This window comes from Chenopodium album, chromosome 17 (genome assembly GCF_948465745.1).
Source record: "Chenopodium album chromosome 17, dcCheAlbu1.1, whole genome shotgun sequence".
Lineage (NCBI taxonomy): Eukaryota > Viridiplantae > Streptophyta > Magnoliopsida > Caryophyllales > Amaranthaceae > Chenopodium > Chenopodium album.
Genome location: NC_137850.1, coordinates 39,985,769 through 40,107,664, shown reverse-complemented (window position 1 = coordinate 40,107,664; position 121,896 = coordinate 39,985,769). Strand labels below are relative to the sequence as shown.

General features: G+C 33.4%; 10 protein-coding genes and 1 pseudogene across 12 annotated transcripts; 6 read left to right on the top strand and 5 right to left on the bottom strand.

Annotated features, from left to right (window-relative positions):
- Positions 1 to 1,719: 1,719 nt before the first annotated feature.
- Positions 1,720 to 12,528, top strand: LOC145587956 (uncharacterized). The gene is made up of 13 exons (XM_081644603.1): positions 1,720 to 1,796; positions 1,968 to 2,031; positions 2,952 to 3,096; positions 4,250 to 4,422; positions 5,603 to 5,640; positions 5,770 to 5,849; positions 7,634 to 7,701; positions 9,452 to 9,749; positions 10,347 to 10,459; positions 10,536 to 10,601; positions 10,846 to 10,936; positions 11,142 to 11,209; positions 12,106 to 12,528. Exons 1-13 carry the CDS (start codon positions 1,762 to 1,764, stop codon positions 12,391 to 12,393), a joined length of 1,527 nt encoding a protein of 508 aa, XP_081500729.1. The 5' UTR covers positions 1,720 to 1,761; the 3' UTR covers positions 12,394 to 12,528.
- Positions 12,529 to 16,961: 4,433 nt separating this feature from the next.
- Positions 16,962 to 18,922, top strand: LOC145589681 (aquaporin TIP2-1-like). Its single transcript, XM_081646360.1, has 3 exons — positions 16,962 to 17,165; positions 17,657 to 17,907; positions 18,322 to 18,922. Exons 1-3 carry the CDS (start codon positions 17,042 to 17,044, stop codon positions 18,688 to 18,690), a joined length of 744 nt encoding a protein of 247 aa, XP_081502486.1. The 5' UTR covers positions 16,962 to 17,041; the 3' UTR covers positions 18,691 to 18,922.
- Positions 18,923 to 20,054: 1,132 nt separating this feature from the next.
- Positions 20,055 to 21,768, bottom strand: LOC145587955 (photosynthetic NDH subunit of subcomplex B 3, chloroplastic-like). The gene is made up of 6 exons (XM_081644602.1): positions 21,429 to 21,768; positions 20,925 to 21,035; positions 20,744 to 20,800; positions 20,525 to 20,587; positions 20,361 to 20,423; positions 20,055 to 20,225 (listed from the first exon to the last, which is right to left on the bottom strand). The coding sequence occupies exons 1-6, from the start codon at positions 21,693 to 21,695 to the stop codon at positions 20,151 to 20,153; spliced, it is 636 nt and encodes a 211-aa protein (XP_081500728.1). The 5' UTR covers positions 21,696 to 21,768; the 3' UTR covers positions 20,055 to 20,150.
- Positions 21,769 to 35,184: 13,416 nt separating this feature from the next.
- LOC145589679 (tRNase Z TRZ3, mitochondrial-like) lies at positions 35,185 to 43,320 on the top strand. The gene is made up of 12 exons (XM_081646358.1): positions 35,185 to 35,613; positions 36,029 to 36,118; positions 38,150 to 38,194; positions 38,428 to 38,482; positions 38,625 to 38,668; positions 38,757 to 39,164; positions 39,242 to 39,510; positions 39,670 to 39,814; positions 39,911 to 39,949; positions 41,326 to 41,726; positions 41,837 to 42,473; positions 42,952 to 43,320. Exons 1-12 carry the CDS (start codon positions 35,245 to 35,247, stop codon positions 43,270 to 43,272), a joined length of 2,823 nt encoding a protein of 940 aa, XP_081502484.1. The 5' UTR covers positions 35,185 to 35,244; the 3' UTR covers positions 43,273 to 43,320.
- Positions 43,321 to 44,836: 1,516 nt separating this feature from the next.
- Positions 44,837 to 50,913, bottom strand: LOC145587954 (uncharacterized). Of its 3 annotated transcripts, none has more exons than XM_081644599.1 (7): positions 50,691 to 50,913; positions 50,197 to 50,282; positions 49,983 to 50,107; positions 49,775 to 49,871; positions 48,667 to 48,776; positions 46,799 to 46,873; positions 44,837 to 45,297 (listed from the first exon to the last, which is right to left on the bottom strand). In XM_081644599.1, exons 2-7 carry the CDS (start codon positions 50,264 to 50,266, stop codon positions 45,247 to 45,249), a joined length of 528 nt encoding a protein of 175 aa, XP_081500725.1. In that variant the 5' UTR covers positions 50,267 to 50,282; positions 50,691 to 50,913; the 3' UTR covers positions 44,837 to 45,246. The 3 variants fall into 3 exon arrangements, with proteins under 3 accessions (XP_081500725.1, XP_081500727.1, XP_081500726.1); XM_081644601.1 differs by lacking the exon at positions 50,691 to 50,913 and adding an exon at positions 50,503 to 50,529; XM_081644600.1 differs by lacking the exon at positions 50,691 to 50,913 and adding an exon at positions 50,435 to 50,449 and having other exon boundaries at positions 50,197 to 50,283.
- A 4,547-nt stretch (positions 50,914 to 55,460) lies between these two features.
- Positions 55,461 to 64,532, top strand: LOC145589680 (protein MODIFIED TRANSPORT TO THE VACUOLE 1-like). Its single transcript, XM_081646359.1, has 5 exons — positions 55,461 to 56,118; positions 56,430 to 57,188; positions 57,751 to 57,906; positions 61,589 to 62,527; positions 64,154 to 64,532. Exons 1-5 carry the CDS (start codon positions 55,912 to 55,914, stop codon positions 64,193 to 64,195), a joined length of 2,103 nt encoding a protein of 700 aa, XP_081502485.1. The 5' UTR covers positions 55,461 to 55,911; the 3' UTR covers positions 64,196 to 64,532.
- Positions 64,533 to 66,009: 1,477 nt separating this feature from the next.
- Positions 66,010 to 70,385, bottom strand: LOC145589678 (cytochrome c oxidase assembly protein COX19-like). Its single transcript, XM_081646357.1, has 5 exons — positions 70,244 to 70,385; positions 68,642 to 68,701; positions 66,760 to 66,848; positions 66,537 to 66,634; positions 66,010 to 66,407 (listed from the first exon to the last, which is right to left on the bottom strand). The coding sequence occupies exons 2-5, from the start codon at positions 68,649 to 68,651 to the stop codon at positions 66,317 to 66,319; spliced, it is 288 nt and encodes a 95-aa protein (XP_081502483.1). The 5' UTR covers positions 68,652 to 68,701; positions 70,244 to 70,385; the 3' UTR covers positions 66,010 to 66,316.
- Positions 70,386 to 70,996: 611 nt separating this feature from the next.
- Positions 70,997 to 74,905, bottom strand: LOC145587953 (uncharacterized). The gene is made up of 9 exons (XM_081644598.1): positions 74,747 to 74,905; positions 74,123 to 74,199; positions 73,056 to 73,284; positions 72,791 to 72,945; positions 72,562 to 72,607; positions 72,391 to 72,482; positions 72,192 to 72,288; positions 71,729 to 71,785; positions 70,997 to 71,497 (listed from the first exon to the last, which is right to left on the bottom strand). The coding sequence occupies exons 1-9, from the start codon at positions 74,885 to 74,887 to the stop codon at positions 71,426 to 71,428; spliced, it is 966 nt and encodes a 321-aa protein (XP_081500724.1). The 5' UTR covers positions 74,888 to 74,905; the 3' UTR covers positions 70,997 to 71,425.
- A 21,952-nt stretch (positions 74,906 to 96,857) lies between these two features.
- Positions 96,858 to 98,001, top strand: LOC145587952 (ethylene-responsive transcription factor TINY pseudogene; annotated as a pseudogene).
- A 4,639-nt stretch (positions 98,002 to 102,640) lies between these two features.
- Positions 102,641 to 104,221, top strand: LOC145588967 (uncharacterized). Its single transcript, XM_081645550.1, has one exon. It carries the CDS (start codon positions 102,641 to 102,643, stop codon positions 104,219 to 104,221), a length of 1,581 nt encoding a protein of 526 aa, XP_081501676.1.
- Positions 104,222 to 114,531: 10,310 nt separating this feature from the next.
- LOC145589677 (ruBisCO large subunit-binding protein subunit beta, chloroplastic-like) lies at positions 114,532 to 118,782 on the bottom strand. Its single transcript, XM_081646355.1, has 15 exons — positions 118,627 to 118,782; positions 117,818 to 118,070; positions 117,596 to 117,721; positions 117,239 to 117,376; positions 117,047 to 117,142; positions 116,717 to 116,959; positions 116,403 to 116,637; positions 116,154 to 116,323; positions 115,988 to 116,065; positions 115,826 to 115,897; positions 115,642 to 115,746; positions 115,450 to 115,542; positions 115,252 to 115,344; positions 114,969 to 115,092; positions 114,532 to 114,874 (listed from the first exon to the last, which is right to left on the bottom strand). The coding sequence occupies exons 2-15, from the start codon at positions 118,055 to 118,057 to the stop codon at positions 114,861 to 114,863; spliced, it is 1,827 nt and encodes a 608-aa protein (XP_081502481.1). The 5' UTR covers positions 118,058 to 118,070; positions 118,627 to 118,782; the 3' UTR covers positions 114,532 to 114,860.
- Between the last annotated feature and the right edge of the window lie 3,114 nt (positions 118,783 to 121,896).

Genomic DNA, 121,896 nt, shown 5'->3' with positions numbered 1-121,896 from the left:
GAGTTATTTTACCAAACATAATCCATTCGTTGCAATTTATCATAAGGTCATTACAAAATAAGTTAAAGAGAAGTAATTAGGTACCATGAGCTAAGTATAATAATTAAAGTAATTAAATAAATTAGAGAAGATTAAAAAAAGGATGAAAATTGGTTTAAAATAATAAAAATACACTTTTTCGACAAAATCTCTATCATCCCGATGTCATTTATGATATTCTGTGCACCAAACCTATAGTTGGTACTATTAAGGTCAAATTTGCCTAAATTATTTGGAAATTATACAATAATCCCAAATAACAAACTAGCTTTAAAGTTTCTATGCGGTGTCAGATTTTTTTTTTTTAAAAAAAATGTTACTCAAAGTAATAATGGATGAGTGTGTTTAATGTAAGTCAACCACCCAATATATTTAATTTCAAATATGTCCAATAACTTAGGTCTTGTTTGGCAAAAGTAGTGGTAGCGGGTAGCTTTTAGCGATCGAGTAGCGGGTAGCTGTTAAGGTAGCAAGTAGCGGTCAAATAGTAGTGGGTAGAGGTTAACTGTCAAGGTAACGGTTGATAGTATGAGTGTTTGGAAAAAGTAGCGGTTGCAATACCAAAACATATCAAAATTGACATAATTATTGTTTTAAAAGTAATAAAAAATTGTCAAACGCTACCCGCTACTTCTAAACGCTACTCTTTTTAACGTTTGAGAAAAGCTATCTAAACGCTACCTCTATCGCTAACTGCTACTAGAATCGCTACCTTACCAAACACTCTCAAATTTTTTCTGGTAGTGTTTTGACTGGTCAAGACGCTAACCGCTACCTCAAACGCTACTACCAAACAGGGCCTTAATCTAAATTGTAAAAGCCAAGATGTTCAACCGCTAATATGATAGGTTCAATATTTTTTTATATATATAAAATAATATAAAAATATATAATTTTGTTATATAATATATACGGATGTGGTGTTTAGTTCACCTTATTTTCACTTATTTCAGGAAAGATAAGTTCAAATAAGGATTAATAAGTTCAGATAAATTCAGATAAGATAAGTTCAGAAAAAATAAGTTCAGAAAAAATAAGTTCAGATAAGTTGTGATAAGGGTTAATCAGGGCTATTCAAGTTCATTTTCTAACTAAAATAAGTTCAGATAAGTTTAAATAAGTTCATATAAAATCAGACAAGTTCAGATAAGTAAAAATCAGGTAAATAAAATACACCCGTAGTGAGGCAGGTGGGCGGGGTGATGAATGGGGCGGATACAACCTAAAAACCATACCCACCTCATCACCCATGACGGGTATGGTTTTTATCCCATCCTCGCCCCTATCGTTTTCTTCAACAAATACAAGCGCTCTTTCTTTGATACAAACCATGCAATCCATAGAAGAAAAAAAAAGTCGAAAATGAGCTTAATAATTTCAGAATAAAATTAGGATGGGATATTGGAAATTATAAAAAGGGTAGTATTATCTTAATGACATTTAAGTAAATTATGCATTTAGGTTATTTTGTACGGCATTAGTAGCCAATCGAGTAGTTGGGACTTAGGGTCTGTTCTACTAAAGTGAACTGAGCTGAAATGATTTGAATTATTTATTAGAGAACGAAATTAGAAACTGAAATTAAATTGAAGAGAACAGGTCCTTTCCTGAAAAAAAAAAAAATAAATAAAAAATAAAAAAATCTAGTAGGGAAAGACCGAAAGATGGCAGTAATCTAATCTCAAAGTTATTTCTAATTTCTCAAGTTACTCAAATCATCAAATGGTAGTTTCCAGTGCCAGAGCTTTCTTTTTCAGGTAAGTTGAAAAATCACTGTATTTGATTTATATTCTCCACCTCTTTTATACTGTACTGTATTGATTAAATTAACGATATTAACGGTTTAATGGTAATTTTTCAGTAAAAAGCTTCCATTTTGCTGGCCCAAAAACCCCAATTCATGGTTTGTTCTGTCTCTTATTTTGTAGAATTCCTCGACCTTCGCAATTTAAAAATCCGTATTCGTTTCTTTCTATACCTCAGCGATTACAGGTATATTTGCTTTATTTTATCATTATATTGATTGATTGATTTTTTTATTTTTTGGTTGATCATTTCTGTGATTTAATGAAGAAATAATTATTTTTACATTTTAGGGGTTGTGGTTGAATTTGATACCTGTTTATAGAATTGTGTTGTTTGTGTTGCTTTTTTTTTTTTTTTTTTTGATAAATGGGTTTTGTTCCCCTCCTTGGGAAATAATAGTTAATGTGGAGTTTGAGGAAAGCACCTTGTGTTGTGCAGTCACTTAGTGTAGTTTCATCGAATTACGGCGTGTTCTTGTTGAGTTTGAGGGCTTATTTTGTAGCGTACTTTTGCCATAATCTTCTTATAGCGCGTTACTTGTTGTTACATGGGTGTCTATCCTACAACAGGTGTAATTTTACACTCTTTCGCATTTGCCTCCCAATGTGATTAGCTCATGAGTACACGGGGAAGGGAATTTGAAAGGGTGTAAAAGTGTAAAACTATAACTTGGTGTAGGATGAAAATTGTAGTTGTTACATGGGTGATAGTTGTGATGACGGAATGGGTTTTCCAACTCAAAAGTAATAAATCACAAGAAAAAAGATCTATTGATTTACTTGGTCTATGATATAAACTTAAGGTAGTACCTTGTCAATACTCAATAGTGTTTTAGTAAGATTAGTATGTTATGATTGCATATTGTGAGGATTTCTGCTATATAATAATAGGTATAATCCATGGTGGATCTTTGTTGATCATTCACTGAACGAAATGCACTCAATCCATGGAGCATTGGGTTTGCTTGGCCTAGTTCATAGAGCCAAGTGTGTATTTTCGATGGCTACTGAGTATTGCATTTGTCATTTATCTATTGCTTCAGTATTTGCTTGTTTATTATCTAGAACTCTTCTTATTTTTGTTGACTTAACTTTTATTGTTTTCAGGGATACCATTGTTATCATGGCTTAAGCAATTTCAGCAAAGAAAGTGCGTCAAAGGGAATTCATCATTTCAAGGGTTGGAACAATAAGATGAAAGCAGTATATCCTGTTTGGAGGCCGATCAGTACTCAATCTACTTCGAATGATGGTAGGTTTTCCACTTCTCCAGCATCAGATATATTCTTGAGATCTTTCTCTATTTGATAAATGCTTGTATATTTGTAGTTGGTTTCTAGTTTATCATGATTTCTTTTTTCAGATTCAAAATCGTAATTAGCCATGGCTTGATGGCCATTAAGGCCCATAATTCCAGCCTTGTAAGGACTTAGCTTTCTAAATTTCAACTTTTAGCCCTGCTTGGTCCTCTCATAGTTTTTTTCTTGTAAAGTCAGCACCCCTCCATTAGTTTTTGACGATTGTTAGCAAGATCTGGAGCACATAAGTACATCAGTATAGTTATTCCAAATCTTAGGATAATTAAGTAAACTATAGGTGATCCATTGTGGGCTGTGGCTCTTCTGGATATGCCCAGTTTGAATGTTATTTTTATTTTCCATTTCTTAACTTATAAAGCGCTGTGTGTGAGAGACAACAGAGATGTAGTTTGTTTGGAATTTGGGTAACTAAATATCAACCTCAGCAGTATGCTATACTTTCCCATACTAGGACTTTACAGCTAGAGTACAATAAGGTTGTTTATTGGTGTCTTCCTTTAAACAAAAACCTTTTTCCTCCATATTCTAAGAATTAGTGACTTTGGATTGTCTGATTAAAGACCTTTATTTTGGCTTCCTTACCATTTAAGACCTACCTAAGCTGCCATACATACATTACGGAATTTACATCTTGCAGATTCTAGCTTTGATTTTCTAAGTTCTGTTATCAAATTATAAGCTGCATGATGCGCTAGCAGTTGTTGATACAATAGATTGAATGATAATAATTTGCTTCACTGTGATTTCACTTGAGAGGAATAAGAGACAACTAATTGTAATTCAAACTTCAACTTTTTAAGGCTATTGTGAAATATAATAGGACAAAAATACCAGAAGCAGCAACAATAATATAGTATTTGTCTTGCTGTTAGTCGGAAGATCTATAGATATGTTCTTTGCCTTAATCCTATCAAGCTGAATCTACTAGAGGTGTAAAGATGAATACTCTAAGAAGTCTTATAGCTTTTGTAACAAACAAAGATATTCACAAACTTTCAGACTGCTCATTGGATAATATCATGACCAAGCCTGAAAATATTGCCAACATTGAACAAAATGAACATGAGAAGTGTGCTGTATCTGTAGGGGTAGCAGCAGATGATTCAACAGTCTCTTCATCTCTGCAAGCTAATAACGAGGTTGGTGTAGCTGAAGGTGTCCAGGCTAGCCATGGTACAGTCATGCAGAATATCTTTGAAGTCACTGATGCAGAAAAAGTATCAACTGTAAGCAAGGAAAAAATTGCTGTTTCTGTTGAGGTATGATTTATGCTTCTGTGCTACATTGGGAAGTTTCATTGGACCTATTCTCGGGGGATGGGCCTCTGTGCATAGATACACAAACAATGATTCCATGATGGCATACTGCTGAAACTGAAAGCAATCTTGTGAGGCCATGCTTAGTAATGGCCACATTTTCATCTGACCTAGCTAAGAGATCCTCTGTTTTAGCTTTCTCGGACATTGCCATGTATTCTTTGTTAATTTTTTTGGTAATGTCTGGGAGGTTGTGCTCTGCACGAAATGTGTTTCTAGCTGGCTGCAAATGTTCTTATTTATTTATTTTAATTTGTTTGTGTATGGATTGCTAATAAAAACGATTATATGTCTATTATAATGCTACATAAGATGTTTATAATTGTTGCGTCCTTATCTAAGAGCTAGCTAAAAAAGTCTAAGTTCTGGAAAATTGCTAAATACTCTTGGCTAATTTTCTGGGTATGGCTGAGAGGTTGCAGAATTTTTAGCACGCTGTATATGTTCTTTTTTAATTTTATGATCTGCAGAATATAAGTGGTACTGACTATATCTAATACAGTACAATATTACGACATAAGCTGTTTTTTAAAACTTCACGCCTCTAGTGAAAGGTTGACGTTTCTCTGTCTCTTTTTGCAGTGAGTAGCTTTTTATTTTACTCCGTATTTTATATTTTTCTTCGCAAAAACTGCAAAATTGATTAACCCTTTTCATGTCAAATAGGTATAAAGCTTTTTTTGGATTGCTATTACTTTATATGAGTAAGCGTTAATACTTAAAATAATCTATTTTCTTTTTTACTGGAAATTCTGGACTACTGATCCAGCTACTTATTATTGTACATTGTTTTTGAAAGAATTGATTATTTTTCGCTTTCTACTTCAAGACTGGTTCTTGAGATTGTAGGAAGCAGACCTGTCCAATCTATAATACATCTGGCTCTAGAGTTCTAAATTGTGGATAATTGTGAAAAAGAGGGCATGAAATATACCAAAGGTTGATTTTTTTCCCAGATCTTTTGTCTGGTGGTGCATATAAGGTATTGAGAAAAGTAACATGTTGAAGTTTGCTTATGTGAGACTGTATGATTTAAAGACAGACTTGCTCTTCCTTAATTATGTACTTGGATTTTTGCTGCATTCTGTCTTGATTCTTGATAAATTGTCTTACCTTGTTACAGGTAGGTGCTTCTGTCATGCGTTTCATCGGATATAAAGAGTAATGACATTATCAGCTTATTTCATTGCTGTTTTATAGGAGTTTATTAAGTGAACCCTGGGAAGCTACAAACTAGATGCTCTATCCACTCTTTTCTTATTTTGCCTCCTTTTTGGATTCACATTGCAGTAAATCTTTGCGGGAAAGCATTGAGAAGGAAATGGGGGTCAAGTTAATATTTCCATCATCAAAAGAGGAGGATTCTATTGGTACATTTCTCGCTCATTGTTTATTTCCATTGCATACTGCCTGATACTTCTTACTTATTCTTCGTCGTTTTCATATTTGAGGAATCCTGGCTAAATCTTCTTGCCTCGTTTTATCAATGGCTAAGGCTGCTTACTTTGGAAACATATATTGAAGTTAAGATTGATAATTTTTCCCTTTAGAAAATTCTTAACTTTCAGTTGCCTCTTTATCCTGTACCTTCATGGTGGAATGTTTACATTCTGGTGATTTTTGTAGCTAATTGATTGAGCTACCTTGTTCTTGATAATTTGCTTTAAATTTAAATTATTGTTATAAGGTTTATAATTGTATTGAATACAGCCTCCCTACAGCTTTACACTGGTTCAGTATAAGGTTGCATACTTTGACCTCACACCTCCCTATTGACCCTATACCTTGCCCTTAGTATAAGTCATACAACTATACAAGGTAGTTGCTGTATTGCCTGTATTTAAAATTTTAGAATCTAGTTAAGCTGTTTCAATGTGAAATGATATTGTTTAGTAATGGATAATTCTTCTCTCATCCCCCCTTTATAAGTTTATATGATGCCATTGCCAATTTTCATAATGTAATAGTTTGGTAATGGATGATTCTTCTGTCAATGATTGACAATTATCATAGTGAGGGACCCCTGCCATTTAAGAATGGCATTATTATCAATCGAAAGAATGATTTTCCTGTATATGTCACTATGCTTTTTCACGAGTCAATAGTTTAGTCGTGTTGGCATTGATTACGCAGAATATTAGTGAATATTTAGGACAGTTGAAAGTGCTTCCTGAGTATTAATTAGCTCAATGGCCTCAATCATTTTGGTGAACAGTAACCATATTTTTATGCACCGAGCCTTGGTCTTGTTGAAAAGGTGAGACTCTTAGGAAGACCTGGAAGAGTGTACCATCATTCTAATGCCATCTAAAAATTAGAGTATGCGCATAGGATATTCATAAGTACTGGGGAATTTGACGATAGAAGAAAGCTACTGCAGCACTTCTAAACCTATCAGATTCAATCACTTCGAAAGCAAGCTGCTTTCATCATCAACACGGTTACATATGCAAAATTTAAGTTCGCGCAGCAATCTTGTTGAATCAGTTATGCTATTAAGGATTTTGACCTGATGTTCAAACTAAACTGCTCCATGTGGAGCTGAATTTATTAATTATAATTCATCAATTCTAACAGCTTCATACTTTCTTGAAACTGCTGATAAGTTCTCAAATATTGAACAATCTGAAATTAGGCAAAAATTACTCAGATTCTCACTGGCTCTTATACGGAAGAACTCTTTTACGGAAGCAACTGATTCATCATTTTCATTTTATCTCTGCCAAGATGGCAAGTCAGCACTTAAGCATTCAAACTCATAGTTGACACCTCTTTAGATTAATAGTAATTCTTGGAGTTTTAGATTTTTGCTAAATGTGCCCTTGCTTTTCATTACATTTTCTTCAGCCTACCGTGAATCTGGATCAATTCTGAATAAGGACTCAATTACGTGAAAAATGGAGTATTGTTTTTTCCTTTTGTCCTTTTTCCTTTGTGTTTTTATTTTTTATTTTTAATGAAAGAGAAATAGTGTATTGTTAAAGCATTTCCAGGCTTCTGGCATTTTACATCTTCTCTTATAAAAATACCTCTTCTATTCTTCCTGGAAAGCATGCTTAGTTACCAAAGCTTCCTTTTAAAGCATGCTTACTTACCATAGCTTCCTTTTATTTTATTTTCCTTTTTTATGAGCTGACAATGACTCTTGTTTCAGTAATTGAAGGTGATTCCATGGATGCAATTACCAAAGCTTCAGAAAAAATCCAGGCTATAATTGACAAGGTTGGTTGATCATCATCAAATGTTCTGTCTAGAAATTGCATTTTTTTTGGTTGCAAGGAAATAGCTAATTTGCAGCAATGAGAAATACGTCTTTGCTGATCATTTGCAGAAATATTGTTGGCTTGTTGCTAGATTTTACTTTCTTGATATCTAGAGCAAGACAACTAATATGATCCCTTCACCCTCCAATCATTTCTAGGCTTCTAGCTTAGCTGATGGTATGTACTGTGTCAGAAAGTCAATAAAAATATCCTGGGGAAATTCTCGCACAAGTTCATATTAACTTTTTCAATTGGTTCAAGGAAATGTTTGCTATGTCTAGTACATATTCTTGTGCGTTGTGTTTCAGTTCGTATGTCTGCAAGCCAAATGTGGCTAAATTTTAGTGTTATGATAGTGATCATCAAAGTTGCAATAATGAAACATTAAAGTTTTATGTGTATGTTTGCAGTTAAGAAAAGATAGACTTTGTATTTTATTTTACTGTATTGCATTTTAATTCTATTATTTATTTATTTATTTATTTGAAAAAGAACCTTTACCATCTATGTACGTCAATTTTGGATAGACAAGAGTGGTGGTATTATGACTACTATAATTCTCTTTGATTCACTGAGGCTTTAAACATCTGTTTCTCTTTCTAGGTTACTTTTCCTGTGATTTGTCTCCAGTCTTTACAATATAGATAGATTTACCATTTTTAAATAATTTCAAATGCTCTTGATCATGTTTTGTAACAGATGCTTCCCTCCATCTTTTGCGTTATCGTTTTGGTGCTAGGCATATTTAATGTTGAATGCATCTTCACTATTGTTTGAATTAAGTACATTAACTTACTGTTAAGTTGCATGGAATTTTTCCTCAAAGTTGCATGGAATTTACTCCACAGTTCTAATTTACTAGGATGGATTCTAAATTCTAATAGTACAAGTCCATCAAATGCTTCTGTTCTTCAACTTGTGATTTTTAAAATGCTCAATATAGTTAATAGGAACTTGACAACTACTGTGGCCTGTGGGGGAATCATAAAAGAGTTTGACTAGTTTTTATGAGGATGGAGGGAGTACATTTTAAAATACCAATGGTGCTCTTTTGCTGTGTACTTATTCTGGAAGAATCATCTCCACCTATGTTTTTATTGACGAATGAAATCAGATGCAACCAATTTTGTTAAAAAAGGGTTGTACAAGCAACGTGGATAAGCTGTCTTATAAACCAGTAAAAGTAAATTACAGATAATCCCAGTTTCATTGAATCTTCCCTAGCAAGTACCCTTGAGATCAGGTGCAACCTATTATTCTCTTGTATGCCTGCACTCCCTGCAGCAGCATCTAATTCTTGAGCATTGTTTGTGTTTGCTAATCAATTTATTTGTCCAGTCTCATGCAGTGGTTCATGTGAATATTGGAAGCATTTTCCACCTATAATCAAGCTGTTTCCTGCTTATGGAATAATTCTTAACAGGCTTTGATAATTTGATTTTACTCCCTCTGTCTTTCTAAGGATTCCACCTTGCCATTTCTTACTGTTATACTGTGCTTGACAAAATCTATGATATCTAAAGGAAAGCCCAACATGACTGCTATGAGCTCCAATTGGCTGTTAAAAATTCTGTTTACTTGTTCCTTTTGATACTTGTCTTCTTTTCCTGCTCAATCAGATTTCTCAAAGATTACATTTACATTGTGAACATGGAAGTTGTATCATTTGTTTTTTTTGTTTTTTTTCCCCTTTTGTTTCTGGATGACAGGCTGTTAATTCTTCAGCTTTGACCTTCTCTCACTTGATCTCGCTTCCATTAGCCATACACAATGAACTGGTTGATAAACTCAACAGATTTCAGTCCACTGTACTGGCATATAGTGATTCTAAAGATGCAGATGGGACTATGGATGTTGATTCAAGTGATGAGGCTTCTGAAGATGAAGAAAAAAGTGTAAAACCTGTGAACACAGATGTTGCTGCCAATCTTAAAGTTGACGACACACATAATGTTAAAAGGGATACAAAGGACATACCTCTTGTAAGCTATGCACCTAAAACATCTGGTACAAGATTCTTCTCTACCTCCTCTGTTGCATCCTGTTGCTTTTCCTGTATAAATTCTGTTGTAGGCAATCTTGAAACCGCATCTAAAATTGTCTCTCTCACCACACCCCACAATATGTACTGAGCCTTCTCATGGAAAGAATCTGTTCATTATTCTAGCCGTCTTTATTACTCTTCAAGGAGACAAAGGCCCTATGGAAGATCAATGCAACCATATAAACATGTAGTTTCAAATTTGTTGATCAAGAGGCAATACCTCACTATTCCTCACCCAAAAAAACACTTACTACTATTTCACTGTTGGATGTTAATGGAATAAAAAAAAAAAAAAATTGGCCAATCATAGTATTTGCATTTTCTTATTTATTGTTGTGTGTTGAATTAAGATATTGGAAATAGTCTATCTGTTCTCTTAGAGATAGGGTTACATACGTTAGAATTCCTACCCTGCCAAGGATGGTAACCTGTTTAGAGAACAATTGGGATAATTTTGATGGTGAAAAACTTATCTATTGATGACTTGACGCAATAGACATGCATCAACTTATACCAAGTTATCTCTTGTATTTGATTTCTCTATTTCTTTTCCTTGGCAGGATTGGGGATTGATAAATCTATATTTATCAAACCAAAAAGATTTCACTTAACTGTAGTAATGCTGAAGTTATGGAATAAGGGACGTGTCAATGCAGCTAAAGAGGTTTTGCAGGTATATCTGTTAACTTATTGTAATTGCTTTCTTGTAAACTGTCTTCTGTAACACAATGTTTTGTGATTTTATCCAGAGCATCTCCTCTGAACTAATTGAGGTTTTGGACAATCGACCTTTATTTATTAGACTTAAAGGGCTGGTAAGACTCATTCTGACTAGCTATGTAGCTTTGGATCTGATGAATTTGGTATTATGTTATGAATCTAAACTAGGCTGCACTAGCTATTGGCCTTGAAAGAGAAAGACTTACTCTATCTGATGATGCTTTCTTCACTCAAGGCTCATTAGTGATTGGTTTTCTCTTTGCTTGTCTTTCCTTTACAGTAGTTTACTATGTTTATTTTAGCTGTTTTACCATTTAAGAAACCCTTATTTGATTCCAGGATTGCTTGAGAGGATCTCGAACCAAAGCTCAAGTTCTTTATGCTCCCGTTGAAGAAATTGGTAATGAGGGGCGACTTCATCGTGCCTGTCGTATCCATTTACTACTTGGTTTCTTTTTCTCTTTAAAAACAATATTTATATATGATAATAATATTGATGTCTCCACATAGTAATTTCTTATTTCTCTCAAGTAAAGATTTATACTTCGATATATATGATAATAGTGTTGATGTCTCCACATATTAACTTTTTATTTATCCCTGAAAACACTATAGTATTTCCTCAGCTATTATAGAACTCATCATTGATGCCTATGTCAAAGCTGGACTAGTACTTGAGAAAGATGCTAAGCAAAAGTTAAAGGTATATTATCTGATGCTCTGGTTTTCTGCTTGATTTCTGTTTATAACCTGCTTTTGACATCAATAATCCAGTGCTCTTTACAATCCAATTTTCTTGTGTGGTTTTGGAAAACTATTATGTGACCATCTTTCAAACTGCAACCAAAAGTAGAATGCTAAGGCATCTCAAATGGAACTTATTGATCACTGGAGGAGCATGAGAAAAAAAAAAAAAAAAAAAAAAAAAAAAAAAAAAAAAAAAACACACACACACACACACACACACACACACAATTGAAATGAAAGAGGGCTTTTAAGTTTGATGATTACTTTGTGACTTTTGTCTTTGTGCTTAATTCTTAATTATATAGCCAGACATTCAGATGTTCTATCTTTTGTAAGCTTTCTCTCCTGCTATATATCACCGGAAAAAGACTGATATTGACAGTTGAATATTAAAATTAAAACAACCTGAAAGTATTTTTGAGCTGTGTCAATATCAATATTTCTTTCATCATTTTATAAACACCAAGAATAGTCTTTAATGCCATCCGATGGTGTCACTTTTGATTTAGCCTTCCATCTTTGTAACATATATGAGGATTAAGGAGCATGGCGGGAATTTTCGTTTCTTGCATCTCTATTGACTGCATGTCTGCATGTACACCATGTTTGCCTCAGTTTGGTTTATCTGTAGTATGAGTGCTTTGTAGTGTTTGTCTGTCAATGTAATTGGGATGTCTAATTGCATCTACTTGCTTCAGAATCTGTTTGTTACATGTCCATATATGAAATTGGTGATTGAAACGGATTTTAAGTGTTGGCAGTGGTCTGGTCTGGCAGTCTCCATTCTATGTTTCTTCCCTCCATTGGTTCATTTAAAGCTGATAGTAGTATCATTGCTCCCTTAAACTGCAGCTGCATGCTACTGTGATGAATACAACACAAAGGAAAGGAGTAAACAGGAGGAAACATAGAAGAGGGAAAGACACTTTTGATGCCACACCCATTTTCGAGCAATTTGGGTCTGAAGCATGGGGTGATTATCTCATCCGTGAAGCTCATCTTTCACAAAGATTTTTGTATGATGATAATGGTTACTACCACTGCTGCGCTTCCATACCCTTTCCTGAGATTGCTGAAGTTCCTGCTACCAGTGCCACTCCGGCTGAGTCTGTAGAAGAGTCCATAGGCGAGAGCGTGTAATCTTCTTGTATGGAGTACTATACCCTTGTTTTTCTGTTAGTTCCAGTTTGTACTGATAGCCTTTCGCATGCCTAGAGGACAAGGAACAACCAATGTCAATTTTCGAGCTCAATGTTTGACAATGCATGGTTTTCATTGTTTTATTAATTTTTTTTATAGAATAGTTTTTAGTGATATAAGAAATTAAAAATAAAGTTTGTTTGTAGAGTGCTTCTTAAAAAACAGAAAAAAGAAAAAAGAAAAAAAAAATTTGTTTGTAGGGTTGGTTGGCAAATGACTTGGCCTTATATGAAGCCTTTTAGTCAAATTTTGGCTGGCTTTTAGTTTGGTACTCCGTAATGTTGTTTTAATGATTTAAAGAATTTGGTCGGCAAAAACTTTGGAGCAGATTTCTAGCTTTCTGCTGTTAACTGAAAAAAAAAAAAAAAAAAAAAAAAAAAAAGGAAAATACAGTATAATTTTTTGCCACAGAAATAAAATCTGGTCTTCTTTTACATTATTTTATTTTATTTTTGACACACTCGTCATTATTTCATCAAAAAAAAAAAAATTGCACTAAACCATTGCTAAAACACACTATTACAATTTACTTGTATCAAACTTTTACACCAATACAATCTAGCAAAGCTTGGTCTAGTGATAATTGATAAGATTTGCATTTATTGGATGGGGATTCCTTTACCCTTTCGCTCCCCAATCTCAAAGGACTTAGCCTGCAAACTTGAGTCTGGTGGACTTGTGAAATGTTCTTATCAAATAGCGTCCTCCTTCCAAAAAAAAAAAAAAAAAAAAAAAAAAAAACCATCCAACTTTTCGTATAATAAAAGGAAGACTTATTATCATTGATTTTTTTTTTTTTTTTTTTTTTGGGTTGGGGGGTGGGGGGAGGGGAAGAGGGTAACATAATTCGAAATTTTAGTTCAATCAAGTCTAACCGATGTAAAATGAGTCGGGTTCAATCAAATCTAATTGAGTTTGGATTAGTTCAAGTTTAGGTCATGACACTTCATGTGTCCATGTAAGTTGAATAATACTGAATCAAGTCATTTTCAATTTAGATCGAATCTAATCAGAACTGGTTAGTTTCAAATACCCTTATTTATGTTTGTGTTCTTAAAATTTGTACTAGTATTCTACTCTCATTGTTGTTTTAATTATTCTCCCTAACAAGACTACAAGAGTAACAACCTCAAATAGGATGATAATTTGATGGCGGACGAAATAGCATATAGCATATTCATTATTCAATGTCCTACCTAACATTTTAAACTTTTCATACTTCGTATGTTATAGAATTGTACACTAGATCATATAACATCAAACGCATCAATTTAATTAGCATATTTTAATATAAACGAAACTCTACTTAGCTAAAAAGGGTAAAAACTTGCTTGTTTGACATTGTACTAGTACAGCTCTACCACAACGTACATCTCCAAAATAAAACAAAAATTACATATTTTATTTTATGGAGGATAAGTTTGATATTAATTAAAATTAGATGCTGATAAGTTGGTGCTAATAAATTAAGTTATCTTTAACGAATTTGTTTATTTAAACTAATTACACAATTAAACTAATGACATAACAAGTCTACCATCACTTGATCCCAGAAGACAACTACTGTACAATTGTCCCCACCTTTTATGGAAAGAACATGCATTTATGTTTAATAATTAGCAATTCAATCTAATCCAAAACATAATCAAACGAACAATCCTAGAGCTACTATTAATCGTCACATGTTCATCCCACAGTAGTTCTTGTATCAGACGGTCTAATTCAATTTTATGTTAAATGGATTAATTTGACATGGCTTTTTTCAACTTTTAATTTTTTGGTTTTAATATAACTAATTGACACTTTGATGGTGTAACGATCAGATGTCTTTTTTAAGAATTACATGTACACACATCATTCTATTTTCTTAAATAATTTAAGTATCATATAAATGTGACTAAATTTTGGGTGAGGCCGGGCCTTAACACAATATCTTGTGTCCAAACCCATAAAAAGTAACAGAATTGTCGGGCCAAACGGGTTTTTCGGGCTGGGTTCGGGCTTTTTAGCTAAAAATGTGTTTTTAAGCTTGTCCAAACCCGCCCTATTTTCAGGTCAGATCGAAACGGGTTAATAGACCGGGCCAATATTGATCACCTCTAGTATCATATGTTATTGTTTGTCACATTAGATGGGTAGTTCGCCAATGGATACAATAAGCATATTCCTAATCAAAAATTCAAAACATCCATCTTATAACTCTGAATGATTACAACACCAAACAAACAAATGAAAGTGGACCTACCAAAAAAAAGGAGGTCATCGAGATTCCACACTCATCTAGCTAATCCCCTACCTTACACCCCCCACGTTATCATTGTCTAATTAATTAAACCTTAACAACAATAATAATCCCAATTACATACATAATTAATTTTAATGGTGGCTTATTTGTAGCCTCCAAATCAATAACATCCACATATAAATTTCCCTTAATTTGAAGGGTGTAGACAATATAGTATCCTCATCAACTTTATGTTTATGATTATGGACGGTGCATTATGTGGCCTTAAATGGGTTACCATAACATCATGCGCTCCATATTTATGACTTTACTATAATGTCTTTCACACAAAATTAAAAAGGGATAGATCATGTAGGGCACCCCCACAATCTTAATTTGCCTTCGTAGCGATTTCACCTAATTACGTTTTTTAAGTCATGAGTTTAATCCTGTCAACTACGGTATTTGGACGTGTAACCCTACTTAATCCTACTTCTTATTCTCAATAACTTAACCTGTATGAATAGATTGACTTGTGAGAGATTCCGATTCAGTAGAGGCTGTCATAACGACCCAAAAAAAATCTACTCTTACCACTTAGGGTCACTGTATGTCTGGATGTTCCTGAGAGAACGGTTTGTCACATGCTAGAAAAAAAATCATTCATGAGATATAAGATGAATAAGATAAGCTACTTCGAGACATTTCCTCCACTAAAGCAATTGGGTGAGAGGTTGGAATTGCCAGGGAAAAGTTGTGATTGGTTGTTTCAAACAAGATGTTGTGTATCTTTGATTCAAATATTCTTGATCTTTAGTCTTTATCTATACACCGCATATATACATATACACGACCATATATTTATGGCTTATTTACATTAAATGGATTCATATTTGCATGGACCATACATGTGATGTGAGAGTCATACTCATACAAACCATATACGGGTTACCTATCCATCTATATGGGGTGGGGTGGCGGATTCAGAAAAATATATATTGACGGCATATTACAAATGAAAAGTTTTGTTAAGGAAAATTTGGAAATATTTGATAATCACTAGGGGGAAAATGACCCCATTCTATGCTAGATCCATGCATCATGTGATTATGAAAAATGGTTGCTACTATTTACCAAAGTTTGCTGGATCAGTTATCGTTTTTACATTGAATTTGAATTAATAATAGAGTTCAAACGTTAGCTAAAGAAGGCCATTTTACAATAATATATACGAAACCCTTTAATTAGAAGTTTATCTCTTGCATTATGAAATGTAGCAAAGATAATCATAAAGTACTAAAAAGTAATCAAAAGTTGTCATCATCATATGCAATAATTTGGTGTATTTTGCAATATAATTTTGTCTTGTTTATCCAATTAAAAAATGCTTGCTACTACACATTACTATCAATAAATTTCTTTTATTTGTTTCACAATGTTCTTCCCACTTTTTGTAAATCTATATATCAATTAATACGGAGTATAAATTAAATAAAGTAATATACTGTGAAAAGGTCATTATAGAACAAAAGGTATATCCGTATATGTGATCATCATAGTAATAATGTCAAGTGTATAACAAGTTAATTTACATACAATTATCTTATGCACATCTAAATAAATTTGATAGTCATTTTATAATAATTATTCTATCAAGCCATGATAGTATATGTATCATCTTAATGGTTTATAATCTGATTGTAGTTCTTAAAATCACTAAGTATGACACTACATTTTTTAAGTGAGGAATATATTACAAACAAAATCGATACAAGTATCTTAAATGGTTGCATTGTCTTTTATTATATCATATTCTTGACCATGAGAGTCAATCAGAATGACAATTAATTTTGTATCAAAGGATTTTTATTTTTTTTTAAATGAAGCTATGTTATAATTCCTAACTTTGTCAATTGTTTCTTCAAGTTTGTCTTTTTTTGCTAAAATTGTGCAACAAAAGCTAAAATTTGGAGAATTTTTAGTTAACTCCTAGTAGTAGTAATAATGAAGTGATATATTTGTTCAAGACTTCTTGGTACTTCTTCTAGGACTTTCTATATTTCCTAGTAGGAATCTTTTTTCTACATATTGGCATAAATGACCTTACATACAAGTATACCAAAAAGAGGGAAATTATATTTTCATAAAAAAAAAAAAAAAAAAAAAAAAAAAAAAAAAAAAAAAATCACTTTCATGATAATGGAACTATACAATAAAAAGAATAATAATTATGAGTATAATATATTACACCATACTTTCTATATAAAGGAGTGATGTGGAAAGGCAATTCCATTATCTTGAAACCCAATTTCTCATCTTCTCTCTTTATTTCTTTCTTTAGTCTAATTAAGTTAATTAAGAGCAATGGCAATTGCTTTTGGAAGATTTGATGATTCTTTCAGTTGGGCCTCTATTAAGGCTTACATTGCTGAGTTTATCTCTACCTTGCTCTTTGTTTTTGCTGGAGTTGGATCTTGCATTGCTTTCAGTTAGTACTCTTTCCATTATTTACTACTTCAATTTTATTACATTTTGCTTATCATAATCATATACTTTTATCATAATATATAACCCGATAATTTATGTATATACTCCCTCTATTGATAACCCGATAATCATAATCATAATTGATTGTCGTGTTGATAGTTTAATTTTAATCTCTAGCTAGCTTTGGCCAAATGTACTTTATTTTCCTAGTACTTCCAATCTCCAAAATTTTTAAAAATTATGTCATGATAAATGTCTAGAATAAATGTAGCTAGTGTGCAAAATAGTAACATGCCTTATTACCTCCCAATCATCATTGTGTTCTATTTTCTTAATGCAGACAATATGACCAAAGTCTTATGTGTCGTATGTTGAATACATCATTATTCTTCATGACTCTCTATAGATTGAAAACAAAAAATCATCAATTTTTATATTTGAGATTTGAGTAACTATTTTTATTAATCTTGAGTTTGTAATATGTTATTTCAGGCAAGTTGACAGATGATGCAGCCCTAAGCCCAGCAGGGTTAGTAGCAGTAGCAGTGTGCCATGCATTTTCCCTATTTGTTGCAGTTGCAGTTGGTGCTAACATCTCTGGTGGACATGTCAACCCCGCCGTCACCTTCGGATTGGCCCTCGGTGGTCAGATCACTATCCTTACTGGTATCTTCTACTGGATTGCCCAGTGTGCTGGTTCTGTTGCTGCTTGTTTCCTCCTTAAGGCCTCCACTGGTGGCTTGGTTAGTACTTTTACCCTTTGCCAATCATAATTTCTCATCCTCAGTGTTATTAGATTCGCCTCAATATATACGGAGTAATTTCTGACAAATAATTGATTAAAGATATAATGATTAAAATTTTACATTAACAAACGTGAAAAAATAAAAAGTAAAATGTTACTCTCATTATGAAACAAAGGTTATATTATTTTGAAAACTGTGCCGACCATTGTGACAATATGGTCTTGTTATCATTTTTATTTGATCAGATATCAATTTTTACCTACTATCCACTGTTTCATATTATTTGTAACGATTGAAGATAAAGTGTGAGTAAGAAATAAAATGTCTAATCGTTGCAAATAATATAAAACAGATGTAGCATTATAAATGGAAAAGTTAATTAACTAATAATTTGTTATTTTGTTCTTGCAGGCAACTCCAATCCACAGTGTAGCAGCAGGAGTAGGATCAATTGAAGCAGTAGTAATGGAAATTATTGTTACATTTGCATTGGTATACACTGTCTATGCAACAGCAGTTGACCCTAAGAAGGGTTCCATTGGTACCATTGCACCTATTGCTATTGGATTCATTGTTGGTGCCAATATCCTCGCCGCCGGTCCATTCTCTGGTGGATCAATGAACCCGGCTCGCTCTTTCGGTCCCGCTGTCGCCAGTGTTGACTTCCAGGACCACTGGGTCTACTGGGTTGGACCCCTTGTTGGTGGTGGTTTGGCTGGTCTTATTTATGGCAATGTGTTCATGGGTGAGGAACATGCCCCTCTTACCAATGAATACTAAGTTTGAGTTTTTCTTTTAAATAATTTATTTGTGTGTTTTTTTGGAATTAATCCAATTTGTTATTGGGATATTAAGGGTGGAATTTGCAAGAATTTGTTTGCTGTAATTGCCTTGTTTATTCCCATTTTTAAAAATCTTGATTTGGGTAGTTTGTTTGGTTTGTTCTTGTAAATCCAATGTTCTAATCAATTCAAGTTTTGCATTTTGCGGAATATAAATCTTTGTTTATTTATTTTTCTTTATCTTTGTTTTTATGTTGCAATCCTAATAATGCAAATCAATATCAAAATCCATTATGCAAGAACTCAAATTCATACATACAAAGTATAATTTCAAAGATTACATACACAGATCCTAAGTTTTAATCACTAAGTCAAGACCTCATTGATGTACAACATTACCACTCTTAAATATGTAAATCATCAAGTGTTAAATACTACCTCCGTTTCCATATGTAGTAGGTAACCGTTCAAGATCATCAAGGAGTATTATATGTAGTAATTTTAACTAAAAAAAGTTAAGTTTTGTATTAATTAAATTTTGAGAAGCACAACTACACAAATATCAGTTCTACTTTAGATGGAATACACTACTTTATAGTGTATCACACAACCAATAATCACCTAAACCTATCGCGGTAATGCAGTATGCATAATTGGTATGTGGAATGGCTATAGAAATGTGTACGATTGGCTACATGGATTTGGTTAAATCGTTAAGCTAATCCAGGGGTGTATCACCAGTTTGCACATGCCAATGTGGTAACAGTGTAAGCCGTGTAACACTAATGCACTATACTCTACTAGTCATAAGCTCACGACTCATGAACACATATACTCTACAAAGTCTACTAGACGCATATCAGGTCGTGCAAGCCCATGCATGTGTTGTGTAGTGGAGCTCATGTTCAAGTAGGCTGTCCTTGGAATGAGCCAAGAAAACATGTGTTGTATCGAGCTTGTACTGATATTTATTAAAGGGAATTCGTGTATGACCTGGCCAACGTGTCGTGCAAGCTAGGCCCAAGCTAGTTTGTTGTTCTCGTGTCTAGCTTGTGCATATTTTAAAAATGATGTTCATGCATGACCCATGACCTATTAATGTGTCTTTTGTGCTTGTTAGTTGGGCCATTTTGATGCCATGTCTGTCAATGAACTCTCGTTTTAGCCTGACCCATGCTAAATTCTTGGCTGCTCGTGTCAAATTGAACACTCCATGAACATTTCAAGACCAATTGTAAAACTTAGTTTGCGTATTAATCTTTAAATTGCTTCGATAGTCCAAAATGTGTCACTACAATTTGATAAATCTTGTCACACAACTCCCAAGCTACTCATGCTAAAAGTGAAAACTCCATCCAATCCATGAAGAGTAAAGGACTAAAACTTTATTTGAATTTCATTCATATATTAAATTAATATCGATAATATACAAAATATTTGAAAGTATGTAACAAACTATCAAGAAACACTAGGAAAATCTTTTTCATAATTCCATTCATGTGCTTTCCATTCTGGTAGTTGCTGGATGACAACCTACATATCCAAATCACATGAAAACATTAAGATAAACGAAGTATTAGATTAGTTTATATTGTTATTATATCAAAATTAACGTTTTAATTAAATAATTAATCGAGCTTAGTTCATTAATAAGAAGGTTCTACTGACCATTCCTCTTGAATCTGGTGTACCAACTGTAGTTTGACAAGCAAGTCTCCAATTCTTTGGTTTCTGCTCAAATTTAATTAATTTCCCATTAAACATAATTATAATAAGTTCACATAAATGTAATTAAGTGAGTAACAGGGGAGTCTAATATTATTATATATTACCTTCTTAAGATGTTCTTTCTCTTTTTCAGTTCTTGGGTTTAGAAGTTCCTTGCCTTCAATCACCTAATCAAAAAACCAAGACCATGATCAAATTTCTATCGCGCATTCGTTCTACATAAACTATTATTTGATTAGAGTAGAAGTTATTGTATTAATGGTTAGGCATTTTATTTCCAAGTGAAATTTAATATTCATATTCATATATGTGAGATCGATCACCTCCACCATGCAGGATCCACATGTTCCACTCCCCGCGCAGTTTAAGAGTGGTCTTGCCTGAAAAAAAAAAAAAAAAACAAAAAAAAAAAGAATTTCAAATTTGACAAAATATAAAAGCAATGTTAATTTCATTTCATTAGTTTCATATAAGCAATGATGAAGTGCTTAATTTAGAGCTTACATATGGTCCATAAAGGTCAATGTCATTATCCAACATTATATCCCTAAGCTTTTGTCCACCCGTTGCTGATCGCAAATGCAAATCAGGCGTTCCATCCGGGAGTAACACTGACTGATTAATCAAAAACCCGAAAATCGGATTAAGAAAATAGAGAACAAAGAAATTAAGAAAATAATTTATGTTGTGCAACTTATATATCATACAATTATATTACTCTTAATGCATGTCTTAATAAGGTTCCCTTCTACAAAGGTGCACAACTTTACTACACTAGTAACAACAATAATAGAGTGACAAATGGGACGAGTTTTTTGGATACCTCCCCCTAGGTACGGGTTGGTGTTAACATGGAGATAAAAAATCGTACTTACATAGGGTAGTGAGGTGGGTATGAATTTTAAATTTTACATGTCTCGTGCAATTTTTTTTTCTCTTGCAAATTGCATAAAACATGCTAACAAAATATATATATATATAAAGAAATTATGTTTGAGATGTACTTACACTGACAAATGCAAATCCAACATAAGGCGGTTCGAGTTCTTCCTCTGATTGATCACTTGTTTCATTAGCTTGATCACTCTCAGGAACAGTTCCAATGGCTCTAATTTGCCTTCTATTATTGTTATTATTAAAGCTACTTAGATTTTTGGTACTAATTGTTCTAATAGTGTATTTTGTGGTAATGTAGTGTTTAAAGTTGTTAGAAGATAAGAAACTTGAAGATAAACTGTAAGGAGTGTTCAAGTAAAGAGCAGTACTGCCCATCATTTTTTTGATATGTCATAAATTAAAGTGGAATAGTTTTTCTTGCTTTTAAGTTTTGTTTTTGTGGGTCAAAAAAATAGTGAGCATATCTGTTTAAACGGTTATAGTGTTGTTTATGGTATAGTTGATGTGTGGTTCATATTTATCTTATCTTTGGTGTTGTGATAATAGGTAAAGATCTCATGATATGGTTGCTTGATGGCAAATTGGCAATCATAGCTTTGCCTCCGAAGTTTTAGGACTTAAAAGCCAGTATAAAGTTGGGAATAGAGCAATAGTTCATGTGTTACAGAGCAATTAGATAATACTTCCATTCATTTTACCTTATATTTGTTGAATTTAAAATATTTTTACTCCATTAAAATAATTTTAACGCTTTGTTTGGATAGTAATTAATTAACGAAAGAAAGGAAAAGAGAGAGAGAAGAAGACGGGAAGGAAAAGATAGAGAGAGAGAGAGAGAGAGAGGTGAGCTCAATTCTCCCTTCAAATCTCTCCAATTTTAGAGCGATTGTGCTTGTAGTAAAGAGAGAGGGAAAATAAATCTCTCCCTCTTCTTTCCTTTCCTTCCCCAATTCCTTTACCCGAACAAGAGAGTTTGTTCCCCTCTTTTTCTCTTCCCTTCTTTTTCCTTCCATTTCCTTTTATCCAAATAGAGTGTAACTGATTCTCTATAATATTTTTTCCTTAAAGTTACTGATTTTTACTAAACTAAAATTAATTAATTTTACTGAACTTAAGTTATTTTTACCGAATATTTTTTGTATGGTTTAGAGAACAAGGCCCTTACTTTGTTTCCTAATCATGCTCTTGGCTCGATTTTACACATTTGTCAATAGTCTCCATACATATATTTCATCATTAACTAATGAGAGAATCCAAGTTTATATCTAAGATAAACCTGTAAACATATTTTCCCTCACAATATAATCTTTATCTTTTATTTTTTTGGCACGGAACCAAATGTATAAATGTGAGAGGAGATAAATTGGGATGTTAATATCATAGAAAAACTTGGGTTTCCTCCTAACTAATAACTAAAGGTTGAAATAATAACTTTTTCTCTTCTCCATTATTTTTTGCTGAACTTAAATTATTTTTATTAAATTGAAATTAATTTAACGCTTTGTTCGAATAGTAATTAATTAAGGATAGAAAGGAAAAGAGGGAAAGAAGAGGACGTGAAGTGAATGGAAAAGAAAAGGAGGGGGAGGTGAGCTCAATTATCCCTTCAAATCTCTCCAATCTTGGAGTGATTGTGCTTATATTATAGAGAGAGGGGAAATGGATATCTCCCTCTCCTTTCCCTTCCTTCCCTAATCCTTTATCCTAACAAGGCCTTATTCTTTTAGCTTCTGGGCAGAGCAGAGTAGGAGTCAGCAGAACAGAACAGAGCAAAGCAGATTTCAGCAAAGTAGAGCATATTTTATTATTATTATTAGTATTATTAAATATAGTTATTGTTATTATTATTAAATATTTATTATTATTATTATTATAAAATAATAATTATTATTATTGTCATTATTTAATTATTTATTATTATTATTAAATATTAATTATTATTATTATTAAGTATTAATTATTATTTTTAAGTAGAGCATAGAAGGGCAGAGCAACTTAAAAGAACAAGGCCCAAGAGAGTTTGTTCCCCTATTTTTATCTCCCTTTCTTTTCCTTCCATTTCCTTTTATTCATATACAGTGTAACTATGGTTCTCTATTATATTTCTCATTTAAAGTTATTGATTTTTACTAAAGTGAAATTGATTAATTTTTAATGAACTTAAGATATTTTTACCGAATATTTTTTATGGTTCAGAGAACAGGGCCTTACTTCGTTTCCTGATTATGCTCTTGGCTTGATTTTACACTTTTTTCAATAGTCTCTGTATGACTATACATATATTTCATCATTAATTAATGAGAAAATCCAAGTTTATATCTGAGATAAACCTGTAAACATATTTGCCCTCACAATATAATCTTTATCTTTTATGTTTTAAATTATAAATTTTTCTAATAAAGTGGCACAGAACCAAATGTATAAAATTGTGAGAGGAGATAAATTAAGATGTTAATATCATAAATTAACTTGGGTTTCCTCTAAACTATTAACGAACTAAAGGTTGAAATAATAACCTTTTCTCCCTTTTTATCTCTTCTCTCTCCTCCTTTAGGATTTTAGTTTTCTTGACGGTCATTAAGGTCGAAGAAATTGAATTATTTCCTAATTTCCAACCCTTTTACTTTTAAATTCAATTCATTTTTCATTTTTTCTTCTTTTTTTTTAACTTTTTTTTTTAATTGCTTTGTTCTCTCCATCTATAAGCTAAGAGTCTTTTTTTTTGTTTTTTTTTTTTTTTGCAATTTTCTAAGTTTTTCCCAATATTCTAGGTTGTTGATCATCATCTATGGATGAGAATTTTATTTTCAAAGTTTTAATAATTTGGAAGGTGATTAAAATTCTTATGGGTTTAAGTCTCATCATTAACTGATAAGTCCTAATTTGTACACATTTTAGGTGCTTATCTACACGCAATTGCTTTACATTATTTGCTTAATTATTAGGTTATGCTCTACTACTCTCCATTTATGTTTTTTTTTATGAATTTCAGGTGATTTGGATTCAAATGGATTATGGTTTGATAATCTTGAGTATATATAATATCATGGAGTATGAAGCTATCTCGCTCAAGGATCTCAACTCACCTCTTTGAAGCGAAAATGAACTAGAATGAAGCAAAGCGCCGATGAGAGACTTGGTGAATATGAGTCACGTCCACTATTTTGCTCATAACTATTGATGTAAAAATGATAATGGAGTGATTCAAATTGTATTGGAAAGTAGACTTTAAGAGCTTTTCAATGATATATTCACGCTTCAAACAAAGCTCCAGATCTCATTTTATGACCATTTTAAGACGAGCTATGCACGCATGCAGTATATCCATGCTTTGGCGAGTGGATTAAGGCACGTCCATGCCTATAAGATTTTTGGACGATTTAGCCCAGATTAGTTTCCTAATTCTATCTAAACTAGGGTCGAGTAAAATTATCCAAAAAATCAAAAACCCGAAAATCCGAACCATAAAAAATACGAAAATTAGGGTACCCAATCCCATAAACATAACGGTTCAGGTACCTAATCCAATAATTTCTTATCGAGTACGGTTATTGGATACCATTTTAAAATTAATGGTTACCCAATCCGATCCAATCCGATAAGCAAGTTTTTCTTTCCTTTTCCTACTTAAATCTATTTATCCAAAATCTAAACTCTTTACTTCATAATCACTCCATAATTTGAATGATTAGTAATATCATTAGTAATTTGGTCAAGATCATGTGGTATTGTTGTTAATTAGTGTTGAATGATATCATAATAAATTGGATATCATATTGGGTACCCGATAATCGATCCAAAAATCTAGATACCCGAACTTAACGGTTCGGTTCATGGTTATCATTTTTAGTGTTATTGGTTATCGGTTGTCCAAACCGATTGTGTTAACGGTACGGGTGCCCGACTCATGCTCGCCCCTAATTTTAACTCCTACCTTTATTATAAATACTCCTTAGCTTTATTATTTCAAAACCCCATTACCTATTACTTTAGAACCCTAGTTTTCTCTCTAGTTTTATTTTATACAATTCAAGTATTATATTTTCTTCTTCTCTTTCTTTTATGTTTATTTCGATCTTTTATTATGCTAGAGTAGATTCTTATTCTAGAATTATTAGGTTGAACTAACCCTAGCCATGATTGATACTTGATTTATTCTTTCAAATTCTCAATTGATGTTTATGTGTTCATGCTTAATTGATTGTGCTTATGCCAACACTAGATTAGGGATAACTGGTATTTTTATTATTTCATTGTCTTGATCGCAACGGGAGTTGGGTTTTGACGAATTTGATTATTTCAATTCAGGATATGAAATTCTCCACAAAAGTAGGTAGAATGGATTGTTAAGAAGTTAGGGTGTCAGACTTAATGTCTTTAATTTGCATGATTTCACAAAAGTAGGTTTGATTGTTACTTAGGGAAGTCATTGATAGCTCGAGACAGATTTTTGGTATTTTATAGGGCGTGCCTTTCCTTGTGAACATATAATTAATTGGTTAAAGTAGGAATTTGTCTTGTATTGATTATGCTAGTAGTGATACATAATTCTAGATGTTTTTTTTTATTATTATATGATTCGTATTTGATATTTGAGTATTCGTAGTTATTTAATTCATCATTATATCTCTTATTTAGTTTTGTCATTGGTAAAACTTGATTGTTAAACAACCTTCTCTATGTGCAATGAGATCTACCCTGACTTACCCTACTACATAATTTAAGAGGATTAGTTAAGTATTTTTTTTGTTAGGTGTGCGACATGCCTATCATCAACTCTACAATCAGAACTAGACCTATATTTGAAAAGATTTGAATATATTGAAAATCATTGCTCGCGTCAAGCTAACATGTAAAAAAAATTTTGATTTTGATTGTAAAAATTATGTATAGTTTTCTCGTCATATATATATATATATATATAGTTCCCAAAATATGTGTGGTTTAAATTACAGATATATACTCCCTCCGTTTCATAATATTTGGGCGTTTTAAAAAGATTTATGCATATTGATTATATACTCCCTCCATTTCATAATAATTGTCACCATTAATCCTAACTTTGCTCCATCCGCCAATATTAATCCCAACTTCAGTTTATTCCCTATCACTCCCAACTTTACACCCTATTAATTTTTATCACCCCCAACCGATCATCCAACCTGATGTAGAAGGTTACCAAACAAGTGTCAACACGTGATAGGTCCAAAAAAAATTAAATAAAATAAAAATTCAAAAAAAAAAAAAAAACTTACCCAGCAGCAAGCAGGTGGCAGCTCTGCTACCTTTGGCAGATGGCGCCCGAGGCAGCCCCTGTCGTTTCCAACAAGGAGGCAGCCTTCTCCGGCGAATTTCGACCTACCCGCTGCCTTCTTCCCCAGATCCCCATCCCCTCCCCTCCCCTCCCCTCCCTCGGTGCCATCGACCCACCACAAACACAAATAGCCAAACCCCACCACCACCACAAACACGAACAGCCAAACCCCACCACCACCACAAACACGAACAACCAAATCCACACCTAACCCTAACCCTAAGCCTAGACTCACCACCACCAAGAACAGCCACCACCACCAAGAATAACCACCACAAACACGAAAACATACCTTAAATTAGAAATTGGCTTTGAATTTCACCTCAAATTTGGTTAATTAGGCCAAATTCGACCATGAAAACTCTAGATCTATAGTTTTCATGGTCGAAAAGAGTTTTCATGGTCGAAATTGACCTTAAAAAGCATACAAAATCAAAAGCAAATACAGGGCGGGGTGGCATTAGGTGTTAAAGGGCGGCGAGGGGTTTGGTGTGGCGGCAGCGGCGTCCGATTAGGTTGGGAAATGAGTAGAGGAAGAGGACGGAGAGACAGAAGAGGGAGAAGACAAGATGAGGACGAAGAAGGAGAAGAAGACCGAGAAAGAGAAGAGGGAGGACAAGAGAAGGAGGACGGAGAAGGAGAAGAAGGAGGACGAAAAAGTAGAAGAAAACTGCGGCGACGGGTGCTCCGGGGGGTGGGGTTGGGCTGCCATGGCAGCGGGCTGGCCATGGCTAAGGGAAGGGGAGGCTGAGGGGATGGTGATTTTTTTATATATATATATTTTTTGTTTTATTTTTTTTTCTTTTTTAACCTATCATGTTGCGACACGTATGCAAATAATCACAAGTCGGCAAAGTTTACCTCTTCAACTGGTTTCAAGTCACTTGGGGTGATAAAAATTAATAGGTTGCAAAGTTGGGAGTGATAGGGAATAAACCGAAGTTGGGATTAGTATTGGCGGATGGAGCAAAGTTGGGATTAATGGTGACAATTTTTTCTATTTTTTTAGGAATTAATTGGTTGTGGATTGATGACATGACTCTAAGTAAGGAAATCTCTACTTTGAATTATGCATTATAACTTATGTTTCCCAAAAAAAAAAAAAAAAAAAAAAAAAAAAAAAAAAAGATAAACTAATTATGAATTATTTTTTACTTTAATGTTAATTCCAAACATTCTTCTTTTCTTATTTTATGTAATTGATTCCATATGATACTAACATTATGAATCGGAGAGAGTAATATTATTGCAGATGTCGTGTGACTAATTAATAATGAAATTGTTCTTCCTCGTCATAAAAAAAAAGATAAGGTTGAAATAAATGTCTAAAGAGTTAAGAAATAATCATTTTCAAGTGTCCTAAAATGCTTGATTTATGTCCATAAGTGTTCGATATTTTTTTAATTATATAAAAGGTGAATTAAAGAATCATATGAATACAATAACCTACGCAATCACATTGAAAAAAAAAAATATTTATGAATCGGTAGAAATTAGAAAGATTTTTTTTTTTTTTTTTTTTTGATAATATACATTAATTTAAGTTACTATAAGTAACATTTTAGTAATAATATCCAATTTTTGTTTATTTGTAAAAAGTAAAGTAAAATTTTTTACTTTAATATGAATAGTCTAAAATTTAATTTTGGTTAGAATTTTAAATCATCAAATATAGTACTCCATTCGTTTCGAAAAATTCTTCCCATTTTGACAAATCTGGCGGCGGTTTCTTTAACAATTAGGTTAGAGTTTAGGGTTTTAGGGAGGCGAGGATAAGATAGAAGGCTAGGGTTTCAAAAGGCTCCAACACTATAAATAATACTAAGATATATTTGTGTGTCTACCACTTCAACATAAGTCACCAGCAACCTCCTCCTTCCCTTCCTAACAATCTTTATTTTTTTAAATTCCCTCCCTTCATAGCAAATTATTTTATTTATTTTTTGCTATCAACAAAAATGCTTTTCATCAAGTCATGCATCTAGCTCTTGTAGCATCTATCTCACAGATAAATCTCATCATATCCAATTCACTTCTTAGGTACAAATGCTATAATGTGCATTTGTATGCCCCTTGATTCAAGAAAAGATCAATCTCATGGAAGAAAATCAAAATTAAGGCTAAAGCTTCATAGCCTAATGACATCAAATCAGTAAATTACCTGAATGTAAGTTTAATCTTGATTTTCTCTTAAAATGTAAACATTGATTATCGAATTTTTTACTTTATGCTCATATATCAAAATGATCTGATCATTCTCATAATTTTCCCAAAAATAAAGTTGATTTTTTTTTATAAAATAACTAAATTTGAAGTTTATAGATTTTTAAAAATAACTTAGTTTTAGATTTTTTTGATAAAATTGTTTTGTTGTTTCTTTTCCAAAAAGGAGCAAATTCGTCCAAGAATAAAGGGAGGGAATTGAACTTAGAAATAGACAAACCTAGATCTAGCCGGAAGTGTGTGATCTAATAATGGTAATAATCTTAGGATATTTAAAATTTCATATGGAAAAAAATGTGATGCTTGTTTAATTTGACATTTTTTTTGTATAGCCAGTTTTTCAAAGCTTATCATCAAGTTTTCAAATTGGATAACCGGAATTTCAGATAAGATCATATTATTTTAGAAAAAAATACGAACAACGAATCGAATATCAGAAATTTCTAATTTAAATGTTCATTTGCAAACGTAAAATCGAATTGAATACCTAATATTTTAATTAGGACGAATCACCCGAATTTTCAAATTGAATCAAACGAGTCGGATACTTTGGCACAACATTACTTCTGATGATTATATTTTGCGAGGTTAAGAACGATGATTATTTTATATGAATAAAAGTTGGCCTATACATGTCCTTCCTCCGTATTCGATTGTTAATTTTGTTGGTTTATAAATATTGATAATTTTGTGAAAAATTTGACCATATACTCCTTATATTAAGATCTTTATCTAACACTACTCTTTCTTATGCAATTGTCAGGTTTCTAGAACATGGTTGAGTTAATAGTGTTCTTTACCAACAAGGTCAAATGCCCTAGTTTGTTCTAGAGTATTCATGGTTTGCCCTTCTAATTGTTACTGGTTTCAAAAGATTGATAACCTTGATAATGTAACAAAACATACTAGTGGAAAAAACGCTATTATCAACTGGCAAAAAGTGACTTTTTGCTATTAACATGTGGAGATGCTATTATGATAAGCATGATGGGGATTTTAAGGATTCTACTTTTGTTTTGATTTTTACAATTAAGAGTTCATGACTAAAATGTTGTTTCAATCGGAAAAAAACAATCCCTAGGAGTTATGAGAAGACTCAAAAAGACATTGTTTTTAAGGCAAAATTATTAAGAGATGATGAGACGCGCGACTAGCAACAAGAGGGCCCCTATCATTATTAGCCATGATGATATACGAAAAATCTTGTGCATATCAACGGTGTTACAAACAAACGAAGATATCTTGGGGCAATGGGTGATCTTTGAAAGTTTTGGCACCAACTGACAATCTTTAACATTGTTGGGATCTCTGGCATGAAGTAGTTGTGCATACTTATATTTCTCTACCATTGATGGAAGTTTTGTATGTTATAGTGAATTATAGTTAGCAAAAATGGTATATCGTGGAATTGGATTAACATCTTAATTAATTATTATTATTATTTTTTAATAAATCGACTTTGGGATTGTGTATACAAAATCACAAAGTACTACATCCTTTATTGTAGTTGATACATTTTAACTTTATCACTATTAACACACGTCTCTTTAATCATGTTTTGTGATTTGTACATAATGAAAAATAGTCATGTGGGTCTTGTTAGATATGTCACCATATAGATCTTTAAAATAGAAAAAATGGAAATTAATAATCTCACCTTTACTATGTTTACTCAAAACAATCCCACCTTTTTGAATCTAGAAATACTCCCACATTTAACCCCCATATTCTCAAAATAGGTATTTTACCAGTTTGTGAAATTAGTAACTTGTTTTAAAAGGTGACTTGCCACATGTCACCTTCTAATTGGTCTAATTTTTTTTTACTCCCTCTGTTACGAGTTACTCGCAACAAAGAGGGAGTTTGCGGACTCCTAAGCAAAATTTCTTAAGTGTAATTATTGGAAAATAAGGGATGTGCTTAGTATTAATCCAATCAATAATTTTTTTTTTTTTAAAAAAAAAAAAAAAAAAAAACACCAAGCACCACAACCACGAAACCACCACCACCTAGCAAAACCACAACCACGAAAACACCACCACCCAGCGCACCACCAACGAGCCCAGCACCACCACCATCTGCGAACCCTTCGGGAAGCCGCAGAACCCACTACAACCCACCACCACCACCCCGAAACCCACAACCCACGAACCCAGACCTACAACCCCGAAACCCGGCACCACGAACCCAAACCCACAACCGCCGAACCCACTACAACCCACCACCACCCACCCCGAAACGCACAACTCATGAACCCAGATCCTCCACCACCACCACAGAGCACCACGAGACCACCCACGAATATAATTCAAACCCAGAAATTCGAACCCACGAAACCACCCACGAAATTCAAACCCAGCACCACCAAATCCTGAAATTCGAACCCATAAATTCAACCCACCAAGCACCACAAATTCGACCCACCAAGCACCACAATCAAGCCACCAAACCACACAACGAACCCAGAAAAAGTCAGATCTAGAAAAAGGAAGAGAGAGAAAACGAAGGTGTCGACAAGGAAGAAGACAACGGCAGTGATTTCTGGCGATAGTAGCAATCGGTGGTGGTGGTGGTTGTTGCCAATGAAGGTGATGGTGGTGGTGGTGGTTGTCAATGAAGGTGATGATGAATTTAGATAGATGGTGATTAAATCATTGTTAGGGTTTAAGTTAATAAGATAAAATTAGTAGTTTAGTTAGGGTGTTTAAAAAAAAGTAAGGGTAATTTAGAATATCACACAAAAAAACTTACCATAAAAGGAAAGAAATAAGTTTGTTGCAAGTAATGGGCCACTTTTAGTAATTGTTGCGAATAATTCGTAACGGAGGGAGTATTTTAAATTAAACAAAACTAATCAAAAATTTCTTTTTAAAAAAAAAAAAAAATTAGCCTCCTTTCTCAATCCCGACCACCCAACAGCGCAACATCACCCATCGCCGCCGGCGAACTGTAGCCCCCCTCTCCGGCGAACAACAGACCCTCCCCCACGAACAGAAGCCCCCCTCCCCCACCCCCATTCACCGTAATCAAAATAAAAAGAAGCACCTAATTTAAGTATGTCAACATTGAGGAGTTCAAGAATAGCTTCATCCAAGAACTCTGACGATCCAATTTCTTAGCCAACAATTAACGTAGTAATTTCTTAAACAATATGAATCCCCCATTCCAATTTAAGATCACAATTTCCACTTTTTAAAAAATGTATGCTAATTGATTTAACAAGGTTTTAGGGGTATCGTGGGTGGTCGGGTTTAAGGGTTTTCTGGGTGGCTACGGTGGTTGGATTTCGGGTAAGGGTGGTCAGTTTAGGGGTTTTCGGGTAAGGGGTGGTCGGATTTAGGGGTTTTCGGGTAAGGGGTGGTCGGATTTAGGGGTTCTCGAGTATGAGGTGGTCGAGGGATGCTGGTGTGGTGATGGCTATGGAAGAAGATGGTATTGTGGTGGCCATGGAAGGAGTTTGAAAGGGGGAGAATTAAGCTTGAAGATGATAGTTAAAATATAAAAAAATAAAAAAAAACAAAAACATTTACCTGCTTAATAGGTTATAGGTCAAAAGGCTTGTTTTGAGAGTATAGAGGTTAAAAGTGGAATTATTTCCATATTTTAAAAAAGTGGGATTATTTTGAGCAGAAATGGCAAAGGTGGATTATTAGAGCATCTCCAATGGTTCAATTATAAGGACTTGCTTGCAATTTAAATAAAGTTCCTAGCTACATGCTTACCATTGGAGAATAAAAAATTGAGCAACATGCTAGCAATTGTAGCACAACCAAGCTACATGCTTGATTGAAAAAGAGACAAATAATCTCCATTCATATTGGAACATGTGTATAATTATCTATTTTTTTTTTTAAACTTTATTTTTTTGCAAACTACAATATATTGTGGCTTACCATTGAAACAAGTTGTTGCTTAAAAAGTGTTGTAGCCTAGAAATTTATGTGGAAAAGCAAGCTACAAAGCATTGTAGCTTGCCATTGGAGATGCTCTTAGTTTCCATTTTTCCTTCAAAATATCAATTTTCTTTATAAGTTTTGCTTATCGGTAATTAAAAATATTAAGGGTTGAATTTGTTTATTGGCAAACGTGACTAAAGACACATGTCAACTAAAAAAAATGCTTGTTTGTTTTCACTCTAAAAAGCAAAAGTGAAAAAGTAATATTGTATGAAATTAAGTCCCATCAATTTTGCACAAAATTTTTACTAGTATATTCTTTTTTTTTTTTTAATACCAGAAAGTAAATGTTAGGTATATTATGTAATGTAAAATGTTGTTAGATTAGTGTCATTGTATTTAATCAAAATATTGAGGGAGCGTTTGGTTGGGATATTCCTTAAAAGGTAAGAGGACTAATTGCCTTTAGTTCTTTTGATATTGTTTGTTAGCTCCCTTTCAATACTCAATCCCTTAACTGTTATACCTTCTCCATTCCCCCAAATTCTTCCAAATTGATTCCCCAACATACTAGGTATGTCAATTTTCTATCCTTAGCCACCACCCTACCCCCACCTTCCTACCTTACTACACTACCCCAATCACTAGAACACCTAGCCACCCCACCGCCTCCCCTTGTCGCGCTTCCCCCACACCTGCTGCCCCTCCCCTTATCCCGAACCACCGGAAAAGCTACCCTTCCCACCCCCAACCCTATAATCCTCCTCCCCTTTCCTGCGAAAATGCTGCCCGCCCTTCCCCGTGAAAATGTTGCTCGCCCCTCACCACATCCTCGAAACCATAGCCATTAATTTGAGTTATCGAGTAAGTCCAAGGCTTTTAATAATGACAAGTATAGTTTTCATTTTAAAAATGGTTAACCTAACGAACTAATGGACTAATATTTACTAAGGAATTTGTTATATACATCCGAGTGCACTGTACGCCCAACTAATCCAATGTGAGTTTTTGCTCTTCATTTGATGATTAAATGAAAAACAACCATCAAAATGAGAACAAAATACTCATGAATATACGGTGCACCCGGGTGTATATAATAATCTCTCTATTTACTACTTTCTCTATTTCTTTTCTATGTTTATATTTTGACTTTAGAGGTCAACATTCAAAAACATGACTTTAGTATTATAAAGATTAAAAGCATATGAGCAAGTGGGATGTTGATTGTTGGAATCATCTTATAATAAATTAAATTATCAAGTATCAATTTTTTTTTTTAATATAGAATTTTACTCAAATGAGAATATATTTGTGGTCAAAGATGTGCATTGGAGACCTTAAAAATCAAAGTGGACCATTGAAAGAGTACAAGTTATATACCTTTAAGTTCCATGTGACATAAACTTTTACTTATATATAGGTCAAGTAATGGTGTAGTAAAGTTCATTTCATTAATACAAATGGTATTTTTTTTCCTACTCCATCCAGTTCGTATTAATCGTAATACTAGGCCTTACACAAAGTTTTAGGAAATTTATAGGGTAGGGATCATACGGTCAATTTTATAATATAAAGTATAGTTAGTTGGAATATATTTTATTGTTAGTAGGAGAGAAATAACAATAAATAAATAAAAAATAAAAAGGTAGTATAAGTGGGATTTGTAAGAGAAATAATTAAATATTTATGAGTGGGATAAGTTGGAGAGAGAAATAATAAAATAATAGTAGGTCCTTACTAAAATAAGGAATGTTACAGCTATTATAAAATGGATGTAAAAAGAAAGTATTCCGATTATTACGAAATGGAAGGATTGTGTGACTATGTTCGTTCTCATTTTTGTAATACCCTGTGACAAAACACATAATATGTTTATTTACCTTTACTTTTGTAATTCTAAGACTCAAACTTAATAATGAGAGTCAAGTTAATGACTTTTGGAACTCATTAGAGCATTATAGGTTTAATTTTGCCGTGTATGACTACACTCATTCCCATCTTTGTGTTACGTTGATAAATTAATAAAATATCACCTTACTTTGTTACAAGTCATAACTAACTATACTCAAGTCATTCATTCTATAATTCTATTCCTTAATTTAATACAAGTAACTTATAATATCCATACCCACTTACTGCTAGAATTTATTATATACACCCGGGTGTACCTTATACTTAACTAACCCAATGTTAGTTTTTGCTCCTCATTTGATAATTATATAAAAAACAATTATCAAAATAAGAACAAAATATTCATGGGTGTACACCTGTACGATACACCGAGTGTATATAACAACCTCTCGGCTCTGGCTCGCTGCCCATCAAGATCATACCCATATCTGCTCAAAGTGAGAGTACGGTGCGAAATCATATATGGGTCCCCTCAACCAAGGAGACCATGAAATTGGGGTTTAAGCAATAGAATAGAACATTTCTTGTAATCCTTAAACCCTTGTTTTTGGGTAGAAGAACTACCCAATAAAATACACATACAATGTCCCAAATCACAACTCTCCGCCTCCTAATTAACCATTCTCCTCCAATCTTCTCACCTCTTTTCTTCAAACCCAGAAATCTTCATCTTCCAATCAGGCGTTTCTCTCTCTTCACTGCCTTTTCATCATTACCCAAGAAACAAACGAATTTGCAATCTTCTCCTGCAAAACCCCTTAAATACAAGAATAGAAATAAGAGTTCTTTGCCTGAGAAAAAGGAGGGAGAAGAAGGTGCAAAAATGGCGGAAACTGAGTCTTCTGGGTTTAATAAGAGGAGGGCAATGGGCAAAGATAAAGATGATAAGCCCAAGAATCTTCAACTCAAAGTTAGAAAACTTAATCCTGTTAATACTATCTGCTATGTTCAGGTATGAATTATATTGGGATTTTTTGTATTATTAATTGTTGTTGATTTTGGGCATTTTGAATAATGGAAATTGAAATTTTCAATTGTTCATCATTTGGGTATTTGAGGGTTTTTGCGTTTTTGATAAGGGTTGTTGATTGTAATGGTTGAAACTTGATATAGGGTTTATGGGATACTTGTATGATACTATGACAATGTTCAGGATTTTATGGTTTTGGGTTGATAAATTCGGTATGATTGATTAAATTATGTTGGAAAGATTGGTTGATTTTGAATGAATTAATTGGATTGTCAAAGGTTTATCAAATTGATTTTAGGTGATGCTGAAAGATACTGCATTGCAAAATGAAATGTTATTTAATTTAAGGTTGGTTTGATACTGCAAATTGTGTAATGCTGGGTTTTGTGAAATACAGATTCTGGGAACTGGAATGGATACTCAAGATACATCTCCTTCAGTCTTGCTTTTTTTTGACAAGCAAAGGTTTATTTTTAATGCCGGAGAGGTAATAATAGGATTATTCTAGATTTGCACTCTCATGTTTATCAGTTGGAAAGGATTCTATTGAACTGCACTCACTGCAAAGCCATGGATTTCAATTACCTTTTATTGTCTTATGCAGCTAATCAGCCACGCTTCACCTATTTTGTCATGTAATACAATTATTTGCATTCTGTTGCAATGATAGTGTTAACTGATAACAAATAGTTTGAAGATACATACCAAAACAAAACATGTTTTAGTTTACCATATCCTTTGGGTGCATGGTTCTTGCCTTCTTGGTCTATATTAGTCACCCATCTCCTGGTATAATTCAAGATTAATAATTCAGTGCTTACTTTCACATCATGGTCACATATATGAAAATAGATACAATTATTTTAATTTCAAAATTTCAATGTAGTATGTAGATTGTTGGTTGTGATTCTTGTGAAGATGCCAGCCCCCTTTGTATTTCAATAAGAAATGTATATTCTTGTTGCATCTTTTCATTCAAGATAGTGCTCTCAATGTGAACAATTTGTTGTGACCAAATAACATGGATTTGGATCATTTACAGAAACTCCCATAATTACACACTATGGTGCTAATTGGCTTTCCTAAGTCCAAAAGATTCTTTTTTTATAATTACAATGTAAATGCCATTCAACACATATGCAGGATTGCCGAAAACCTTTGCTGTAGGAAATCTTATCTGTGAAAGAGATGGCTGAAAATTGAATCTTTGGTTGGTGTGCATTAAGTTATTCCTGTATTATTTGTCAGTTGATCATAAAATGGAACCCAGAAACTTTTTCTGTTCCAAATATCCAATATCTGATTCTAGTTTTTAAATTCCCTGAGTATCGCTTCTTTAATCTTCTGTTTAGGAAGTAACTGTACTCAGTAGAATGTACAAACCATATGTCTTACTAACAAACCACACTCCTAAGTAAACCTCAGGGGATTCACCCCCCGATAAAAAATTATAAAGTGGCTACTCTGTTTAGTCTACCTTCCCTGATGCTAGGAGTGTATCCGTTTGACCAGAAAAAGAAAAGAACTTGAAAGAGGAAGCTTTGAGCATTCGCCCTGGGGTGCAGAAGGGTGTATACCCAAATTTGAAGTCAAGGCTCTGTCAAAGGAAAATTTTCCAAATGCACGGTCTGTTTCCCATATTATGAGATGGCAGAGGCAGCTCGACGATTTGATGTGAGACACTAGCTCAGGCATTGGGTAAATACTTGCTTTCCCATCTGAGCTTATTCTTGAGGATAGGACTTGGGTTGGTTCTAAAATAATGTTAGAGAAAAGGAAATTAAAGGTTGGCTTCAAAAATCTGTTCTTTTCTTATTATGGATCAGCAGCAGTCTGGTTTGGTACTGACTAAGACTGATTTAAGGTTATATTTCTAAAGAATTGTAGTAAACAAGTTTGACTGTTTATATCACAACAATAATATGAAGGACAATTTAGCCAGTTGAGTCGTATTCTCCCTGAAGAGCATGTGTCTCTATTTTTTCCCCTTGAAGAATTCACTGACCGAGCCCCCAGTTGTTGGATGTTCTCAATATAGGCTCATAGTTTTTATCTGGGTTTTGTGTTGATGAACTTAAGTTACCTATTGAACTGCGGATAAGTATATGAAGTTTTGGCATGCCTTTTTATTGCTAGTCATGTATTTATGTACTCCTGCTGTACGAATTTTGTTGGCTTTGGTAGAGAATATTGAGAAGGTTATTTTAGTCTTAAAATGGAAAGTGCCTCTATAGCATCTTGCCTTCTCTAGAGTCCAATGTTAAGACTTAAGACCTTAACCAACTAGCCCTTTGTTTTGCATTTTGTTATAATTTGTTTTCCCAGGTGAGGGAAACACTGATGTAGCTGTTGTATGCATGGAAACATAACGTATTCCGTTCTTAAATCTTAAGTGAATTCTTGTCTTTCCCCCTTACGCTTTTGGCTACTATATTTTGTGCATTTTTCTTATATGCATGCTATCAACTTCTAAAGCAGGATTGAGATATTAATTTTAGTAATTCATTGCTTTGGTCAGGGTTTGCAGCGTTATTGTACAGAGCACAGGATTAAGCTTTCAAAGGTCAATCCCCTTCTATCATTGACTCACTATGAACACAGAAGCTCATGGTCAGAGTTTTAAAACTGACTTTGCAAATAGGCTATAACCTAACACGTTGTAGTGGGAAAATTTAATGTCACTGAATGTTTGATGCTTGAAAGTCACTATTGTATACTAGTATGACAACTGTACATTGCAATCTTTTATGCTAGATATTGTGAAAATTGTTGCTCTAATGGTGCATTTTTTCTCAGATAGATCACATATTTCTGTCTCGAGTCTGCTCAGAAACTGCTGGAGGACTTCCAGGTGTCCATTTTTGCTCCTATTAGTACTCAATGCATGAAGCACAAGCTATATGCTGTTTCTTAGATGAAATAATTGAATCTAAGATAATGTTTGTGACGTAGAGGATGATTAGAGGCTCATAAGATGAATGTTGTTTATGCAGGTCTTTTGTTGACTTTGGCTGGAATAGGGGAAGAAGGAATATGTGTATGTATCATCTTCTGTTGGTAGATTTGTTCCATTGAAATGAAGCTTGTGAGTCTTATAGAATGTTACTTCTGTTATTGACATGAAGGTCAACATGTGGGGCCCTTCAAATCTCAGGCAATTGGTTGCGGCAATGAAGGCTTTCATTCCAAATGCTGCCATGGTCCACACTCGTAGCTTTGGTCCCTTGCAGGACCCTGATAAAGCAGTGTCTGATTTGTCAAAATTTTCAGGACCCATTTTACTTATCAATGATGAGGTGGTTAAATTATCAGCTATTCTCTTGCAACCAAACGAGGATAAGGAAAGTATAAACAATGAATCAGAAACAACTATAAAACCTAGAGATCTTTCTGTAGTCTATATTTGTGAGCTACCCGAAATTCAGGGGAAGTTTGATCCTGAAAAGGCTAAGGCACTTGGACTGAGAGCTGGACCAAAGTATCGGGAACTGCAGCAAGGAAAACCAGTGAAATCAGATCATCGTGATATTATGGTAAAGCTGATAAATTCAATATTTACCTTTGCCTCACATTTTTTGTGTAAAGTCCCTTACATATTCATTCTTCACAGGTTCATCCTTCTGACGTGATGGAACCTCCTATTCCTGGACCTATTGTATTTCTTGTTGATTGTCCAACAGCTTCTCATTTACAGAATTTATTGTCAGTGGATTCTCTCAATAAGTTCTACACAGAGTTCTCTGGTAATTTGTCTGAAAATACCAGGGCAGTGGCTTGTGTAATTCATTTAAGTCCATCTTCTGTTGCTAGTAGTCCTGCTTATCAAAATTGGATGAAGAGATTTGGTGATGCCCAGCACATCATGGCTGGACATGAACGGTGTGTTAGTTTTATCTTTTCTTTTTAAGAATTATTCTTACATCTTGGGCTTCTGTTTCTGTCCCTCTACATTTTCTATGGCCTTTTTCCTCCAGGGTTGGTTAACTGTGATGGTGACAGGAAGCTTGTAGTTATGAAATTTATGCTCGTCTTTTGCAGGAAAAATGCTGAAATACCTGTCCTAAAATCAAGTGCTAAGATTGCAGCAAGACTTAATTACTTGTGTCCTCGGTTCTTCCCTGCTCCTGGGTTTTGGTCTCTTGACACAGACGATATTTCATTGAACTCTACTTTTTCAACTAAGGTTTTTTTTTTATTTTTTTTATTTTTTAAAACCTTTTCCATTATCTCAACATGATGGACATTTAATGCAAGAGTAACTGGCTTCTCTTTCTTACAGGACCCTCAAACCACCATTGCTGCTGAGAATCTTCTTAAGGTATGCCTACTGGTTAGGATATTGACAAGGTCAATGGGTATTCAAGCGGTGGGGTGGACCTTGATTGTCTGTTTTCCCTTGTTCCTTTTCATATTATCATCACTGGTATTATCACTTAATATTCAGCGACAAAGACAGGCAACTTCTATGCTGAGGAGCTGTGGCTTACTCCTATTTATTAGAGGAAAAATTGATGCTAATAAGCCTACCTTTTAGTTTACCAATTTTTTCATTTTGGTCCGAACTTTCAATTAACTCAATTTAATCTCACGTTTGTATCCATCTTCTTAAAAAGGAACCGCCGTCATGAAAAAAGACCGGTTAATCAGTTATAACAGGTTAAATTCCCAAGTGGCAGTTTTTTTAATTAAAATAAAAAATCCATGTGGCAGGTTAAGTCTACCAATACCCTTCTCTTCCTATTTTCTTCTTCCCTTTCATCCTCTTTATCTCTTCTCCTCTATCTCTCTCCTGTAACCAAAAAAGAGACGGAGCACAGAGCCCTACATCAACTTTGATTTTGTGTAAACCCATAGCTACCATAAATTCACATCCATGAAAAATTGGATCCAAGGTCCAACTTCAAAGTTCAAAGATTGAATAATGAAAGGGTACTAAACCAATTTTGCTCAAAACAAAAAAAAAAAACAATTTTGTTGGATGTCACTGTGAATGTGGCTGACTATTTTCTTGCCTTTGTCAATTAGGCATCAAACTTAATAACAAAACCAATGTAGGAGCCAGTATATGCCTCTGTTTTCTCATGCCACAGCTAGAGCAGCTCCTCTGCTTCTGCCCACATTTGCCACCAACACCCAGACCTCCTGACAACTGACCCAACCACCAGCACACTGCCCCTTTCTTGCGACTCCTGGTTTCCCTCTGCCCCCCCTCTCTTCAAATCTCTTGCCCCCCCCCCCCCCCCCCCACAAACCCTGCTAGCAGAAGCCACACCCTGGCCGATGACTTTCAATCACCATAGTGGAAATAAAATGTGGGGATTGGAGAGACGTATAAAGGTTTTATTACAGAAGAGAGAAATCGAAGAGGTTATGTGTTTTTCTTTTACCGATGAGAGAGAGAAGGGGTTGGAGTTCCACATAGGCCACGTTGGATTTTCTTGGTTTGTCAACTGGCCAAATAGAATTATAACTTGCTGTATTTGGTCATTTTTCATAAGGGTCCATATTAAGTATATGTAATACAAAAGGTGGGATTATATTGAGTTAATTATAAGTTTGGACCAATATATAAGTTCAGACCAATATGAAATCACTGAAATGTGGGATTAATAGCGTCAATATTATATGCGTAATGCTGTCCTTATTATATAATTCTGTAATTATGATGAGTATTATTGTTAATTTGTGATACAGTTCAATTTGCGTCCATATGCAAACCTCGGTTTGGACAGATCATCAGTCCCTCCTTATACTGGACCCGCTCAAGTTTTAGATGACTTACGCGCCGAAATTTCTGAGATTGACAATACAGTGCAGCAAGTTAGGCAATTGTGGGATAGTCCTGTGGAAGTTAACCGAGAAATTTCATTAGAAAATAACAATTCTGTTGTGGAAGAGCCATGGTTTGATGAGCTTGGTCTGCCCAGTTGTTTGCAAGATATAACCCGAGAGGATATGGAGATTGTCCTTCTGGGCACTGGATCATCCCAGCCTTCCAAGTACCGTAACGTGAGCTCTATCTTCATCAATCTTTTCACAAAAGGGAGTTTGCTTTTTGATTGTGGTGAAGGCACATTGGGTCAGTTGAAGAGAAGGTGTGATTACTTGTCTTCTTTTTCCCTGGCATTTAGAGAATACTTTTTTTTTTAAAAAAAATCTGACATTACTTTACTTGTCTGACATTCTTTTGCTCCCTCTTGAGCAGATTTGGTATAGAAGGTGCAGATAATGCTGTGAGAAATTTGAGGTGCATATGGATTTCTCATATTCATGCTGACCATCATACAGGACTAGCAAGAATTCTTGCTCTACGTCGTGATTTATTGAAAGGAGTTCCTCATGAACCTTTGTTGGTTGTGGGCCCAGGACAGCTGATGAGATTTCTAAATGCATATCAAAAACTTGAAGAGCTAGATATGCAATTTCTTGATTGCAGGCATACAACTCAAGCCTCTTGGGATGCCTTTGCCAGTTCTCTCAACTCAGATCTAGGGTCATCATCTCCTACTAATTCTGGAAGTAATGTTGATTCTACACTCTTTATTAAGGGAAGCCCAATGCAGAGCTATTGGAAGAGACCTAGTAGCCCAGTTGGAAATGCTGATTCCATGGAGAGACTTTCACACTTGAGGAAAGTGCTGCAAGATGCGGGGCTAGAGACTTTGATAAGTTTCCCTGTTGTGCACTGCCCACAAGCTTTTGGCATTGTCCTGAAGGCAGGTGACAGAATCAACAATGTTGGTGAAGTGATACCAGGATGGAAAGTGGTGTACTCTGGGGACACAAGGCCTTGTAAGGAGCTGATAGAAGCATCTCATGGTGCGACTGTCCTAATACATGAGGTAGATCTATAATAAAATTGCAGTTCATTCTGTCATTTTACTTGGAATGTGTTTGCTTATTTAATCAGTTGGGATTTAGTCCAGTATAGTCTAAAGCCTAGCATCATGAATGGTATAGCCCCATTGGAAAGGACAGATCTTATTGCGCTTGGTGTTAACCAGTTTGATATTCTTAGCTTCATTTTGAGGCTGTTTGCTAAAAGTAGCTGAAAGATGGTAAATTGAAAAGCTTCTAGCTCAGATGAAAAGTTATTTGAATTTGTCGGACATGGTAGCCAGATTTGGATTTCAGTAAAGTTGGATCAAAACATTTCAGCTTATTAATACTTAAGTTAGTTGAGGCTTCTTATCATCCCCACTCATTTTCTGATTATTTAAGGATTTTTTACCCCTAGGAAAAACGAATGATCATTTTTCATTCTGATAGGAGTACAAAGATTTAAGAAATTGACAAACTGACAAAGTGTGCTTTATGCAGGCAACCTTTGAGGACGCCTTGATGGATGAGGCTGTGGCTAGAAACCATAGCACTACAAAAGAAGCCATTGAAGTGGGTGAAGCAGCTGGCGTATATCGCATAATTCTTACACACTTCAGCCAACGGTACCCAAAGATTCCTGTGTTTGAAGATGCCCACATGCATAATACGTGTATAGGCTTTGACATGATGAGCATCAACATGGCCGACTTGCCTGTTCTTCCTAGGATTCTTCCTCACCTCAGACTTCTCTTCAGAACTGAAATGGGTGTTGATGAAGCAGATGATCTTCTTCCTGAGGCAGTCAGTGCAGCTTCTTAGTCGCATTTTTTTGTTCTTCCGACAATGTCTTGCTGACGTAAAAGAAGAGAGGGGGAGGGGGGGGGGTGTTGGGGGAACCTTATTAGTTTGCTAATTTTACATTGCCCATAACTTGTAAATTTTTCCACAAATTGTACAGCTTATTTTTGCTGTGGGATATTAGTATGTGCTACCATTTGTGCTAGAGTTATAAACTAGGAAAGGCTATTTGTCTTGGTAGAATTCCGCAAGACCAGGAATGGATTGGAATCTTCACACAAAGCTTGTAATAGACCAATACTCTGGTGCCTTTTCTCCTGCTGCGATAATAACCGAATAACACAATGATCATTAGTCAGTGCATTCATCTTTCAACATGTAGGACATAGGTATACAACTCCAGTGTCGTATGTTAGTATTGTGCACAGAGGGGTATGAAGACTATGAAGCGTAATGTCATGTTCATGTAGATTGAAGTATTATCCTCTATATAACTCATGACTTGTTCGGTCATTTTATAGGCAGTTATAATGTCTATAATAATAATTACAAGTTTATAAAGTAGGGTTTATATAAGAAGTATAATATTGTAGGATATAATCCATGATGTTTGTCTACCCTTTCCTTCATAAATTTTCATTAATATTGGTAATGCTAATTGCCAATATATATTCGCATAGAAAAGTACTTTATTACGAAAATTTGTATGAAACCTTCCACGGATTTTTATACCCTATCAAATTATGAACACTTGCATCCTAAGGTAACTTACCTTGTGAAGACTGAGGGGATGCTTGGCTTCTGAACCATATAAATGTGTGCATAGAGTCTGGAACAGCTGCAGAATCTCACTGATAGCCTTTCTCCTCTCATCCATGCTAACAAGCAACATCTTATTCATGTTTTCGGCTTCTTGTTCAAGTACGTCCAGTCTGTTATTCAGGATTTCCACAGGTGCTACAATATTTCTATTGCTGCCACTGCTACTACAACCTTCAGTACTCGTAAGAAAATTCGAGGAAGATTTTTCATCCATTATTGAGGACCCTGTTGTTGATTCATGCTACCACCTCTCTTTAATTCTTGTTTAGGAGAAACAACCGAGAGTCGGAGAAAGCGTGATACAAGAATCCAGGAAGTAAAAAAGCGGTGGTCTAAGGTAGATGTTACTAGAACTGCACCGCATATGATCAGAGGAATATTGTCTATATGCTAATTTGAAAGCTGCAAGCATTTGCGACTCTGTTTGCTGGCTGGCACCTTCACCTACTTGAGAAGGTGCAAAATTTGGCTGTATTTCAGCAGAAGTTTTGGCTGTATTTGATATGTGAAATAACAAAAGCTTTGAAATTTTACCCTTCTAAAGTTTTAACCAGTACTTAACCAAATTTTTCCTCAATAATTGAAAAAGTAAATCTTCAAGATAAGATTAAGTATCCATACAACTATACAAACCCTATATCAGCTATCTGATCAATTGTCCTCGAAAAAAATATGAAAAAAGAGAAGATTGGCTAAATTGGCCAAGCACATGTACTTGAACCCATAATGCAGCCATATGAGGTAAAACTTCTTTGAAGGCAAAGAAAAGGTAATATTGCAACCCTTGGAATAAATAGACGTGTCTATGTATAATCGATACATCAGATAAGATAACCTAAAGACGGAATTTGTTGAATGTGCATGTACCCCAGTGTATGCTATGGAGATACTGCCCTGAAGGCTGTTAGCTAAAAACTAATGATGCGTTTCACACTAGAAAAAAGAAATTGACAGCTTCACAATAACTTTTGTTTCTAAAAAAAAGAAGAAAAAAAAAAATCTAAAACCCAATTCAACGAAGCAACTAATCAGAAACACAGACTGGTTGCTTATCCGTTTGCTGTTGCATGATGAAGTGTTTCCATATCAATATACAGTTCACAGTTGTTCCACAACACATTCCAGCAATATCTGTTTCAGATGATTAATAAGTGCTTTCTTTCCAGTGCATGTTTAATCAACAGGAATCTCTACATCCATCTTCATGTCCGAATTTGCAAAAATCTGAGTATGACCAGAAAATTGTCAAGTTTGGATAAAGAACCGTGCAAAGAGGTTTAAGAGGCACAATCACACAGAATTCAGTAGCAAATAGATGCTGTCCACAGAATTCACTGAAGACAGTCCACGTGGTGCAAAGACACATGAGCTCCTATAATCTATACAAGGGTTTTTACAAATATACTGAACAAAATCAGCATAGAGTAACTCAAAAATATATTCTAAAGTTGCAGCAAAAGCTGCTCAAGTGTGACATCAAATACAAAAACTTCTATGTCATCAGCACAAACATTTAATATTGATATTAACAGTAACACTTAAATTTCAAATTTCCAACTATTCTATATTTCCTTCCAAGCAATCACTTTGCAGCTCCCACCTGTTTTCATTTTACATGAGCAAACATGGGGAGATACCATTACAGGGAGATACATCAACTTTGCATTGCTTGGTGTTTGGAATGTTCAGCACTATTCAAGACAAACACTAGGTGTCGGAGAGGAAGTTGAACTTCCTGACTCAAGATAACAGAGGATGCATATTTAGAATGCATTTTGTCAAGTTTCAGAGTTCATATTCAACAGTAATCAGTAGAACTTATCATGGACAGGAAAGGATCAAACATAATTACTTGAAAAAAACTTCATTTGTCAGCTCTTGGAAGGATTATCCAATAAAAAATATCTGTGAAAAGAAGCTTCCTACTTTTAGAGGTTAAAGCTGCCCTAACACTTTGTTTGGATTGAGAGAATTGGAAGGAAAGGAAGAGAAGAGAATAGAAGGGAATCATCCTCCTTTCTTTGGATATCTTTTGATAGGAGAGAAGGTAAGGGAAATGGAAGGATTCATTTTCCCTCCCTTTTTAATAAACCCAATCCTTCCAATGTTGGAAAGATATGGAGGGAAAATGTAACCTTACCTTCTCCCTCCCCTTCCATTCCTCCCCCTTCTTTCTTCTTCCCTCCCTTCCCTTTCTCTTTCACTTTGCTATCCAAACAAACCGTAAAAGAATAGATGCCTACAATGTCAAGGATGATAGAGAGGCAACATAGCTTAAACTGAAAACAGCATGGGGCTAACCAGCTAAATCATGGTAAGAAAGAACATAACAAAGGTAGGCCTATACATTATGAGAAGACTAATTTTTATAGCTTAATCAGCACAAAACTCTGTAAATAGCAAGCCATCATGGAGTTTTTATGGTTTCTCTTATTTTTGGCAATCTATTTTTGACATTAAAAAATAGAAGATCATGGAGGCTGTCATGAATAACCCTAGATGTTGCCGTATACCAATTAAAAAAATGATTATCTGATCAGCAACTCAAAAAAATTATTATCACCTTGAAGCACACTAGAGATGACATATCAATTCACGAGTTATTATGATATGATGTGGAATTGGGGATACATGAAATATAATATAGAGGCAACTTTGAGATGAGAAACAGCAATAAAGCTGAACTAACAAATCGTTGTCTCAGATTTATATGTTTGAATGATACCTTCACAAAATCATCCAGCATCAAATAAGACTCCCTTGTGTAGCCAGCTTCCTGCAATAATTGCGTCAACACTGCCTATGGCACAGAACACAAACAATTAGAGACAGAATGATGCTGCACTTACACATTCCACTTACACACGCATAGCATAGCCCACATACACGAAGCTTATACAAAGGGATAAAATCATAATATAGAGTCCAAGAGATTATCTTTTTGACAAAGAGTCCAAGAGATTATCAGCCATATGCTATATAAGAAAAATTTATATTATAAGAGTGACCATGAATGATGCAGCAAATAGTTTTTTTTTCATTCCACAATATTATCACAACTGGTGAAACAAGAATAACACACTTTTCATTTTTGAGTCTTGTTAAAAATAAATAAATAAATATTCTGGCTTAATAAATATTTAAATCTATGGAAATTTGACCATGTAGTATAAATGCATCAGATGGACATCTATTCTGGCACAAAATGCCATACACACACAGCTCATTTAACATTGACAATGTCAAAGATGGCACCAAGTAATGCCTAAGTAAAAAAATGAGGCTAATAATAGGCACATATTGGGCAGAAGTAAAGCCCATATCAATTAAATGAAGCAGAAACTGCTCTTATTTCTCTTATACTCATATTAGGCAAGAGACGAGGTTAACGCCCATGCTAAAATTAAAGGACCCACCCAATTGCCTCTTTCCTAATTTCAGTGTTGTGATGGATCATGAAGCAGAGCTGTAAATGGTATTCAGCACCTTGAAATTTGAGAGTTGAAGGGAAAACTTTAGGTGCAAAGAAATAGCAAAAATTAATGCTGAAAGGATTATTGCACCTAAATTCTGTGAGCACAAACTGGACAAAACCAAGCAAAGCAGGTTTTGTGCAGAATGACTTCTGAAGTCATTAAATTCTCATGGATGATCCAAAAAGATGGAAAAGCAACAACAATGCTAATATAATTTGTTGTCTGGATTGATGACGTCTTTCTTGTCCTTGTTTAATTGAATCAAAAGCGTTACTATTGAGCAATCTATCAACTAAATCAAATGGCGTAATATAAGCATCTTCTACTTTGATTTGTTGCAAAGCAACAACCAACCTATTCTTTACCCATATTTGTTAAAGTCCTTCCGCCATTACAGACATAATGCAACATTATGAAATCTTTATTTACAAGATAATATTTTTCCTATATTCTGGTGTACTTAGTGCTTGCTCGACATCTTATCACTATCTTGTGAGAGAAAGAGAGAGGGGGGGGGGGGGGGGGGGGGGTTACCCTACTCAACTAATGTCATTCATCAGCGGCTTTTTAAATACTAGGGCGGCTAACGCGCTTGTTACCCATGATCGGGATGTTCTTTCGATTTGGCGTTATGTTATAATTGTAGTTGTTAGTAGCGTTTAACAAACAATTTTTAGGGGTATAAATGTCCACACACTATTTTTAAGAGTAAAAAATATAAATAATTAACAATAATGAAGGAAAATATGTAATTAAACATTTTAGGGGCATAATCGTCTCAACACTACTCATAAAAGTGTGGTCATACTTTTAAAAGGGGTAAATACGTAAATAAACATTTTTAGGGGCCGTCTCAACACTATCCATAAGAGTTTATTCATACTTTTTAAAAGGTAGGGATTTCTACTTAACTACAATGGTCATCATGCAATGGAAAAGTAACTGGTTCAATAAAACAGGAAAAAAGTTCTGTTAAATAATATGTCGTTACTGTAGTCAACTATCTTTAGTAATTTTCACCATTGGAAATTTTACACAGGTCATGACATCTGTACCTAAGCCACATGAGCTCTCTATAAAAAGCAAAGAATGAATGTAGTTGTGAAACTGTCCATACCTCTCTTTGCTCAGCAGTCATAAATGAACCAGTCATATCACTGAGCACTTCTACAATGTCATTGAAAGTCACCTTCCCATTGCCATCCGAATCATAAACCCTGAAAATAACTGCAAAAGAGAAAAGAGAACTTGTTTACTATAGCTACTCACTGAAATTTGGAGCTTACACAAGTGTCATGTAACAAATTGTTATGTTGAAAGGGGCATTAATACAATTACCAGAGGAGAGTTAGATTCATTCCTTTAAAGGAGAAGAGGGAGAGAGAGAATCTACAAAATAATCACACATTAAGATAAGGTGATAGTCACTGATTAACTCAATGACTAATGACCTCAAATACTATAAAGCTGAAATAAATCTAACCATATTCTCAAATACTTAACTACACATCTGTAAACAAAAAGGATTCATCATTCTTTTTACTACTTTTCTTTTACTTCCTCAGTACATTTTAATTGCACCATTTGGGGTCTACAACATCTTATTTCAAAATTTGAGGTCTACTAAGCCACAAATTCTTGGCCTCACAGATGCAAAGTAAACAGAAGCTGGTTCCAGGAAGCAATAATGTTAACTGAGTCTTTGGCTCTTAGCTCTTTCTAAGTTTCTAGATTTATTGTCTAAAATTTATACAAAGGGCGCAAGATTGTTTACCTTAGCCATCCTTTATATGGGTGGAAGCTGTGGTATTCCCTTGGTGTCATTTGGTGTCATTCTAATTATGTATAATATCTTGACGATGAAAATCATTAGTCAACTTAGAAAACCCCTATGATATGTTGCCCCCCCCCCCCCCCAAAAAAAAAAAAAAACCTTCTTCTCAGAAAACAATATTTCAATCCATATGCAATCTTAAAGTAAACAAAACAGTCATACAGCCCATCACTTGCTTAAAATTAACACAATAAAACAGGATAGGCTGTTCAGCTAGCCATCGTATCCGGACTTTATTCCATTTACAAAGATTGAGATAAACTTAAGCAGCGAAACAATCAAAATTATGAAGTAGCACTCTTGCCTACAAAATGAAGATGACAACTAATCGAGATAACCATTAGCAACCCCCGACAGACATAAATTTATCAGATGAAAACTGAATACTTACGGGCAGCTTTCTGCTCAATGCTTGCTTTGGCACTAAATGCAGATAAGAATGCAACAAAATCCTTAAAATTTAAACCATCAACCATCTTCAGCAACCTCTGCATAAAAACACACCACAAATCCATAACATCAATTCGGCTAAAAATCCTAATTTAGTTATTTCATAACAGGCAATAAGAGTTTGATCTCAAAATCTACACACTCAATACCTGAGCTAAAGGGTTCATCGCGAACTCCGGCACAGACATAAACTCATCAGATGAAATAAAACCTTTCGCAGTCCGATCAAGTTGACAAAATCTTTGATACAAAGAAACTATCTCTTGCTGATTGACTATATTAAAACAAAAGCATATATCATATTTCATTGAATCATGACAAAATTTAGCAATCCACAAAATATAATCAAAATAAACCTCATACATAATTTATTGCAGTGTTCTTGAACTTCTTCAATATCATATTGGGTAAGCGTCGATGGAGCATTACCCATTTGCTTCCTTCTCAATCTGTGATGATTAATTAAGCAAATAATTAAAAATAAAAATAAAACCCACTAATTATCATCGAAAAATTCACAAGAAATTCTTAAAGTTGAATAATCAGAAATTAATAGAAACCCTTCAATTAAAACCCATGAAATGAAAATCGAGATTTACTAAAAACAGCAATTCCTCAGGATTGTATCAATAAAAAATGTCGTTGAAATTGAGGTAAAATGAACTTAACCAATATTTTACAGAATTGGGACTTTGTAGAGAAGAATTGTAATCAAAAGCTTCTATTTTGGAGAAATCGAGAGGTACTCTGATATTTGTTGATTGGAAATTTTTGTGGGATGATACCAAAATTGCTGGGAAATTCGTTGATGAAAGTTGTAGGTGAAATTTGTATGATGAAGTTTGAGGGTGATTTACCTGTATCTCAATGCAGTTGACTGAGTGTGCAACCGTGAAAAAGATTACAGAAACGCCTGGTACTAGTTTCCCACCACCAGTCTACCCTTCTACACACCAACGCCTCCTAAAGATTACGGTCGATTGCACTCATCGTCGATTTACTTGTACCAAGGAAGGGTATGATTTTAACTTTTAAGGGCCACCGTAATTTTGTTTACGAGTATGAACTAATCTAAACTTTTTTTTTTCTTTTTTCTTTTTTTTTACAATGAGTATTAATAAAGAAAAACTGAAAACAAAGACAACCAACAAACTAGATTAAGCAAAAACACTTGCGAGCAAACTTTATCCGAGTCAAGTCGGAGTACTTGAAGTCCACACTAGGCCCGCGATCACGCTTTGCACCTACACGAACTACCGACAACCTGCAGATGATTTAAGTCGAACCGTCAAAGAATTTATTTTCCTAAACCGTGGATGAGAAATAGACTGTTGTCGACGAACTGGTTGACTCGAAGACTTGGCACCTGAATGCAAAGAGGAAAACTTAAAACTGAAATCACTAACTTCTCCCACCAACTCCTGTAAATCCATCTCTTCCATATGACTTTCAACGTCAGAAAAAACAGTCATGCACTCTGAACTAATCTGAACTTATTTTATCTTATATGATTTGATTTGAATTTATAGTCCTTTTTAGCTAGTTAATATTATATATGAAAGTTGTTTTTTCAACATTAAGCGATAAATCATGATCACAAAATCTTATATGTAGCTGGTCATACGGTGTGATAAATGTTATGGGGGTTACTCGTTCAGCTTTACAGGGGTTACTCGTTCAGTGCTATAGTGGTTACTTAGGGGTTACTCGGTCACTATTACGGGGGTTATTTATTCAGTGTTATAGGAGTTACTTTATTCTTTTATAAGTGCTCACATGATGGGGTCAGCCGCACACAAGACGCACTGAAACATGATTTGCAATAATACTAAATATTTTCTTTCTAAAAATAAAAAACCCAAATATTTAGCATAAAAACACGAGAAAATACAAGTTTATCACCTTGAAGAGGCAAAATATTTAGCTACACCCAATTGTTGATAAATTATTACTAAAATGTCATGTTGACTAGTCTTTACGATTTTATTACTTATAAATGAAATTTATTTAAGTGGGGCTCTTTCTTTAAAAGACATGTACACCAATTGATATACAACAATCTATAGATTAAGTGGGTTCAAGAAAGTCAAAGTCAAAGTCAAATAATTAAGGTTATAAATCTATGCTCAGATAAGTATTAAGCTACTAATTATCACAATACTTAATCAAATTTCTAAAATTCTACAACTATTATAAGGTTTTCCTTTTTTTTTTTTTTTACAAAACTTACCTTTGATATATAGATTGTTGACTCGTATAGTTGTATACTCGTTGAAATCTACAATTAGAATTAGAATGCAATTAAAATAAATCAATACAAGGTATTTAATTTCAAAAAAATACTTGCAGGTTGCCGCACTCATAGCTCAGGGTACAACACAAGAAGGGGAAATTGAAATTGTTAGATAAAATTGCAAAAGGGAAAAATTGTGTCAAGTTGTGTATCTATTGATTTGATGTAAAGAGTTAAAATTTATGGGTAATTGGAAAAAATACTAAATACTACGTATTTCATAAGTTTACTTAGGTTTTTGGGAAATTTTCATTGGTACACTCGTGGTTTTGACTTTTCCCATTGATACACTCCAAAATTTTTGCCTTTTCATCGGTACACCCATGGTTTAGTCTTTTTCCCAACTGTGACTAACACCGTTAAAAAGTATTTCATTAAGTTAAAATAATTAAGGAAAAGACTATAATACCCCTTTTAAATATCTAATGTCTCAATTTGCGTGTCGAAAATTGTTCGGTTAAAGTTTTGGAAGTCATGTTAGTCTTTAAGGATCCAAACCTCGAAATTAGCAAAAAAAAAATAACGCAAATGTCTCATGTGCATGTCAAAAAAGTCTTGGTTTACGTGCTATTATTTTTTTGTGATAGTCATTGTTCGATTAATGTTTTAGGGGTCATTTTGACCCTTTAAGGGTCTAAATCGAACTCGAAATTGTCAAAAAATTAACGAAAATGTCTCGTTTTGCGTGTCATGACAAAACAAAAAAGAAATATCATTACGTGCGAAATGAGATATTTTTGTTAGTTTTTGACAATTTCGAGTTTGATTTAGACCCATAAAGGGTCAAAATGACTCCTAAAACCTTAACCGAACAATTATTATCACAAAAAAGTAATGGCACGCAAATCGAGACATTTTTTGACACGCATATGAGACGTTTGCGTTTTTTTTTTGCTAATTTCGAGGTTAATTTGGATCCTTAACAATTAGGACTCCCAAAACTTTAATTGAACAATTTTCGACACGCAAATCGAGATATTAGATGTTTAAAAGGGGTATTATAGTCTTTTCCTTAATAATTTTAACTTAATGAAATACTTTTTAACGGTGTTAGTCACGGTTGGGAAAAAGACCAAACCATAGGTGTACCGATGGGAAGACAAAAATTTTGGAGTGTATCAATGGGAAAAGTCAAAACCACGGGTGTACCAATGGGAATTTCCCTAGGTTTTTTTATACTTTCCCTTTTTTTTTTTTTTTTTTTTTAGTGGGTTCAATGTACTATGGACTTATTCTCTTCGGCTTAAGTTTAGTTAAATTCAGTTCCTAATTTCCTTCTCTCATAAACAATTTAGTTCAGTTCAATAAATCAGAAGAAGTCTAAGTTTTACGGTATATTTTTTTCTTTGCCTAATAATAAATTGACACCTGTACAGAGTTTTAGAAATCCAAGCGGGGTCATTTGACCCCCCACTCTCTACTACATAAATCCGCCAATCAGCTTGCATCTTCTTATAATACTCGTACTCACTAGTCACTTCAAAAGAATGCAAGACTATTCACTAAACCATCATGTAGCTATTTCACATACAAGCATACAACCCCAAATGAGACTATTCAATTTGTAGCCATTTCAATCCAATCAAGCTCAGCTTGACGCAAGGGTAATGACTAAAACTTCTAACTTTGATATTAGAGGTTCAATATCTAGTGCCAAATTGCCAATGTACCATGGAATACATGTACATTGGAAACAAAGTTGAGATTAACAATCATTAATTAACAAAAATAATCACAGCTTAGCTAAATAGAAGGCTCGTTTATAGCAATCATAAGCCGGCCACTTCGGGTCAGATCAACTTCTGGTAGTTTATATTACGGGGTATAGGATGGATGTGTGTCTGTCAACGGTGTAAGGGTATGTTGGTAAATTCCTTTACTAATTGTTGGTACATTGATAAATTATACTCCCTCCGTCCCTAAATTACATTCTTGTTTGGAAATTTACACGGGAATTAAGGAGGAAAGAATAAGACAAATAATAATAATTAGATAATGTAATGGGAAGTACAAAACATTAAATAATATTTTCGAATAAAACAAAGATAGATTAGTGATTACTCATGACATGTCATCAATCCTTTGAAAAAAAAAGATCAAACACATGCTCCTAATTGAAAATTTTTAACCAATCATATTCATTGTAATTTGACACAAGGATTCTGAAAAATTAAAGGCTGAAAAAGTACATTAGCCAACCAAACATTAAAAGTGGAATGTAAATACATTAATTATACATTAAAAGTACAACTGAAAAAGAGAGTGTATTTGGGATATTTTTTTTAAAAAAAAAAAACTTACTAAAAAATAGAAAGGTGGAATGTAATTTTGGAATACCCAAAATAGAAAGGAGGAATGTAATTTAGGGACGGAGGAAGTACCAAATTGCAATTCATCTAGGCCCTGTTCTTTTGAGCTTCTGGGCAGAGCAGATTTCAGCAGAGCAGAGCAGAGCAGAGCAAAGTAGAGCCGAGCAGAGCAGAGCAGATTTCATTAATATTATTATTATTATTACTAATATTATTATAATTACTAATATTATTATTACTATTACTATTATTATTATTATTATTATTATTATTATTATTATTATTATTATTACTACAATTATTATTATTACTACTGCTGCTGCTGCTGCTGCTACTACTACTACTACTACTACTACTATAATCATTAAATTTTATTATTAAATATTAATTATAATTAATAATATTTATATTATTAAATATTAATTATATTATTATTATTAATATTATTATTATCAAATATTAATTATGTTATTATTAATATTATTATTAAATATTAATTATATTATTATTAATATTATTATAATTAAATATTAATGTTTAATAATATTATTATTATTAAATATTATATATTATTATTATTAAATATTAATTATTTATTATTATTATTAAATATTAATTATTATTAAATATTATTTATATATTATTATTATTAAATATTTATTATTATTATTAAATATTAAATATTATTTATATATTATTATTATTAAATATTAATTATATATTATTATTATTAAATATTTATTATTATTATTAAATATTATTTATTTATTATTATTAAATATTAATTATTATTATCATTAAGTATTAATTATTTATTATTATTATTATTAAATATACATTATTATTATAATAATTCAATATTAAGTATTAATTTTAAGCAGAGCAGAGCAGATTGAAGCAGAGCAAAGCAGATTTCAGCAGAGCAGAGCAAAGCAGAGCAGATTTCAACAGAGCAAAGCAGCTCTAAAGAACGGGGCCCTACTTTGTTTTGGTTTGTTTACTTTTATCGAGGGAGTATGTATGGTTGAATTGCATCGATTTCGCAGGAACGCAGCTGAGTGGAAAACCTCCAAAAACATCAACCACCGTACCCCTTACCCCAACTCCTCCGCTTTCTTTCCCTGCAAATTTTCTCTCTCCTCGCTTTTCTATCGTCCAAAATTTCAAGCAATTTTATCACAACTCAAGATCATCTTAATCAAGTCACTTTTCATTCAATTCTCCCTATTTCTACACTTGGGTCAATCTCCAATTTTTCTGGGTATCATCAATTTCTCTCTCTTCCCCCCTAATCTGATCACTCTTTTCTTCCCAAAAAAAGAAATTTAACCAATTTCAATCTTTTTTCTTTGTGGGTCCGTTGATTTTGAGAAATTTAAGTCAAAATTCGAACTGGGTGTTTGCAAATTTTGGATTTTTCTTGTTAATTTGGTGTTTTTAGGGTTGATTGAAGAATTAAAAGAGGGGAAGAAGAAGATGGATACGAGCAGAAGAGCAGTGGAATCATACTGGAGGTCTCGGATGATCGATGCAGCTACTTCTGATGAAGATAAGGTCACACCTGTTTACAAATTGGAAGAGATTTGTGAGCTCCTAAGATCTTCTCCCTCTGGTATAGTGAAGGAAGTCTCTGAATTTTTGTTAAAAAGGCTTGATCACAAGAACCCTATTGTTAAACAGAAGGTATAATTTATGCATCAATTTTTGTTTGATTGACATTTTGGTAGATCTAGTTGTGTGAAATTGTTTGTTTTAAGTTCATGATGTGTGTTGAACCTTTGTTTTGTTTTGTTTTGATTCTGCTGCTTTTGTCGACGGTACTAGTTTGGTGATTAGTTTTGAACAAAGGGATCATGAAGTAATCTCCAATTTAGAGTTAGAATTAATGATATTAATAATTTAATATTGATGTCATGAATGAGATATTGTATGGTAGATTTTGTTGTATTGCTATTTGGTGATGGTAATTTTATCTGTAATTGATGTATTTATAGGCTTTAAGGCTGATAAAGTATTCAGTTGGGAAGTCAGGTGCAGAATTCAGGAGAGAAATGCAAAGGCATTCAGTGGCTGTGAAACAGCTACTTCATTATAAGGGGAAACCTGATCCTCTGAAAGGAGATGCTTTGAACAAAGCTGTGAGGGAAACAGCTCAAGATGCTCTTTCGGCCATATTTTCGACAGATGACAACAAACCGGCTGCTGCGAGTGAGGTAACCCATAAGAGAATGGAAGGTTTTGGGAATACGAATTATGTGATGCCACCAGAAGAGAAGAAGTCATTTATTAGTGAGGTGGTTGGTATTGGAAGTGCTTCCTTAAAGCAAGGACTGAGTACCTTGGCTCAGGCGCATTCTCAGTCGTTCAAAAAGAATGATACTGGCAGTTATAGGGGTCCGACACTGAATAGGTCATTGACCGTTGAATCGGACCACCCAGACAGGTATGATAAAATGAGTTATCATGGTGGTGGTCAGAGTAGTTCGTCTATTTCAAGGAATGCGACTTCTGGACCTTGGGGACAAGATTCAAGGACTGTTGCCTCAGAAGCGACCAATACGGATTCTAATTCAAGTTATGGTGAGAGTAAGACACGGGAAGAGAGGTTTCTAGAGACAATTGTGACATCTGGTGGTGTGCGGCTGCAACCTACACGTGATGCTTTGCAAGCTTTCTTGGTAGAGGCCTCTAAGATGGATGCATTGGCTTTAAGTCGAGCACTTGAATCGAAACTTCAGTCTCCTAATTGGCAGGTATTTTCTTTATTTTCATGTTTTCGGTCTGGATATTTTTTTTTAAAAAAATTTAATTTTTAATAAAGTATGTATCTTGATTTAGTTAAACATGACACACTTTGTATTTTTTTATGATCTGTTGATCAGGGTTAACCAAACCATCAATATGGTGAAATGGCTCTACGCATCCTCCTTTCTATATATTATTTTTTGTTGGGTGTGGGGGGAGTGGTAAAGGTAGGAATATGAAGCTTTTTTTAGAAATTGCTGGGACAGTTTCCTTTTATCCTTAATTATAAGATGCATTAAGTGGCCTGCTTGAATTTGATGATTATGTTCTGTTATGTGATGTTTTATGCCGTCTGTGGATCATAGTACTACCTGTAATTAATTATGCTCTTGCCAAACACTGTAAACCAGACTCTTGATTCATCTAGCTGTCAATTGTTTCCTCTATTAGTCAAAGACGGATGCATTTTTGTAAAACTAAAAGACAATGAACTGATTTTGAATGGTGAAGGGTAGATTTATGGTTTGATCTCTGAGACGTTATTTTTATGGGTTTTACTATCTTTTTCAGGTTCGAATGAAAGCAGTTTGTGTCCTTGAAGCAATTTTGAGAAAAAAAGATGATGAGAATTTTGCTGTTGTTGCCTATTACTTTACTGAACACGTAGATTTGGTAACCAAATGTTCCGAGTCCCCTCAATCTTCATTGAGAGAGAAGGCAAATAGAGTAAGTCTTTAAATTTCCAAATTATTAGCCATATTTTTTGCTTGACTCGAGATTTTTGCTTTTCCTGTTATTGTTGTTTGTCTTATCATTAATGGCAATTTAGAAAAACCCCAAATGCAAAGATCATTGTCCTTGTTCATTAGATATGTTATGCAATCTCTTTACAACAGTTCACCCTATCGAGCGTCTCCACAAGTGGATGGACTTAACAATCTTTGTTCCTTCTTTAGTCCATTACTCATTAGATAATTCTTTGACTTCATTTTTTATGAGTTCATGTGATTTTTGAAGCACAAAACATCTTTGACTTTGCTGAAAAGGTATAGTGTAAATGTTTTGATGTGCTTATCACTGAACAAAATGCATCTAAAGTGCTTCCTGGAAGTTGAAATGTTTCGGCTTTTCATAATTTCCAACATGCTCTTGGCTCAAAGGAATATAAATCTTTGATTCGAGCTAACCTAGTATCTCACTAGAAATTTCTCCCTCTCTGACTCTATGGCCCTTGCCTAGCACATCTGCCATTATTGCTCTCTCAGTGGTTAGAGTCTGTAGACAGTCTGGGCTTTATATGAATACTGAACCATTGGGATTCTATTTAAGAAGTCAACAATGGGCCAGGGGCAATAGGTATAATCGTAGTGTTTATTTATGGGCTATGGGCAACAACTTTTATATTTTATTCTATTCAATGATTCCCTGTTTCCTAGCTTTGCTGTTTCCCCATTCTCGTTCCTGTTATCATTCTTGTTCTTGCTCTCTAATCTGTGCTACATATTTTAGGTATCATTCCTGTCCCTGAATACACTTTGCACTTTTCTTTTTCTTCGGTTCTAGAATACTCTTTATAGTCCTAACACACTCCATTTTAGAAATGATCCCACTAAAAAAAAAAAAAAAAAAAAAATCCACACCCTCATTCATTCAATAATCAAATATACTTTTTCAGATCAAATAACAATCGATAGCCACACAACAACTTATTGTCTAAAGCTTTGTCATGATTAGTGTCAAAAGTATTATGGGAAAGAGGGAGTGTATAATTTTAGTGAAATAAATAGATTACAAACTTTAATCATGTGTATGAGAGTTAACCATAAAGTACTTTATCGAGCTTGCAGGCTTGCCAGGAGCATTAATTTTTTTATTTTTTTATTTTTTTACTGGCAATAAGTGTTCTTTTTTTTTTTTTTTTTTTCTTCTTTTTTTTTTTCCCACTTGGTTGGTTATGTGGATGCTACTGGATCTTGAATTGTATCAAGGGACAATGTTATCATCTTTACATTCCAGATGGCTATATTGAGCATTCTTAAGCACGCAAGACAATTATTGCATATTACCATTGATTAATGGAACTCCTAGGATTCATTGTAAGTTTGTAGTAACTCTATACTTTAGTGTAAGCAATTCTAAAATGGGGAAACATCCAGCATTTGATAAATATTAAGAAACTCAGAGGGGGAACATTAAGCAATTTATCAAGAGAACATGTACTGAGTTGGATTTTGACATGCTATTTATTTTTATTTTTAATTTTTTTTTTAGGTAGTAAGAAATATATTTATAAGGCAAAAAGCTGTACAAAGACAATGGGGCATACCCCTGAGGCTTAGATCCAACAAGGCCTAAGAGCACCAAGCAACAACTACAAACCAGCACCTACATTACATTCCTATTTTGAGCCTATGAAACCATTTACAATCCTTTACAAGCCATTTTCTATCAATTAATCTCTTTACCCTCCAAACTATATCTGTTTTAATCTTCTTTGCTACACCTTCAGGTCGACACACTGCCTTTTGCCAGAAAGCTACATTCCTGGCATGCCATATATGATAGACTAATGCAGCCAGAATTGCATAGCCTACCTGCCTCTGTTTTCCAGCTTTAAAGCTCTTGCCCCAAATTTTCCAAGCTCTCTGAATTCCTGCAGCAGGGAAGCTGGTCATTCCCAGCCATTGCAGTATGTATTGTAAGCAAAGCCTGGTGTAAGAACGGCTGAAAAACAAATGTGTTTCTGTCTCTCTTTCATTTCCACACAGCAAGCAGATCTCCTCATCACAGATTCCAAATTTATGCAGCTTGGCTCTTGCTCTCAGTCTTTCATGGATAGCAATCCATGCGATAAAAGAGTGTTTTGGAACATTCAACTTGTTCCAAACCCACTTTGTCCAGTGGCATCTAGTTTGCTCACCTTCTCTCAGCCATTTGTAGCAATTTGCAATCAAGTATTTGCCACTTTCCCAGTTGTTCTGCTCAAAATCAGCTTTCAATCTATCCTTAACCCTGCATAACATCTTCCATCCCCAACTAGCATTGGTGGGAGCATTGTTGACTTGCTATTGCCGCTTGAGCAATAGAGAACAAATTATTTGAGGAAAATGAGAAAGAAGCAGGGTTGAAGGTGATGGTTAAATGACAAGATTAATGTTTGAAAAATAGCCCATCAATGGTGGATTCTGAGAAATCTAATAGATTAGAGAAATAGAAAGAGGGGAAAAAATGAGAGGATTTAATGAATTAAGGAGCAGTTAGAGTGGGAAGAAAGCCTCATCATTGATGACCATCTTCCCATCAATGGTGTAAAGAAATGGTAGAGATTGAAGTTGTGGGGTTAGACTTAGAGTTGTATATTGAGAGAGAATTGGGACTGGGAAATGACAGCTGTTTGAAGATAATTTGAAATTCTTGGTGATGGCCCTTCAGCCATTCTAATGACTGCATAGTATTCATCCAATTCCGGAACATATTTTGATATGGATTTCCAAACAGGTTATTTGTGTCTCTGTCTCTGTTCCTTGAGAAAATATAGGGATTAGGGTCTTCTTGTACTACTTGGATATCATACTTGACCTCTGCTAGACTCATTTCCTCCTTTTGTTCACCTCTATGATCCTGTCTCCACAGCTTGTACATACATACAAAAGTCATATTTTTTTTCTCCAACTTGAGCTCTCAACTTCTCATTCACTTGGATTTTATTGCAACTATCATCAAAGACCCAGCCTTATTTCATCCTTGTTAAATACCTGATCTACCATATCATTGACACGTGATTAAAAGAAGAGAAATTAGGGAAAAAAGCTCACATACTTTTCACTCAAGTAATGCTCAACATCCAGATTCCAGATCAGCTGAACTAAGTTCCCTTAATGGGTTTTTTTTTTCCCTTTCCTGATTCAGGGATATTGCTGTCGCTTTTACCTTGGAATTTAACTGGAGCAAGGGAGGAGAGGGCATGAATGAAATGTGGTTCTTGTGCATATTGATATTCGATTGTCGTTGTGTTAAATGGTTCTTATTGGTTTAAAACTAGAATTTCCATAGTATATTGAAATTCACAATTGGGGGTTCCTTTGCATTGGACTGTCCAATATAAACCTATTATGTCACCTGGAAATTTGAAACAGAACATATCAACCAAACACCTAAAATGTGAAGAATCAAGAACCAGTTCTGATATCCCAACTGCCTTGCCCCCCCCCCCCCCCCCCCCCCCCCCTCTTTCCTTTCCTTTTCCTGAAATACACGAAAACAAAAGCTTAAATAAGCTTATGTACATCAGTACTTGTTTATGTTTTTGGTATACTCCTTTTTTTCAGTATGTTCCAAATTTATGTTCAGAAATTTATACGTTCAATATTCATGCATTTGATGTCTGATTAAATTCATGAAATTATAGGTCTTAAGTCTCATTGGTGGAGAGAAGACTGGAAACTCTTCAGAAAAGCCTACAAAAATTGAGAGAACAGTGGTTGAGATGCCTGACCTGATAGATACGGGGTATGGTGATTTGCTTGGAGAAGAGCCCAAGGAAAGCCAAGATGAGCAATTTGTTGCAAGCAAGCCATTGTCATCCTCTCTCTTTATTGATGATTTATTTGGGGATAGTAGAGGTAACGATTTGAGTAAGAGTGACCTAAGAACTGACGATGATCCATTTGCTGATGTCTCTTTTCATACGGGTGAGGACAAAGACCAGGGAAGCGACCTCTTTGCTGGCATGACTGTTGGAGAAACTTCTAGTACTGTTGAAGCACCAAGGAATGGTGGTCCTGATCTTTTTGATATATTTGGGTCCTCGGAACCTCTGCAGAGTCAAGGGAGTCACACAGACAACGTTAACAACCTAATGGCAGGCTTATCCATTAGTGGAAATGGCTCAGTGACAAATGAGAAAACAATGTACCCCACAGCATTTGCTGAATCAACATTTCCCGGTTCAAATTTGAATCCTGCTTCCCAAGGGCTAAATGATTCTCTTAGCAGTGGGTTTGATCCCCTGAAAGCTACCGCTAATGCAAATACCCTTCCTATGGGATCTATCCCATACAATATGCCTCCTGGAATGTTATATAATCAGTTTTATCCTGCAGCTCAAGTTAATTATGGTGCAATGGGTGGGTTTCTTGCTCAGCAGCAGTTTATGGCAGCTATGGCCAACTTACAGTCTATAGGTAACATGAATCCCAATAATCTTGCTGGTGGTAATTTGGCTGGAACATTGGGAGGAGATGCTTCTGCTCTTCCTGATATATTCAACGCAAACATGCCTGCTCAAGCACCTACTGTCATAATGAATGCTCCGAAAGAAGAGACAAAAGCGTTTGATTTCATCACGGTAAGAATAGTTTTATTTTGTTTTTATATGCAATAATTATTTTTTTCTTGTTGTGCTTTGGTTTCTACCTTTTACCCCTGTTTCTGTGTATACCTCTTTTTGAAGATTCTGTGTGTTTATTCTACATTTTTCATCCTCTGAAGATCAGCAGAATTCATCCTTTTGGATGATGAGAGGTGAGAAAGAGTTGGGTAGTTATGCCCAACATCTATTGTATATTCTGCCATTTGGTTTACCTCCCAAAAAACAGAGATGGATGAAAAAAGAGTCAAACCCTGCAAATTCACCTCTTTATCACAACTAATATTGTTACACACCCTTTTAATAGGAACTTGTGGAAATAGTGCACAAGCTCACTCATTCCACTACCATTTCCTTTTATACCAAGAAAACTAGCCTTTTAGGCCTCCCTCTATGACCTAGGGCCTTAGCCTGGAAAAATTCTAATACTGGAACAGAGGGCTTAAAAACCAGCCAAACTAAGGTTACCCTTTTAGCCCTCCCTGTCTAATTTCTTTGAGCAACTTTTTTCAGAACAGGTTTTTAACAAGTGTTGCATGATTTGCGTAGCCATATATAGCTGTTAAATTGAATGCCAGAAATCTGGGAACAAATATGAGAAGTTAATATTTTGACTAGTGAAACATTTACAAGATATTGTTGTAGCCTTTACGTAGACCTTTTCATTTCCCAGTTTACCAACACAATGTCCTCTCAAGTGTTCTCTAGTCTGCTGGTGTTTTAAAACTGGCTGGCATAGGGATAGATCATAGAATACTAAGTTTCATTACTTGGACATCTGTCAATACAATCCAATACTACGGGGTATTTTTAATAAGGTTTTCTGATTTGAGTTCAAATACTTCGTATGAAAATTTTGATCTTTGAGTTATCAACAAGACGACAATCTTGTATCTTTTTGAGTCCTTAATGTGTGGCTTTTGAAAGATAATATGGATGACAGAATTGCCAATAAATTATTTTAGGGCTGCTCCAATTTTACTTATTGCACTTCCTCCATTCTCCTTTAGTTGCAACGTTAGGCAAATTGCGCTATTCATGTTCTCCCATTTGACCACCTTTGTTGATTTATATGTTGGGCAAAATATTATAGTGAGATCTTGTTACTTCGTCTCAATTTATATTCACAACATCAAATTTACATATTTTTTACTTAGGTATAATTAGAGAAAGGGTTGATAAAAGCATTGGCAAGCGTGGAAGTAAAAATGTTACAACTAAAAGAGAACATAGGAAATAGTTATTTTGTTAATTATTATTACGAATTTGGTTAACACTTCTATGCTCAACATGTTGCCTTATTTTGTTTTAGACTCCCTTACTATCTCCTGTCAGTTACATTTTCAAGACCATTCATTATAGGTTTTTTATGTTTGTTGGTAAGATACTACATACCCTTTCTCTATTATACTCCGTGTATTAGTTTTTCTGTGGGTAATTTAAATCCTGTATGGAGATTGAAGATGTTTACTGTTACAAGAATGGTTGTCATTATGGTTCACATTTGAAATTAAGTAAATGTTTTGTGGATTTATTTTCCTTACTTAGATTTGGTCATCTTTGTGTATCAAATTGATCAATGTGTGTTGCTCTATAATATGACAGGATCATTTGACACAAGCGCGTGATCCTAAGAGGGTATTGTAGTTCACTGATTCAAAGGGAAGACTACTGGATTCATTCTGACAAAACAATGTTGTTATTCGACGCCGCAAATTACTCAAATCGCCCGCAAATTATGAATGAATTTACGTTATTACCCCCAATCTCTAACTTAACCTCTTTCTCTCTCCTCACTTAAAATCACCACCACCACCACCCAACACCACCACCGCCACTGCCACCAACGTAAAACAACATCCACCACTTTAAATCACCACCACCACCGCTTTATTTTTTTTCGCCGGAAAAGTAGACGAACCGTCCTGTCTAGGCGGTTCAACCATGGTCAAACAGCCTAGGGAAAACGGTTTGACCGTGGTCAAACCGCCCAGGCTAGGCGGTTCGACCGTGGTCAAACCGCCCAGGCTAGGCGGTTCAACCATGGTCAAACCGTATTGCCTAGGCGGTTTGATCGTGGTCAAACCGCCAAAAAAAAAACGGTTTGACCACGGTCAAACCGCCTAGGCAATACGGTTTGACCATGGTTGAACCGCCTAGCCTGGGCGGTTTGACCACGGTCAAACCGTATTGCCTGAGCGGTTTGACCATGGTCAAATCGCTTTTTTAGGGCGGTTGGAGCATTTTCCGGCAAAAAAAAATTATTTAGTCATCCGCAGTGGAGATGCGACATTTGGGGGGTGGTTATTGGGCGGCGGTGGACTGTGGTGGGGGTTGTTGTTGGGTGGTGGTGGACAGTGGTGAGGGTGGTTATTAGGCGGAGGTGGGCAGTAGTGGCGGTTGTTTGGCGGTTTGGCACTAGGGGTAACATTGTAATTTCATTCATTAAATGCGGGCGATGTGATAAATTTGTGGGCGTCGTTTAGCGATTCACTAAAAAAATTCGTGATAAAGTTGCAATGAGATAAACTTGATATTGTCAAGAATTTACTGTGACGTGTTGTAGAAGTCATAAGAGCAAGACAATTTTAAAAGCGCGGGATAGAAGGATCCCTTGTCTTTGTGCAGAATTTGTAAGTTTAGAAAGGATGAGGGTGTGTTGTGCAGTTAGCTATATTTCAGTGTTCGAACTTTTTTGAAGCTAGCTTCAGTTTATAATACTTGTGCATTTCTCATAGAACGAATTCATGTAGATCTTCCAATAATTATATTGCCTTTTTAAAAAAAATTTGAGATACCATTACAGATATTTCTTGCTTAATTTTGCACCAATTGACAATTGTAAGTCCTTGGTAAAATATTTTGTATTTGTTGATATGTTATTTTAGGCACTTTCATCAATAAATGATTTCAAAAATCAATATCAATCAATATCAATCAATATCTTCAATTATCACCACAAATCAATGCCTTCAATTTTTAATAGACAAAAGGTTGATATTCAGAAAATATGCCTTGAAAGTGTGAGACGAATCTAATTTACATGACTATTTCTCGAGTATAAATTATAAACAATAAACAAGTCAACTAATAAGAAACAAAAAAATGTTTGTATTCATTAGTTACGCTTGTTAATAATCAAGTGCATAATTATGCTCCTAGAATCCAAGGTTTCTGGTTTCCTTGTTAATGTCAGAAAGCTCCAGCAATACCAAAGGTGTATGAAGGGATTTGACAAATATAACTGTACTCGTACTCACATCACATGTAGTGTAAGCCAACCTTTTTTTACTGTACTTTCCGAAATTTGGGTGGGAAGGTTAGAATAACTTCAGCTGTGAAATTAAATGAACAGAGAATTGAACAAGGGAAAAATATAGTTAGCTATGTGACTGGATGCACCCAAAACCTGTAATTCAAAAGGGGTCAAGAACTTTAAAGAAAGACTGGGATCTCAAGGGTTTAACTGAGTAAATTGCTATGTTGGATGTATCCCAACAATAGAAATATAATCCATTATTCTGGCAAATTGGCAATAGAGGTTACATTACATGGTCTTGTTTTAGCCTTCTGAATCAAATTCTACGAGCATTGATCTAACAAAACTATCTCAGAGGGGTTCAACAATGGCCCAGCTTATGTAATAGTGCAAAAATACACCAGTGATTGGTCATAGTAAATTTCCGAACTTCCAAGAATGAGTTTCCACATCACTTGACTGCCAACATGCATCCTCAAAATTGGCAATAATGAGTCTCTATTACTGATCTATTTGTCGTTCTCCTTTCCTTCAGAATTTTCTGTTTCCTGTTCCTTGCGAAACCCAAGCTCAGACAATTCTTGCTTTGCCATTAAGTTCCTGCATAGCCCCAGTTACATTCCTCAGCAAATTTCAACAAAAACAATCACCACAGATAACGGACTAGGAAGTTTGGGGGGGGGGGGGGGGGGGAGAGAAAAGAAAAAGGCAGGCAGACAAGAAACTCACTTCTCCATTCGGCATTGCAAATATTTCTTTGAAAACTCTCTACATTTTCCTGAATTATGGCCAGCAACTTTTAGACAATTAAGATACTCTTTTTTCTCCTGCAATTAAATCCCAAACATGAATTAATTAAGCCAACACAAGATAGCTCTATATTATACAAAAGATTGAAAAGCAAGGCCCTCTAAGGAGAAGAGGCTTGAAACAGACAATCAAAGGGAAGTACCACATCGCATTCATGATCATGATCCAAAGGAAATACTCCTTTTTCCGGAGGAACTGGTCTTGCACCTCTTGACCCACCAAATGAACCACCTGTGTAGAACAACTAGCACTGTTTCATAAATAGAAAATTTCTTCCTCATTCCCCACCCAATAAGGAAGGTTGTAAAAGGATTAAAATATCTCCTATAACATAAAGTGATATTATTGCATAGGTCCGTAAAACATCCAAATACCCATGCATTCTTAAAATAACAGAACAATAGTTCCAAATTGACCTTTGATCTGGTACACATTCTCCACTGAATCTCAAATCACCATGAAAAGGAACCAGGGGCTATTCAAAGAGTCATTTAAGTTTTTTGACATTCAAAAGCTAATTGGCACTCCTATCACTCCTAATAGAACCAAAGATTCATTAGACTAATTACTCTATTCATTGTGAAAGTAACAGACAACAGTTGTCAATAGTCACACAGGCATAACCTCTCTTATCGCAAGGGTAGGACTGCATAGCCAATCCCTTCTAATCTGTTAGAGTGGTAACTTCACTTAGAACATTGGGCGTATTGATGTTCTGTATCATACTATCATCCTAAAGTTAAAGAACAGTGAATCTTTCACTGCTCAGTTAAATCATATCCCATCCATCTTTTATCATTACATGCAGTAAATTATTTCTAATTAGGAATGTCTTATTGGATGATTTTCTGGTCAATTTAAAAAAATGGCCATCATCAGAATATGTAACAGTGCACAACAGAATATCGGATCAAGAAAACAGAAAACTAGAAATTCTGATAAGCAAGCTGATTATGCAAAATTCTGAAGATACTGTTTTCTCCTGAGGAGCTCTGTGGACATATGCCAGTTCAATTTTAATCATCAATGATCATTCCTTAAATTTTGGCAAGTGGATCACAGCTGAGTAGGCCGAAGAAGAGTTAATCTCATATTTGTTGTCCAGCTTCACAAACTTGGATTCCTATATTTTCTCTTTGACAATAGGAAAAAAAAAATGAAAAACAAGGTCAGAAAACCTCCTTAAAGAAAAAGATTAATTAATTTCATTTCAATTTTAAGCCATCTTATCCTTTAAATACTATAGAGTCCTTAATCATATGCACAATGCATATACAGCTTCACAGGTACTCAACTCTTGGGAGTCCAATGTCTCTATCCCCTTATTCCCCATTTATAGGCTTGTCAGAGCATTCTATATCATCCGAACCTATCAAAACCTCTTCATACTGACCCTAGCGAAACAGACCATGGCTCTGAATCTTGAATTACATATTAAAGTGAATCTTTACAATTTCACTATCTCTAATTAATTTCAAATGTTCGTCATCAATAACTGAATTTATCCACAAAAGAAAAGAGAAAGGCATCTCCGCCCGCCAGGAAAAAAAAAGACTTACTAATTCTTCAAGATAAAGAATACAATGCAGAAATTATTTCTAGTTTTCCGATTTCCATTCAATTTCTTTCAGTTCCTTCTGAAATATAAATGGAGCAAGCCTTTCTAGACCAACACCTCAAAGGAAAAACAAAAAACCATCACATACTACCAAAAAAAATTTATCGATACCTGCATGCATTTCAAGACCAACACCTAAAAGGAAAAAACTATAAACCAGAACATAGCACCACATTTTTTTTTTATCAATACCTGCATCCCAATATCATTCATATAACCTAGTTTAGGCAAACAAATAACATGCTAATGAATAGACTACAGTAGAAATTAGAAGAAAGTGAAGTATATATCAGGTTTCATTTCATCTCTCTGAATTTTCAAGATCAAAAGAAGTTATTAAGCCATTGCAAAATAAAGAGCTTGTATCAACAAGTAACATGGAAAGCAAAAGCAAGGTGATTCGTACCAGCACTCATCTTGTTCTGTTGTTGTTCTGCAACCGGCCAAATCGCGTCCTTCTTCTAGTCTGAAACTCCTCGCAATGAACAGTGATAAAATTACAAATGAGGGATTGATAACAATAAAAATTAAAATCAGGGAAGATTAAATGAACAGAGGATTGAGCCACAACACAACATAATGTTAACTCAGAATGTCTTTATCCTTCAATTTCCCCATGATGAAAAGATTTTCATAGTTCAAGTTAGGTTAATTTTACTTTTCTTAAACAGTTGTATTAATCACATCATGACATAAGCCATCACATTCCACATGACACAATAATATGCTGTTAATCAAATCTCAAAATACACACTAAAAAATCCAAATCTATCAACTAGGGTCACAGTTGACAGAAGTGTACAGAATTTAGAATTTTATAGTCAAAAAATTTAATTATGAAGGGTTCACAAACTTTTGTTTTCTTATTATTTCTACACAAATTAAAGACTAAATGAATACAAAATGAAAGCTAATAAACTAACAATACAATCAAGATTAATTATCATACTTTCAAAACCAATTACCATTAGCACACTTGCTAATTCAAAATGACAATTGCAACCAAATGGCTCAAAACTTTTTTAATCAACTAAAAGTTTTGGGAAAAAGAGAATCCTTAATCCAATAAGGCAACAATAATTCAAGAAGCGTTGCTTTTAATAAATTAATAGCACCTTTAACTCAAACTATGAATCAATCCACATACAAGAACAAGACACTACTAAGTTTTAAGCACCAATTAATCTACAAGTACATATCTAAGACACTAAGTTATAATAAAAGTGTTAAACCCACATTTCGGACCTAAACCTTAGGCAAAGTTTGGCTTAATTTCTCTATCTTCTCCAACTTATTCCCTATATTCTCACTATCCAACAGACCAACACCATCACGGTACGGGCATTGGCAACAACACTACCACCATCTCCCTATTTATTCCAAACTCACAATCCCACATAAACCAACCTAATCTGATCATCCACCAAAGCAGAAATTAATCTCCCCATTGACCCGAGAGCCACCGAGAATAACTCAATTTGATCCTACACCAATTCTAATTGTATTATTCAAATAAACCTCAAACTCCAAAATCTAATTTTTCTTTCTCCGCTTCCATCAATTACATCGGTAACATCAACAATTACCAGTTGTAATACAAGAATCAAGCCATTATTTACAAATTACCACAAAAGACAGAAACTTTGAACACATTTAACCAAAGCAAATGAATTTGAAAATTACCCATTTGAATGATCGACTTAATTAAAGGAAATTAATAGTTGACAATGCAAAAAAAAAAAATCAGAATTCTAATCTCTAAAATTAAAAATCTCCACATAACAAACTTCACCCATAAAAACCCCAGAAAAAGAATTTTAACAAAAAATCCAAACATCTCAAATATTATGAAAAATATCAAATGAATTAACAAAATTACAGCAAACCATAACACGGTTGTACGAAGCTAGTAATTAACTAGTAAAATTTTAATCGATGATTAAAGAACATAAAGTGTAGAAAAAGAAATTAAGGGAAAAAAAAAAGAAGAAAAAGTATTAATAATTACCAAGTGGGTGAGCTTGAAATATTCCGGCGATCGTCGAGAAAGAATAGATGAAGAGTTTTGATAGTTTGGGTTACTACTAGTTAGGTGATTTGCTTAATTAGCAATTACTTCTGGCCTCTTCGCTACTTGTTTCCCAAGCCACGGTTGTTTTTTTTTTTTTTTTTTTTTTTACTTTGAACTTGCTTTGGAGGGGGAATGCTAGGTTTTCTCTTTAAGCTTGGCGAAACTGATACGGTCCAAATTGACTTGAATCGGAAAACCCAACTCACATATGTATAGTCCGGAGTAATAGAACTAGATGAATGGAAATTGAAGTTGGTCTGGTTCATACCCGAAACTAGATGACTTGACTTAAAAATCAAATACAAAGTACTACTAGATTCGTAAAACTTAATAAATAATCGATCTAAATTGAACCATTTTATTTCCTAATTAACATTTTTTTTTTTTTTTTAATTCCAGGTTTTGGTTTCCAAAGACTAAAGAGTTATAATGGTCAATCATGTCTATCACCTCCCAAAACTTTACTAGCTATGTCAAACACTTAAGAGAGATTTCATAATTAAACATGTGTATATTTTTAGAGTGTAGACCAAGAGTTTGTTCTTTTTAGTCTAAATTTGTAAGAATAATCTTTATAATAAGTATATAAAAGCCCAATTATAGGAAAAGTTATGGGAAAGCACTTCAAAAAAAAAAAAAGAAAAAAAACATTAAAGTGAAACCTTGGGTTCCAACTTCCAACCTTCAGGGTTTATAAATACATTATGTCTATGAACAATTTATCCAGGCCAGAACTTTAGATACATGGACAAAATTGGCTACATGATCATATGTTATATACCTCCTTAAAATCAACATTTCTTCTGATTTTCAGAAGAATCAGAACTGACTATGCTGGTGCTCCTATTAATTTACCTACACTTACACTCTACTACATCTATAGCTCTATACAAATCTTAATAAAAGTATAATAAAGAAGTATGATTCGTGTTTGGTTTATATGTTGCTCTTCACTGCAATTACGCAATTGTTCTGCAACAAGTTTAGCAGCTTCATGATGTTGAATCTGAACGGTAAGCTTGTCTCAGAAAAACTAAAAGCATTTGTCTTTGCTTGTGCAATAATGTTAGTTAAACATTTGTCTTTGCTTGTGCAATAATGCTGGTTAAAAGTTTGACTCTAACTCTTGGGTTGTTGAACTATAATCATAGTAGATTTCTTGGTGCTTCTTCCGTTGGGGAGAGAAGTTGCCTAATCCAAAAGAATGACAGAAACGGTAAGATATGGAAAATAAAACTCACTAGCAGAAAAGCAAAAAAAAAAAAAAAAAAAAAAAAAAAAAAAAAAAAATTGAATTTGTTGTATGAAGGTGTATGAAGGTGAACGAATCAGAGCAAGTTGTTAAATGTTAGCAAACAGTAAATATACTACTCATCATAGTAATTAGTATAATGCACGTCATAGTAATTAGTGAGTACTTACCACTCCAATGTGCCATTTTTGATCGCAAAAATCATTGTAGGTAGATGCATCCATCACCTGCAAAAAACAAAAGATTTAGAGACTTGTTACAATAAAAACCAAAGTGCTACTCCGTATTTTGCATGTTATGTGTGGACTTAATTTCAATAAGACCGAAGTGGTTCCACTGTGGAGTATATAGGGGAAGTAGACGATTTTGAGAAAGTAGCGTGCCCCCCAAAAACTTGGGATTATTCTCAGATGATCATAAGGTGGGACTTCTTTGAAGAGATGGCTGAAACTTAGGATTATCAAATGTCAATTTTTCTAAGAATAACTAATGGAATTTGATTGAATATTTGATTTTCACTTTGCTTATATCAATGATCAATCCATAGTAGCGAAACCAATCAAATTTTGTAAAGACCACAATTTTGCAAAGATACCATCAATTTAGAAATTAGTTTGGTAGCAGAGAGCTTACAACAGTATAAATTGGAGGAACTGTAAGTCCTCCTTGAGACTTCTCTGTCGGTATAACAGAAAAGCGTGGAGCCAAATCTTGTGAGCGGAATGTCCACCTGCAGAAGGCATTGGTGAGATTTTCCTCTACAAACATTAAGTTATCCGTGAAAACCAAAAATGCACCTTTTGCAGGATAAGAAAGCTAAATAGATTCATACCCTATGTATAAGAAAATGCAATATTGTGCCCATTCTCGAACCAACAGCCTGATCCAGTAAGTCTCTGGAGAATCATCCACATTTATGTATATCTGAAATGACAAAATAGTTAATTTTCTCGTACGATACAGACTTCAAAGTTCTAAAAATCACAGGGTCAAAAAGGCATACCGCTGCTTCTGCTAAAGCTACCAGCTGCATTGCCACCCGAAATTTCCTGTAATGCAGAACACAGCAGCAACCAGTTAAAGAAAGGAAGCAAACTACTGGCAGACTTGCTTTATGATAGAAAATAATGATACACTCTTCACTAAGAAATGCAAAGAAAGAAACATAGGTATGGTAATGATGTGGCCTATTATTTAGAAACAAAGGAAGTTACAGAGTTGCAGCCACATACTTGAACATGACATATTTTGAACGCACTGCATCATGCATAGCACGAACATCATCATCTTCTATAACACTAAGCTGCTCTCTCAGAGACAGCAAGTTCTGAGATATGTGGTGGAAGATCACCGAAAATGAAATGAAGTAGTTGAGCAGCAAAAGAGCCTGAACCAAATCAAGTCAACAATCCATCATCAAAATGTAGTTTAAAAAAACCTATGTAGAATCGTTTAAAAAAACAATGCAAATCAAGATGCTGTAAATAATGTACTTACAGTAAAATATGGTACAGAAGCTCTATAACCAACGAGTGTCAGGTAAAAAATACACCCAAGTGCAGCTGTAGTCCGTCTCTCATATAATGACAGATGCTCACACAGGATGCAGTAACCATGAGCAATGAGCAGGAATGACACAAAAGAAGCTGTCTGAAAGAGGACTCCGGTTACATACACCCCAAAGGACATCCATAGAGAACATACTTCGGAATAAAAGCAAGAATACCTGCATATACATTAATAATTCGAATGAAATGTGTGATCATCAATAATAGTACAGTACTGCAGACCAGCAGTTATGCAAAAATGATTCAGAAAACTTTTTAGCATCCATTTTGCGTGTAAAGTTCCTTGAATCTAATCAAACTTCCCACATTATGCAGGAGCCTCATGCCTAAGTGGTGGTTTCTAGCTCATTATATACCATAGTAAATTCTACTTCTGCATACAAATTCAGCACAAGTAGGCCAGAATGATGCAAACTTCTTATAACTTTCATCATTTTATTCCTTTGGGAATCATTTTAGTAGCAACAATTTCACAACTAGAGAGTTTACAGATTCATTAACTCTTATAGCAAATCACCATGGTATATGCATTAGTCCATTATATATTTATATCATCAATACCGATAACATATTAACATTTGCTTGCTTATTATACCTAGTGAAAAGGCTTAGGTGCTCATACTTTTACCTTAGAAAGTTAGAATCTATATATATGTATTCAATCAATTATCTTTATAATATGTATGTAGAAATTTATTCACCCAGAAATATAATCAGAAATTTTATCAAAGTAATATGTTGAGGAAAATTCCAATCAATCAATCAATCAATCAAAGCCTTAATCCCAAAAGTGGGGTCGGCTAACATGAACCAAATTTGATTATTCCGTGTAGTCATCAACATAAATCTTTCTCCTCCATCCCTTACGATCCAAAACTTCATCCTCACGTAAATCCATGCACTTCATATCCTTCCTCACTCCTTCCAAAATTATTATCAGAAAATAATACGAGTATTAAAATAGATTAAAATACTAAGAAAGGGATTGAAACATACCAAAAGAGGAATGATAGCATAAGCTGCAGTGTTTTAATTAATGGAACTGATGCCAACGTCCATTGCAGATTATTATTCTGTTATTATCATAATTCAAACAAAAAAAAAAAAAAAAAATTCAGAGAAATAAAGAGAAACTAAATAACATGCAAAAAAATTTAAAAATAAAAATCCTCCCACATGATTAATTAAGCTTCAACTACTCAATCCCAAAACTCAAAACAATCCATATTGCATGACTTTTTCCGTTTAGAACAAATTCACCAATAACTCCAAAAAAAAAAAATGCAACCAGCAAAAAAATCAGAGCTTTAATTAGCTTCCTAAAAACATTTTTAAAACTTTATAGTTTTTAGTGAATCAAAAAAATTGAAGTGGGTTTCCTCAAAAAAAAAAAAAAAAAAAAAAAATTGAAGTGGGTCAGTCCAAAACAAACCCACCAACTAGAGCTATTAAAAACTAAACCGACCTGACCTGACTTGACATTAGGACATAACTAACAACTTAACTGACCCGACATGACTCGATTAAACATGACCCAACCCGAAAACACCCGAATTGACAGCTCTACCACGAACACGTAAAATCAAATGCAACAAAAACAAAAAAAGCCAAGAAAAGAACCTGAAGATGGCGGTTTCGCCAGGTGAGAAAAGCCCAGGAAAGACAAGAAACAAACCAAACGGAAGACAAGGTAAAGTAAAGAGAAGGAAGAGGACGATATGATTCATTAACACCCCAAGACATGTTGCTAACTTGATGCATTTGAATTTGCAAAATTACAAAGTTTGAAAAGGAATTTGGGATTAATATAAATACAAGTGTATAATTTATTAAGTAGACTTGTATTTGAAATGGATTAGGGAAAGGAAAAGGATTGTGTAAGGCACTATTAAAAAAAAAAAAAAAAAAAAAAAAAAGGAGGGAGTCACGTCTTGTTAATTAAAGGTTGGTATGACTTGTAGACATGTTGTAGTAGTGTATGTGGTATGTCCCTTAAATAGGTGCATCAACTCCACCTTCAACTAACCATATTGTACAAGGATTTGGAACATTGTTTTATTACTTTTGAGGTATTTCGTCATGATTTCGATATTAAATTTGTGTATCTTGTTTATCTCGAGTGAAATTTCTGAAAATTACTTACTTCGTATATTAGTTAATAAAAAAAATATAACGGGTTAAAATGTTAAATGTTACTGTCTCGTGTTCTAACTAAACTTATAATTTATTTTGTACCTGATAAATATTAGTATTTTATCGGAAATAAAACTTTAAACCAACAATTTTATCCTACTAATCTATTCAAATTTTATTGGAAATAAAACTCTAAACTAATTTTTTTATCCTACAAAATCTTTCCAATTTTTTATTCTAATAAATAAAAAATATATTTACAAAAATCTTATGTGTCATACCAATATTTAATTGTTGCCTGCGCGGCGCGATACTTGGCGAATAGTTAAAACGTCAAGTATCGCTGTGTCGTGATCTCGCTAAAAGTTTAGATTTATATATCAGTTATATGATATGATATGATATGATAGGATAGTATATCCTTCACACTAAATATTTTCGTTTTATGCTCGTCCAAAAATAATGATTTGTACTAGTTCTAGCCGTTGATGCTCAATTATTTTATTGCAACATATAAAGATATTCTGATAATCTAATCAAATAGAATCACATACACGTTGACCCATCCAATTTAATTAGATATTATCCAATAATTAACTTGATATGCTTAGAACAGGTAAACTCTATTTATTTAAAAAAAAAAAATTAATAAAACTACCAAACTTTTGTTATTTTATTAGGTTAATTTAATTATGTTGTTATTATAGAAATCAAACATACAAAGATGGTGAACCATGTTTGTAGGATAGATGCACTTGAATGAAGTCGTCACGTATAACAAAATCGCTTTCTCTTTTATTTTTTCTAACTAATTGTGCATCATTTACTTGAAAAATATGAGACAAATCCACGCAAATATGAAATTCATGAAACATATGGTCGGAAATAAGCAACATTTACAAGATCATCAAAAGGGTTCCTCACTTTTAATATAAAGAAATGAATGTTAATTCAAAGCAATAAGTGTTGGAAAAACTCCTTACACTATATGTATTAGTTGTACTTATTGTATAGGTACATGAAATATACTCCCTTGTTCAAAATTAGATTTCCACTTATTTCAATTTTCAGATTAAAGTTATACATCCGAAATGAGTGAAAATAAGGTGAGAAATCAAAGCATAATTGACACAAAGTCCTAACTAGCTAACCCCGTTACATCAAGTATAAATGTGAATGATATTCAACGCTCCTCCCTGTGAAATTGATTTAAACATGAGCCAAAATTAATTTCCTTATGAGGGCATTGGGGGGGGGGGGGGGGGATTGAGGAGGGGCGAGGGAACGTTTCGCATTGTTGAGTCATCATTAGAAATGGTGATATTCAAAATTTTAATCATAAACCATTACTTTATAATGGAAATAATACATTAATCTTTTCATAACATTAAAAAAATAATTACTGGTAGTATTTTGATCCATATATTTGGTTATTTTTGAAAGAAACATTTTTTTTTTTGTTTAATTTCTAAAAGTTTGACTCACTTAATTACTTGCTGCACTATACATTTTCAATGTGTATATTATCTTAACATATATATACCTTCAATTTTAGGTGAAAATTATTATTATTTTTTTTTAGGTGAAAATTATTATTATTTTTTTTAGGTGAAAATTATTATTTTTTTTTTAGGTGAAAATTATTATTATTATTTTTAAAAAAAAGGTAAAACTTTTAAGAGATTCAAGCACACATCTGACACATGCTAAAATTTTCTTTTGTACTTCCTCCGTTTTTATTTACTTGCAACACACCCCTTTAACACGCATTTTAAGGAAGATATTAGATTAGGTAAAAGAAAAGGTTAATTTACAATTTTACCACCGATAAGAAAAAAGGAATAAGTTGCTACGGTTTAAATTTCATAGCTTAATTCATTATTTTACCTAGTCTAATCATCTCCTTAAAAAGTATGATAAAAGGTGTGTTATAATAATAAATAAAAAAAATTAAAAAAAATAATTAAAAAAATAAATAAATTATGAAATACAACCACAGTTATTCTACTTTGATTACATGAATATTAACTGAATTAATATTTAAAAACCATATGTAACGTAATTAGTAAAATTAAAATATTATATAAAAGTTGATGAACTATATAACCTCAAATAATAATATTGTTTAAATAAAGATTGATGGCGTAGAATATCCCAAGAACTACAAAGATTGCTAACCTCTCCCCTTCTTTAAAAGTAATAAAAATTACATACGTACTATGTTAGATTTTTTTTTTTTTTTTTTGAATGGAATAGGGAGGGGTGATTTCATTAAATAATAATAGCCATTCGGCACTTACAATCATCTCTTAAGAGATCTAAATTCTCAATACAAGAATTAAATACTCCTAAACTAATGGCATCACTTCTGAACTGCTCCTGGATAATTTTAGATGTCTTTGCATCGTTCTTGACGGAGCTCCATTGATGTATAGTCGCAAAAGAGATATAACTTGATTGATCATCAAGATCTGCAAATTTGTCAGACGAATCTTCTAAATCTGCACCCCTATACCAACAGACGCGCAATTCCACAAATTTACAAGACGAATCTTCAAAATTTGTATCCTTGCACGCACTAAAATCAAACAACCAAACAATACTAAACCCTACATGGAGGGACTGACAAAACCCTACATGGAGGGACTGACTATAATCACCATACTGATGGTGATCTTTATTGACCAAAAACATTAAATTAAAGAAGAATTTGGGGCTTACCATCGATAAAAGTCGATGGCAGCCCCTAAGTTTTAATATGGTAGGGTGGCTAGGTTTGAAGAGAGAGAACAGAGAAAATTTTAGGGTTTTTAAGAGAGAGAACAGAGAATATTTTAGGGTTTTTAAGAGAGAGAACAGATAAAATTTTAGGGTTTTTAAGAGAGAGAAAAAGTCCTACGTACTATGTTAGATTCATACAATTGTAATTTGGACATAAAAGTTTCTTATTTATTTATATATTTATATATTTTAATTAACAAAAACAATAAAATTGAAATTTTCACCAATACGCAATGTCAACGACTCTTGTACTACTTGTCAAAAAAAAAAAAAAAAAAAAAAAAAAACGACTCTTGTACTAAAATGGGGGTTGACCCAACTTTAATTAGTTGCTTAAAATACAAAATTAGTACATGTATTGAGAAAACAGTTATGAAAATGGACCACCAAACCAAACTAAGTTTGTGGCAAAAATAACTAAATTTGTGTTATTTGACTTATTACATTATTATTATTATTATTATTACGAGGCCTTAACAAAAGAAGTATTCTTGTTCACTAACTTTTGATGCAGTTGAACATAAAATTAAATATGAAGAAATATAAAGTCATTAGGTAAACAAACTCACTACTCATTATATACCTTAAGTTTTCATTTGGAAATTCAGCCACTCCATGTTAAACCCTCATGAAGAAACAGTTTAGGTATTTCAATTTCAAATTTAAATTGGACCAATCAAATAGATAACCAAAAATTTTAAGTGGATTTGTATAGATAACCAATTAACTAAACATACTAATTAAAGAGTTTTAGGTGATTATAAACACTGTGACGAGATTTTTTTTTTTTTTTTTCAGCTAATTAATATTATATATATGTGAGTGTGTTAATGTGTTTTTAACCCAAATTTATTTATAGGCACTGATACACACGTAGATACTTGGTACATTACATGTTATTTACAAACACTAGGGTGTATAACTGTATATTATAAGTTACATGCGCTCTAATGCGTAATAGAGGTTCTACAAATACAAAGGGTGTTATTTTGATCGGAAATTTATTCAAATATATAATTGTTTTAATATATTTAAATATGATCTTTGATTTGTTAGAAATATGCACTACTATAAAAAAAAAAACCCCTATAAGTCGGACTTTTAGAGTCACCTGTACATAAGATGCGACTTATAAATATATCGAGTCGCCTCATACTTATTAGACGACTTGTTAAGTTGGGGTTAAAATTAACAAAGCACCTAATGAGTCGCCTAATATATATGAGGCGACTTGATAGGCTAACAAGTCGCCCCATATATGCATGCAACTCTATAACCTGACTTATTTGATGGTTTAAATTAGATTTTCAAAGTCACCTGTACGTAAAGGTGGGCACGGGCCGTGCCGATACGCGGGCGACACGGGCCTGGCACGACGGCCCACCAGTGGGCCGTGGGCCGTGCCGTGAACACCAAATTCGGAAATGGCACGGGCACGGCGGGCGGCACGGTGCCCGGCACGTGGGCCGGCCCGCGGGCACGGCACGGCCCGTGCCTAGCCGTTGGAAGTAGCCATTTTCCAACAGCTATAAAACGGCCATTTTTCCCACCCAAAATCTCTATAAATACCTCATTTCTTCCTCCAAAATTTTCACAATTCATCAACTCATCAACTCATCTCTTCTCTCTTATTCTCTAAGTTTCTTATTCTCTAATTCCTACAATCTTACTCTCTTTCTCTTTTGTGCAAAGAAAAAAAAAATTCCTACTCTCTTATAAATTTTACATTTTTACTTTTATTAGTCTACTACCAAAATTTTAAAAAACAAAAAAAAACAAAAAAATTCTTATATTTACACTCGGGAAATTATAAATTCGGGAAATTGTAAGTTCGGGAAATTATAAATTTGGGAAAGCAATTGAAGCGTCATTGTAAGATCTAACTCAACTTTATTTTAATTTGTTATTGTTATTATTATTGTTATTATTATTATTATTATTATTATTATTATTTATTATTATTATGGTTGTTGTTGTTGTTGTTGTTGTTGTTGTTGTTGTTATTGTTGTTATTGTTTTCTTGGAAGTTGGAACAACTTAATTATATAAAAACTACTTTCTATTTTTATTGTGGATAATTTAGATTGTTAGTGAAATCTGTCTAAGGCGGGACTTGGGCTCTGGACAACGTCGTTCCTAACCTCTCCTACCTGGGATCTCATTGACCTAAGTAATCTACTATTATTATAATTATTTTTGAAAACTTAATTTATATAAAAACTACTTACTAATTCTTATTGCTATCGTTATTATTATCGTTGTCAATTGTTATTATTATTGTTATTGTTAATTTGTTATTTGTATTATTATTGTTGTTGTTATTATTATTAAATATCATGGCATCAAACCCGAACACTTCCTCCTCCTCTAGAAAAGCCAAGTCAAAACGTAGGAAATCACCAAACCCAAACACTTCAATGCCCCCCCCCCCCAACACCTTTCCCTCCCCTAACATGCCCTTTCACTCCCCTAACATGCCCTTTCCAAACACTTCCACTCCTTTTTTTCATCCCCAAACCACGGGAGGGCACGAACAAATGGATGATATGGCTCCTTGGACTATGCCTAGTTCGGGATTTCAACAAACCCAATTCTCACCTCATTTATACGGATCACAACATGAATTTTCTATTCCTAGTAACCAAGGTAGCCAAACACAAGCCTCCGGGTCGAGTGAACAATCCACCCAAATGTCTAACACCTAAAATCCTAACATATTAGAGTGGTGTACCGAAAAGGAATTTGCTCAAACCAACCGAAAGAGTGAAGTTTGGGCACATTATCAATTGAGTAAAAATGGAACCAAAGCCCGGTGTCGGACTTGTAGTAAAATTTTCTCAGCTGATACCAAGGAAGGGACGGGACACCTTAGTAGACATTCAAAAAGATGTGGTGGACCATCTAATGATCCAACCCAATCCAAAATTTCTCATTTCCATCCACAAGGCTTCATTTATAGTTATGAGAGAGATAGGGATGAACTTGGGAGAATGATTGTACATGCCGAACAACATTTCCTTTTCGCCGAAAATGATGCCTTTAACAACTACATTAACTGAGCACTACAACCCAAACACAAAAAAAATCTCCCGAAAAACTGTTCGATCTGCTGCCATGAAGAATTATCAAGAGTATAAATTGAAATTAATAAATGAATTGGCTAATCTTCCTAGTAGAGTTTCTTTAACTGCCGATGCTTGGGATAGTGGATACGGACTTCACTATTTATGTGTTACTTGTCATTGGTTGGATAATGATTGGTTGTTACAAAAACGCATCATTCATTTTAAAATGTTTGAATACCCTCATATCGGTCTTAACATTTCTCATCATTTAATGGAAGCCATTGATGCATATAGTCTTAGGGATAAAATCATGTCTATGACTTTCGATAATGCAACTTCTATGACATATAGTGCGAATTTGGTTAAACCCCAATTGACCGATTTAGTATTAGATGGAGAAGCACTTCATATTAGATGCATTTGTCATGTTCTTAACTTGTGTGTGAAGGATGGAACACAAGCAATTGGTCCATTTTATCACAAAATAAGGAATGCTATTATGTCTATTAATAGCTCTAACTTGAGATATCAAGAATGGAAAGGTTTTTGCAGGCAACAAAGGAGAAAGATTATAAAAATAGCACCGGATTGTCCAACTAGGTGGAACTCCACCTATGAAATATTGAGTCGGGCAATCGAGTACAAGGTTGATTTAACACTTTTTTATAATATGAAATTTCCACAATGTGCTTTACTAGAAGATGATTGGGCTAATTGTGAAAAATATATGCAGTTTTTACAATTACTATATAGTATGACACATGTTTTTCTTCTGTATATAATCCTTGTTCCCATTCTTTTCTTAGCAATGCATGTTTACTTGCACAACTTTTTGCCGAACATCGATCACAATATGAATATCATGGATATCTTCCATCTATGGAGGAAAAATGGCGTAAATATTACACTGATATTCCTATGATTTATATTTTTGCTTCTATTTTAGATTCTAGGCAAAAATATGATGGCACTTTTTTATTAATTGATATTTGTTATAATAACATGAATTTGGAAGATGATGTTGAAACTTTTAAAAATAAGGTGACTAATGAGTTTTTCTCTTTATATAGAGTTTATGAAACTAAATATGGAACCGTGTCTCGATTTGCCCCTTCTCAAACATCCAAAAACGTAAGTAAACGGGCCAAAGGTTTATTTGCACAAGCTGCTAACATGATGTCCAAGTTTTCAGGTACGGAATCATCATCAACTAGGAGAACACAAAGCGATGTCTCGGAGTTGCAAATGTACCTAAGTTATGACTTCATGAAAGGCATGGACGATGAAGAGAAGTTTGGCCTCGACATCCTTGATTGGTGGAAATCACAAACCATGAAACATCCAATTTTGTCGGCAATGACTCGTGATATTTTTGCTATCCAAGTCTCCTCCGTTGCCTCCGAAAGAGCTTTTAGTGCGTTGGGACGGGTTTTAGACGATAGAAGAACAAGACTAAAACCCGAAACACTTGAAATGTGTGTTTGCTTCAAGGATTGGTTGGATGCCGAAACTCGTTCTCAAGATCGTACTTATGCACAAAACGACGACGATGAAGGAACGTCGACTTCTTTTAGTTCTCATACTTCTCAATCAACTCAATTGGCCGATGACCTTGAACCACAAGAAGACGAAGACGAAGACGAACAATAATAATTACATTATTACATATTTACATTATACACTATTGTACAATTTTTGTATTATCGAACTTCGTATTCCGTATAATAAATGAAGTTATTCACCAAATATTGTACGATTTTTAATTATCATTAATTATTTGTATTATCGATTTATCGTACCGGCTACCGGCATATAATAAATTAAGTTATTCTTCAAGTTTTTGTGTTTTCGAATTATCGCACTCGTAATTTTTTTTTATTATTATATGCATTGTTGTTTTTTGCTAAATTAATAAAAAAAAAATTTAGTTGTTTATATAAACTTAAACATAATTAGATAAATAATTTATATAACCTTAATTAAAATAAAGTTGTTCAAAACAAAATATATTAACATTAACATAAACATAAATTAATCACATTATTTATATAAAATTAAGTTGTACTAAAATATATATATATATATATATATATATATATATATATATATATATATATATATATATATATATATATATATATATATATATATATATATATATATATATATATATATATCGTTTTTTATTTACATTTATTATTAAAAAAAAATGGCACGGTTTGGCCCGTGGGCCGTGCCGTGGGCTGGGGTGTGCCAAAATTAGGCACGGCACGGCCCGCCGCGGAGCCGGCACGGCCCGCCGCGGAGCCGGCATGGCACGCCCCTCACCGCGGCACGGCCCGTTGCCCATGTTTACCTGTACGTAAGGTGCGACTCGAAAACCTGACGAGTCGCCTTATACATATTAGGCGACTTAATAGGTGAGTTTTGATAGCTATAACTCTCACCTAATGAGTCACCTAATATGTATAAGGCGACTTAATAGGTTAATGAGTCGCACCTTATATACTGGTGATGTTGAAAATCTAATTTAAGCCACCGAATAAGTCAGGTTATAGAATCACATGCATATATGATGCGACTTGTAAACCTATCAACTCACCTCATGTATATTAAGTGACTCGTTAGGTGCTTTGTTGATTTTAACTCCAACTTAACAAGTCGCCTAATTAGTATGAGGCGACTCGATATGTTTACAAGTCGCACCTTATATACAGGCGACTCTAAAAGTCCGACTTGTTAGGTGCTTTATTATATGACCACTACCTAATATGTCGCCTAATACGTAAGACACGACTCGATAGGTTGATTCTTACAATATATTAAAAATAGTTACAATATCATATATACATATAAAGTAACTTTGGCACAACGGCAAGAACTTCAACCTTCCAGGCAAAGAACCAGAGATCAAGCATGCTAAGTAGCATAAACATTGACATTATATGAGCAAATAAAAGTAGTTGAAAACAAATGTTGATTTTTTACGTGTCGTCTCTTTCAACACAAGTGACACCATAGATTAACCTATGGGGTCGCCTCTTTCAACACAGGTGACACAATAGCTTAACTTATAGAGTCGCCTAACAACTAATAGGCGACTTATATAAAAGCTATCGAGTCGCCTCTAAGACGACTCCTAAAGTTGGAAGCTATCGTGTCGGTGGCTGTAGAGTCGCCTTTGAGGCAACTCGTTAGGTCATTTACAGGCGACTCGATAGGGGTTTTTTGTAGTAGTGATGACTGTATTTCCACGATATACTTCTTCTATTTCTTTTTAGTTACAACAGTTTTCATTTCACATTTGCCAATACATTATTTCAATCACTCACAAGTCATATCTTTAAATATCAATATTTCAATAGGTTAGTAAGGAGTATTAAATTATGAATAATATACTCCCTCCGTTCCACAATGTTCCTACTTTGACCAAATTTGTCTCAAAAAAAGATTATAAACATGAACGATAAACATAATTGTGGAACGGAGGAAGCAAAAGATAAGACAAATTTAACAAAACTACACGTGCTTAATCTTAGTTAAAATAGAGTCAAAGTGTAGCAAATAAAAGGAAACGAATTACAGAAGGAGAAGCATAATCAAGGTTAATAGCAATTTTCAAGCAATGTAAACAAAAATAATTTCAAGCAGACACTAGCATTGGCCCATTGATTGTCCCAGATCCAAAGAAGATGGGCTGTCAAACTTATCAAGCCCATTTAGTCCGGCCCAAACAATCATATTCTTGGTTTGCCTAAAGCTCACTGAGCCCAGCCTGAGATCGAAGCAATGGCTATTGAATTCGCCAAGAAACGAAGCTGCACATTTTTTATTGACTACTGCCGATGTTTAGATTAGATGTTGTGATTCTTGTGTGATTAATTCACTCCGTGCCCTAAAGTTTTACTTATTGTTACTCCTTGCGTTTTTGTAAAATATTACGGAGTACTATTAGTGTATAAATTTATGGGTAATGTTATATGTAGTCTTTAGGGCCGTAAATAAGCAATTATTAACTTTTCTTATTTGGTACTCCGTATTAATTTAGAAATCCTCGACAAAACCACACGTAAATTCAGTGTAATTAATGTTATTTTTTTTATTTATTTATCTATTTTTATTTTTATTAGCTTCTTATATGTAACCCTTAGGACTATATATAGCATTAATAACAAGTTATACATGAATGTTTTTTTTTTCTTTTGTAACTAAAAAAGATCAAATTGAAGAATGTATGTAGTGTCAACATTAAAATGATAAATAAAAAGGAAAAATGTATGTTAAACTTGCTCATTTAAATAATAATATAATAATAAAATAACGTATGTATATGTTGATAAAATTATCTAAATTAGTGTATCCATTTTAAAAGTTGTTCAAAAAAAATATATCGATTTTTTTAAAATAAAAAAAACATGGACAGTACGGTGACCGACACGGCACGACACTCCAAGCATGTTACCCATGCCGTGCCGTGGATGGGGGTGTGCGAAATGGTGGCTCAACACGGCATGAGGCACCACTAAACACGGCAAGGCACGGCTTACGATGGTCCGACACGATACGATGCCCACCTCTATGAGCAAGCTTCAAATCAATCAAATTGAAATGACTTTTGATGATGGATGAACGGTTGAGAAATTAAATTCGAGAACAATGTTGAGAGTGATGGCTTTAATTTGGTAGATGATGGATAAAGTGAAATGAGCTTCAAAAATGACACTTTGTTTATTTTATTTTGCAAGGTATCAAAATATATGGTTTGATTATTGATATCTTTAATTATTATGCATTATAAAAGTAATGTATAATTGTAGTTAATTAAGGAGAAGGTTTGGAACCTCTCATAAGTCTATCCGATCCGAGTTAACGGCCTAAGCCTTGTTTAGTTTAACTTACTTTTACTTAAGAAAATAAGTTCAGATTAGATCACTTCAGATTAAATAAGTTTAGGTTAAATCATCGTTTTCTAGTGTAATTTTTTATCGTTAAATATCTTTGAATTCGTAATGGAAAAAATTATGAAAATTACATACTACACACTATTACGAATCCAACAAGACTCCACCTAACAATACAGTACTCGTAGCACTTAACATTGTATTAATATTTCTATTAAAAATAATCTATAATACTTTCTGTAAACATTAATTTAGTATTATTATATTGATATATCTAATTTTATTTTGTTTTTGTCTTATTTTCTACCCTTTTGGGCATTTGGCCCATGTTATACCAAGTATGGAGTAGCATTAACTCCGGAATGGACAATGGAGTATTATGTTCATTACTTGTTTTGCCAATCGTAGGAAACAGCCTAAATACATACTACAAAGTAGGTAGAAAATACAAATACCTTGCTTGGTGGTTGGAAGTTTGGAATTTGGCCGTGTGATGCTTAAGGTCACAACTTCACAATGTCAATATCAAGTCCTATGCATTAGGGGTACTTTTGGGATGGGATTCTCCCTACCTTCCCCTCTAAAGAGTGTTACTTAGGACATAACAACAAGCGGTACTTGTGTTCAACTTTTTAATTTCTAAAAATAAAGTTGGTAAATGAATTGTGGTATGTGAAGTTAATTGGTTGTGAAATTTAGCCATATGACAAAATTGTTTGATCCTAAGCTTATTATAACTCACATACATCCATACCAGTTTGATTATTAGTACAATAGTACCCTATTCTAGTACTTATTTGTCATTTTGCATGTTCAAGTGATGAACCAACAACAAGCTCTTAGTGAATTTCAAACCAAAAAGTAACCCTCAAGTACAAACCATTAATACAATTGTGTGATTGTGTCAAATGGTTTGGCCTCTCATAGTATTTCTTAGCAATTTAGCATCTAATGCAACCAGCTAGTTAAATAATTATGAGGCAATAATTATTTAGCATCGACTCTGATCAGCCTTATTCTTTATTGGGTCAATTCTCTTTAAATTGAACATAAAGGTTAAGTCATTGATTGGCTACGGAAACAACAATGACATATATATTGATAGTAAAATAATGTCTCCAAAAGGACCAAAACCATTAAAAAAAAAAAAAGTATTCATGCAAATTAGGAAAAAAATGGTTTTAACAATCCGAACTTTTATTTTTGTTATAAATAATAGTCTCAAAAGGAATCAGCAAAAGCAACAAAAATAACATTTTGAATTATTTTAAGAAGATACTTATATAAGTTGGGATTTTTAAAAAATAATTAAAATTTGGGATTATTTAAAGAAAATCAGTCAAAGTTGAGTTTATTAAAATTAATTTTTCCGGCCAATTAATTTGGAACTAAATATTTTTCATATCAATACGTCAATTGACACACTCATAAAGCTACGAAAACGACAATATATAAATTTATTTCTAAATTTATTTTCCAAAACCATTAAAACAAGCATTTATACTAACTAATTAGGAATAGAATATTTCTCATATCATACATCACTTGGCTAGCTAGCTAACTACTTCAAAAATTCTGAAGAGAGAAGATAAAAAAATAAAAAATAAAAAATAAAATTGTGTACCAAACTACCAATACAATTATACAAGGAGTCAAGAACTACTAGTATGATTTAATTTGTAAAATTAATTAGTTGGGTCACAAAGAAAAGATATAAAATTGATAGATTGCATGCACCCTAGAAAAACATATGCCAGTACACCATCTCACACCAAAAGATTTGTGGTTGTGCAGTTTTTGCATAAATCCCAAGGGACCCCTTTAAATAGAATTGGTCCAAGATTTTATAAGTAGGTATTCGTACATAAGTAGTATGTATAGACTGTAAAAGTCTTTGATGTTGATGTTTGCTACAATACTGCTATCGTTATACGTACAGAACAGGTCTATCAAGAGTACAGCTAAATCTTGCTGCAAAACTTTAGAATTTTTATTGTATTTTTACAAATTGTTGTGACCAAGTATTTGTTTTGAGTGTAATAAATTCGATTGAATATGAGATATCTAACTCATCTTAATTTATATGAACTGGTTACACTTGTTAATTGAACATTGTACCACGTAATATTAGTATGGACAATAGAAGGATGACCAGAGATTAAAGGTTGTTATTAGGAAAAACACATAAACCAAATGCGCAACACAAGAAGCAACATAAGAGTAGGAGTACCTAAATGGACAACAAAAAGGCAGGTAGAAGTGTGCAATGCAAACTAATGAGTCACCGAAATAACTGGTATGAAAGGTCGTTGTACATGTGTGTCTAGGCCGTGTGCACCACCACCAAAGGGCTACCCACCTTAATTATTTGATGTTGCGTAGTGGCCTCTATTATAGTTGCTTCAATTAGGGTTGCCTAGTAGTTATACTTCATATAAAAGATGGTTATCAGGGGCTTTTATGTACATAGTTAGAGGAGATTATAATTAATGGCATCTCTAGATCTAAAGAGTTTATTTGTTGTTGTTATTGTATACACATGTAACAATTTTATGTTACATTTATATTTAATTGTTTCAAGTTATGAGTACCTTTTGAAAAAATTTCTCACGGTGTTTTATGAGAAGGTGAAAAAGTTTTGTTTCACATTAAACTACAAAAAATGACTGTATACGTAATCAATCTACTAAAAATTTGAATTAATCTCATCACAAATTAGATATATTGTACGTAGATGAACATACGACCGACAAGCACACGTCGCCAATTGATTGGCTTGACTCATGCTCGTTATGACTTTTTTTATTGGTTCATTAAAAAAAAAAAAAAAAATAGCACAACTCCAATTTTATGTAATTCTTCAATCATATTACTCCAATCCACATTTGACTTGGTTTATAATATTCACAATAATATGATCTCCACTTAATAGAATTCTTTCCTTCATATTCTCCACTTCTTCAATTTTGTCAAAATGCTTAAAAATTCATTAGTAATTCAATTATGGATTGAACAGTATAATGTTTTAATCTTCTTTTGACTTCTTTTCCTTTTTCTTCCTTCCCCTAATCCTCATTATTTCTGAATTCCTATCCCATCTAATTGATCTTCATACTTTACACAATTTCAAAGGAATCGTCTGTAATCGAGGAGGGAGGGAGGGGGCGGAATTTCCAATTATACCATAAGTACGTGCAATGAATTCGCTTTTATAAACATCGTGCAAACATGTATCAACATCACAAATTATTGACCTATCTATAATCTATATTATACACGTTTTTCCCTTTTATAGTGATTATTATGGTAGTTCTTATTAGTTCCTACATACACCACTTTCTTTCCTTTTTCCCTTCACTACCATTCTCCTCACTTGATCATTAGCTCCCTCCTAGTGATAATTGCATATAAACGGTGCTTTAATTTGTAGCTCTCACGAAGGTGCAATGGTGCATGCATGTGTTACATTTAATCATGCATAAATCATTAATTTTCATGGTACGTTACTATACTTTAAAGGCGGCAGACAATGACATCTAATTGTTTATATAGTGCATGCACAAAATCTTCTTTCACTAAAATTTGGAAGAACAAAATCTTTCATCTTTTATCTTTAATTAGGGCTTTTTTTTTAAAAAAAAGAAATGTATTTTTATATTTATAGAACCTTGATTTAGTCTTTGTTTCGAATATACAACTGCCGACAAATCCTTTATTTTGTTTACATGAATCATGCTACTTCTATAAATGTATAGGGCCCTAAAATATTTAAATGAGTTGCACATTTCTTATTACAAAAATTAAAGTAGTTAAAGCGACATTTACACATGAAATTAAAATTTCCATGTGTTTTTACTCAACTTCTTTACATTTTTTTTTTTTATTAGAGGCCATATAGTCCATACTTTGATAGGGTATGTTCACTACTTCACTCTGTTGTAAATTTGTCTTATGCCTTTGGGCTCTAAGTAGCCCTTGGACCAAATGTAACCCAAAAGTGAAAGAAAAATAACGGAGCAAATATAGAAGGCAAAAATTAAAACAAAAGAAATATTCCAAAATCCTATTAGAAAGGGTAAATGAATCTCCCCACAACATTGGTACACCTATTGACCTATATGGCAATAACTATTTCTAGCCCATATAATATAGGTGTAGAGGATATTTTTTATAATTATATCTATGTACGATTTTTAAATTTACAGATCAAGTTTGTGTTTACTTTCATACCGACATAGTTTGCTTGTCAATTGCATGAAAATTATGCGAAATAGGATGATCAATTTAGGTTAATTTGTGTCTGTATATATATTGTGTCAAATTGAGGTTTTCTTCGGTAGCATTAGGTCAAATTTGTGTCGTGATATCATATTGTATCAATAAGTTTTCGTTAACATTGCATCACCTAAGAAGGGGTATGTTTTGTCAATTTATTTAAAATTTTGCTCATACGTATAGACAATTTTAAGTATTAAAAAAATTCAAGTAATAATTAATAGAACCAAGCAAAACCTTACCCTTAGAAATCAAGTTACACTTTTATGTCTTGGTGTATATAACATCTATATCTATACTAATATATTAAAAAGGTGTTCCTAAGAACATCCACGTGTCATGTAAACCCCTCTCACTATGTCACGTCACTCGCTCAACTATTCATTACACCACGTGGCTCTCCCTTCCAATTGTTTTTTATTGCATGTCATACCCTTATAATTAAAAAATGTTCTCCACAAGATTTGAACAACCTCTAATTCTAGAGCTAAGTGTCTTACCGCCAAATTATGTGATTTTTAATGCAATATTTTGAATACAAAATATTAATATATAACACATTATAATATGAACAACAAATTTAATTACAAGAAAATTGTACTTCCTCTATTACACGGTGTGGCCAGCCACACAGAAAAAGCACCATTTTCTTTAACAATAAATCAAATTTTTAAGGAGTAATTTTTTCTCAATAAGGGTGTGTTCTATTCCCCTGATTCTCAATTATCTGAACTTAAATAAACTTATCAGAACTTATTTTAGATGTAATTTGAACTTAGGTGACCCTTATCAGAACATATTTTTCTGAACTAAACTTAATTTTCTTGAACTGAAGTTATCAAAACTTAACTGAACTTGTTACCCCTAAAATAAGTGAAAATAAGGTGAATACTCGTAGAAGAGACCTAAATCTCCTAAATCTTGTAGGAGTATTTTTTTTTAGAAACCTCAAATAATTTATCTTGGTTAGACATGGTCCACACAAATAGATTTGTTCAAACCAGATTTCTATACAAATTACAAAAATATCAGATGTTTCCAGGAATTCCACCTATCTTCTAGCTTATGTTTTGCCAATATTCCTCTATAAACATAGAGATTTTCCGAGTTAATTATGATGAGTCGCATCATAATCTCCAATTTAATACTGATAGATATTATACTTAGGATAATATTTGTCACAGATTAGGATATATTATTTGTATATTTGTATGTTTATCGTATCTAGGAGTCCGAACGTGATTAGGCCTAGCGTTGTAAACTCTATATATTTGATCAATGGTACACACTCCAGATTGAGGAGTTTTCCCGAAATCTAACATGGTATCACAGCTTAGGTTTTAGATCTCAATATTTTTTTCCAATCTTCTTGGTTTTTTCGGTTTAATTGGGACCTTGCCTTTACACGCTTCTTCCGCAATTTTTTACTCTGTTTTTGGTTCTCTGTTTTCTTGCTTGTGTAACTTCCTGCTTGTGCTAGAGTAACCATGGCAAAGGATGATGAAACCCCTCCGCCACCACCGCCGCCACCGGTGAACGAATTTCATCCTGCCCTCACTGTTAACAACATAAAGAATGCTATTCCCCTAACTCTTAATTATGAGAATGTGCCGTACTCTAGTTGGGTCGAATTGTTTGAGAATCATGCTTGTGCCTACAACGTTCTTGATCACATCGACCCGAAGACGCCACGACCTTCTGATATTTACTAGGCCAGATATTTCTTATGCGGTACAACAGGTGTGTCTATTTATGCATGATCCCCGGGAACCTCATTATGAGGCATTGAAACGCATTTTGCGTTATGTTCAGGTGTGTTATGTTTAGGGTACCATTGATCACGGTTTACATTTATATCCTACTGCTTCTCATCGATTGATTACTTACACTGACGCTGACTGGGGAGGTTGTCCCGATACCCGGCATTCTACCTCGGGCTATTGTTGTTTCCTTGGGGACAACCTCGTGTCTTGGTCATCTAAGCGTCAACATACTTTGTCTAAGTCGAGTGCAGAAGCAGAATATCGAGGCGTTGCAAATGTTGTCTCTGAGGCGTGTTGGCTTCGTAATTTATTACTTGAGTTATATTGTCCTCTGCAGCAGGCTACTATAGTTTATTGTGATAATGTCAGTGCTGTCTACCTTTCTGGCAACCCGGTACAACACCAACGCACCAAACATGTGGAGATGGATATTCATTTTGTTCGAGAAAAGGTTGCTTTGGGGGAAGTACGGGTTTTACATGTTCCTTCTAGATATCAGTTTGCGGACATTTTCACTAAAGGCCTACCACGAGATTTATTTCTGGAATTTAGGTCCAGTCTTAGCGTACGACCTCCTCCCGCTACGACTGCGGGGGTGTGATAGATATTATACTTAGGATAATATTTGTCACAGATTAGGATATATTATTTGTATATTTGTATGTTTATCGTATCTAGGAGTCCGAACGTGATTAGGCCTAGCGTTGTAAACTCTATATATTTGATCAATGGTACACACTCCAGATTGAGGAGTTTTCCCGAAATCTAACAAATACCACTAACTGCCGACAAATCATTGGCATTCTATGTTTTCCATGCAGTTTACTAGAAATGAGTTACACATACAATGCCAATTTTCTTATGAATTTATGATCACTATAATACATAAAAAATATCATAGTGTATAATATTATATGTAACGTTATTTCAATTTTATTTACCAGCAATATATTGGTAGGTCGTATTGTATGTTTGTAAATCTTAAAAGGGGCCCATTATTATTTGTCTCACATTTGGGCTGCTTAATACAACTCAGCTCTAGGCACAAATCATGTGACCCAAAAGGGGAGAAAAATATATGAAGGGAAAAAGGGATTCTCCATTTCCCCCATTAAAGAGGGAAAGGGACTCCCACTACATCTTTGGCAACCTTCTCTTTATATTGTAAAGTTAATCTTTTTATCAACACATAATAATATAAATTTAATGTAAAGTCAAGCTTATTGAAATTATGTCTTTTTGACTCTTTGATTGTGCTCGTATACTTTCATTCAATCAAGTGTTGATTATTTTTATTATTTTTACCTTGATTGAACCTTAACCCTTACGATCTTTTAAATCTGATATTTGCAGTTCAAACACTTTGAGAATGAGGGGAGAGGGGTTAAGGATCCCCACCATCAAAGTTTCTTGAGTGGGGATTAAACCTCCAACCTTAATGGTTAAAGGTACAATATTTTCCATTAGACCAAGCTTTGTTGATTTTATATTTTAATGAGTTTTGTACTACGTATTCAGTTATGTTAGGATACTAGGTTAGAACCTAGCGATACATGGTTTATATAAAACCTATTTGTAATTTGTATATTTAAAAAAAATGGCTATTATACATGAATATAAATACGTATTACACACAAAAAATATTTGTACGTCGTCTAATACATAGTTTAATATAAGAGGTCATTTATTAGTTAGCTATTTAAAATTGTTTCAATTTCCTACGATAAATTGATAGTTGTAATGAGGAGGCTTCTAATATAATTAAATTTCAAAAATATTAAATACGATACCTCCACACCAAAAACACAAATAAAACAAAATAAAATAAAATAAATATGGCATCATCATTGCATTTAGGCGGGAAATATTTTATTAAGAGAACGACACGTGGGTAGTGGTGATGTCATCATACTCTGTTTTAGTAATAGACTAGATTTTAAAATAAAAATTGAATCATAGACTTTTAACATGTAGTGAAAGAATATATCTTCCTCATTTTTTTTAACTAATTTCTAATTAAATATGAATATACAATTCCCGAAAGTGCATAATTTTCATTTTTAATTAAGAAATTTCAATTAAATTATATTATTAACTATTGTTAACAACTCGTAAATAACTAAATAGCATAATATGTGTAGAAAACCCAAAATTTTTTAAAAATTCAAATGAAATATTTTAAAGCTATGTTAAATAGGGTAGCTTAAAAAGGAAAAAAAAATTGACATCATCTTTACATTTTAGAGGGAAAAAATTAAATAAAAAAGTGACACGTAGGCAATGATGACATCAGCGGTTGTTATTTTAGTAGTATATATATATATATATATATATATATATATATATATATATATATATTGGCATATTATGTTTTCCAAAAACTTAGGTACACGAAGAAGATATTACATGTTGGATCAATCGATGTCAACCTCCTTAGTAAAAATCTTAATTTTGAAGTTGAGAGTATTTCAAACTTAATAAACTTGTTTTTGTCAAAAAATAAAAAAAAAATAAAAAAACTTAATAAACTTGTCAAGTTAAAAAGATATGATCTTTTGAAGTTCATCAATTAGAAAAACTTCGTTGATATTTTATGGGACTTTGAAGTTGGAAAACCGAAGATTCAAAACACTTTGTCTATGTTGCTATCAAATTCCTACCTTACTTCCATTAATTATGGAGAAGTCAAGTGTTTTAAGAACATTGGAATAGCAATACCCATAAATACAGCTATTAGACTAAACTAGATTGTTGAATAAGAAAAGCAATTTCTCTTTTACATACTCTATTGCCTAATATACTTCTCTTATTACATTGGTGCTCCTTACCAAAATACTAGTCTAAAAAATTGAATTTGTACAAAATAATTAAGACAGATTATACACTTCAAGTTTTGAGCAACATCCACTCATTAATCTTAATAAAATATATTTATGCTATGACAAATAAAACATGCATAAAATTCTACAAAAATAAATAAAATACAACATTTGTTGGTGCCTAACGATGACAAAAAATTCAACAATGTATACCAACCTTATGTATAATAGAAATAGTCCAAACCTTCTTAACGGGAGAATTGGAAAAAGGGCAAAAAATCTTGAAGAAATTAAGCAAGAAAACAATAGAAAAGACGTAAGAAGAAGAAGAATGAAAAGGACAAAGAACAAATAGTACTTAGAAATTACTTTGGCATAAAATTTTAAAGTTAGAAAAAAAGTGGTAAAAAAAAAAAAAAATCAGTGATTAATGAGTGAAAAAGTAACGGACAAAATATGTAAGGGGGCCTAACGGACTTATCGATGGAGACGTACGTGGCCGTAGTAGCAATTAGGCTGGCTAGTCTTTGATAAAATCATAGGCAAAATGTAAAGAAGAATTGATGCAATGATTCAAAATCTAGTGAGTTTCTCTCACATTTGACCCCACTGTACCATGTATGACCTTCTTCAAGGGTTCAACTAGGGCTAGAATGATAATTATTCGATACAATATAAATAAGCGGGTCTTGGTCGAGAATTCTAGACTCATGTTAATTTATTGAGCTGATATGATAAAGCTAATTAACTAATAAGGTTATAATTATGTATTGTTGTTATTTAAACAATTGCTCAATTAGTGTGAAAATTTGATACACTGATACACACATAACTCGATAAATAATTTTATATATGTTATATGCATACTCTATAAGTGCCCAAGAGAAATAAAGACTCGAGTTTACTTGTAAAAAAAATAAGCAGATATAGACATTATATCGTACGGAGTATCTCTTTACTTGACTTGTACTAAAAGATAAATTCTATTCACTTGGTTTTATTTTTACTACTCCAGTTAAACAAATTAATCATTTGTTGTATGTAGTCTTTTTCCTGCTTATTGTATTTAGTCCCTGATTAATAATCAAATTTTAAGCCTATTATTACTAACAAATTTATTTATTTATTTATTTATTTTAGCTAATTCCAAAGAATACGTCATAGTATGTTTATACAAAAGTTGAGACTCACTTCTATTAATTTGCTCAAGACAAAGGAAAAAAAGTTGTTGAGACTTCTTAATTACACTTACACCTCTTTACTTAGTTATTGCTGGAATTGATGATACGTCAATATATAAGCTAATTGCCCTCGTGAAACAACTTTGCAACACACATATGACTCATATGTGAAAAGACCATTTTGCCCCTTATTTTCGCTCCACAACCTACGTTGCTCAGGCTTCAAAGGTGGTAAACGAGTCCATCAACACTTTCTGTATGAACAATTCGCATCAGGTAATACCTTAGGGTTCAAATCACTTTCAAATATTTTCAATGCATTTACTCCGTCTAATTCAAATTTAATCAATCACATTCCTTTTTGAGTTAAATCAATTTAAATTAGATCACTTATTAGTTAGGACAAGTTTGAACTAATCAATTTCAAATAGAGGGCGTCAAATATTAACCCAACTCGATTAGATATTATGTAATCTGAAAGTGGTCTGTAATTCATCTAAAATTACACATATATAAACACAATGATTTAACATGACTCAAACTCAACATAAACCTAACTCAAAGACAGTTTGATACACCTAAACTCAAACATGCTAAAAATACGAGTAATTCAAATCGAGTCGAAATTATCCGATCTCCGCCCTCGCCCTCACCCACAAGCCAATGGGAGAGTTTTCTTCAAGGATTGTACTTGACAATTTGACAGAAGTAGCGCGTTTTATTAATTTTTTTAACCCCAACCCTTTTTTATATAATACACCTTATTATATATCTCCACCTAATTTAGCTTGCCATTATCATTATTCATAATATTTTACATCTCACTCTCCCTCTCCTTATCACACTCTAACGGCTTCCCCTGCTTTATATACTACGGCTACTTCACCCCCTTCTTTAAATTTCCACATAATTTTCTCTCTTTAATTCTCCCTTCTTTCAGACATTTCATCAAACACCTTCCGTGCAACTCAGCTAATCAACCTTGCTGACCTCCATTTACCTTACATCAATGGCGGAACGCCATGGAAGAGAAGCAGAGACTTCCCAGAACGACACTACTGCTACAACTACAGCTACTGCTACACCTTCAACTTCATCTTCTCAATCCCTTTCTGGGTTAACTCAATCCTCACCCCAAATCAACAACAAACGAAAGAGAGAAAACAGCAAAGACCCAGTTTACAGAGGAGTGAGAAAACGAGCTTGGGGCAAATGGGTATCCGAAATTCGAGAACCCAGAAAAAAATCACGAATATGGCTTGGTACTTTCAACACACCAGAAATGGCGGCGCGTGCTCACGACGTTGCTGCACTTTGCATCAAAGGTAACTCCGCAATTCTCAACTTCCCTGAACTCGCTAACTCACTCCCTCGACCTGCGTCGAATTCGCCGCGTGATGTTCAAGCTGCTGCCGCTTTAGCCGCCGCGATGGAGTCCCACGCGCCGTCGCCTGCGGTGTCTTCGTCTTCTTCGGAGGTTAATGGGCCTATTGGGCCTAATGGGCCTGAAGAGGAACTGAGTCAGATTGTTGAGTTACCGAGTTTGGAAGATGTGGGTGATGACTCGGCCGAGTCGAAGGCTGAGTTAGTGTTGGTTGACTCGGTTGAAGAGTGGGCTTACTCGCCTGGTTGGACGGTCGAGATGGGTTTATGTGGGTACTTGTATGAATCAACGGCTGACATTTCATTGGCTGATTATTATGGGGTAGGATATTCAAATGTTGATTATTACTAAAAATTTATTAAAAAATATAAAAATTACTTTTGTAAACATTTTATTTTATGTTTGGGAGAGTGGAAAATTTCTTCCTGTTAATATTAAAATTTTTAGATTTTTTTATTTTTATTTTTTTAGTTTGTATAAATATACTAGTAGGATGGATAAATGTGTGATGATGAAATTTTTTTGTGTGAAATTTCAATGAGTCTAAATGAAATTAGAGATTTTTTTCCTGCTCCTATTATGTCATGAAAGTTTTTTTACCTAAATTTAGGTTTAAAATTATCAAAACTTGTGTGCTTATAAAGTTGAGTTTGGCAAAACTTGTTTGCTTATACCATTCACATGTTTTAACATAATCCAATACTCCAATTAAAGCACGTAAGTTTGTCAATGCAATCGGTCAGTATATTAATCATAATTATAAAAAATTAATACATGAAACATGATTAGAGATATTAACAACTTTTAAAGATCGAGGGAGTATATAATTACGTCTTCATAATTGTCGTCATTATATCATCTTAACCAAACTTAAACCCACACTTTCCCCCAAAAATAGTGCATATAGGAGAGGAAATCGTTTTGAAATTGTAAGCTGTCACAAATAGACAAGCATAGCTAATTAGGACAAACAACCATACCTTACCTTGTGGATGTTATCCACATTCTTGAGTTTAAATGGAATGGAAAACAACAACATACCCCCTCACCCTAAGAGACTATTGACTTTGTAATGTTGATATAAATATAATAATTAAGTAGGCTTTCAAAATTTGCATGATAGGATATCTTATTACAAAATTATTGAATTTGGCTTAGAAGTTCCATAACTCGATAAATTAATTCAGTTATATGACATGTTTAATTTAAACTTGAGCTAAAATAATGATCAACTTGACACGCTTCACTCATTCATCAAAATGGCCAAAATAAAAGGCAATCATGTCAAACTAACAACGAGTATGGCAGAAAACAACAACATGCCTATTATTTCACACTTGAATAATAATCCTTTCTACTTTAATTTCAACCTTAAGTATTTTATATCCGTTAATGATATGATCATAAGCTAATTATTGCTATTTTGGATTCATAAACACCATGAGGAAGAAGCTAGTGGTCAAGTTTGTTACTACAACCTTGACATTATCCAACTTAACTTAATCCACTTTCACTTCCAAAAAAATAATACGAAGTAAAAAATAAATAAAAAATTAAGACTATTGCTAAAAACAATTTCTTACTACAATTGTTAGATCGGCACATTCATCAAACCATGCCATACTCCATAGTTTGATTTGCATCATGAGATAACATAATATATACTTAGCTAGCAAGTGAATTAACAATTAACAACCATGTGCGTCCCTCACTAATTTTTTTTCCCTTTCAACTAATATAAATTGAAAAATAAAAGTCAAAGGTAATACTTTGCTAGAATGTTTTATTTTACCCTATTATTACGTATAAGAAATTATTCAAAAATAAATTAGTTCAATTTGACTTTTACAGACATGCATAATATATAATATCGATTATACTCTTATATTAACAATAACATTTCTTTAACCCCTGGTTTATCCTAAAACGGTCGTCCAATTTCACTAATACTAGTAATTATAATAATAATATCAATCAATATACTAAAATTGTGGCCGTTAGTTAGGGCCTGTTCTCATTGACTGAACTCAGCTGAACTGAACTGAACTGAACTGAACTCAGCTGAACTGAACTGAACTGAACTGAACTGAACTGAACTCAGCTGAACTGAACTGAACTGAAATGAATATTTTATAAGAGAAGGAAATTAGGAGCTGAACTGAACTGAACTGAATTGAACTGAACTGAACTCAGCTGAAATGAACTGAACTAAACTCAGCTGAAATGAACTGAACTGAATTTCAACGTAAGAGAACAGGCCCTTAGTGATGTTAACACTCAAACATGAAATATTGTCAAATGTAAATTGAAAAAAATGATTTGAGGCAAAAAAGAAAGTTAGGAGGAGTTAGCTTTTGGGAGACAGCAAAGCATTTAAGAGGATGTGACAAGGACTTTTACTCGGTTTAGTAATAGTGTTATCTAATTGTCTTTACTTGGGTGGTAATTTTATCTTTTTACAGCTTCACTTTACTTATCCATTTTGGAATTTAATGCTGCCATGCCAAAACTACTTTTAAATTAATTTTTAATTTTTTAAATTATATATTAAGGAGTTTTCTGGTATAGCAGATGAACATGCCAGATTTCCAGACAGAGAGGGAGGTTAACAGTAGTGCCAGTAGTATTTGACCAAACAGTATATAGATATTCTACTGAAATTATTCTCCCCTTCAAAACAAAAACAAAAAAGAATTTTCATTGGGTGCCATTGAGGTTTATCAAAATTAACAAGGTAGCCTTTGTCAATTTTGAAGTTCACTGGCCATACTTGCTGATAGTGGTAGAGCTTGAATTTTTACTCCCTTCAGCCTTTTTTTTTATTTATTTTTTTTATTGTTTCAGGGGATTTTGACACTATTCACTAAACATATATTTTGACCAATGTTTGTGAAAAATATACTCCTTTCGCCCTAAAGTACTCGTAACGGTTTGATTTTTTGCACTATTCACACATTTCAATTTGATCATCTTTTTTAGCCATTATATAAAAGTCAATGTAATCATATAAGATGTTGAGCCTATTTTAATGTATAGTTTCTTAATATAATCTTTTTATAACTTACTTCCTCCATTGTTTTATAGTTGCAACATTTTGACTTTTACATTATTCATGTGTTTCACTTGACGATTTATGCATAAGAAAAAATATACTCATATGGGATCTTGTTAGGTTCGTCTCGATCTATACAATTTTAATATCTAAAGTTTATAATTTTTACATATTGGTAATTAAAGATACTAACGATTGAAAACATACATTGGCAAACGTGAAAAGAGAAGTGTTGCAACTATAAAAAAAAAAAACAGAGGAAGTATATAAATACAGAGTATATAATAAAAGATGTCGACGGTCAAATGCGCATCATCAAGCGTGTCCAGTCAAAATGTTGCAAGTAAATTAGGACATAGGGAGTATAAGGAAAGATATAGTTTTGTGGATACTTGTTGAAATTGTTTCAATGAGTAGATAATTAACATTCAATTGTTAAAATTTTATAGTTAAGTATAGCTAAAGATATTATTAATCAAAGTTTCACATTGACATGTGTTACTATAAGGCACTTAAAAAACAGAGGGAGTACATCATAACCTAACCCTAAAATGAGGTGTTCTAATATTATACTTTATTCGATTTATTTTACTCCCTCCATTTTTTTTTAAATGCATCACTTGGTGATGCGCGGAGTTTTAGGAGAGTAATATAATATTGTGAACGAGTGAATAATTCACTATTATAGTAAAAGTAAGATGGAGACCATGAAAAAGAAAGTATATAAGAGAGTAAATATTTTTATTATTAAAGTGAGTACCATATGAGAGAGATAAATGATAAAATAATTTAAGTGGGGTTTAAAGTAAGAGAGAGAAATGATATAGGCCTTACTCTTTTGAGCATCTGAGCATAGTAGAGCAGGGGTCAGCAGAGCAGAGCAGATTTTAATAGAGCATAGTAGATTTTATTATTATTAGTTTTGTGTCCTGTGCGATGTCCGAATTGTTATTTGAATTTTCTACTCATGGATTAATAATCACTTAATAATCATACTTGTCCGTTTATGGATATTTTATGGATTTATAATCACTTAACAATATATAAAAATTAGAAGTAATAATGTACAACAAAAAAGAACGGTTCTCTAAAACTGTGATCTCTTTTCATTTTCTCTGAACATCTAAGGAAATGATGTTTACATGTTAAAACTTAAAGATCATACATAATAACATGTCTCTTTGATTTTTTTCCCCCTTTTGTACCTCTGGATTCGTCATTTGTTTAGAAATTTTTTTTTTTTTATTTTATTTGAAAATAAAATTCTAAACCAAAAATTTTATTGAAAATAAAACTCTAAAATAATTTTTTTTCCTACTAAATCATCCAAATTTGATTGAAAATAAAATACTAAAATAATTTTTGTTATCCTAGTGAATCTATTTAACTTTTTATCCTATTCTACAAAACATATAATAAATCCTACGTGTCATATTGATAATTAATTGTCTCTTATGTGGCGCAAAACTTGGCAAAAAGTTAGAATGCCAAGTGTCGTTATTTCGTGATCTGGCTAAAAGTTTAGCTTTATATAATAGTTACTACCTCCGTTAATTGTTTTGTGCAACTTTGAGGGGGTTTTCGGTTACCAATGCAAAATTTGAGGGGTATAGATTAAGGATTGATTTGTAAAAGTAATTAAAGTTGGGAGGAGAGATAATGGTAGGCCACCCCCATGTGTTTTGGTGGGGAAATCAATCACTTTTAGAGGGAATCACATACCCACCGAAATTTTCAGCCAAAATTCAAAAGGTTTGAATTTTTTTGGTGGGATTTTAATTCCCTCCAACAGATTTTAAAAAAAAAAAACAGCTTGTCATTTAAATTGCATAAGAAGTTCCACATTCCATTCATTGTTTTAGAGGCTTATAAATACTAGCCCCAAACTACCAAAAGACAATAAATGTTCCACCATTAATTACAAACATTCTGTTTTCCAAATCATGAAATTGTTTGCCAAAAGTTAGCACTAAGCACCCTAAATTAGCCCATAATTAGTCAAAAAATTTAATTAGTGCTGCACAAAATCTTCACATAAAACCGTCATCATCTTGCTTTATCTACACAAAAGGAAGGGCTGCTTCATCTCCTCAAAAACCATCATCAGCTAGCCCATCAACAGCTACAGCAATCTGCAAACACACAAGTACAAAACCAGCCATGGCAGAGTTTGATGAATCTCTGTTTTATGATGTTGACCAATTATTGACAGAGGAAGAGTTGGCAGAATTATACTTTGATGTAGAGGAGGAGATGCAAGATGAAGACATTGAGCAATACGATTCTGAAAATGAGAATATGCAGCAAGAGGATGATACAGAAAATGGGACTCATGTATCCGAACCAGAAGCTGAAGTTCAGGGCATGCAAGATGACCAACAAGGCACTCAGAGCATTAACAGGAAACAACTAACAATGCAACAAAGAAGACAGATTGTTGATGCAATGTTGTGCAAAATGCAAGATGGTAATTTGCCAAGAGGTTATAAAGTGCAACTTTCAATTCAATTCCATGTTCACAAATCAACAATTACAAGGAAATTCACTGACATTAAAAAACAGATGGCTCAGGGAAATTTGATTGATGTCAGGTCTAAGAAAATAGGCAGAATAGGTCCAAAACCAAGGGAATTCACAGATGAATTTCTACAGTCAGTGCCCCTTCATTTAAGGCAGAGTGAAAGGTCTTATGCATCAGCACTGAATATTTCTCATGTCACTCTTCATTATTTGAAGAAAAAGGGGAGGCTGAGAACACATACTGCAAGTAACAAGCCAGCACTTTCATCTGACCATAAAGTAGCAAGAATGAAGTGGGTTCTATCTCATATTAATCCTGTCTTAGGAAATGAGGACCCAACATTTGAAGATATGGACAGAGTAATACACATAGATGAGAAATGGTTCTACTTGAACCCAGACAAGAGGAGATTTTATCTCCTTCCAAGTGAAGAAGATCCATACATGGCACAACAATCAAGAAGGTTTAAGTTAAAGGCCATGTTCATGGCAGTAATTGGGAAGCCACTTTATGGGACTAATGGGGAACTCATTCATGATGGGAAATATGGTTTATTCCCTTTTACAGTTCAAGAGAGGGCTAAGAAATCAAGTAAAAACAGAGCAGCAGGAACAATGGTCACAAAGGCACTCCAAAATGTAAACAGAGAAGTCATTAGAGAAATGTTGCTCAACAAAGTTATACCAGCTATAATTGCTAAGTGGCCTGAAAGTCAGCCTAAGAATGTAATTATTCAGTGGGATAATGCAAGACCACATCAAATACCTACAGATGATGAGTTTATTGCAGCAACAACAGCAAATGGATTCAACATACATTTTGTCTTCCAGCCAGCACAATCACCAGATTTAAATGTGTTGGATTTAGGATTGTTTAGGTCTATTCAATCTTTACAGTACCAGTCCTTTCCCAAAAATGTAGATGAACTTGTTGAGAAAGTTATTGAGTCATATAACACCTTCAAACCAGAAGTGAACAAGTACATTTGGGTCACTTTACAGAGATGCATGATCAAGATACTGAAAGCAGAAGGAGGTAACAAGTACAAAATCCCACACATGAACAAGAAAAAGCTAGAAAATCTGGGAACTCTGCCAAATGTTGTGCATGTTCAGAAGGAAGTAGTAACAGAGGCTGTGGAGTATCTAAACACAATGTTTAGGCCAGCACCTCAAGGTAATCATGATGCAGAGGAGGACATGGAGGTGGATGCAGACTAAGTCAAGGAAAGAAACAGACTCAGAACATCAACATGTACTGCCACACATAACCATCTACAGTGTGTAGTTCTTTTTTTGGGCACTTTTTTTATTAGTCTTGTTTATGACTAGGTGGTTAGGTGTATTTTGTAATGGATAATGTGATAGACCACTAAGGCAGTGATATGTTAGTTGTTGTGTAATAGGCTTTTTGTAGCCACATTTTGAATGGAATGAAAGGAATGAATGCATTATGAGGTATGAAAAACAATCCATCAGAAGAATACTTGAATCTTGAATACAGCAAATTAAACAAGTTTACCTCAACAACCATCCCATTATTGTGATAGTTGGAGCAAATAACTTGTTCAATTTGTAATTCAATTGAGTCCCTTCATCATATGGACTTCAATTTAAACAATGTACTCAGAGTAATATTGGGACTCCCTACTGAGTAATACACAAGCAGCAAAGGGGGACTCAAACATGTACCACTGTTCTCTACACAATTGATCATTGAGAACAAGACATAAAAATCAGAAGTTCACCACAATAAACCAGTAACTAGGTAGCATCATCATTCATCAATCAAATTCCCTTTTCAAGCCATAAGTAATTCATGCCAAATAAACCAACAACAACAACTGTCCAAACAATCAACCAACATCATAAATAAACAAAGATATACATACTCCACCCATAATATAGCCAACACAACAGTACAGACCAGCATCATGAACAGACCACCATCAACAGCAAGGTAATCAATTAACCATCTCCACAGGACAGTCCAATAGTATAACTAGGGCCAACAAATTACCAATACTTTTCAGAGTAGAAAAGAGCAACCAATTAACCAACAACAATTATCCATTTCCAATTAACCAACAACAACAACAATTAACCATATTCAATTAACCAACAACAACAATTAACCAGTCCAAACAATCCACCAACAACAATTATTCATTTCCAATTAACCAACAAGAACAACAATTATCCATATTCAATTAACCAACAACAACAATTAACCAGTCCAAACAATCCACCAACAACAATTAACCACTCCAAACAATCCACCAACAACATAAATAACCAGCCCAAACAATCCACCAACATCACCAATAACTCAAAAAATCCGTCAACATCATCAGCTTCAATTAACCAACAACAACAATTCATCATGTTGAAACCAATTACCCAGCACATAATCACAAGTAAATAACCAATATAGCATAGAATCAAGTAAGAGGGACTCATAAATTTAAAATAAAGAAATTAGGGTTAGGAATCGTTACGAGAGCAGTTAATCGGAGGGTTGAACCCTAGGGTTCAGCCGCCTCACAGAGCAGTGCAACACAGGAACAGAACTAGAATCAGATTCCGGTTCAAGAGACAGAGGTGCCTCAGCAGCCTCCTCATCAGATGAAAGGACGATGAGTTCCTCATCAGGAAGCCCACGCATCCTTCGCAACGCTACACGCGCCGCCTTCCGAGTAGCACGCACCTTAAAGGGAGGCCTCTCCCTCTTAGATCTAGGTTTTTTTGGAGGAGCCGCACTCCCCTCTCCAGTTTCCGCCACCATTTCCACCTGAATCTCAGAAAAATCAAGGGACTTCCTACGGGACTGACCCTCTCCCTCCTCCCTTTTTTTTTTCTTCCTCATCAACACTTTTCAGCACTTGACCTAGAGCCCGATACGTGTGTAACGTACAATAGGGACCCGTTTCACTAGACTCGTAGAAAGCACGAGGGAAGGGTGAACCAGTCTCAAAGCATTGTATGAGATTCTGGATCAAGTTCTCTTCACCCTTGTCGTTGGTGGCCATGTACGCATATTTCAACGGATCTAGGTTTATCATGGTTGACAGAGGATGTGAGGTTAAAAAAGAGAAAAGGAGAGGAGTTTAGATCTGGAGAGAGGAAGTGTTAAATCGAAGAAGAAGAGGAGAGAGAGAGAAACCCCAAATGATGAACTAGGGTTCATCAGTAGAAATATCCAGAAGAAACAGAGGAGGCAAATCATCGCAATTAATTGTAGGTGGTTGAGGATGTGAGTGGGAATTGGGGTAATAAATGGAGGGAGTCATTAGTTTAGGGAATCTGATTAGATTAGAGTAGATGTAAGGTTAGTGTAATTAAGTTAGACTAAGGGTAACAATTAAAAAATAAAAAGGGACTAAGTAAGGGTAATTCAGTAATTTCCACCTTTTTTTAACTAAAAATAGTAAGAAAATGGAAAGTTGCACATAACTCCGATCATCCCAAAATGGCAAAAGTTGCACAAAACAATTAACGGAGGTAGTATATGATATGATTATTATTATTATTATCATTATAAATATTATTAATTATTATCGCATTATTATTAAATATTAATTATTAATTTAATATTATTAATTTCATATTAATTATTATTATTCATTTAATATTAATTATTATTTTATATTTAATATTAATCATTATTATTATTAAATATTAATTATTAATTTAATATTAATTATTAATATTATTAACTTAATTAATTATTATTTATATGAAATATTGATTATTATTATTAAATATTAATTGTTATTTTTGTTATTATGATTTAATATTAATTATTATTATTATTAAATATTAATTATTTAAACAGAGCAAATTGCAGCAGAGCAGAACAATTCAAAAGAACAAGGCCATAATATTGTACTCTATATAAAGTTACCAAATATGAAAGTGATGTTAATGCATTTTTTTTTTAAAAAAAAAACAACCACAAAAGGAAAGTGATGCATTTATAAAATAAAAACGGAGGGAGTAAATGTTTATGACACTATTTTACCTATTTTTTGTTACCAACGTTTGTAATATATACATAAGAAAAAAAATTACTTGTTGGAATTGTCTTAATAAATCGATTATTAATATATAATTTTTATATTTTATAGTTATTGATTATTAAAAAATTATTGATCAAAATTCTGCATTGGCTTAAGTACCAAGTCAACATGGGACACTTAAAAAAGCAAAGGGAGTATTTTTTTTTAATTTAATTTTATTTTATATAATTTGTAAACACTCTTCATTTTACTCTTGTCAATTAATACATTTTACTTGTCAGAGGCTAGGGAGTGCTAGAGTAAAGAGAGCTAGTAAAAGACATTTCTTGGTTGGATTATTGGTTTTCTAAAGCTTAATCAATTTACTCTACGGGTAGGTTTTGGCCTATCATGTTTGCCCATGGGCTACAAGTGAGTTGTGGAGTAGATTTTATCACGCCTAGATTCATTTTATTGGCTTTTTTTTTTTTTTTTCTCCCTCTTCTTTTTTGGATTCTCTTTGATGTGTAACTCCCATTTTTATGAGGGTGTTTTAAGGGGATTTAACTCCACTTCATGTTTCTGATTATTCCCTTAATCTTTGAGCGAGCATCCTTTACCTCTTCATTCTCCTTGATCAACTTATATATTGACTTGGAGAAAATCAAATTATAATACACATACAACACACAAAATAGCTAAACACATTTTCATCTTCTTTGGACATAAGTTTACGTGACTTCAACCTCTCACCCAAAAGTGTTTTTATGTGAGAGTGGTGTGTGAACCTTAGAGAACATGTCGGCGAATACAATTGAGCATCACGGTTGCGTCGGAATTTCGTTTTCAAGTCAGTGATTAGCATCACGACACACCGAATTTGTTCCATTGATAAGATTAACTTTTCAATCTTATTGTCTACTTCTTTTGCGTAACCTTGAAATTACCTTATTTTACAACAGAAAATACAATCATAAAATAAAAGACAATAAAAGTAACATAGACGAATAGTGGTAAAGTAAAAGTGTAAAATATAAAGAAATGATAATAGAAGTATATGTTTTAAGTTTTGATTGATCTGGTCTAGTCTAAATTTTTTATTTCCATTTTTTTTAAAAAATAAAATAAATTAAAATAAAATAAAAAATTCTTACCCTGTGATCAGCCCAAATTTAGATTATGTAGGTATGCAACATATAGGAGAAAACATAATACAGTTGCAAATTTGACTGAACTTTAAATCCCTTCTCTAACTTTTTGTTTAATCACCCAATAAGTTGATAACCATAATTATGTAGGTATGTAACTTTGTCCAAAAGGGATGAAATTTAATTCATTTTGTTAAAATTTGTAACAAAGAACACTGGAATAGTGCAACATAATTATTTAGGTAAATTAATTCAAATTTTTGTATCGAAAAAGTTTATATATATAGGGTGGGACTCGAACTTGTGACCTCAAATTCACAAGGCGAGTTCCTCATCAACTCCTCCAAGCAAAGCTTGGTAACAAGATTCTACTTGATCATGTATTTTCTAATATTTATCAAATATCCTTCTTTAAAAATTTCTTACATTTAATGAAGACAAACAAAAAGAAATAAAAGGAGAAAGTAATTACATTATATATATATATATATATATATATATATATATATATATATATATATATATATATATATATATATATATATATATATATATATATATATATATATATATATATATATATATATATATATATATATATATATATATATATATATATATATATATTGACATGAGCTTAAGCAGAACAAACAAAGTAACAAACCTACAATAAAATATAATTACATTATATTTTGAATGTTAGTTAATATTGCGTAATATGTTTAAAGTCAATAAAAGGATAAAGTAATTACATTTTGTTTATGAATGTATGGAGTATATATAATGATAATCATCAATACATAACACGAGTAATATATACTCATAATATGCACAAATCTAAGGGCTTGTTCAATTCACCTTATTTTCACTTATTTCAGGTCTAATGAATTCTGTTAAGAGTTTGTTTTGTTCACCTTATTTTCACTTATTTCAGGTTTTATAATTTTAGATAAGTTAAAATAAATTTAGTTAAATTCTAATAAGGGTTACCAAATTTTAAATTACAACTTAAATATGTTTTTATAAGTTCAGATAAGTTAAGTTAAGTTTAGATAAGTGAAAATTAGGTGAATTGAACACACCCTAAATATACCCAAGTTTAAATTACAATTAAAATAAATTTTAATAAGTTCAGATAAATAAAAATCAGGTGAATAAAACACACCATAAATATTGGATTTGTAAAAAACAATGGAGAAATTATAGGATAGAAGGTTCATATATATAAGGATTATTATCTTCTTTTAATGCATGCCAGCTTAATAATTATATGCTTCAAGTCGTGTAACAATATAATAATGACATATGTAAGATATATGACGTTCTATAAGTCATAATCACAAGAACGGTAGATGAGGGTATATAGGATTTGTAATAATGCTCTTTGAGATTTATGTGGTTCTCTTAAACATAAATTTCTATTAAGGGTCCAACTAATTGTCCTCCCAACATGGTTCTTGTTTAGACTCTCGATCACTGTTGTTAGAGCCAATTAATGGTTTGTGTTGACAAAACTATGTTATTAAATGACGTTGTAATAATAAGTTTCCTATGTAAAAGAATTATATATATGGTCGTAACTAAGTTTGACTATGTAATCATCTTGACAAAGGTAAGATACTACACAGTTAATTGTACATTGCTAAATCATCTATTCCGTATATATATTACTTATTGTGACGTGAGTGTAAAATAAACACTATTAATGTAAGAGAGCATCAAATCAGCATAATTCCAATTATGAAATAATCAAAATAGACTTTTTACCAATGTATATATAATCTTTCATTATTTACAAGAAAGTACAAATTAAAGTCATAGAGTACTCCTAGCCTCCTAGGTACTTGCATTGTAAAGAAACAATGCTTGTGCTTATATGTAAAACACACACCTAACCTAAATTATTAAAACATAATCTTATATATAATCCAAATTAAGGTTTTGATTAAGGCGCAATGACTTCAAACTTTTAAGAGAAGGCAACAAAATTTTCCCAAGTAACATTGTTTTCTGCATGGATGTATATATATGTAGTGATTAAGGATATATTGTCCCTAGCATGGCATAATCAATTTAGTTTGGTGGTGTGTTGTGTTCATAGATCATGTTGAAAATGACTAGAAGCTCATGTGTTAAATTCTCTACCCAATCTTGGTTGAACAGGTGTCATTGAAACATAGTTACTATGCATATGACGTGGCTTGTTTAACACCATACTCTATGCTTTAGACTTTCTTCGTCTCATAATATTTGACACAATTACCATTTTTATCGGTCCCAAAATACTTAACATGTTACCAAATATGGAATGAAGCCACTAATTAGATATTTTTTTTCTCTATTCTCTTTGGAACCACAAACCTCAAAACCCAATTAAGGGCCTGTTTGCTTCAGCTTAATTTTAGTTTAGTTCAGTTCAATTTAGCTCCAATCAATTTAATATAGTTTAGTTCCTAATTCCTTTCTTTCAAAAACAATTTAGTTCAGTTCAGTAAATCAAAACAAACCCTAAATCCTACATTTTCTCTCTCCTCACTACCCCCACCTCCCCCACCTTTTGTTTTCTTACAATATAAAAATAGAGAAGAAAATCCTTTATACTAGTATAATTAATTATTTTAAATGGGCACACTTGTAATTTTCTTAAATTATGTGTCTACTCCAACGTTCCAAATATTATGGACCGGAGGGAGTATACGCCTTGTCTAAAATTAATTGTCACGTTGAACGTAATATTATCATTTAATTTTTTTTGTCTCTACCTTTTTTTCTAAAGGTGGATTCCACATTTTTTTTTCTCTTAATTTTTTCATATAATTTTTAAAAAGCCGCTAAAATAATTTGTTATAATTAAAATGAAACGAAAAGAGTACTCGGTAGCTTCTTTACACGAGGAGCCCTAAGGAAGAAAAATGTGATTTCTAATGTACTTTTGTAGTTTCTTGTCAAAGAAAATAAATAAATACTCATAAAAAGTTTCTTAAATGAGGTTAAGGCGGCCCCCACCTTAAATAATTACAATTGTTAGCCAAAAATGACATGTAAGATGAAAATGACCATTTGTTTTGTAATATCCAACTCACTCTTTTTGTATGAAAGAGTCTTGTACGGACATGAATCAACCAGAAGCACACACACTTCATTACACAAGAACAGCTAAATTTTTAATGTAGTATTCAAATACTTTGTATAAATTTGTCTTGGTGTTTCAAAATTTGTCATTTATAAATTTAAGAATGAGATGGTTGGGCTTGTTTTCATTTTCATGCCCTTTTAGGCATTTTGTTAACTTTGGATTTTAGAGTTTACTTTTCCTTCCACTAGTTCACTAGGAGACATGCATGTGTTAACCCCATCTAGCTACAAGTCCATTTGTAACTAGGGTTAGTTTATTTTATATAAAAACGTGTGAATTAGAAAATTAATTTCATATATACCGTACATAGTGTTACATTGATCTATCGGGTTGATTGTATGGACACGGAGATAAAAGTTTTGCTAACATTTTAGACACGTCACTTTAGAAAATGATAATTATTACTCCATCTGTCCCTAAATTACATTCCTACCTTTCTCTATTATATGAGAACGAAATAAATACTAGAAATAGAAATGTAATTTAAGGACGGAGGGAGTACAATGATACATGATCCATGTTCAATTGCAGTAATTAAGGGTAAGATATGTCACTTAATTGTCACTAATATATTTATCACACATGACCAGATTGAATGATGGACAATATCTGAGCTAAGTCAAATTATGACACTCGAAATAGTATCAACATCATACGAAATATCCAAGCTTCTATTATGTTTAGTGGAAGACTTGTACCCTGTTTTGGAATGACGGACGCCTTATATATGTTTACTTTGTAGAGTATTTGAGATTTTGAGTTATCTATTGCTGATTACGAAGTATTATTTATACAGAGAAAACCGTTCTCAAAATTACATAGTTCCTTGAGCGTTTAAACTTTAATAGCCATTTCCCCACTACAACGTTAGCACTCACAAATTTTCAACCCAAAAGCTCAACTCTAATTTAATAAGAGCATCTCCAATAGTAAACTACAAGTACCTTATAGCTTACCTTGTCACATTAGATACATTAAGCTAGTATATTTTATAGCTACAAAGTGTTTCAATGGTTAGTAGTAGTATATTGTAGCTTGGAAGAAAAATAAATAAATAAAGTAGGAAAGCAAGTGTTATTCAAGTGGGTGATGTTATTTTTGAAAAATCAAACAACATAGCTCGTTTGAGCAGGGTTGTTTAATAATCAAGCTACATCAGATTAACTTTTTTCACCCCAATGGTAAGCTACATGCTTGTAATTTTAATTAAGTTGCAAGCATCTAAGCCTTATCTTAACTCTATTACACTTATACCTTGATGCTTTACCTTATTATATTATAATTGTAGTATTACTTTCTTGATTTTTTTATTGGTGTTATTCAAGAGAGTCATAAAAGTAATTATGTATGTTTCTTCAAAAAAAAATAAAAAATGATGTATATATAGATGAAATTCAATTCAATGAGTATTAGCCTTCAAAACTTTAGCCAACTAAGCTAGTTGATACCTGCACTTTAATTTCTTGATGTTCTAAGTTGCTAACATACTACTCTCTCTTTTTGACCTACAGTACTTTGATGACATGCACTATTTACATACTTTGACTTGCTTTGATGATTATAGCCTTAAAGTTTCGCAAAAATATAGTCATATATTGTGATATCTTGTTAGATTTATTTGCCTTAATCTTTTTTCCATAGTATCAAAATTTTATGACTTTTACTTATTAATAATTAAAAACATTAGAGATTGAAATAAAGTATTGACATGCTTGAAGAAATAAAAGAAAGTTTAAAGGAACCAAGAAAGACATACATAGCCTTCAATTGACACTAATGCTCCTAAGTTTAATTATGCCATTTCTTTTAAACTCTTGTTTCAAATAAACTCAAAGTTCCTGAGTGAATAACGTTCCAATATAAAATCTATTTAATATAACACTCATTTACTTAATCAAATCAATGAGAACCATCATCCATCAATCATAACTTTCATCAAACTTCTAGTTCCATGCTAGGAATATCCATGACATTTCCATTATTCCTTACGTTGCTTATGATCTCATCATGACATGTTCATTATATATAATATGTACATCTCAACATATTAATTTAATTAATTAGACAACTATCATATATTTGTTCCTAATCATCAAAACCTTTTATATCTATCAACATAAATCATGTACGACGAGCAAAATCAATAAACAAAATTATAACTCCACGCGACAATCATTAGAGCAAACAAAACATGTAATGTGCCATAGAAAATTAGAAATACATGTTTGTTTTGGCTTCGAATGTATAGTAAAGGCATTGATTAGAATTTAAAACAGTTAACGACCACTTTATTTAGTACGGTTTGATTCCTAAATAGTATAATTCCAATACAATAATGCCATTTAGAAGTCACCTCCATTTTTGTACATAGTTGAATACATGATGATAAACTAATTTAACTACATAGATCAACTTATACGAGGCATATTATTATTGGGCAGTTAATAAGATAAAAGATTAAGGATATTGTTAATTGTTACGTTATCAAATCATGCTTTAATTATTACCGCTAATATGATGATGATTAATTTGCATATTAAACTATTACTTAAACTTCTTGTCTAATTGTTATTTGAGGTCAATCAAAGAAAAAGAAATAGTGTTATGATGAAAGATTGTTAGTAAAATACTACTAATTCTAATGGCCAATGAATGTTTAGCAAAAGCCAAAAACATGCTTGGTCAAGATAACAACTACGGCTGCTCATACCAAATGACTTATGCAATCTTCATTTGGATCAATTGATAATGGAGTTGTTCTACCGTGATCATATAGTCCTTGGGTTCGAGATTTAAAAATATACGACATTTATTTGGAGAACTTTCCCTTTAATTTGATTGAACTCCGCAATAAAGTTAGGCTTGTCTCAAGGCCGGTTGGCCCAGCCGGCCTGGTGAATTATGTCACATATGGTGTCATAGGTTTTATCTTATATGGCTTGGGAGCGGATCCAAGGAGATGTACCATCGTATCAATGTATCTTGCCCCTTGTCCCTTGTCTACCTTTGGGGACAAAAAGAATAGTAACTCATTTATTGCTTATTCCTATTTTCTAATTTGAAAATACATGTACTTTGTAATGTTTATCGGATTTTAAGATTAGGACATTAGGTTTATCTTTATGTATCAAGCTAGTTTACATTTTTCATTTTCAAATTTCAAAAGTTTGTATTTCATATGATGTGTGTTAATTTTGAAAATTGATCAAAAAAATGGAGAATCCTATTATTTGTTTACAAAATTTGAAATTGTCGGCGACAACAAAATAAACAAGATAGATTGATTTGTAATCATTATCATTACACTCAAAATTGGGATTAGTTAGCTTCTCACACAATATCTTCCTAAATCAGAGCTTTGATCCCGGCCACTATCCATTTCAAAGCATCTCAACAATATACGAAACACCAACAAGAGACACCATCTCGATCAAAATTTCCTGTCATAATGCCACTCAGATAATGTTTGCCTCATTCCTGATTTTCAAGAATTCTCGTTCAGATTTATGCTGATCTGCAATATGGATGGTTAAGTATCCGTAATGGTAGGAGGTTGATTTGCAGCTGGAACACAGAGCTTAATACCCAAAACCTGTAACAGAAATATGGTTTAGAAAGAAATTAAAATATATATGAAAGTAACTAGCATTACAGGGAAAAAAAAAGAAAAAAAAAGACAGACATACCAGAGTTGTCCATTGGGTTTTCCATAGGAGCAAGTTCTGGCTCTGGGATCTCAGTAACCACGGCATCTGATGTTAGGAACGTCTTTGCTACAGATGCAGCATGTTCCAAGCAACACCTTACCACCTGCAAATTGCAACTCATTAATGCAGAGAAAGAAACCATCTTCATCTCAATTACCCTTCACTATCTGATCTTGGAAATGAGCAATTGATAATGTACAGTTGATGCATTATCCTAAGCTTAAGGATATAATACAAAGTAAACAAAATATAAAAATCAAACCTTAGTGGGATCTATGATTCCAACAGCCATCAGATCCTCGTATTGTCCAGTAGAAGCATTGTATCCAAATCTCAGGTTGTCATTTGAGAGCACCTGAGAATATAAAATACATCGATCAATAATACGTAGTAGAAAAATTTTGCAAATTCACATTGTTATCATGATGTATACAATAGTTTAAAAATGCCTTATCTTGACCTTTTCTATTACTACTGCTCCATTAACTCCTGCATTCTTGGCAATCAGATCCAGTGGATAACTAAGCGCTCTTTTGACAATATCTGCTCCAAGCTGAAAATATGTATAAATTCTAAAATATCAGTTCATCTAGTTGGGGAGAGAGAAATTGACATCACTATGATCAACAAGGGTGGATTTGACAAAGAAAACCTTTTGCTCGTCATTTTCAAGTCTCTCTTTGATGGCATCTACTTTAGCCGCTAGGCGCAGCAAGGTGCACCCTCCACCTACAACTATACCTTCCTCTACTGCTGCCTGAAAAATTACAAGTTTGAGTCAGTTTTATCCCTTGGTAAACTAAAGGAGGAGTGAGTCATAAAATCACAGAGGATACCTTTGTTGCACAAAGAGCATCCTCCACCCTCAACTTCCTTTCTTTAAGCTCTGTCTCAGTTCGTGCTCCAACCTGTTGAAATAGTCAATAAAGAAGGAAAACATATGAAAAATATTTAGGAAAGAAAATTTGGTAGCATGTCTTAAATTCATGAAGAGTCACCTGGATGACAGCAACGCCACTGGAAAGTTTTGCAATTCTTTCATTTAGTTTATCTTTCTCATAAGCAGTCTCTTCATCCTGAAAACCAATGTTATCTACATCAGGCTCAATATTCCACAATTTAACAGCCAAACAAGTGAAGATATTAGAGGATTAATACTTGTACCTCAGCTTGCTTCTTAATTTGGGAAATTCTCCTAGCAACGGCTTCTTGCGTGGTTCCATCCCCAACAATGGTAGCTGTCTCCTTGGTGAGCACAATTTTCGCTGCATGTCCCAACACCTCTTTGCCAGCTTGGTCTAGTGACAAACCAACCTCATCTCTGATCACAGTTGCTGTTGATAATTCAGTTAGCACCCAGAAAGTTGAGGGACTTGATGTCAATGATAACATTCTGACATTCAAACTACTAACCTCCTGTAAGGATAGCAATATCATCAAGATATTGGTGTCTACGATCTCCAAAACCTGGTGCTCTCATTGCAGCAATCTTAAGTGATCCTCTGAGTTTGTTTACAACTAGTGTAGCAAGAGGTTCTTGCTCTATATCTTCCGCCATAACCAAAATTGCATAGTTGTTTTTAATTGCATCTTCCAGGACATTAACAAGCTCTCTTGCATTTGTAATCTTCTTGTCAACCAAGAGCAACTACATAGCCAACAAGACATTAATCATCCTATGTGGTATAAAACAGACACAAATTTGTACTCAAATTCAGGATGTATACCTTGCAGTTTTCGTACTGAACAATCATTTTCTCAGTGTCAGTAACAAAGTATGGTGAGAAATAGCCACGGTCAAATTGCATTCCTTCAACGACATATAAGCTGTCCGAAGCACTTGTTCCTTCTTCGAGAGTTACTATACCCTTGCGCCCCACTTTGCTCAGAGCATCGGCAACCATATTGCCTATTTGATAGTTATTTCCTGCACTAACAGCAGCAACATCTGCAAGTTCGTTGTCTTCAACCTGTAAGTCATGCAAAAAATAAAATAAAAACCACGTTTAGCTGTGAAGCATTATTGACAACTATTACAGCAGCAAGAAATAGCTTACCTCTTTGGACATCAACTTCAGCTCAGATATCAAACCTTTTGCAGTATTCTCGATCCCCTTGGCTATTTGTATAGGATTTGCCCCAGCCAATACAATCTGGAAATATATAATCACGTGTTGGTCAAGCATGTTGTTCAACGCCAAATAACATTATACTGAGATTTAAATTAATTATGTGTAATTTCCTCACACCTTTACACCTTCGGCAATCAAACCTTGTGCTAGTACTACAGATGTAGTGGTCCCATCACCTGCTAAATCATTAGTTTTAGAAGCCGCTTCTCTAACAAGCCTTGCACCAATGTTTTCGACAGGATCTTCAAGCTCAATCTGCATACAAAACAGCTTATTGATGTCAACAAAAATAGAGTACATAAACTTCAAAAGAACATCATCTTCAAGTCTCCAACATGAACATATTCCTATTAACATTTAAGAGTTCTAAACAGCAAAGCTGAGCACTTCCTTTCACATTTGAAAAAGTAAAAATTAGCAATCATCACTAAAGGAGCCTGTTTTTTCATATACGAAGTAATTCATAATTCATACCTCCTTGGCCACAGTAACACCGTCATTAACAATTTTAGGAGAGCCATACTTGCTCTCCAAAACTACATTCCTTCCTTTGGGACCGAGAGTAACACCAACAACATCTGCAAGCTTATTCACACCCGCCTAAAGTTTCAAATCAGAGCAGCAATGTTAGACACTAAACCAATACACAACTGCCATCATAATACCAGTAATTCAGAAAACACTACAAATACTAACCTGTAGTTTCCTAATAGCGGCCCCATTCTTATTGAAATGCAATTCTTTTATTGCCGCGTTTATCTTTAAGGAATGCCTTTTACTAGGTACTACATAACTTCGACTACCTCTAGGAAAACTTGATGATATGCAATCCAACGAAGATAGTTTGTGTGACGGGTTAATACTTTTCTTGTCAATTTGGCTTCCAACAGATGTCAAAGACCCGATAGCAGACATGGTAACAAAACTTGATGCCATTTTATACAGAGTCCTGATTATAGAAATGCAACATTTCAAATCATCATCACATACATAGAACCAATTGGCAGCAGTAATTCGCCAATTTGTAAAACAAACTCCAAAAACCAGTAATCAAGAAAAAATATAGTCATGGGGTCAATTAAAATCAGGTGTAATCATAATATCAACTAGCCTAGTTGGTTAAAGTCTAGAGGGCGGTATTGGTACCATGGTACGGGTACCCATTGGCCATAATTACTAAGGCCTGCGATTAAATCCCGATTACATCACTGTCCTTTGTTGCAGCTTATATAATAGAACAATGGGTAATTCAGACAATTTGAAGCAAATTCAAGTACAATTCAGTGGATAATAATAATGGGTCCAACAACATGTTCTAATTAAGCAACGAATAACCAAATTATCTAGGAAATTAAGCATAAAAAAAACCCACTTAGTTAAGCAATGAAGAACATACAAGAATATGCATTGTTAGAAATTAATTGTAATGGTAAGTATTAACAGCATGATAAAGAAGTAAATTTGGATGAAATAGTTGAGAATTGAGGAAGATGGAAATAACTTACCCAATGAAAATGGAGAGGAAGCAGGATGTTGTGACTGAAAACTGGGTTTGTGGAGAATGATAAAAGGTAGTTATGGTTCATGGATAACGTTTAACACATCGAGTGTGGAATGTTCTAGTAGATGTTGGTGTTTCTCGCTTTGTGAGTTGCGACTGGGTTCTAGGGTATGGACTATGGTTCAATGGTGTCCATACCCGAACATTCGGTTCACATAGTTGGTCTGGAACTCTGGATTGACTGGATACATACCTATGCTATACAAGAATCATACAGTACAGGATATTTTGGTCATTTGCAGTAAAATTTTAAATTTTTTATTTTAAATAGTATATTTTGTGTACCATTTTAAAAAATAGTATCATTAAATCATTCACAAATTCTCCAAAAAGACGGGTGTATGTTAATCTATTGTAGAACGGGTTAAACTTATGTTATAAATACTTGAAGATACCCTTTATACTGTAAAAATTATTATTTTTATATTAATAAATTTTATCATCCAAAAAACTTTTAATGTATTAGGGAAGGGGTTTTAGGGTGGGGGGAATTGAAGGTGATTCCGGGGAAGGGGAAAGGCGACAACGACAACTTGGGGATTGGGGTGGCGTCGCCAAACACGGGGTTTAAGGGCAGAATGCGCCATCCGGGGGGGTGACGGTGGTGGGGGCAGGGTGGCGAGGTGGGGCTGTGCATAATAATAATAACAATAATAATAACTAACAACATTATTAATAATAATAATGTTATAAAATAAGGAGAAATATGAGAGAATTTGAGAGAGAATCGATCGGTGTAATTCTATTCCATATGATGGGGGTATATATAAATACAATATAGATAGGGTTTGTTTAGATAAGAATATAAACCTTAGACCTATCTAGAATATTCTAAAATAATACAAGTAGTACAATGGGCATCCACATTATATTTCATAACACTCCCCCTTGGATGTTCATTATCGAAGATTGTGCCTCGTTAAAACCTTAATAGGAAAAACCCTTTGGGATAAAAACCTAATTAAGGAAAAAGAGTACAACATTCTTCGTAATACGCTCCGGATGCTGCCTCATTAAAAACCTTACCAGGAAAACCCAATGTGGGACAAAACCATGGTCAAGGGAAAAAGAGTGCAGCGCGTATTTTCTCCCCCTGATGAATACATAACGTGAAATCTTCTAGTGCATTAAATCCAACGTGATATGGTTCGTTGGATAACTTCTCCCATGTAGCTAAATACCATTTCTTGATAATTGATCCTTTCAAATTGAACTTGAATCTTCAAAATCTTCACATGGACTTATTGAGGCATCTTCATTTCTTCATACTTGTGGAAATAATATAAGTGTTTACCACTATTTTATTTCTTTCGAATTGTCATAACAATTATGCCTTCTTCTAGAGGTCTTATATACTACAAAATGATGATCAATTATCGATCACATTATCCAAACATAATTTCATGGAAAAACTTCATATCATCATATATATTTCATTTTCCAATATCATATGAATTAAGAAATTAAACTAATTACATATTTTGCTCATGGCTCTTCTGGACCATAAGAGTGTTATTCTCACTCAATGAAATCTCAACGTTATTATTTATTAATTAGACATTTCATGTTTTATTTGAGAGTTCATCAATGAATACAAAGACTTGTTGAATCTCACATACTCAAACTTCAGGTTGAGATATTGATGATGTAGTCATATTGATTTTTCAACAGTTTGATGATAATTGCAATGTTCAGGATAGAAAATATGTAGGGCTGGGTATTAAAATACATCGTATATAAGTTTTTCAGGAACTCTTAGCTTCTTACATGAATCATAACAAACTATTATTAAAACGACATCATTAATAATTTCATCACTAGTGTAAGCCCATTGGAATATAAATATTTCTTTGTAAGTTCCCATCAATGTTGTATATACGCCTTACTATACATTGGACGGACAATCACACATACCGCAATTATTATATAGAAACTAGCTAGTGCATGCAATATGAGATATAGGAATCATGATAAGATAGTGAACAAAGTATACAATGAGTAATGCATCTAACAACTTCCAAAACATGCAATAAGTAATCCATTAACCTATGACTCATGCATGCACATGGACATAATGTTCAAAATAATGCAAGACACTGTACAGTGTAGATTTAAAAATCCATATTTCATTGGACTTCTGGTCCATGATAAACTTTTGATCGTTATCATTGTGTCGATATCAAAATGGACATATATTTCAGATCCTTATTCACCAGTCCATTCTATCATGCATATTCATATTATTTGTCGGTTTCATTGTGTACCAATCATAAAATTTATTTAATGTATATTTTGCAATGATATCTGAATACATTTTCAATTAGTACCATTATGACTTTCTCATATCATAGGCCATCTATTTTAGTTCAGATATCTATACCACTTCTATCTGGGGTATTTCTCACAATATGGTATTAATATACTATCATTACATTTAAAAAGCATCAACTGCACTGTCTTGCCATATATCACATATTTATATTGGAACCGATCATACAATCTACACTTCAAGAGTAGTGATTCAAAGAAAAATTGGTAAGATTTAACTGAATATATGCACATAATATCATTATCACTATGACAAAAAAAAAATGTATCTCTCTATGCCTCTAGATGGGTCATAACAATATAGAAATTAAATTATAAATTTGCAACATATCGATCTCAATACAGAAGTTGGCATGTAACTTTACAAAGTATCATTATTGGGATCAATTAATATTAATTATATAATTTTGCCAACTTACTCTTCTTCTCCCCCTAAGTTGGTAAAATATCTCAAATATTGGGGCAATTGTTCACTAACTTAGAATATAATTTCATGTGCAAAAATTTCATCTCGTAGGACAATCATATTCAACAAATTTATCTCTTCCGGAGAATAATGAAATTTCATTCTCTTCTGGAGATCAATATTAATAGGGGGTCATGAATTGTGCAGTTGTCTATTTTCTTATTCTATTTCTCATGTGCTGACCTAAAATAGCCCCAATCAAGAGATTAATCACTTGTATTTAAAGTCACTAATTCTCCAAATACTTTAATAATGAGTTTCCAGTTAGTCAAAATCTCTACACACACAAGTTATTTTAGTGAGCTTTTAGTCACTTATTACTTGTTCACATTCAAAATTGTTCAAAACTAGTATATAATCTCTTGAAATATCTTCAAAACAAACTACTAAAATCATAATCCAAATATAGCTCTATCTCAA

What these genes read in the sequence shown, in the direction of transcription:
- LOC145587956 (XM_081644603.1), top strand. Translation starts at nt 1,762, where the DNA reads ATGGTAGTTTCCAGTGCCAGAGCTTTCTTTTTCAG. An exon ending in CGTTTCATCGGATATAAAGA is followed by an intron (nt 5,641 to 5,769) that starts GTAATGACATTA and finishes TTCACATTGCAG; the next exon opens with TAAATCTTTGCGGGAAAGCA. An exon ending in TTATTAGACTTAAAGGGCTG is followed by an intron (nt 10,602 to 10,845) that starts GTAAGACTCATT and finishes ATTTGATTCCAG; the next exon opens with GATTGCTTGAGAGGATCTCG.
- LOC145589681 (XM_081646360.1), top strand. Translation starts at nt 17,042, where the DNA reads ATGGCAATTGCTTTTGGAAGATTTGATGATTCTTTCAGTTGGGCCTCT. An exon ending in TGGATCTTGCATTGCTTTCA is followed by an intron (nt 17,166 to 17,656) that starts GTTAGTACTCTT and finishes ATGTTATTTCAG; the next exon opens with GCAAGTTGACAGATGATGCA. An exon ending in AGGCCTCCACTGGTGGCTTG is followed by an intron (nt 17,908 to 18,321) that starts GTTAGTACTTTT and finishes TTGTTCTTGCAG; the next exon opens with GCAACTCCAATCCACAGTGT.
- LOC145587953 (XM_081644598.1), bottom strand. Translation starts at nt 74,887, where the DNA reads ATGCATCAAGTTAGCAACATGTCTTGGGGTGTTAATGAATCATATCGT. An exon ending in CTTCTGTACCATATTTTACT is followed by an intron (nt 72,946 to 73,055) that starts GTAAGTACATTA and finishes GATTTGGTTCAG; the next exon opens with GCTCTTTTGCTGCTCAACTA. An exon ending in TGCATTTTCTTATACATAGG is followed by an intron (nt 72,289 to 72,390) that starts GTATGAATCTAT and finishes TGCCTTCTGCAG; the next exon opens with GTGGACATTCCGCTCACAAG.
- LOC145589680 (XM_081646359.1), top strand. Translation starts at nt 55,912, where the DNA reads ATGGATACGAGCAGAAGAGCAGTGGAATCATACTGGAGGTCTCGGATG. An exon ending in ACCCTATTGTTAAACAGAAG is followed by an intron (nt 56,119 to 56,429) that starts GTATAATTTATG and finishes ATGTATTTATAG; the next exon opens with GCTTTAAGGCTGATAAAGTA. An exon ending in TTCAGTCTCCTAATTGGCAG is followed by an intron (nt 57,189 to 57,750) that starts GTATTTTCTTTA and finishes TATCTTTTTCAG; the next exon opens with GTTCGAATGAAAGCAGTTTG.
- LOC145589678 (XM_081646357.1), bottom strand. An exon ending in ATGATCATGAATGCGATGTG is followed by an intron (nt 66,635 to 66,759) that starts GTACTTCCCTTT and finishes ATTTAATTGCAG; the next exon opens with GAGAAAAAAGAGTATCTTAA. An exon ending in TTGCAATGCCGAATGGAGAA is followed by an intron (nt 66,408 to 66,536) that starts GTGAGTTTCTTG and finishes GGGGCTATGCAG; the next exon opens with GAACTTAATGGCAAAGCAAG.
- LOC145587955 (XM_081644602.1), bottom strand. Translation starts at nt 21,695, where the DNA reads ATGATGGGCAGTACTGCTCTTTACTTGAACACTCCTTACAGTTTATCT. An exon ending in TTGACCTTTATGGACCATAT is followed by an intron (nt 20,801 to 20,924) that starts GTAAGCTCTAAA and finishes TTTTTTTTTCAG; the next exon opens with GCAAGACCACTCTTAAACTG. An exon ending in GTGGATCCTGCATGGTGGAG is followed by an intron (nt 20,588 to 20,743) that starts GTGATCGATCTC and finishes TTTTTTGATTAG; the next exon opens with GTGATTGAAGGCAAGGAACT.
- LOC145587954 (XM_081644599.1), bottom strand. Translation starts at nt 50,266, where the DNA reads ATGGGTAATGCTCCATCGACGCTTACCCAATATGATATTGAAGAAGTT. An exon ending in CATTGAGCAGAAAGCTGCCC is followed by an intron (nt 48,777 to 49,774) that starts GTAAGTATTCAG and finishes TCTCTTTTGCAG; the next exon opens with TTATTTTCAGGGTTTATGAT. An exon ending in TGACTGCTGAGCAAAGAGAG is followed by an intron (nt 46,874 to 48,666) that starts GTATGGACAGTT and finishes TCTGTGCCATAG; the next exon opens with GCAGTGTTGACGCAATTATT.
- LOC145589677 (XM_081646355.1), bottom strand. Translation starts at nt 118,057, where the DNA reads ATGGCATCAAGTTTTGTTACCATGTCTGCTATCGGGTCTTTGACATCT. An exon ending in TATTGCTATCCTTACAGGAG is followed by an intron (nt 116,324 to 116,402) that starts GTTAGTAGTTTG and finishes AATTATCAACAG; the next exon opens with CAACTGTGATCAGAGATGAG. An exon ending in AAATTAAGAAGCAAGCTGAG is followed by an intron (nt 116,066 to 116,153) that starts GTACAAGTATTA and finishes ATTGGTTTTCAG; the next exon opens with GATGAAGAGACTGCTTATGA.
- LOC145588967 (XM_081645550.1), top strand. Translation starts at nt 102,641, where the DNA reads ATGGCAGAGTTTGATGAATCTCTGTTTTATGATGTTGACCAATTATTG.
- LOC145589679 (XM_081646358.1), top strand. Translation starts at nt 35,245, where the DNA reads ATGTCCCAAATCACAACTCTCCGCCTCCTAATTAACCATTCTCCTCCA. An exon ending in ACAGGATTAAGCTTTCAAAG is followed by an intron (nt 38,195 to 38,427) that starts GTCAATCCCCTT and finishes ATTTTTTCTCAG; the next exon opens with ATAGATCACATATTTCTGTC. An exon ending in TTGGGTCAGTTGAAGAGAAG is followed by an intron (nt 41,727 to 41,836) that starts GTGTGATTACTT and finishes CCTCTTGAGCAG; the next exon opens with ATTTGGTATAGAAGGTGCAG.